Here is a 110,000-nt window from a genome sequence, read left to right as displayed (position 1 = left end):
TAAATGCACTACACCACCAGACCAGTAGAGGGCAGTAACACAAGGCAAATGCCATCCATCACAGATGACACCACAGAAGAAGAAGGACCGGCATGTATCACAATAGTTAGCCTGTTAGCATGAAGAGACTCAGCTGGTCTGTTTTAGATGGTGCTATATTTCATCACAGATGGATTCACTGAATCAACACGTGAGAGGAGATAAGCGCGAGTAGCAAAGACGTTTCAACACGCCTTTAAAATCCTTTTGAACTCAAAAAGCCGTGATCGCAGAGATCGACCGGTGTTTTGGTTTAAACAGCGACCCTGTTAACTGGAGACTTTCAGTCGGATGCATCCCTCATAAACGTCTTTAGACGATCATTAAATATCTGATGAGGATATTTTGAAATCTTAATAAAAACTAAACTAGTTTGCATTCCCAGGAACTCCCTCTGTGTTTCAACAGCTGTGTAAACTCCACAAACACTGACACGTTCAGCTGAAGGTCTCCAGTTTACAGGGTCACTTTTAAAACCGTAACACCGGGAGGAGAGACGCATTCACGGTGGGCTGAGAGAAGACTACTGTTACAAGCTGCTAAATCAAGAGAATCACAGCTTCTTCTTTTGAAAAGTACACACACATACAAAAAAGATAGAACAAATAAAAACTAATGAAAGAAAGAGAAATCAAGTGAATCACAGATGTGTGTGATGTTATTGTGGACGGAGGGAGGAATAAAAACACTGAGGTTAATCGACCAATCAGACACGTTCAGCATTGAAGGCCCCGCCCCCCGAAAGTATGGGACCTTACGGACTTGCTTCGTGAGTTTCTAAGCGGACAGTAAACAATGCTGTGCACGACAGAGGAAGTCCTGCCTGGAGGTGGATTAACACTTACTACCATAGACTGTATAAATAATGGACGTAGTATCCTTGACGTCACCCATCTGTTCCTGAGAGCAGTTTTGAAACCAATCGTCGGAGTCAGCCATATTGGAAATGTGGAACTCAACCAGGCATTGTGTGAGGAAAAGAGGCGGGGTTTGAGCCTCCTAGCCAACAGCTATGTATTCCTGCCTGTCAGTCAAGTCAGTCATGTCCTTATTTGGGTAAAAACTCGTAATCTTAATATCTTCTGAACCGTCAAATTAGAACCAGGCTGTAAACATGTTTATTTCTGCTGCAAAGATTGTCTCTTTGAATTGGTGTCTATATGGTTTCAGGTGTTTCTGCAGCATGCCTCTAGTGGATTCTCGATGTATTGCAGTTTATAACACTTCCGCATGGGCTTCATAGTTTGAGAACGGAGGTTGCCGCTTGTTTACTACTGGTTACAACAGAATATTTGTGCATTTCCAGAAGCACATATTAACATCAGACAGTCACTGATGCTTTCTCATTGTCCAAAAAGTGGTGAGACCAACCCAATGTTAATGACAAATAACACACATCAGACACACAATACATTCCTCTCCTGTCCCCTGACTCTCTATCTATCTCAGGTCATGATGTTTATGGCTGCTGCAGGGTTTGTTTCTGTGTTCTCCATGTTTGAATACTTAAAGTGCCATTGTGCTACTGGAAAGAAGCTTCTTTTCCCCTGCACAATATAAGAACTTAAATGCATAGAGATGAATCATGCACAGAAAAGGCTGATAACGTCAGAGAAGAGAAATCGACGACCTTCCTGGTGAGCGTGCTTTAACCTCCTCTGACAGTACATCACCTGTTCACACCTGCCCTCCTGTGAAGATGAAACATTTCCAATATTTATCTCCCTGCCCGCGCAAGGTCATCACATGTGGCGAGAATCTATCGCACACCCTGTCCTTGCAGTCTCTCTTCTCCGGCTCCAAGGCAGAAATAATTCAAGCTGAGGTATTTCAGTCAGAGTGAGACCTCCCGTCTTCACAGGATCAGCCTGAAGGAGACGGAGGCCTGAGGAAGAGTGCCACATGTGTGCACTTCGGACTCTGCAGACCTCTATTGGTTATCTCTGGTGGCCTGTGGGAGCGGTGATAAACACGCACACACACGCACACACACACACACACACACACACACACAAAATTGATGTGATTGCGGCACTGGGAAGCTGCATACATTGCTGATATTAATTACGATTCTACATCGACACGAGGAAGAATCCATTGTACTACACTGACGCTGTGTGTGTGTGTGTGTGTGTGTGTGTGTGTGTGTGTGTGTGTGTAATGGGTGGTGTAGGTCAGAGATGGGGGAGGGCAGGGAGGAGGAAGAATGATGGCTTTTAATCTCATGGGACAAACGTTTGCAGTTCTTCGACAGCCTTCTTCTTAAACACACACACACCCACACACACTCTCTCTCTCTCTCTTTCTGTCAAACACACACACACACACACACCATATTTCTCATTTTAATTCATATCTACAGCATGAAGTCAGAGGAAATTACTGATGGACATCACGTTTCTCTGGATATCCGCAGACACACAGGATATTTGCAGATATTGTCCTAAATATTACAGCATCGTGTTTATCAGTTCCACTCCTTCATTGATTCCCTGATTTAAAGCCGTCCTCTCCCCTGACCTGACACCAGCTGAGATACTCCCCTGACAGTAATCTCACAGAGATGCTAACTGTCTGTTTCACTGTGATAGACTCTTCTGTCAGCTGTAAATCTGTCTCTCCTCTGGAAGGTGGAGTCTGCTAAAGGTCCCCAGTGTCATGGCCTAAAATACTGAGCCATGATTTCACACAGGAACTGTTCATACTCCTGACACCTCTCCACTCTTTGGTTCATGTTTGACTCGGGTCAAATCACAGAGGAGACAGTGTGTGGATGGAGCACAGTCTAGATCAGGTTTTATGGTTTTGACATCATAACTCTGCCCTCAGTTTAGAATTTCTATGGTGCACTATATCTGTCATCTTTAATGGGTGTGTCATAAAGATATTATAATAGGGGAACCTTTAAAAACAGAAACATTTGAGGAAGTGATTTAAAGATGTCACTGATTCTGCAAACCTTATCTCCTCAGGCAGGTCGTTCCGGAGCCGAGGGGCCGTGATGAACAGACTCAAAGCCAAATTTCACCAGTACCGTGTCAGGTCTGTCTTTGAACTGTCACATCACTGGACCTGATAGGTTTCTATTCTATTCCTTCCAACCGTGCATGCAGCCTGTTAGAGTCAGTCCTCTTCGTTCATTCTTCTCTCTGATTGTTCTTCTCTTTCTTCATCAAACTTTGTCTGATTTCTCTCTGGCAGTTTGTTGAAGTTGTGACCTCTTTTGGCCTTCTGTTGGTGAGAGTTGTGGACTGTTCTTCAAGATGAAATCACCAACTTTAACTTTTACTCACATTACTGTTGCCCGGCAACCCTGCTTTGTTTTGTTTTTACTCATGCTCAGCTGGTTGAGCTGAAGCCGGCCGGCTCGTCGGCTCGGGCCGCTGGATGTTCCTGTGGAGCTCTGGAGATTTAGGATGCATGGAGGCAGAGGAGGCATAGAGCTACAAGGAGGAGAGCTGGTGTAAGAAGACAGAGGTTCATGGAGAGGAGATAGAAGCCGTGTCTCTCCTCTCTCATCATGGCTAACGTGAGATCTCTGGATAAGATGGACGAGCCAACAGGACTAGCTAAATCTTCCTGATCTCCAGACAGACCACCAGCGTGCCCTCTTCCTGATCTCCGGGGACTTCAACCATTTATTTTGTCTTCTGTACATACTTTTATTTATCATTATTTTCATTGTATTTGTATTTATATCTTATTACTTTCTTCTATTAAAATTATTTAATATTCTTACTTATTGTGTATAGGAGCAACTTTAATGACTGCATTTCCCCCCGGGATAAATTAAGTATTTCTCATTCTGATTTGTCAATGTGTTAACTTCCTCTGGATCCGCTCCATTGCGTTCCGGCTCCGGCAGGTCGGAGTCCTCCGGATCAGATACAAAAGACTTCTTTTGTTGCCGGATGCCGGAGCACGACGCATCAATCTCAACAGAGCAGATGGAGCGGGACAGGAAGTCAGGTTTCACCAAAACAAAATGAAAACATCCGGTTAATTTTCAGAATAAAACACTCTGTGTTATCACCAGATCGTATTTCACTTAACTACAACAACAAACCAAAGTCATGATGAGCGGAGCCAGGCCTGGAGTCAACAGGTCAGAGGTTTTCAGAGGACCAGAAAGACAACATGGATGAGGAGAGGAGGAGGAGAATCCTTGATTCAGTGATTACTGCAGGAAAACCTCGGTCACATGACTCCAGCTGTCCGGAGGTCCTGCTCCGTGCTGCGTTCTGAAAACTCAACTGGTGGGTGTCAGATGAGAGAGCAGGGAGCCAGACTGGACATGGATCTGGTGAAAGTCTGATGTCAAGCCAAGACCGAGATCAGCTTTACACACCAGACGCAAATATAATCATGGCATCACACTGTATCGTATCGTATTCTGTTGGTTCTTCCAAGTCTCTGTCCCCCGTACTGTTTTGGTATCCTTCATTTCCTCTTAGATCTGTATCAGTCATGAAATCCTCTCAGTTAGTTCTGATCTTGTTTCTGTTCTCTGTAATAAATGGATCCTCAGCTGAGCTCTTAACTATCCGCCGGCTGATTCAGGTCTGAGTTGATTTTCAATCGTAAGCAGTAAAGATGTAGTCAGAGGAATAAAGCAGCTGAGTTTGGTTTTATTGTTGGAGTGCTGGGGAATCATTTAATGAATCTTTTTCTTAAACGTTCAGAGATTAAACATTTTTTAATTTGATGTTTCAGGAGAAATTCCCTTTGCTACCGAACAGAAGAGAACTAAAGCGTGAGTCGTGTTAGGGATGATAAACATGAATATCAGGTCTCACTTTCAGGTAGAAGTTTAAAAGTAACACCAGGTTAAAGCTGTGTGTTCAGGCTCCTCCTCCTGTCCAATGAATAGATCACACTTTGGGTTCAGATGGAGATCGGACTGTCAGGATTGTAACCTTGGCTCTCTATCCTATCGAGGCTATCTCTCCACCCTGATACATTGTCCACATGAACGGGGACTGACCCCCATAGAGCACTTATTCTTTAAGTCACACCACTACACGGCCCATGCAAGGGTAATTAAAGCTCAGCTCTGCATGACCTCACTGGTTATGACTGGTTAGAACTGGTTTCCAAGTGACCTTGGCAAGGAGAGTCTTCACTCAGAGAAACAAGGTGAGAGTTGATTATTCTTTATTGCATGGAGACTCTCTCTCCATATGTGCAGGGACTCTAAGACACGCTGTGAGGAAACCAGACACGACCGCTCAATGTTCCCCGAAGAACTGCACAGTCTCTGTGCTTGAATGAGAAGGCACCGTCACCAGAGTGTGCGATATGTACCCCTTGCTTTGGTGCCTAAGTGTTGCTGGCCTCACTTGGATACCGCTTTGGTATCTGATTGAGATGAGACGTCTCTCTGGCAGCTGACCAGGCCTCGAGTGTAACAGAGTGATCAATCAATCAATCTTTATTTGTATAGCACCAAATCACAACAAACGTTATCTCAAGACACTTTTACAAACAGAGCAGGTCTAGACCACTCTATGTCAAATTATGAACAGAGACCCAACACCAAGACAGGATAAGACTCAGTCTGACCCCACCTTAATCCACCATGAGCATTGCACCTCGCAGTATTTAGCTAGTTACAGCGGAGAGGACAAACTTCCTTTAACAGGCAGAAACCTCGAGCAGAACCAGACTCATGTTAGACAGCCATCATGCCTCGACCGAGTTGGGTCTGGAAAGAGGGATAGAGGAGAATAAGAGAGAGAGGGAGAGGTGATAGTGATGAGACGAGTAGTAGTAGCTGTTGCTGCTGGAGTCCAGCACGTCCGTATCAGCTGGAGTCTGGAACGTCCACAGCAGGAGGACGTCTACAGCAGCTCAGAGGAACCTACGAGATAAGGAAGCTCAGGGACTCCAGAAAGGTCTATGGTTAGTAACTTTAATGGGACAGGGAGAGTTAAAGTAGGTGAGGTGGGGGTGTTGGGGGGAAGGTGGTGAGATAGGATCCCAGTGTGTCAGTGTGCCAGTTCCCCTGGCAGTCTAAGCCTATAGCAGCATAACTAAGAGGTGGTCCAAGCCTGATCCAGCTCTAATTATAAGCTTTGCATTCTTCTTCACTGCCAAAATTCAGAAAATCAGACAAGCAGTCAGCACTACTGTACGAGGTACTGGGAATGTGTTATCTGTGTGTCCACCAAAAAACAACTCAATCACTATGACGCAATTTAATCCAATAAATTACAAAAACCTACAAGACATAATACGACATTTGAAATCCTCATCCTGCTGCCTTGATATTCTACCATCACCATTTTTCAAAAAGGTTTCAGACTGCATGACCTCAGATCTGCTTCAAATTGTCAACATGTCTCTTCTTTCAGGTGTCTTCCCCCAGGCCATGAAAACAGCAGTAATTAAACCACTCCTGAAGAAGAACAATTTAGATGCATCAGAAATGAACAACTATAGGCCGATATCAAACCTCCCTTTTTTAAGTCAAATTATTGAAAAAGCTGTTTTTCAACAACTGAACAATTATCTAATGATAAATGACTGTTTTAAAGTGTCTTCCAATCAGGATTCTGATCACATCACAGCACAGAGACCGCTCTAGTCAAGGTCCTCAATGATATTCATTTAAACACAGACAACGGCAAAATCTCAGTTTTGGTATCACTTGATCTCAGTGCTGCTTTTGACACAGTTGACCACAAGGTACTACTGGACAGACTTGAAAACTGGGTGGGACTCTCTGGTGCAGTACTAAATTGGCTTAAGTCCTATTTAAATGACCGGGACTATTTTGTGTCTATAGGTAAATACACATCTGAACGGATGAAAATCGTATGTGGAGTACCTCAGGGATCCATTCTGGGGCCTCTACTATTCAACATCTACATGCTCCCCTTAGGTCAGATAATAAGAAACAACCAAATAAAATACCATAGCTATGCAGATGACACACACATTTACATCACCATATCACCAGGGGATTATAGTCCCATACAAACACTGAGTAAATGCATTGAACAAATCAATGACTGGACGAGCCAGAACTTTCTTCAGTTAAACAAAGAAAAAACTGAAATGATTGTTTTTGGAGGAAGAAAGGTTAAAGGTTACTGCTCAGCTCCAATCTGCAATGATGAAATGTTCAAACCAAGCCAGAAACCTTGGTGTAGTCTTAGACTCAGACCTTAATTTCAGCAGCCACATTAAGACAATTACAAAGTCAGCCTACTATCACCTTAAGAATATATCGAGGATTAAAGGACTTATGTCTCAGCAGGATGCAGAAAAACTCCTCCATGCATTTGTCTTTAGCAGACTAGACTACTGTAACGGGGTCTTTACAGGACTCCCTAAAAAGTCCATCAGACGGCTGCAGCTCATACAGAATGCTGCTGCTCGAGTCCTAACAAGGACCAAAAAAGTAGACCACATTACTCCAGTTCTTAGATCTCTACACTGGCTTCCTGTCTGTCAGAGAATAGACTTTAAAATCCTGCTGATGGTTTATAAAGCACTGAATGGTTTAGGCCCAAAATACATTGCTGATCTGCTACTACTTTATGAACCACCTCGACCTCTGAGATCATCAGGTACTGGTCTGCTTTCAGTTCCTAGAGGAAACATGGTGAAGCAGCGTTTAGTCATTATGCACCATATATCTGGAACACACTCCCTGAAAGCTGTAGGTCTGCTCCAACTCTCACCTCTTTTAAATCAAAGATTAAGACTTTCTTATTTACCACTGCCTTCCTATCTTAGATTACTTTAACTCACTTCAAATTAAAATTTTAATGTAATTTTTAATATATTTCTAATTTTCCTTTTCTTTTCTGTTTTATCATATTTGTCATTTTAATTGTGTTCTTTTATGCCTGTCTGAATGTTTCCAATGCTTTCAATGTTTTAATGTAAAGCACATTGAGTTGCCCTCGTGTATGAAATGCGCTATACAAATAAAGCTGCCTTGCCTTGCCTTGCCTTATCATGCTTATAGCACCCTACAGGAGGTGCTGGTAGCTGCAGACTGTAGAGCCCTGCAAACATGGACTGACATAAACATGAAGCATAGAGCCTGACAGGTTGCATCCCACAGAGGGGGCTGCAGAAATGCACACAGCTGCCATGTGGAGGTCAGTCCCTGTGCATATGAAATATATTCATCATTTTCACGTGACGTCACACACTAATGGACCCATCCCCTTGGAGGGCAAAAAAGCTTCCTACTGCTACAGGTAACGAGCTCCGACCGGACTCTGCTGCCAACTACGTGTTTAAGAACCTTTTTTAAATGCCTGACAGCTGACGAGGAGACAAGCCTGGGTTCTGCTTCTTAAGAATCCCATCTGAGAAAGAAAAATCCTGAGAGGAGGAGATGTGGATTAAATCTATTAGACGCTCTGCTGTCCCTGCTGAGGGAACAAAACACCGATCACACGTCTTTGAGCTTTGAACATTTCATTAAGTTGAAGTAAACACAGAGTATTTAAATTCATGTATGTTCAGTCCATGCCGCTCTGACATGGTCGGTGTGTGTGGACCATAGACTGTATAAAATATGGACGAAGGATCCGTGACGTCACCCATCTGTTTCTGAAGAGCTGTTTTGAGACCAATCGGCAGCGGCAGCCATATTGCTTCTGTCGAGCCAGTGTGACGTAAAGAGGCGGGCTTTGAGCCTCCTAGCCAACAGCTGCAGTGTTCCTGCAGGCAGCTGTGCCTCTCATTGGAAGACTAGTAATCTCAATATCTTTGAAATTGCAGCGTTAGAAAAAAATTCACCCCCCTCACAGTGAGAGGACATCGAGACGAGCTATCCAGACTACACTTGCCTTTTGTACCAGGCTGTAAACATGTTTATTAATGCTGCAAAGATCGTCTTTTTCCCATTCATGTGTATGTGACTTCCGGTACTTCCGGAGCCAGCCTCAAGTGGATCCTCCATGAACTGCAGCTTTTAACACTTCCACATTGACTCATATTTTTAGACCGGAGGTTGCCGCTTGGTCTGGACCGATGTAAACAACTCCAGCGCTAACTTGTTGACACAGTTAGCAAACCACCTAACGCTAGCTTAGTGTTATCGTCTCTGTTTTCACAGCCGGACTCTTTTTTTTTGGAAAATATATTTATTGCTTTTATAAACATAGAAAATACAGACTTGACAACACACAAACAAAGCAAAACTTAAAAAAATAAAAGCTAACCCCCCCCCCCCCTCCCAAAAGGAAAAATAAAAAAACAACAAGAAAGAGCACGTCTGTTGCAATAGCAGCCTTGATCACATTAAAACCTTATCTTAAGCAGTTCTTATTAGGAAAAAAAAGAATAACTTGAAAAAACAAAGACACATTTGCAGCAGGATGGTGCAGTTATGACGCAGAACATTAATGTGTGCCACGAAGAAAGTTCAGCAAAGGGTCCCAGATCTTATTGAACACACTTCCTCTGTCTTCTTTGTGGAATCTCAGTCTCTCAAGGTTCAGAGTGTTCGCCATTTCTCCCAGCCACAGATCAAAGGTGGGCACACAGTCCATCTTCCACACTCTTAGTATTAGCTTTTTTGCAACCACCATTCCAAACAAAACAGCCTTCTTCTCATACTTATCAGTAAAAGATAAGGAGCTTGTAGCTCCAAGGATGGCCACCAGTGGGTCAGGTTTCCAACATTTTCCAAAAGCCTCAGACAAACAGCAAAAGATGTTTTTCCAGTACACTGATAGTTTACTACATGACCAGAATGAGTACAGCCGGACTCTTTTATCCTGACAGTGTGGTGATAAAGTGTTCCGAGGTAAGGTGAGGAAAAGGTTCATATTTAGTGTTGAGGCCTGACGGTGAACATTAGGGAGGGAGAGATGGTTTAACACGTCTGCATGAATGATATCATTCACCTTTGCTTTGATGAGGAAGAGTTTCTCGCCCTACAGCCCTCAAACTGCAGCGTTACTGACCCGACTTTCATCCTGGCGGCGGTGTGAAGGGAAGGATTCTTGTTTAGATAAATGTAAACATCCCCAACGTGAAGTTCAGGTGGAATAAATATATCTTATTCTGAAGAGACGATGAACAAGCTGCAGCTCCAGAGAGCGTTCAATGGAAGCCGTTGCTCTTTTTTACCCTACAGGCGTCCTCGCTGGTCATGTGACTGAAAACTCTGAATAACTGAGTGGAGATCGTCTCAATAAAGAGAGAACAACAGACTTTAAATTGCTTGCATGTGTGTTTAGTCTTTATATGTCAGCCCTGTGATTGACTGACCTGTCAGAGTGGAGCCTCTCACCTACCAACAGCTCCAGACCGCAGACCCTGATGGAGAAGCACTGTAGGTAATGGCCCAGTACAGTCAGATTCTAACCAGAGGAGATCACGAAGTGTAATACAGAGAAGTACAGAACCATCTCATGGGCCTGACTGTGTGTGATTAGTTAGTTTATGTTGATGGATCCGTCCACGTGACTTCTAAGAGATGATTGTTTTCTGTTGATGAGTGTTAAACAGCACAGTGAGTGGGCTGTGACTCAGAGCTGAACACAAAGACAAACATGGCTCCCTACAAATGTCAGAAACATGAATCAGCCCGCTGATTTAACACTTGTGTAACATCTTGGAGGAGTTGTGCACAATCTTTGAAAACAATGCATATTATGTGACGGTGAAGTCATCAGGGACCGGAGACACAGAGCCTGTTTCATAAACTTCTGATGTTTGAAAAACAAGCGAAGGAAAATAGAAGAGAGGGATTCAATGAAAGTGTGTTACAGGTTGGGAAATGTCCCATGGATTACATACATTCAAAGCTTTCTGGAAGTCTGTTCCTTCAACATGCAAGTCCCAGGATTACTGTGGAAAAATGTGTTCCATATATAGACTGTATAAAATATGGACCTAGTATCCGTGACGTCACCGGACTGTTTCTGAAGCGCTGTTTTGAGTCCAATCGGCGGCGGCAGCCACATTGCTGCTGTCCAGTGATTGTAACCTAAAGAGGCGGGGTTTGAGCCTCCTCGCCAACAGCTACAGTGTTCCCTCCTGTCAATCAAGTCATCTGTGCCCATGTCCGGTCAGGCACCGTGCTCTTTCATCCATCAACACGTGAAATTTAGCTGTAAAACATGCTTCTAAGCATATTCATTGTTTGTTGTTTCACAGTGGAAGGAGACTTATCAAGGCACGGAGTCAGTGTAAATGTGTGTGGTGGGAAACAGTGATTTATCAGCTGATCAGTGGTCAATGATATACCATGAGTGAGTTTAATTTTCATAACATTGCAATTTCTAAGCAGCCACTCTTCCTCACCTTCACCCTCCTCCACATGGTGACCTCTGAACTCAAAGAAATCATTTGTTGGGTGAACGTAATAAAATTATGGAAAGAATTTCCACCTGATTCAAATTCTTTCATTTAGCCAGACAGAATGTTGTTGAACCATCTAATTGTAAATATGTTGAGTGAACATAAAGTATTGATGTTACCATTACTTACTTGCAATGTTTGGGTCCAACTTCATTTGTAAAGGTTGTTTCAACATATTTACTAAGGTAGGATCTGACTTCAGTGTCTTGGGTCACAATAACTTCCTCTTCCCACAGGAGCACCACAGGGGACAGTCACTCTGTACAGTCATGGCCAAAAGTTTTGAGAATGACACAAATATTACATTTTCACAAAGTCTGCTGCTTCAGGGTTTTTAGGTGTTTTTGTCAGATGTTTCTATGGTATAATGAAATACAATTAGAAGCATTTCATAAGTATCAAAAGCTTTTATTGAGAATTACACAGAATTCATGCAATAAGTCAATATTTGCAGTGTTGACCCTTCTTTTTCAAGACCTCTGCAATTCTCCCTGGCATGCTGTCAATCAACTTCTGGACCAAATCCTGACTGATGGCAGTCCATTCTTGCATAATCAATGCTTGGAGTTTGTCAGAATTTGTGGATTTTTGATTGTCCACCCGCCTCTTGAGGATTGACCACAAGTTCTCAATGGGATTAAGATCTGGGGAGTTTCCTGGCCAAGGGCCCAAAATCTTAATGTTTTGTTCCCCGAGCCATTTTGTTATGACTTTTGCTTTATGGCAAGGTGCTCCATCATGCTGGAAAAGGCATTCTTCATCACCAAACTGCCCTTGGATGGTTGGGAGAAGTTGCTCTCGGAGGACGTTCTGGTACCATTCTTTATTCATGGCTGTGTTTTTAGGCAAGATTGTGAGAGAGCCCACTCCCTTGACCGAAAAGCAACCCCACACATGAATGGTCTCAGGATGCTTCACTGTTGGCAAGAGACAGGACTGATGGTAGCGCTCACCTCGTCTTCTCCGAACAAGCCTTCCTCCAGATGCCCCAAACAATCGGAAAGAGGATTCATCAGAGAAAATGACTTTACCCCAGTCCTCAGCAGTCCAGTCCCTGTACCTTCTGCAGAATATCAGTCTGTCCCTGATGTTTTTACTGGAGAGAAGTGGCTTCTTTGCTGCCCTCCTTGACACCAGGCCTTCCTCCAAAAGTCTTTGCCTCACTGTGCGTGCAGATGCACTCACACCTGCCTGCTGCCATTCCTGAGCAAGCTCTGCACTGGTAGTGGCCCGATCCCGCAGCTGTAACACCTTCAGGAGACGGTCCTGGCGCATGCTGGACTTTCTTGGGCGCCCTGGAGCCTGTTTGGCAACAATTGAACCTCTCTCCTTGAAGTTCTTGATAATTGGATAGACGGTTGACTGAGGTGCAATCTTACTCGCTGCTATAAACTTCCCTGTTAGGCCCTTTTTGTGCAATGCAATGATGGCTGCACATGTTTCCTTGCAGGTAACCATGGCTAACAGATGAGGAACAATGGTGTCATGCACCATCTTCCTTTTAAAGTGTCCAGTCCCTCAATCATGACAGATTGATCGCCAGCCTTGTCCTCATCAACACCCACACCTGTGTTAATGTGTGTGACACCTGTGTGTCATTGAAATGATGTTAGCTGGTCCTTTTGTGGCAGGGCTGAAATGCAGTGGAAATGTGTTTTTGGTGATAAAGTTCATTTTCAAGGCAAAGAGGGACTTTGCAATTAATTGCAGTTGAGCTGATCACTCCTCATAACATTCTGGAGTATATGCAAATTGCCATTATAAAAACTGAAACAGCAGACTTTGTGAAAATTAATAGTTGTGTCATTCTCAAAACTTTTGGCCATGACTGTACACCTCGGACTTCAGCTACAACTCTGGGAGCTGTCACCTCCAGAAGTTCTCCGATGACACAGCCATCGCCGGGTGTGTGTCTTAGGGGGACGAGCTGGAGGTCATCATGGACTTTGTCGACTGGTGTGAGCTAAACCACCTTCAGCTCAATACCAGCAAGACCAAGGAGATGGTGATCGACTTCCGCAGGAAAACACCCCAGACTGCACCGGTGAACATCCAGGGGTTGGACATCGAGAGGGTGGAGACCTACAAATACCTGGGTGTTCACCTCAACAATAAACTGGACTGGTCACACAACACCAACGTCCTGTACAAGAAGGGCCAAAGTGATCTGCACCTGCTGAGAAGACTGAGGTCTTTCGGAGTGTGCAGGACTCTGTTACGGACATTTTATGACACTGTGGTAGCGTCTGCTTTCTTCTATGCAGTGGTCTGCTGGGGAGCAGGGAGCACAGACAGGGACAGGAAAAGACTTAACAGACTTAACAGTTCTGTCCTGGGCTGTCCTCTGGACTCCATAGAGGAGGTTGGTGAGAGGAGGATGTTAGCCAAGCTGACATCCATCATGGACAATCCCCTCTCACCCCCTGCATGAGACTGTGGGGTCCCTGAGCAGCTCCTTCAGCAGCAGACTGAGACTCCCACCCTGCAGGACAGAGCGCTACCGCAGGTCCTTCATCCCATCTGCAATCAGACTGTTTAACACCAGCACTGCTGTGTCCCGTTAATCATCTGTTCTCATCTTTCATTACACTACATGTAAGTTACTATGTGACTTGGCACATTCACAAATAACTGCTGTATCCATCTGAATCACACTGTTCTTCATACTGTGTATGTTTGTTTTTAAATAACCTGGTGCAGTTTTTATCATGCAATAACTTACCTTATCTATTTATCAGATAGAAGTGTACATAGTGTGTATATATCTGGAATAGTTGTCATATTTTATTCTATTTTTACTTTATTTTATTCTATTTTACCTTTGTCATTGCTATTATTATTGTTATTATATTTTTAACTATGTTAGTACATTGTTGTATTCCCCTGTCCCGTGTTGTAAGCTGCTGGAACAAAAGAAATTTCCCCCAACGGGTGACAAATAAAGTATATCTTATCTTATCTTAACTTAACTTATATAATATGTTTATATGGATAGGAAGAGGGAGCACATCTCTCCAGTGTTAGCTTCTCTACACTGGCTCCCAATAAAATGTAGACTAGAATTTAAAATCCTTCTTTTAACCTACAAAGCCCTTAAAAATCAGGCACCCTCGTATCTTAAAGAGCTCATAGTGCCCTATTACCCCTCTAGAACTCTACGCTCCCAACATGCAGGCCTGCTGGTCCTACCTAAAGTCTCTAAAAGTAGTATGGGAGGTAGAACCTTCAGTTATCAGGCCCCTCTCCTTTGGAATCATCTACCAGTCAGGGTCCGGGAGGCAGACACCCTCTCTACTTTTAAGAGTAGGCTTCAAACTTTCCTTTTTGATAAAGCTTATAGTTAGAGCTGGATCAGGCTTGGACCAGCTTTTGTCATGCTGCTATAGGCCTAGACTGCCGGGGGAACTGGCACACTGACACACTGGGATCCTAGCTCACCCCCTTCCCCCCAACCCCCTCATCACTTACTTTAACTCTCCCTGTCCCATTAGAGTTACTAACCATAGACCTTTCTGGAGTCCCTGAGCTCCCTTGTCTCGTAGGTTCCTCTGAGCTGCCGTAGACGTCCTCCTGCTGCGGACGTTCCAGACTCCAGCTGATACGGACGTGCTGGACTCCAGCAGCAACAGCTTCTACTACTCGTCTCATCACTATCACTTCTCTCTCTTACTCCCCTCTATCTGTCTTTCCAGACCCAACTCGGTCGAGGCAGATGGCTGTCTAACATGAGTCTGGTTCTGCTCGAGGTTTCTGCCTGTTAAAGGAAGTTTGTCCTCTCCTCTGTAACTAGCTAAATACTGTGAGGTGCAATGCTCATGGTGGATTAAGGTGGGGTCAGACTGAGTCTTATCCTGTCTTGGTGTTGGGTCTCTGCTCATAATTTGACATAGAGTGGTCTAGACCTCCTATGTTTGTAAAAGAGTCTTGAGATAACGTTTGTTGTGATTTGGCGCTGTACAAATAAAGATTGAATGATTGATTGATTGATTGATTGATTGATTGATTGATAGTTTATTTTTATTTATTCATTTATTTTTAAGTTATATTTTCTGGCTTTTTCACCTTTATTGACGTGACAGCTGAAGAGAGACAGGAAACGTGGGGAGTAGAGAGTGGGGGAAGACATTCAGCAAATGGTCGACTGGCTGGGAGTTGAACCGGCAACCTCTGCAACGAGGACTATAGCCTCGATACGTGGGGCGCTTAGACCGCTAGACCACCAGCGCTCCAATTGCAGTCAGTCACAGGCGATCTCTCCCAACTTGCCGTCATGGCTCTTCTTTGCAAGAAGCACGCTACCTTGGCTGATGGATAGGGCCTGTCGCACGTTACTGCCACCTTCTGCTCTGGAGAGGTATTGCAGATGGGATTCCTACCTAAACCCTTTAGGTTGTGTTGACATAAAGCAATCTTGTAGTTTGAATTAATATAAGAGAAGCTACATGTTATACTTATGTTAATAAAACAGACACCCATGTTGCTTTTTGAGTGTGGCTCTGGAGGATCACATCTATTGGTGAACATGAGGCCTTAATAATGTCATAACTCTGGCGTGGGTCTTTAAAAGTCCAAAGGAGATGAGGATGATATATCAGATGTTTTTATAGTGGAGGGTTAACGGTCAGGAAAATTAAACTTTAATGTTATAAATTAGAAGCAGGAGTCATTTCTCTGACTGATAAACTTTACATCAGAGCGAGATGCACTTTGTTTTCTTTTTTATTCTGTTCATTAAATCAGGGGTTCCAAAACTTTTCCGCCCGCGACCCCCAAAATATAGGTGCCAAAGACTTGTGACCCCCACTGTCCCTCAAAGTGATTTAATGTGTCTTCATTTAGCAGGTCTGCAGAAAATGACCCTACCTATATGAGCATGTGTCTGTGTTTCCTGTGCTGTTATGAATGAACCTGCTGCTACTGATGCTTTTGATAATTCACTGTTCACTAACCCTAAAGTCAAACTAGAGTCATCTGGCAACAAAGAAAGGAAAAAACTCATTACATTTTCTATTTCCAAGGTTTTATTTCAAGGTTAGCTACTTATTCTGTTGATATTTTTTACTATAGTGGGTAAAATGAACTATTTTAAGATAATTTAAAAAAAAAAACATTCTGGAAGACATCTCACAACCCCCCCCCATTTGTGTCTCGCAACCTCCCAGGGGGTCCCGACCCACACTTTGGGAACCCATGGATTAAATCATGTTCATCATTCAGAAACATGCAACATTCAGTTGTTTGAAACCATCTCCAACCACAGGAATCCCATCATCTCAACCACAGAGCTCACCTCCTCAGTGACGGTGTGTGTGTGTGTGTGTGTATGTGTTAATGTGTGTGTGTGCGTGCGTTTGTGCGTATATGTGTGCATGTGTGTTTGTGCGTGCGTGTGTGTGTGTGTGTGTGTGGGTGTAAAAAGTGTATCAAGTGTGTGTGTGTGTGTGTGTGTGTGTGTGTGTGTGTGTGTGTGTGTGTGTGTGTGTGTGTCAGGTGGGTGTGTTGGGGGGTTGCAGCCTACATATGGAGCTGGTGAGCTCCCGGAGCAGCAGATGAGTCGCGCGCCCTGTCTCCTCTGTAAGTAGCCGCGGACTCGTGGATCACCGGACGGGAATAACGGGATTATGAGGATCTGAGGATCTGAGGAGGAGAACGATCCGGTGTCACTCGAGGAGAGGGATTAGGTCCGGTGCCTTCAGTCCTCCGCGCACCGTGATGGGGATAGACCGGCGGCGGAGAGCGTCGCTGGCTCTCACCTTGAACTTCCTCGCGCTGTTCCTGGCCGTGTCGGCTCTCACCACCAGCTACTGGTGCGAGGGCACGAGGAAGGCGGTGAAGCCTCTGTGCACGGGGCCGGTCATCGCCAAGCAGTCCTTCTGCATTCGATTCAACAGCTCCAACATCAACGACACGCGGCTCGTGCAGTACATCTGGGAGACCGGAGAGGACAAGTACGTGATGAGGAAGTTCCACACCGGGATCTGGTTCTCCTGCGAGCAGAACGATAACATGACCGGTAAGTTTAGGAAGGGGGGGCACCGGGAACCGGAGCGCAGCGAGGCGCGCGGGCTGAGCGCGCAGAGAGATGCGTCACGGAGAGGCACGTCGATCCGTTAACTCATCAAATCTGTTTATGTGAAGGAATGTAGTCCTGTTCAAACACGGACTGCGACCCGGGATCAGTCTCAGACATTTAGAATCAGATACTCTCACTCCTCTCCCTGCTCAGCACTGTTGGAACAAACTACAGGTTTCCATGTGCGCAGCTCATCATCCAGGGTGCAGGACTTTCTTTAGTGACCTGAGGATGTGAATCAAGAAGGTCAGGATACACTCAACTACAAAACTTTAAATATTGAAATGACAGCAGTGAACCAAGAGCTCAGAGACAGGGTTCCATCAAAGCCGGATCAGGTCTGAGAGGCTAATAATAATAAAAAAGAGTGAGAGTGATGACAGACTTACTGAAACACTTCCCTTATTAATCCTTGAATGTCTCCAAAGCATCAGAGGGACATGTTGAGGTTTATTGCACTGCTACATGAGGATTGTGCTGAAGGGTTCCAGTTAAACCAGCTGTGGGTCAGTGGGTCTGTGCAGAGTCCACATCACCGTACAAACATTTGTTCTGTTGGTAAGCCTCAGAGTGTTTGTCTGCTGGATGTCAGGCTGCAGATTTCAGCGTGTTATACAAACATAAAGTGAAAGTCTCTTCACAGACTGGATCGTGTCTTCTCTTCTTCTCACATCACATCTTCATCTTTGTCTTCCTGTGACTCCATCAGCCTGTGTGCTGCAGTGAATCAGTGTGTCTGAGTCTAACAGTCTGATGTTCTCTCTCTTTCAGGTGAGAACTGCAGAAGTTTCATTTACGTCGCTCCTGAAAATGAAAGAGGTGAGCCTGCATGTCTTTAATAGAATGGTTTCATATTTTGAATCATTTATTGAAACGTTTTAGGATTCCTAAACAGAGTCAGACCTCCTGGTCACCTACTCTCTGTTTTTATTTCTTTGCTCATCGTTTTTGCACCAAAACATCCAAACAAAGTCAAACCTCCTGATCCAGAATCACAAGGATAGAGCATTTCAAGTTTGCTGTTAATAAACAAACTAAATGTTCTTCCTTCTTACAAATTTGCGTCTGCATGCACAGAACCTCTCTGCGTGTGCACTAAATATTTCTGCAGCTGCTGCTGCAAGACTTTTTATATTCATGGGCTTCACACGACGCCACAGCATTTGCAATGCCATCTTTAGGACCGACCCAGGCTGAACGTCAATATGTGTTACCCGCTTTTCAATGTATGACGGGGAATTAGGGCCACCTAATAGGAGAAAAGGGGATTATGAAATGAAAGTGGTAGAATTAAGAGGATAAATGTGTAAACTTCTGAGTAAAAACATCAAATGTTTAATTTGAGTCTAGGTTTAGCCTGTATGTTATTTTGAAGGGAAGATCAGAAGAGCAGCTCTCTGCACCACAGTAAGGATCGTGGAGCGTCTTGTGAAGTTAATCTGAATATCTTTCAGAAACAGCACATCAGCACCATGTTGTCATGATCATCAGGATTTATGGATTTTGTAGAAAACAGAGTCTGTTCTGAAGAAGGCTGAGCTGATAGATAGCCTGTGAACGCTTCTGCAACTTCAGTTTATCCTAACCTGTTAACTTCACCACTGGATGGAAGGATACACTCAACACACGATTCAATCCCGATTTTTGGTTCACTCTCGATTCTCTAACGATTTTCAAGAAAACTGGATTGAACTCAAAATTTAAATAACTATTATTTTATTTCAGGTCTCAGATATGGACAGTTGCAATATATATTTTTTCTCTTATTTTTCTTTGTAAACAAAGTCATCCTGTTTCATTTTTAAGGTGTGTTGGAACTCAAATAATTCCATCACAAAAAACTGAAAATGACCGTACAAAAAAACCTTGTTGGAAAATTTCAGAACAATTCTAAAGAAATGGAAAGTGATCGATTCTCAAATGAAAGTATGAAATATGAAAACAAATCAGGTCAATCTCTTTAAATAAACTAAAGGGGAGCTTCTGCTCCTGGCTGGGAATTGACATTCAAGGATTCAAGGATTCAAGGTTTTTTATTGTCATACCAATACACGCTGTCGCATGACATGAAACGAATTTTCGTTTCTCAGGTCCCGTATTAAGCCAAAAAAAAAGAACATACAATTAAGGGAAGACATTAGTAATTAGGGATGGGTACCTTTCACATTTGAACCGATACGGTACCGATATCTGGGAATCGGTACCGGTACTCAACAGTACCAATTTTCGGTACTTTTGTGTGTTTATGTGGTAATAAATGTTAATTAAAGAAAAAAAATCTGAAATTTGTTTAATTTAACATATTTATTTAATTTAACATGAAATGAACAGAAACAGGATTATATAGGTGATTAGATATATTAGCTGACACGTGCTCGTCATGTCTAATTGCTCTTTCAGGAGTTTATCAATGAACACACGTGAACGCCTGCAGACGGGAAAAAGTCAGTTCTCTGCCTCTTACAGTAACAAGACACACAACTTACTTGTTGGTCATTCACACACACAGGAACGGTTATAAACAGTGCAGGTAGTCAGAGCAAGAGAGTCTGTCTCAACCATAGACTGTAGAAAAAATGTCTCAAATGAACCCCCCTGCAGCTCTGCCTCGCATCGAGTGCGTGCGCCTGTCAACTGCAGGCTTCATTTGGCGCGCTCTCACACAGATGCAGAGAGCAGAGAGCAGAGACGTCCACCCGATCAGCCTCTGACTTTATTACATGGCGAAAGTATGGAAACTCACCTCCTCTTCTACTCCCTCACAGTCACAATGATGCATTCAGGTACCGAAACATGGTACCGTTTGATTTTATGTGAATCGGTACTCGGTAGTACCGACGGAATTCGGTCAGTACCTATAAAAGTACCAAATTCGGTACCCATCCCTATTAGTAATAAATGTGAAAATATAGATACAAATATAAATATTGTGCATAATGCAATTGAATGTGCAAATATACAGTGTGCAAGTTTTGAGGTAGTCCGTTTTATTGGACTGTTCATGTCAGAGTCTGTATGGCTGGGAGCGACCAAGACTACAGAGCACCACCAGAGTTCAGCAGTCTTACAGCCTCAGGAAAGACATGTTTCTCTTCAGGAATATCAGTACCATACGTACGTACCTCAGACTGTAAACACAAAGGTACATCCTGACCTGCTCGGTCTTCACCTGCTGCCACCATGTCTGTTACGCTCCAATCAGCGAGTGATGAGAGAGCAGTGCAAGAGACTTCATGATGCTGAACAAGCAGAGTGAAAGGCAGATAGCGCCCTCTACTGTTTATATATTATATCGCAATACAAATGTTGTTGAATCGATTTTAATCCACCCTTATTTGTATGGATTGTGTACCATCTTGTGATATATCCTTACATTCACCAGATGATCCACGTTCATTAGCCTACATAGATTAACCATGGTGTGTAATCACCACTTATTTCATTAGATATATTTTCTTGTAGATCTATGACTTTATTCTCCTAACTTTAGCTGTTATTTTTGTGAATTGATGACATGTTTTGTGTATCCTTACTGTGGCTGTAATCCTCCGTCGTAGCTGTGTGCTGTAGGGACAGTAAATTATCCTTATTTATCAGACCTCTCCTCAGCCCCAATTTATACAGGGAGTGTGTGTGCTGCGTTCCGTCAGCGGCACGGGTTTGCTCCGTCTGACTGCGCGCCCGGCTACACAACACAGGTGTTCAGCTCAGAGCAGCCAGGATCAGCTGGGTCCAGCATAGAGAGAACTACACACAAGCAACAGGTTACAGAGCCTTTCTGTGGTTGAATCGTGTGGAGAGTATTCTGTTACTTTGTGCTTTAAAGCTAGGGTTGGTAGTCACGGAAAACTAGAGTTTGAATCAAGCGGCAAACTCCGGTCTCAAACGATGAAGCCAATGCGGAAGTGCTATAAACTGCAATACATCGAAAATCCACTTGAGGCTGGCTGCAGAAACACTGGAAACCACATAGATATGAATGGGAAAAAGACGATCTTTGCAGCATTAATAAACATGTTTACAGCCTGGTTCAAAAAACAGCTTGGCCCTACAACGCTAATCTCTCTAATGGCACACACTGTACGGGGGGTGAATTTTTTTCTAACGTGACGGTTAAGAAGATATTAAGATTATGAGTTTTTCCCAAATAAGGACATGACTGACGTGACTCCCGGTCGGGAACACACAGCCATTGGCTAAGAGGCTCACACTACGTCACACTCTGCCTAGTTGAGTTCTGCATTTCCAATATGGCTGCTGCTGTCGATTTGCTTCAAAACAGCTCTTAGGAACAGATGGGTGACGTCACGGATACTACGTCCATATTTTATACAGTCTATGGGTTGAATGTAGCATTTCCTCAGGACTCTGTCTAACCCCTCCCCCCTCCCCTCGGAGCTCCTCCAAAACGACGCCCACACGACCATATGATGGTGACTGATTCAAAACCGGTCCTCACCAAAACATTCTCATAGTGAAAGTTAAAAACACAAACAAACATGGCTGCTGTTAGTACTCACAACTGTCATTCTAGCATTATCCAGTTGTACTGGTGACACGAGATCAGGAGTTATAAGTTATAACACATATATAATACTGTAACAGCTCTACTGTTTGTTAAACATGTTCAGTGTAGATGCTCTTAATTCCTACAGTGTTGACAGTCAGTGAAGGCATCAGGAGAGGTGTAGAGTGTGTGAGCGGGAGAGAGGAGAGACAAGAGGAGAAGTTCTTCATTCATTCAAACATTGATTGTTGTTTTGTTGGTTGTCGTGATCACGGCCAACAGTGACCGGTTATTAAAGATCAACGTATTCACTAATCAGCTCGTCATCACTACAGCGTCCGGACGGACGCTACAGTACATCTACATTTCTGTAGGATTTACTGAATGTCATTAATTATTCTGCTTGTCAGAGCCCCGTGGTGAGAGCTTTTTAGACTCTGATCCGGACTACAGTCCTGAGCAAAGCACTTCATCAGGTCAGAGGAGACAGGCCTGAGGTCCAGTGAGAGGGGCAGTAAATAGAGTCAGGGGAAGCAGAGGCAGGGGATGGGGAAGGAACACTGAGGAAATGTACGCGCAGGAGGCGGGCAGAACGGCAGGACGGGATTTAATTTGTTTAAAAAATTGGACCCTAAAGGCAGGGATTGGTTGGTGTTTTCCCAGGTTTACTCCGGCTGTAGATAGCAGCTTTTTTTCACTCTTTTTTAAGAACACATCATGTATTGATTACCATCAGGACAGAAAGATCATTTTAACCAGTATAACAAAAAGTGGATCTAAATCTGATTACCAACCCCAGCTTTAATCATCACTGAGTATGCTGCACAACTAAAAAGTTTAGTTTCTGCAGGTTTAGTTTAATATGAATAATTCTGCTCTATTTTGTTCTCCTGTTACCTTCTGACACAGTGATCATCTTAAAGTCCTGTTGTAGTTGACCTGGATCACATATATGTGTCTGTTTGTAGTTTACATCCATGATCAATGAGTATTTCTGATATATGCGATCTTTAAACGGTCTGGAGTCCGTATATGATGTTTTATTTTGAAATTGGCAGATATTGCATGTGATCCTCTTACCTGACTTCCTGTCCAGATGGATCTTCTCTGTTCAGATTGATGTGTGGTGGGCTCAGTTGAAAATAGACTTGACGTGTATTTTTAGCAGAGCAGCATGGGGGCACACGCACGAGACAGAGCTGAGATGCAGTGCTCCATGTGTGAACATGAGCATTGACTAGAATGGAACGTATCGGCTGTGCAGTGCGTGGTGCAGACGTAACGTGACACAGCGCATCCTGTATAAATTGGTGGTCAGTCTGCCTCACAGCTGCAGTGATCCATAAAGACCTCTGATCAGGTAAATTGTCTTTATGTCACATGATGAACTTCAGGATCATGAACTCATCCTAGAATAAAGCAGCAGTAAGCCTGGGTGCCCTGATATCATGAGGGACTCTTCGGTATTTGAAGAAGGACTGAGGACAATATCCACATAAATGCTGGAAAAAGACACATTTCCAGTAGACTTCAGTGGAGTCTGTCATTTTTGCCTGAAAAAGGCAATATTTTCACCGGAGCCCATTAAAGGTGACATATCATGCAAAATTGACTTTTTAATGGTTCTTTACCTGAAATATGTTTCCTGGCATGTCTACAAACCCCCCGAGAATGAAAAAAATCCATTCTGCCCCTGTTCTGATTTCTCCACCTTTCTGTAAATGTGTGTGAAACGAGCCGTTTCAGACTTCAGTGTTTTTGTTACGTAACAACAATATCCGGTCTGTCACGGAGTCAGAGCTCAGAGCTTGTTCAGCCCATAGACTGTATAAAATAATACTGAATCCCCCCTCTGTTTTTCATTACCTGCACAAATGTGTGCTAACAAGGAGCTTAGGAGGGAGGCATGCTAGTTGTAGGCTGTCTTAATAAACACAAAGGTCGGTTTTACTCCCCACGTCTGCAGATTTGAAGATCTAGTGGAAGATTTTTATTTGTCATGGATAAGTGCTAGCGCTAATTAGCATAGCCACATAGCTATATGTTCATAGCTGTAGCTGTAGCTGTAGCTGTAGCTGCAACTTTGTACCAAGACACACGTCGACACACTGACAAATAAAACAACAAGAAACACTAAATCTGTGACCAATCCTTCAGAAAAGGTCCCGCTGCCTTTCTGGCAGAGGTCGGTTTTACTCCCCACGTCTGCAGATTTGAAGATCTAGTGGATGATTTTTATTTATCATGGATAAGTGCTAGCGCTAGTTAGCATAGCCACATAGCTACATGTTCGTAGCTGTGTACCAAGACACACGTCTACATACTGATAAATAAAACAACAAGAAACACTAAATCTATGACCAATCCTTCAGAAAGGTCCTGCTACAGGCGCCTCTCCGTCAGGATCAGATTCAGAGGGTTGAAGTAACGTGATCTCTGAGCAGCCGTGTATATTCAGCCAACATGTAAACATTAGATCAACGTGCCGGAGAGCCGAGGCACATCCACTTCCTGAGGGGGCGTGGTCAGAGGGAAAACAGAGTGTTCTGAGGAGGACTGAAGAAGAGGGTTCTTCAGGCAGACCAAAATCTGATTTCAAAGTGTTTTTTTGAGCATAAACTTTAAAGACATGTTTTGGGGACCTCTTAGACCAATATATATTGATGAAAAAAGCGTGATATGTCCCCTTTAATAGAAACACAAAACTGGACAAGCTCCAAATCTTTGTCACTTTTATTTCTCCGAATACAAACAGGAGTTAGAAACTAGGGATGGGCATTTAAAGCCAATATACTAATGATAATCATTGGCATCTATTTGACGATTCTCTGAATAATCACCCCCCCACACACACTCTGACACACACACACACACACACACGCCTGTCCCTTTAACATCCCGTTTGTGTGGCAGTCTCGTTAACCAACAGCAGGATGAGGTGCTGCTATCAATCAATCAATCAATCAATCAATCAATCAATCAATCTTTATTTGTATAGCGCCAAATCACAACGTTATCTCCAGACTCTTTTACAAACAGAGCAGGTCTAGACCACTCTATGTCAAATTATGAACAGAGACCCAACACCAAGACAGGGTAAGACTCAGTCTGACCCCACCTTAATCCACCATGAGCGTTGCACCTCACAGTATTTAACTAGTTACAGTGGTGAGGACAAACTTCCTTTAACAGGCAGAAACCTCCAGCATTACATTTTACAGTCATGCTCAGTCTCTGAAATACGTGTGTAGTAGTATGATATTCTGAAACGGAGAGAATCCCTGCTAATGTCACAAATGTTTTCTTCTTCTTTTGCTATTTAATGCAGTTAGCATTCTTCTTCTTCTGTTACTTAATGCAGTTAGCAAACAGCTTTAAGAAGCTCTATAGCCACTGTCTGCCGTGAACACCATATTACAACCAGGCACCGGAGAAAACCATGAAAAATTGTACTTTTAAAATGAGAAAATATTCAAAGTAACTCTTCTATTTTACAAAGTGAACAAATATTTGAATATTCAAATATTTGAAAATCATTGCCCATCCCTATTGGCAACATTGTTCTTGAGAATCAAATCCAGGATAATTACCAGACAGCTTTACACCAACCAGGATGATGTTGTTGTTGTTGTTGTTGTGTTACATTTAGTGAAAAAACTGCATAAAGAGTGAGAAGTGGAAGTGAGCAGCAGCACTTATAGTGTTAAGTAAAAGAACATTAAATATAGTTCATGAAGAGCTGTCAGGTTCCTATGGAAACACGAGATGCCTCAGAGACCGTGTGCTAAAGTCCACAGTGTAACCCGTAGAGACACAATGTGCAGAAATAATAACACAAATAAGAATGTTTGAATGTGAGTGTTGCTCAAAGTTTCAGAAAGGTGAGAGAGCTTGTAAAGTCCTGCAGGAATCATCTGATCTGATGAGAGGTGAACAAACACTTTGTAAACCCTCAGACCTCTACCAGCAGAAATCCCTGTCCTCCTGAGGGTGTTTGACTGAAGCGGACGTTTTGGAAAAGCTTTTCAGGATCTTTTGTTTTTGTGATGAAATTGTCACAACATCTGTCGGCCTCAGAGCTGCACGCTTTCTGTTTTTTATCTTTAAGCCAACGTTAACACAAAGCCCAAACATCAGTCTGCTCACCGGTAATAAAAGTCTGATTACAAAGTCCCACTAAGGCCTCAGCTCAGAGCGTCTCTTCCTCTAACAGAGGAATAATCCTTTTTCTTCATGTAATGGAATCAAGTCAACAACTTAAGACCACAGCAGGTTGTTGTTTGGGTGGATTATCAGATCAGTGACTCTGTTAGGTAACAAGAAAAGTGATGTTAAAACACATCTCTGCACTCTCTGCCACAGTTTCCGTGCTCATCCTGAAAACCTCAGAGGAGACTCAGGGACGATTACATCTTTAATACATGAAATACATGAAGTCAGAGCTGGAAGAGGAGAAAGCTGTCACTTTCCTGCACAGATTAAACTCCAAAGAAGATCAAACAATGCAGAGAGTAAGGGATCCTCCCTTTATACACTTCTTTAGCCTCTTAAGAGATTCTTCTCACAGTCATTATTGTTTTATTGATGCTGTTGTGCTGCTTGCTCTGCACCAGCATGTCGTGTATGCTCCTTTACCTGTCTGCTGTGTAGCTCCAATCAATCAGGAGCTAGTGACATGCATATTCCCAAGAGCTGGTTCTTCTGCCGTGTTTGCACCAGAGACAGAGTTCAACATCCTGCAGTTTAAAGAAGCCACTCATGGGTCATCAGTCTGTTCATACATCCTCCTCAAGACGATGAGAGATCTGTCATCTGCAGGTCATCATTTATTTTTAATACAACTTATTATTTCTCTTTTAACTTTTTTTATTGAGTTTTCCATAGATTTAATCATGATACATTTTTCTTGCAGCATACATAGCTGGTAAACACATACAAAAAAACCCAAAACATAGAACAGCTGCTGCAGTATTTAAGGTTGCCATTCCCCTTCCATGCCCAACCCTATCCCACCTCATCCCACCCAAGCCCTCCCTTCAACCCCACATCCCAGATTTCACATAATGTGTGAGTAAGCAAAAGGGCAAATAAGATAATTCATTAGTAAAAATATAAATAACAGTAATAAATAAGTAAACACACACACACACACACACAAAATAATAGTAGTCAAGAAATTGGAAAAGGAGAGAAAATAAAATAAATAAATAAATAAAAATAGATAGTGTCATCCATTCTTCTACTCTGCTATTGTTCATTTCTTATTTAGAGGGACTTGTAAGCTGTCATAATATTTAAAAAAGGGGGTCCAAGTCTTACTAAAGTTGTGTAAGGAACCATTTAAGGTATATTTTATTTTTCCAAGTTTAAGAAAATACATGGTATCTGTAATCCATCTGGTGAAGCTGGGTGGTGATTGTGCTTTCCAAGGAAGAAGTATAAGACGCCGGGCTATTAAGGAGGTGAACGCTATTATTTCATGAGTCTTTCCTTTAAGTAAAGGGATCTCATGGCTATATCCAAATATAGTGCACATAGGATTTGGAGTAATATCAATTTGGAACATCTTGGTATATGCACCAAAAATGTCTGACCAAAATGTTCTAAGTCTCGGACAGGACCAGAACATGTGCATGTGGTCTGCAGGTTGGCCTCGACAGCGAGGACATGAGGGGTCTGTATTAGGGAATATGGTCGCCAGCCTTGCCCTGGTCAAGTGTACCCTCAGCACAGCCTTGAGCTGTATCAGACGGTGTCTAGCACAGGGGGAGGAGGTATTTATTCATTTAAGCACAGCCTCCCATTGTTTAGCTGTCATTTCTATACAGAGATCAGTTTCCCAAAGTCTCTTGATATCTTGAAGTGAGTGAGGAACACAATTATTAGGGCCCGAGCACCGCTGGTGGCGAAGGCCCTATTGTAACCCTAAGGGTTTCATATTATAGGAGATTGCAGTTTTGGACCCCTGAACGTTAATGAAAGCGCGAGTATTTTTGCACACTCATCGGGTCTGGTGAAAATTGCAAGTTATTATAGGTTTGCAAAAAAAATCTCAGTAGCGCCCCCTAGAGGTAAAAATAACACCCTACGCATCAAGTTTTTTGAGCTACATGCATGAAAAATCTTACACATATTTATGGCATCAGGACGCACAAAAAAGTCAGCGGCACCCATATCCGAAACTCAACAGGAAGAGTGCCACCTAGCTTTGAACATGAAAAACAGGGCCAAAATGGGTCTGTGCAAGGTGGCATACTTTTGCTCATTTCTCCTAGAGCTTTTCTCTGATTCAGTCCAAACTAGGCACATTCTATAGTAAACCCATTGACGATCAATACAAAGTAAAGGCATTACGTTCAGACGAAAGTTGTGGGCATGTTGGACTTTCGGAAAATGGATTTTTGTGACTTTAAAATGCACGTAACCTCACCTCATCCAACACACTCGTCAGTCCTGGGGAAAATTGCGACATTTTATGGGTTTCGCAAAAAAAGTCCAAAAAATGTGCTCACTAGCGCCCCCTACAGTTTTCAAAAACCCCTCCCCATAGGGGTTACTTTGAGATACATGCTTGAAAAATTTTATGCATATTCATGGCATCAGGACGCACAAAAAAGCCTCTTGCACCCATATCCCAAACTCAACAGGAAGAGCGCCACCTAGCTTTGAACATGAAAAACGGGGCCAAAATAAGGGTGCATGCTTACATTATCTTCTCCGAAGCCACTTCTCCGATTCATTCCAAACCAACGGCAACCCATAGTAGACACCTTGACGATTCAAAATTATAAAAGGAATTTTGTTCAGACTAAAATTGTGGGCGTGGCAGCCGTCGAGGCAGGGCATCAAACGCACATACAGCTTTGAATGTGAAGAATGACGCCCAAATAAGGGTGCATACTTTTGAGAGCTACTCCTAGAGTTTTTCTCTGATTCAGTCCAAACTAGGCACATTCTATAGCAGACATATTGACGATTAAATTATTGTTAAAGGAATTCTGTTCAGACTAAAATTGTGGGCGTGGCACTCTGTCGAGTTTGGAGGGTTTCTTGCCAATCTGCCAAAAACTTTGAACATATGCGCCTCCTAAGCCGGTATATACTCTCAAATCTTGCTTTCGCATCGTGTGGTGGCAAATATCAGGCGGCAGTTTACATGTGGCGGCGGCTCGCATAGGCGGCGGCTGCAGGTGTGCGAGGGCCCGTTCATCGCTGCTTGCTGCTTTAATTTATACTGATATACAAGACAGAAATAAGATGTTTACTATGTGGGGATAGTGACAGAATGTGATCAGTTGTGTTATTTGCTGTGAGATTAGGGAAGGAGCTGCTACTCTTCTGGGTAAAATGTCTAATTAATAGATACTTGAAGAAGTGGGCATTGGGTAGATATAATAACTGGGAAAGCTGGGTAAATGATCCAAACATGCCATTAATCTACAGGTCAGAGGTAGATTTTATACCCTTTGAGTGCCATGTCCTAAAGGTACCGTCTGCAAGGGAGGGGGGGAAGTTATAATTATTCATAATGGGGGAAAATATCGAGGTGGTCTGCAAGCTGAAGTGTCTTCTAAACTGGGACATACAACTTCTTATTTCAACATGAAGTTTCATTTTAATCAGGATCTATAGCAGCATAACTAAGACCTGGTCCAAGCCTGATCCAGATCTAACTATAAGCTTTATCAAAAAGGAAAGTTTGAAGCCTACTCTTAAAAGTAGAGAGGGTGTCTGCCTCCTGGACCCTGACTGGTAGATGATCTCTTCCTGATCTCTTCTTCTGGAGAGACTGATGTAGAAAATTAAACATTAACAGTATTAAAGGTCAAATCTGACTAAATGATGTCACTGAATGAAAAGTTAAAGTGTTCATTTAAAAAAGACAGTAACTTCATCACCTTTGACTTTAATACATCTGATAACTGTCCAGATATTTCAGTAAAGCAATCAACAAACAGCATCAACCCTCAAAGGAGACTAACACCCCTCATGAGGAGTGATCTTAAAACAAGACTCTGGTCCTTCTTCCATCCAGCTGTAGTTCATACAGCTGGATACTATTTCATACTGAAATAGTCCCTTAAAACAGATCGCATCCCAATGTTTGAAAACTGTGCCGAGTTCACTGAACTCATTTAGGAAACAAAGCTACCCTTTAAGGCAGTGGTTTCCAATCTGGGGGGCGTGACTCTCAGGGAGGGTCCAGAGTTATGACAGGGGGCGTGGCTAACCTGAATCAGAATGATGCACGTATACCCTTTTTCAGGCAGTTTCAGGGCCGATACAGAGTCAGCGCTCATTTCAGAACTGTTTTTCATGTTTCAACTGTGAGTGAACCGGCTCCCAGCTGGGAAACCCGTTTCCAGTGCGGCTCCAACTCTTTGCTGGTCTAGAACCATGAACTACATACGTCAGGGGCGGGGGGCGAGGGGCGGGGTTGCCGTGATCAAAAACACAAACCAAACGTGTTTCCTCCATTGTCCTGCAGAGAAAAAATAAAAGAGACTAATGTATTCCAAGGTAAAGCAGTGGACTGCCGAGGAGAAAAGCTGCCCTTATCCGCCATCGTTGTTGTTGTGAGGGAAAGTTTGCACTAGAGCTGCTGGGAAAGCAGTAACATAGATCTGACGTCATGACGTGCCTCTTCTACAGGCCTGAGTGGGCAGAAAACGAGTCATGAGTTCAACCACTTCCGAACCAACGCAAGCCCCAGCCTTGAAATACAACCTGGTTCGCGTTGGTCGAGAAGAGGTATCATTGGTTCCCTGCTGGCAGAGCAGGGCCAGTTCAGTAAGAGGCTGCCAGGTAAACCTCAGATGAATGAATCTACACCAGAGGTGGGACAAAATATCAAAATGGCAATATATCTTTGTCCTGACCGGTGTGATACAAGTGTCCATGTGAGGGGCTGAATATCTACAGTGGGGCAAAAAAGTATTTAGTCAGCCACTGATTTTGCAAGTTCTCCCACTTAGAAATATGAGAGAGGTCTGTAATTTTCATCAGAGGTACACTTCAACTATGAGAGACAAAATGAGAAAAAAAATCCAGGAAATCACATTGTAGGATTTTTAAAGAATTTATTTGTAAATGATGGTGGAAAATAAGGATTTGGTCACCCACAAACAAGCAAGAATTCTGTCTCTCACAGACCTGTAACTTCTTCTTTAAGAAGCTCTTCTGTCCTCCACTCGTTACCTGTATTAATGGAACCTGTTTGAACTGGTTATCTGTATAAAAGACACCTGTCCACAGCCTCAAACAGTCACACTCCAAACTCAACCATGGCCAAGACCAAAGAGCTGTCCAAGGACACCAGGAAGAAAATTGTGGACCTGCACCAGGCTGGGAAGAGTGAATCTACAATAGGCAAGCAGGTTGGTGTGAATAAATCAACTGTGGGAGCAATTGTAAGAAAATGGAAGACATACAAGACCATTGATAATCTCCCTCAATCTGGGGCCCCACGCAAGATCTCATCCCGTGGGTTCAAAATGATCATGAGAACGGTGAGCAAAAATCCCAGAACTACACGGAGGGACCTGATGAATGACCTGCAGAGAGCTGGGACCAAAGTAACAAAGGCTACCATCAGTAACACACTACGCCGAGAGGGACTCAAATCCTGCAGCACCAGGCGTGTCCCCCTGCTTAAGCCAGTACATGTCCAGGCCCGTCTGAAGTTTGCCAGAGAGCATATGGATGATCCAGAAGAGGATTGGGAGAATATCATGTGGTCAGATGAAACCAAAATAGAACTTTTTGGTAAAAACTCAGCTCGTCGTGTTTGGAGGAAGAAGAATGCTGAGTTGCATCCCAAGAACACCATACCTACTGTGAAGCATGGGGGTGGAAACCTCATGCTTTGGGCTGTTTTTCTGCAAAGGGGACAGGACGACTGATCCGTGTTAAGGGAAGAATGAACGGGGTCATGTATCGTGAGATTTAAAGCCAAAACCTCCTTCCATCAGTGAGAGCATTGAAGATGGAACAGGAGTTTACTGATCATAGAAGAAGTTGACAGCAGCTAAACACTAGGGGTGTGCGATACCTCACATTTTGGTTTCGATCCAATACCAAGTAACACAGTGCCAGAATACCGATACCGACACTTTCTATTATTAAAAGTATCTTATGTACTTTGATGTATAACATGTGTGTTAAAACACAGGACAGTTTTCAAAGACAAACAACAAATACTCTGCCTGAAGCATTTCCCTCCTCCTCCCTTCTTCTCTCTTGAAACTCAGAGTTCTCTTTGACGTGGATTTTAATATGTTTGAACTAATTGGTGGTGTTACCACAGTAACAAACAGCCTTCCTACACACGTCGCAGTTCACTATATTTTCAGTGACAGCTATAAAATAGCTCCACATGATGCACCTCTTATTTTCAGCCATCACGGCATGCAATGCATGATGATTGGCAACGTTAGTGAGGGTGCGCGTGCATGATGCGTTTGTTGGTTGTTTGAGCACACAGGACAGCAGCAGTGGAGAAGCAAAGAGTGCATGCACTAAGTGTGTTCAAGAGAACGGGACGTTGTTTGCACAGACAGCTCTCCTCTTTGATCAGTCCTTCCAGGATTTCGTGGGATTTTTTTGCCTAATTTTGGGACAGCTTTTTGAAAAAAATGCGGTGAAAGTTGCAAATTATTTTTTTGCTTTTTTCCCCCAATAACATCTCAGGGGCAAGTAAATATGCTAAATTACAGTTGTTTTTAGAAAACATTCTTGATGTGATCACTGTGACTGTATTTTGATTCTCTTGATTCACAGAAAAAAGCCATGAAAGGACTGTATTTCACATTTCCTTGAATGCACCTGCAGTGACAGGCACACTGGACACAGTCAGTTCACAGCACTCTGAAATGCATCTGCAAAGACAGAGCGAGTCAGAGGAATGCCAAAAAGAAGATATTGTACTGCATGTGAGGTTTTGTTTTCATCGCCCATTTCTGCAGACTGTCAGGATATTTTGACCCTTGCGGCGCGCTGTACTTGTGTTGTGATTTGGTACGTCGGGAACGACATGACGTCAGCTACTGGAGTTTAGTGTTAATTTTGGCGTCTATTTTAGATTTAGTCTGAGTCTTAGTCTTTAGATGAAATGCCTGTTAGTTTTAGTCACATTTGAGTCTTTCAGCCCTTTTTAGTCTTAGTCTAGTTTTAGTTGACGAAAACTCAAAAAATGTTAGTCTATTTTTAGTCTTTGATTTTTGCCCAAACATTTTCTCTCTTTAAAGAATTCATGTAGTCGATCAGATATCAGTATCAGGGTTACCAAGTGTTCAAATAGTTAATATTTCACTCTTTTAACACTTTTGTGTAATATCTTAAGTTAAATGTTTTAACCTGCTAAAAAGTAAAAAGAAAACATTCTTGATGTGACCACTATAGATATTTTGATTCTCTTAATTCAAATAAAAATGCCATGGACACAATATAAGGACTGTATTGCACTTTTACGACGGTCCCTGAATGCACCTCTCAGCGACAGAGGCACTGGACACACAGTCAGTTCACGGCACTCTGAAATGCATCTGCATCTTTGATGACAAGGAGTCGATCCAAACTTACTAAATGTGTCTGATGTTTCACCAAACTGGATTAAATCAAGCTGTAGGAGCTTTTTACAGTAATAGCGGCAGAAACATCAAACCTCAAATATTAAACAGACGTCCCCCGGTTGTGTCTTTGTCACTAACACACACCGGGGGTAAAATCCTCAATGAAGATGAGACAGATGCATGGAGGTGAGGAGAGCTGGTTCATAAAGCACACCTGCTGCAGGTAGAGACCAAGCTAACACTGAGCCCCTCAGATAATAACTCAGACTGTCACAGGAAGTCATCACGCCATCTTTAAAGACGCACAGCGGGGGAAACATGGATTCTGAATTCTAAGATTCTAATCTGACAGTCCGCTACTAAAGTTTTCGCCTCGTCATCGTCTCATTAACAAAATCAAAACATATGATCTGTAGCTTATTAACACTAAAAGGTTATTTGAGTATATAAATAACAACGTTGTCATGGTCACTTGTCCTGCCTGCTGTCAACTCTTTTCACCCGTTTTGCTGATGAAAAGTTCTGCCAAGTGAGGACTTGAGGCTGATTTATTTATTTATTTATTTATTTATTCATTTATTTATTTTTGTTTGGTTTTTGTTTTTTTTTGTTTTTTTTTCTCTTTTTTTCTCTTTCTCTTGTCTGCATAAATATTTCTGGTTTGTGTCATGTTTGTCACAAACTGTCAAATATTAATGCAATTTATTCTTGCAGCAAAAGAAAAGAAAGAAAACCTTTTTCTTCTGTGCTTGTGACTGTGTGCATGAGACCATCACCATCCCTCTTAGAACTCTGGCCTATCTTTTATTGACAGCTAATATCATGTTCTGTAAAAGAGGGCGTGCACACCTAGGTGGGCCAAAAAAAAAAAAAAAAGAGAAAGTGAAAGAAAGATTACATAAGGATATACAAAGGGACAGGGAGAGAGAAGGAGAGAGAGACCTAACACACTTAGATGGAGAGGGACCATCTCACCATGAGATGAGGCTGATTTATACTTATGCGTTGAATCAACGACGTAGCCTCCGCCGGGGGTCCGCATAGCTCCCCTACCTACGCAGAGGCCTACGCACGTAGCTGACGTGCACCTCCTCCAAAATGTAATTACACGGAGAATCGACGCGGACCGCAAGCTCTGTGATTGGTCCACTCAGCGGCTTTGTGTTTCCCGCATTTACAACAATTCCGGGATCCCAGACATGGGCCGCTCATGGTCCGTGTATTTCATCTCCTCCTCTCTATTCTTCATGTAATCATGTCTGTATGATAAACAGCAACATGTATCAGCTGTAGATTAACAGAACACGCTCTGAATCTCTGTGGAAAAGGAAACAGAGATCGTAGCGCGACCGGAAGGAGGCGACCGGCTATCAGAGAGACCGCACTGCCCTCAAGTGTTTAGGTGGAGAATTGCTGCGTAACACAGACACATCGACGCACAAGTATGTGGTGCTCATGTCCGCGTCGGAACCTGCTGCACAGGGGATACACAGAACAATGAAGCAGCCTTTACGTTTATGTTCCAAGGAAGTGAAATTGATGATGAAACCGATGACGTACAGGGGCTGAGGTTAACGTGATTGGTCAAATTTACGGGAAAGTTGCCGTGATTGAATAAAATTGCAATGCCGTGCAGAAATCGCGCTGATTGGTTGAATTTGGGTTGATAGTTGCAATCGTCAAATCGCAACTTCCTGGAGGGACTCTTTGATGAAGTGGATAAAACCTAGAAGAGAGAAACTGAAACTGGTATCGATCCTGTTGACGCTAGAATGGATCTTCAGAAACAAGGCGTAGTATCTGTACTGTAGTATCTATATTTTGGGATGGATCCACCCACCCTTACTAAACACCAGAAGAAGACAGAGGGATGTCAGACAACGGTGAAAAAGAAAGCTGTTTGATCTCTGAGAGCGACTGAGACGAGAGGAAAGGTGGAGGATGCTCTCAAGTCTGCAGAGACAGTTTGACTCACCTGTGGTGGAGGACTTAATGTGACAGAGTCCTATGTGATGGTTACTGCTCGTTATAAACAAGAGGGAAACGCTCCTCTGTGTTATAAAGGAGAGGGAAACACTCCTCTGTGTTATAAAGGAGAGGGAAACGCTCCTCTGTGTTATAAAGGAGAGGGAAACACTCCTCTGTGTTATAAAGGAGAGGGAAACGCTCCTCTGTGTTATAAAGGAGAGGGAAACACTCCTCTGTGTTATAAAGGAGAGGGAAACACTCCTCTGTGTTATAAACAAGAGGGAAACACTCCTCTGTGTTATAAAGGAGAGGGAAACACTCCTCTGTGTTATAAACAAGAGGGAAACACTCCTCTGTGTTATAAAGGAGAGGGAAACACTCCTCTGTGTTATAAAGGAGAGGGAAACACTCCTCTGTGTTATAAAGGACAGGGAAACACTCCTCAGTGTTATAAAGGAGAGGGAAACACTCCTCTGTGTTATAAAGGAGAGGGAAACACTCCTCTGTGTTATAAAGGAGAGGGAAACGCTCCTCTGTGTTATAAAGGAGAGGGAAACACTCCTCTGTGTTATAAAGGAGAGGGAAACACTCCTCTGTGTTATAAACTAGAGGGAAACACTCCTCTGTGTTATAAAGGAGAGGGAAACACTCCTCTGTGTTATAAAGGAGAGGGAAACACTCCTCTGTGTTATAAACAAGAGGGAAACACTCCTCTGTGTTATAAACAAGAGGGAAACACTCCTCTGTGTTATAAAGGAGAGGGAAACGCTCCTCTGTGTTATAAAGGAGAGGGAAACGCTCCTCTGTGTTTAAAGGAGAGGGAAACGCTCCTCTGTGTTATAAAGGAGAGGGAAACACTCCTCAGTGTTATAAAGGAGAGGGAAACACTCCTCTGTGTTATAAAGGAGAGGGAAACGCTCCTCTGTGTTATAAAGGAGAGGGAAACACTCCTCTGTGTTATAAAGGAGAGGGAAACACTCCTCTGTGTTATAAAGGAGAGGGAAACACTCCTCTGTGTTATAAAGGAGAGGGAAACACTCCTCCGTTTTATAAAGGAGCACCATGTACGAGACTCACAGTGGATCTCACATGGTGTCAGTTTGACTGAAGACTACAGAGGAACTGAGGAACTGAATATGACCACCTGTTACAGGTACAGTCACACAGGTTGCTATTAAACCATTTAAAGCTTGTGAACAGTTAACAGACACCAGCTGGTTGAGTTTGTTCATTAAAATGTATTTCATTTATAAATGTGACATTTTTAATAAATGTGTCATTTTTACACCAACATGTTTTAAAGCTTAATTTAATTTACAAACTAAAAACATGAACATCTTTCATCTCAGTGAATAAGAGTGCAGTGAGTAAATTCATGATCCTGCTCTTTACCTTTTAATGAGTAGTTTTTATTCTTTAGTTAATTAAATATAGTGATATATCATAACATCATTCTTTTGCAATATATTGATTATCACTGTATCGTGATATTATCGTTATCGTGGGCTCAGTATCGCATAATGTGAGTCACCCAGAGATTTCCACCCCTAGTCTACCCTGGGAGTTGCATCTTGTAGAGTTACTGAAACTGCTTCTTTGCAGCTTGTTGGTTTTGAAGTTTGCTGTGAAAAGTTGGAGTTACAGGAATATCAGGAAGTATCTGATGGCATATTTAGTACATGGATGTGTGTTTACTTGGAGATGTGAATGCTGATGGTATTTGACCTATGAGGAGGAAGAATATAAAGGTGCATTTGGACCAAGAGTTCCGGGGTCTTTTAGCCCTCAGAGCTACTTTCCCCTGAACTAAAAGGTTCCTGTGCCCCCATTGTTGTCTGCTTTTCAACCGTGGGCTGAAGTCCCGGGTAGATTGTGTAAATCAGGCCAGTGACGTATGGAGAAAAAAAAAATGTAATGCACTACACCACCAGACCAGTAGAGGGCAGTAAAACAAAGAGGAATGCCATTCATCACAGATGACACCATAGAAGCAGACGGAAAGGCAGGTATCATTATGAGCAACACAACAGTTAGCCTGTTAGCATGAAGAGACTCAGCTGGTCTGTTTTAGATGGTGCTATATTTCATCACAGATGGATTCACTGAATCAACACGTGAGAGGAGATAAGCGCGAGTAGCAAAGACGTTTCAACACGCCTTTAAAATCCTTTAGAACTCAAAAAGCCGTGGCAGAGATCGACCGGTGTTTTGGTTTAAACAGCGACCCTGTTAACTGGAGACTCTCAGCCGGATGCATCCCTCATAAACGTCTTTAAACGATCATTAAATATCTGATGAGGATATTTTGAAATCTTAATAAAAACTAAACTAGTTTGCATTCCCAGGAACTCCCTCTGTGTTTCAACAGCTGTGTAAACTCCACAAACACTGACACGTTCAGCTGAAGGTCTCCAGTTTACAGGGTCACTTTTAAAACCGGAACACCGGGAGAGACACATTCACGGTGGGCTGAGAGAAGACTACTGTTACAAGCTGCTAAATCAAGAGAATCACAGCTTCTTCTTTTGAAAAGTACACACACATACAAAAAAGATAGAACAAATAAAAACTGATGAAAGAAAGAGAAATCAAGTGAATCACAGATGTGTGTGATGTTATTGTGGATGGCGGGCGGAATAAAAACACTGAGGTTAATCTACCAATCAGACACGTTCAGAATTGCAGGCCCTGCCCCCCTAAAGTCCCAGGACCTTTGAAAAGTACTACCCCCCTAGCAGGGGCTTTTAAGAGGGACTACATTTATTGCCTGGTTCCTCCGGTTGAAACACACGTAGTTCCGGGGTAAAGTCTCTGCGGTCGAAAAACGCCTTAAGACCCTGCAGAAGAAGTCTGGAGACCACTGCTCTGAGGTGAATTGAAAGAGATATGTCTTCAGAGGAAGTGATGTGCCTGAAGCTCAGTGCTGGAGTCACCTGTTTGTCTCTCAGCTCGTCTCCTGCAGCAGCTCGGTCAGTGACCCGAAGCTTCAAGATAAGAATCTGTAGGTTTCCCATGAGAGTGGTCTGAAGACTCTGTCCTCTGGATGTTTATGATGAAGCGCTGAAGAGGTAATAAGTAGAGTGAGTGTCAAACAAACAGTGCTGTTTTTAAAGAAGTCAACTTCTTTTCAAACTCTGGACCACTTGAGTCCTTCACGCCTTGATTTTATCATAGATACAGAAAACACATTAAACAGCTCACAGCCGGTGTTTCAGTGTAAAGTGTGACCCTGTTAACTGTAAGATGAATGCACCTCTGAGTTTATATGATTTTATAATAAAACATAAAGTAGGATGCATTCTTGAGGATCTTTTCATATTTGAACAGCTGTTGTAATCACGACAATCACTGACACATTGGGCTGAAAGTCCCCAGTTAGCATGGTCACTCTTAACACCTAAACACCGGTTGCTTTCAAACAGTCGTGATCCTGCCGGAAGACCGTTGGAGAGTATCAGCTCTGACAACCGGCCACATCACAACCAGACATTTTGGTTCTGCCAACAGTTTGCTAACAGTCTGTAGAAAAAAAAATAGACCTGCTGCACACTGACATGACTTTACTTAGACTCTTTTGTGAGCAAACAACGCATTTCACCAGTTTCTACCTCGGGTCCGCCTGAGGAAGAACCAGCGAGCCTCTCTGATCCAGCAGGTTGGAGTCCCTGGATCTGAAAGGTTTCTATTCTAGTCAATGTGTTAACTTCCAACGCTGCCATAGCCAGACTCCAGACAGACCACCAGAGTGCACTCTTCCTGATTTCCGGGGACTTCAACCATGTATTTATTTTGTACAGAGCTTATTTTGTCTTCTGTACAAACTTTTATTACTATTATTTCTATTTGTATTTATATCTTATGAATTACTTTCTTCTATTAATATTATTGGATATTCTTACTTATTGTGTCGTGGAGCAACTGTAATGACTGAATTTCCCCCGGGATAAATAAAGTATTTCTGATTCTGATTCTGATTAGTCAATGTGTTAACTTCCACTGGATCCACTCCGTTGCGTTCCGGCTGCGTCTCTGATCCGGCAGGTCGGAGTCCTCCGGATCAGATACACAAGACTTCTATTTTTGCCGGATGCCGGAGCACGACGCATCAATCTCAACAGAGCAGATGGAGCGGGACAGGAAGTGAGGTTTCACCAAAACAAAATGAAAACATCCGGTTAATTTTCAGAATAAAACACTCTGTGTTATCACCAGATCGTATTTCACTTAACTACAACAACAAACCAAAGTCATGATGAGCGGAGCCAGGCCTGGAGTCAACAGGTCAGAGGTTTTCAGAGGACCAGAAAGACAACATGGATGAGGAGAGGAGGAGGAGAATCCTTGATTCAGAGGTCCTGCCCCATGCTGCGTTCTGAAAACGCACTACTTGCTTTCTAGTTGATCAACACCGGTGGGTGTTGACCGACGAGATTAGTGGACCAGTCCTGGGGAAAGTTAGTGAACCGGTCCTGGGGAAAGTTAGTGAACCGGTCCTGGGGAAAGTTAGTGGACCGGTCCTGAGGAAAGTTAGTGAACCGGTCCTGAGGAAAGTTAGTGAACCGGTCCTGGGGAAAGTTAGTGGACCGGTCCTGGGGAAAGTTAGTGAACCGGTCCTGGGGAAAGTTAGTGAACCGGTCCTGGGGAAAGTTAGTGAACCGGTCCTGGGGAAAGTTAGTGAACTGGTCCTGAGGGAAAGTTAGTGAACCGGTCCTGAAGGAGAGTTAGAGACCCGGTCCTGAGGGAAAGTTAGTGAACTGGTCATGGGGAAAGTTAGTGAACTGGTCCTGGGGAAAGTTAGTGAACTGGTCCTGGGGAAAGTTAGTGAAGTGGTCCTGGGGAAAGTTAGTGAACTGGTCCTGGGGAAGGTTAGTGGACCGGTCCTAGGGAAGGTTAGTGAACCGGACCTGGGGAAAGTTAGTGAACCGGTCCTGGGGAAAGTTAGTGAACTGGTCCTGGGGAAAGTTAGTGAACCGGTCCTGGGGAAAGTTAGTGAACCGAGAATAAAACACTCTGTGTTATCACCAGATCGTATTTCACTTAACTACAACAACAAACCAAAGTCATGATGAGCGGAGCCAGGCCTGGAGTCAACAGGTCAGAGGTTTTCAGAGGACCAGAAAGACAACATGGATGAGGAGAGGAGGAGGAGAATCCTTGATTCAGTGATTACTGCAGGAAAACCTCGGTCACATGACTCCAGCTGTCTGGAGGTCCTGCTCCGTGCTGCGTTCTGAAAACGCAACCAGTGGGTGTTGACGGAGCTGGACCGCAGCAGATCGGAGGTGGACTGGACACAGATCTGGTGGCAGTCTGATGTAAGCAAAGTCATTTTAATGTGCCGTGGTCTATTTCTTGTTTTCTGTAGCCGACCAGCACCTGATAGCATAAGTTGGCTGAGCCCTGTATATCGTATGTTTTTACTCAGTGTTTAAAGCTCACTAGCTCGTCTGAATGAATGGAGGTAAACACTGCCTCCTTTGAACACCCACCTTTATGATGACGCAGACTGTAGAGGCGTCTCTGTGCTGGAGACATCTGTGGGCTTCTATCACAGAGAGAGGTTCTTCATCACATGCAATAAATTCAGCAATAAATGTTTTGCACATTGCAGGTGCTCCTCACGGTGATGCCATGTTGTCTTGTCAGCTTGCTTGGATATATTATCGTGCATCTCTTGTATTTATTATTCACACCCAAACTCAAAGGATTGAAGCGATTTTTCATCAAGCTTCTCTGAAAAAATCTCTCTGGAGGAGGCTTTATCACCTTTACATTGCCTTCCTTATTTAAAAGTCTAAACGGACTCTGTGTGTTTGTCATTGCTGACTGGACTGATGAGCTCTGCACATCAAATCTGACTCTGGATGTCTGGAGCAGAGCAGAGGGCCACAAACCCAGCAGCTGCTGTGTTCGACAGGCATGAAGCAGGGATAAATCTACCTGAAATAAAATGCTGAGCAGTCCCTCCTGGATTTCGCAGGATTTTTTGTGTGATTGTTGCGGCACAAAAACCTGATTTTGTGACAGCTTTTTTTCTCAGGTGAAGTAAATATGCAAAATGATTGGCAGTTGTTTTAGTGTTGTTGGCTGCCTTACTAAAAACTGCTTGAGATTTAAACTGTTTGAACAAACTCTACTTTATTTAGTGCACAGGTAACACCACAGAGAGTCTCCATCTTAATCCTCCAGACTTTGTGAAACACTGCACTGGCATAGAGTGGAACAATTAAAAACAATATTATTTCACTTCAAACTGAGTAGTAAACCAAACTTTTTCAGAATGAATTGCATTAAATTCAAACTGGGCAAATCACTTTCCTAAAACAAACAAAAGATTGTTGTGTTGATGTTTTATGTGCTATTTTCAAATGTTTGTTCAGTGTTTGTATTTATATTTCCCCCTTCTTTGTAAACACTGTTGTACTAGAAAAAAATACATTGCAAATAAATACAACTACATCTTATTAAAGGTGACATATCACGCTTTTTTCATCAATATATATTGGTCTAAGAGGTCCCCAAAACATGTCTTTAAAGTTTATGCTCAAAAAAACACTTTGAAATCAGATTTTGGTCTGCCTGAAAAACCTTCTTCTTCAGTCCTCCTCAGAACACTCTGTTTTCTCTCTGACCACGCCCCCTCAGGAAGTGGGGGTGGCCTCAGCTCTCAGGCACGTTGATCTAATGTTTACATGTTGGCTGAATATACACGGCTGCTCACAGATCATGTTACTTCAACCCTCTGAATCTGATCCAGAATCTGATCCTGACGGAGAGGCGCCTGCAGCAGGACCTTTCTGAACCATTGGTCACAGATTTAGTGTTTCTTGTTGTTTTATTTATCAGTATGTTGACGTGTGTCTTGGTACACAGCTACGAACATGTAGCTATGTGGCTATGCTAACTAGCGCTAGCACTTATCCATGATAAATAAAAATCATCCACTAGATCTTCAAATCTGCAGACGTGGGGAGTAAAACCGACCTTTGTGTTTATTAAGACAGCCTACAACTAGCATGCCTCCCTCCTAAGCTCCTTGTTAGCACACGTGTGTGCAGGGAATGAAAAACAGAGGAGGGGTTGAGTTGTATTTTATACAGTCTATGGGCTGAACAAGCTCCGAGCTCTGACTCCGTTACAGACCGGATATTGTTGTGACGTATGAAAAACACTGAAGTCTGAAACGGCTGGTTTCACACACATTTACAGAAAGGTGGAGAAATCAGAACAGGGGCAGAATGGATTTTTTTCATTCTCGGGGGGGGGTTTGTAGACATGCCAGGGAAACATATTTCAGGTAGAGAACCATTAAAAAGTCCATTTTGCATGATATGTCACCTTTAATACTAAAAGGGTATTTGAGTATCTATAGATAACAACGTTGTCATCGTCACTTGTCTTCTCACCTGTTCTCTGGGAAAAGTGCCTTCAAGTGAGGACTTACGTTTATGTTCCACCACGATATAGCACGCTGTGCAAAACAGTTAACCCCAGCTTAAACATCTGGAAACTGACTTGCACGAACTTCAGCAGAAATATGAGTTGGTAAATGTGCTTTGTTTGCGCCGGACATGTCTTCATCTTGTCAACCACTAACAAGGAAGTGAAATTAATGAGGAAACATACAGGGGCTGAGGTTAAGGTGATTGGTCAAATTTGCAGGAAAGTTGCAGTGATTGTATAAAATTGCAAGGCCGCACAGAAATCGCGCTGATTGGTTGAATAGTTGAGATCGTGATATTGCAACTTCCTGGAGGGACTGGCTGACACTACTGAGGAGCAGAAAAACAGGGACTCACACCTCCTTCATCCTACAATCCTGTCTGCATACCTGAGGCTGGCTTGGATCGTTCCCAGCTTTAAAAACCCACAATCAGCGAGCAGAGCCGGCTGTCGTTATCTCTGAACACATCTGTGGGCAGAGATTCAGAGGGCTGAAACCAGGCAACTCCTCACACAAACACACATGGACACTGGACCTGAATGAAAGAGCTGTTCTGAACATTTACATCCTCCATGGTTCACCTGAAAGCATCTGCCTCTTCCTCCTCTCGTCCTGTCAAACACAATCAGAAGAGAAAACTGTGACTTTAACTGCAGCCCGTTTGAAGACTTTAAACGTCCGCTGATAACATTTTTATCTCTTGTTAAATTAAATTAAAGTAGATCTCCTCTTCCTCAGCGAGGAGCAGGGAGAAAGCCTCCATTCATAATTCATACAGAGATATTCGAGGTTCCTTTATTCCTGTGTGATTCATTAGCACAGTAACCGGCTGCCCCGGGGTGATGGATGTAATTACAGCTCAGCTCACAGTCACAGGTGTTTAATCCGCTGGTATTCAGTCGCTCCACGCTCACAGACCTGAGATCAGCCGCCTCTCTGTGGATCATATTTCCTCTCTGACTCTGAAGGTTAATCGGATGGGTGCAAGGTCACTGCTCCACCTTCCTCACTCTTCCTCTTCGTCCTTGCTCGTCTGTATTCTTTCACCATCCCCCCCTCCATCTCTCTCTCCTCTCCATCACTCCCCCTCCCCCTGTCCTCCTCCACACTACATGAATATTTCCTCCTCTCCTCAGGAGTGCTGTGGCTGTGCATCGTGGCAGAGTGCCTGTACATCCTCCTGCTGGCCACCGGGGGCGTCCTCATGTCCATCGAGGTGTGTCACTTTGGGAACGTCATCGATGGCCTCAAGCTCAACGCCTTCGCCGCCATATTCACCGTGCTGTCAGGTGAGTGAGAGTACCTGTGGTCTCCAGCTGAATGATCTGTGTTCACTCTGTTAGTGACTGCAGGAAAGAAGCCTCCACTTTAAACCTGAGTCCAACTTAAACTGACCCCCCTTTGGGTGAGGAACTTTAATGAAGCTGCAGGTGTTTGGTAGTTTTCGTGTTCATTAGAGGATGATCCTGTTTATTCTGGAAAAAGAGGCTAAACTATGGGCTACACGGGCTACACAGCTCGGTTTATGGACTAGAGCGTTGAAGCATCGAGCTTGGTGTTTTGGCCGCTGCCATCTTGATTTTTAAACGTCAGAGAAGATGTTTGGATGAGAAGGCAGAGTTAGAGAGAAGTGAGCTAGTTAGTTGGTGTAATTCCACAGAATGAGATTATATCTGTGGTGGTAGTCAGGCTCCCCACACCTCCAGTCTTGAGTCCTCAGTGTTAGAATGTGAGTGGAGTAGGGATGGGTACTGAATTTGGTACTTTTATAGGTACCGACCAAATTCCATCGGTACTACCGAGTACCGATTCACGTAAAATCAAACGGTACCATGTTTCGGTACCTGAACGTATCCCTGTGACTGTGAGGGAGTGGAAGAGGAGGCGAGTTTCCATACTTTCGCCCTGTAATAAAGTCAGAGACTGATCAGGTGGACGTCTCTGCTCTCTGCTCTCTGCATCTGCACGGGAGCGCACCATACGGAGCCTGCAGCTGAAGGGCGCGCGCGCTCAGCGCTCAGCAGAACTGCAGGAGGATTAGGTTTATTTTCTACAGTCTATGGTTGAGACTGACTCTCTCGCCCCGCCTACCTGCCCTGTTTATAACCGTTCCTGTATGCGTGAATACCCAACAAATAAGTTGTGTGTCCTGTTATTATAAAGAGACGGAGAACTAACTTTTTCCCGTCTGCAGGCGTTCACGTGTGTTCATTGATAAACTCCAGAAAGAGCAATTAGACGCCACGAGCACGTGTCAGCTAATATATCTAATCACCTATATAATCCTGTTTCTGTTCATTTCATGTTAAATTAAATAAATATGTTAAATTAAGGCTGCACGGTGGTGCAGTGGGTAGCGCTGTTGCCTCACAGCTAGAAGGTTCCTGGTTCGAATCCCTGGCCGGGCGGGTGCCTTTCTGTGTGGAGTTAGCATGTTCTCCCTGTGCATGCGTGGGTTCTCTCTGGGTTCTCCGGCTTCCTCCCACGATCCAAAAACATGCTCAGGTTGATTGATCACTCTAAATTGCCCTTAGGTGTGAGTGTGTGTGTGAATGGTTGTCTGTCTCTCTGTGTTAGCCCTGTGATAGGTTGGCGACCTGTCCAGGGTGTACCCTGCCTTCCGCCCGAAGCCAGCTGGGATAGGCTCCAGCCCCCCGTGACCCCAAACGGGATAAGCGGTCAAGATAATGGATGGATGGATGGATGTTAAATTAAACAAATTTGAGATTTTTTTTTTTTAATTAACATTTATTACCACATAAACACACAAAAGTACAGAAAATTGGTACCGTTGAGTACCGGTACCGATTCCCAGGTACCGACCGTATCGGTTCAAATGTGAAAGGTACCCATCCCTAGAGTGGAGTCAGATTCACCTGGACACATTACACCAGCACATTCGTCTGATCCTGTTGGTGTGTCTCCAGATTTTAATCTTTAATCTTATCCATAATCTTACAGCGCTGTGCGTCGAGTGTAAATGTGCATTACTCTTCTTTTAACCGGGGACGTAGTTGTCATTTTGCAGAAGTGGGTGTGTGGGGGGGGGGGGGGGGGGGGGGGGGGGTCACTTTAGAGGCTCACTTTAAACACTCCAGGTAGGCTATTGTTAGCATCGCTAATCTTTTTCTGGTAAAAACTTTTTGACTTTTCACAGCTTGACACAGTTTCTACATTACTTACCATCGATATAATGAAAATAATAATATTTTTTTTTAAATAAAGAAAAAATAAATAAATACAATAAAAGAAACATTTATATATACATTAAATATATATATATATATATAAACATGGTAAAAATAAAATCATGTAAAACTGATTATGAACAAGATTTAGTGAACACACATGCTGGTGAACACGGGCCTCAATCCAAACTGAATAAATCATCATGATCATAAACATCATTCATAAATCAATCAATCAATCAATCTTTATTTGTATAGCGCCAAATCACAACAGACGTTATCTCAAGACGCTTTTACAAACAGAGCCGGTCTAGACCACTCTATGTCAAATTATGAACAGAGACCCAACACCAAGACAGGATAAGACTCAGTCTGACCCCACCTTAATCCACCATGAGCATTGCACCTCACAGTATTTAGCTAGTTACAGCGGAGAGGACAAACTTCCTTTAACAGGCAGAAACCTCGAGCAGAACCAGACTCATGTTGGACACACATCTGCCTCGACCGAGTTGGGTCTGGAAAGACAGATAGAGGGGAGTAAGAGAGAGAAGTGATAGTGATGACAAGTAGTAGAAGCTGTTGCCGCTGGAGTCCAGCACGTCCGTATCAGCTGGAGTCCAGATGGTCCGCAGCAGGAGGACGTCTACGGCAGCTCAGAGGAATCTACGAGACAAGGGAGCTCAGGGACTCCAGAAAGGTCTATGGTTAGTAACTTTAATGGGACAGGCAGAGTTAAAGTAAGTGATGAAGGGGTTGGGGGGAAGGGGCTGAGCTAGGATCCCAGTGTGTCAGTGTGCCAGTTCCTCCGGCATAAATGAATAAGTCTGAGTCCTCCTCTCAACCCGAGTCCAAATGCTGTCAGTGCTTGAGTCTGAGTCAAGTCAAAAGCCTTAAAATAAGGATTCCAGTGTGAGTCCTGGATTCTAGTACTAGAACAAAGGTGGAAGCTGACCGGGTGTTTATTCATTGGATTAGAGAAGCTCAGAGGGCGAGGGAACGAGGGCTGTGACCAGGCTGTACACATGAGGCTCTATGAGGACTGCCTCCAGTGGACACTGGAGGAACAGCAGGTTTTTAACCATCAGAGCTGTCTTCGTAGAGGTTGCGGCTCGGTTGGTGTCAGACCCAGGATCTCTGTGTGGATCAATGAGGCAGTGAAACGCGTGTGAAGGGGTTTATTTAAGAGGCTATTTTTTAACAGTTAGCAGCATGTTGGTGGTAAAAGCTATAAAAGAAACAGTAATTTATAGCTCTTTTTGTTATTACAGCATGTATTGATCTGCACATTAACCTGCAGACCAAGGAGCCGTCCCTGTGTGCACCAAGCAAATTAGCAGTAAGGCTCTGTCAATAGAGCTCACAGCCTCAGAGAGCACTGAGACCATGTCAGGGTCTTCACTGCAAGATAATACACTGAAGTGTGTTAGGCAAAACAAGGCAGCGTTATCAATCATACCAAGTTATCAATCGTGAAAACTTGATGTGAAATGAAACCTTGAAACAAAGGAGTTGATCTTGGCGTGGGTCCAGACTCGCACCGAGGTCGGTCAGCCTCTCAGCCCTGAACAGATTCCCCTCAGTGTGTCGTCTGCCTCGCTCTCTCAGTGGAGGACTTAACAATGACCTTCCTTCTAATCCAGTCTGTGAAAATGATCTGACCACCACGCTCAGGGCAGTGAATCAGCAGAGAAAGATACTCTGCGGCACAGCAGCTATGACTCAACGCTTCTTATAATGACTCCACAGGTCGGGACCAGGACACGTGAACAGAGCCGCCGTCTGTCCTCGTATGTCTCTGAGGTATCAAGTGAGGAATATATTCAACATATCCGATCTGTTAGAAACAACCAGCAGTGAAGCTGCCTCTACTGGAGAATAGAGTGAAATCTTGGATGCAGGCGAGTCGGTGTCATGCTGAAAGTCAAACAGAAATCTCTCTGTATGTGACGACCTTGAAGCAAACAAAGACTTTAAAACCCGGGCACAGAAAACCTTTTATGAGTCATCCTGTTTTTAAAGGTGAAGACAAACTTTGGGTAGAAATGTAACAGTTCTGACAACTTCCCAAAACTGAAGCCCAAACATCCAGAGCTCGCCCTACTGACGGTCTGCAGTATAGGACATAAGACCCGCCTCCTCCATGTTAACAGATGGGACATGGGTCAAACTTTAAACTCAAAAAAAAAAAGGTCAAATAAATGTTTGTCAAACATGGTTTCTGTCATATCATCCATAAATATAATGTCCGTTATCATTGCTATGTCGATGACATGCAACTGCAGTGTTTCCCCAGCCTTGGGGTGGGGGGTGGGGGGGTGCGACCGACTTTGCCACAACAAACTATCTATCTATCTATCTATCTATCTATCTATCTATCTATCTATCTATCTATCTATCTGTCTGTCTGTCTGTCTGTCTGTCTGTCTGTCTGTCTGTCTGTCTGTCTGTCTGTCTATCTGTCTATCTATATTTATATCTGTCTGTCTATCTATCTATCTATCTATCTGTCTATCTATCTATCTGTCTATCTATCTATCTATCTATCTATCTATCTGTCTGTCTATCTATCTATCTATCTATCTATCTGTCTGTCTATCTATCTATCTATCTATCTATCTATCTATCTATCTATCAATCTATCTATCTGCCTGTCTATCTATATTTATATCTGTCTGTCTATCTGTCTATCTATCTGTCTATCTATCTATCTATCTATCTATCTATCTATCTATCTATCTATCTATCTGTCTGTCTGTCTGTCTGTCTGTCTGTCTGTCTGTCTGTCTATCTGTCTATCTATCTATCTATCTGTCTGTCTATCTATATTTATGTCTGTCTATCTATCTATCTATCTATCTATCTATCTATCTATCTATCTGTCTATCTATCTATCTATCTATCTATCTATCTGTCTATCTGTCTATCTATCTATCTATCTATCTATCTGTCTGTCTATCTATCTATCTATCTGTCTGTCTGTCTGTCTGTCTGTCTATCTATCTATCTATCTATCTATCTGTCTGTCTGTCTGTCTATCTGTCTATCTATCTATCTATCTATCTATCTATCTATCTATCTGTCTGTCTATCTATATTTATATCTGTCTGTCCATCTATCTATCTATCTATCTATCTATCTATCTATCTATCTATCTATCTGTCTATCTATCTATCTATCTATCTGTCTATCTGTCTATCTATCTATCTATCTATCTATCTATCTATCTATCTATCTATCTATCTATCTATCTATCTATCTGTCTGTCTGTCTGTCTGTCTGTCTGTCTGTCTATCTGTCTTTAAAATAATTCATGTAGTTGATCAGATATCGCTATCAGGGTTTTACCAACACTTTTGCTTTTGTAATATCTTCAGTTAAATAATCTAGCCTGCAAGAAAGTCACAAGAAAACATTCTTCATGTGACCACTATTTGTGATTCTCTTGATTCAAATAAAAATGCCATGAACGCAAAATACAGGTCTGCTTTGCACTTTTACGACGGTCCCTGAATGCACCTGCAGCGACAGGCGCTCTAGACAGGCAGTCACCTCAGGGCACTCTTTGATGCCAAGGAGTTGATCCAATCTGACTAAATTTGTCTGATGTATCACCAAACTGGATTAAATCAAGCTCCCGGTTGTGTCTTTGTCACTAGAGAACACCAGGGGTAAAAATCATCAATGAAACTGAGACAGATGCATGGAGGTTCGTCATAGTCTCGTTTTCGTCTTGAAAGACCGAGTTGTTGATGAACGTTTATTGTATCATTGTGCTGTGATGTGTGAATGGGAGCGCACATGTTTGTGTGTCTGTGTGCGCATCGGGGCGGAACTCTGCCAAGCGATACAAAGAGCAGATGATCATAATGACATCCTGTCATGTAAATAAGATAAATAACATCAGGATATTTAGTCTGTTTAATAAAAGAACAAGGTATAGACCTGATCTATAAGAGAGGTTACCCTCAATTACTTCTGCTGTGATCTGGCGATATATAGAAAATAAAATTAAAGGTGACATATCATGCAAAATGGACTTTTTAATGGTTCTTTACCTGAAATATGTGTCCCTGGCATGTCTACAAACCCCCCTGAAAGTGAAAAGAATCCATTCTGCCCCTGTTCTGATTTCTCCACCTTTCTGTAAATGTGTGTGAAACCAGCCGTTTGAGACTTCAGTGTTTTTGTTACGTCACAACAATATCCGGTCTGTCACGGAGTCAGAGCTCGGAGCTTGTTCAGCCCATAGACTGTATAAAATACAATAATATATTTTCATTACCTGCACAAATGTGTGCTAACAAGGAGCTTAGGAGGGAGGCATGCTAGTTGTAGGCTGTCTTAATAAACACGAAGGTCGGTTTTACTCCCCACGTCTGCAGATTTGAAGATCTAGTGGATGATTTTTATTTATCATGGATAAGTGCTAGCGCTAGTTAGCATAGCCACATAGCTACATGTTCGTAGCTGTGTACCAAGACACACGTCTACATACTGATAAATAAAACAACAAGAAACACTAAATCTATGACCAATCCTTCAGAAAGGTCCTGCTGCAGGCGCCTCTCCGTCAGGATCAGATTCTGGATCAGATTCAGAGGGTTGAAGTAACGCGATCTCTGAGCAGCCGTGTCTATTCAGCCAACATGTAAACATTAGATCAACATGCTGGAGAGCCGAGGCACATCCACTTCCTGAGGGGGCGTGGTCAGAGAGAAAACAGAGTGTTCTGAGGAGAACTGAAGAAGAGGGATTTTCAGGCAGACCAAAATCTGATTTCAAAGTGTTTTTTTGAGCATAAACTTTAAAGACATGTTTTGGGGACCTCTTAGACCAATATATATTGATGAAAAAAGCGTGATATGTCACTGAACTGTACATCAATTAAACATAATGATCAATCAAACATCGCACATCTTCACAACTGTCAGAAATTAAATCTTGGATGTCGGACAAATTTTTAAAATTGAATGACTCCAAATCTGATGTCGTTGTGTTCGGCCCCCCCAGCAAAAAGGGAACAAATCTTTCCAAATTTAGCTGAACTGACAAATAATGTGAAGCCCTCAGCTAAAAACCTGGGTGTCATTTTTAACCAGAATGTGTGTTTTGAGCCATAGGTGAAAAAAGTGTGTTGTCTTTATCAGCTCAGAAATATATCTGAAGTCAAGTCCTTAATGTCAGCCAAAGATCCTCAGAAACTCATTCATGCTTTTATATCCTCCCGTCTGGATTACTGTAATTCTCTGTACACACGTCTCAGTCAGAAATCAATCCACCGTCTTCAAACTGTTCAATACGCAGCAGCTCGTCTTTTAACAGGAACTAAAACATGTGCCCACATCACCACCATTTCAGCTCATCTACACTGCCTGTTGATTTTAGGATTGATTTTAAGATTCTTTTTATTGACTTTTAAAGCACAACATGGACTCGCCCCTCTCTATATCTCTAAACTTTTATCCCCCTACAAACCTGGACGCAGTCTGAGATCCTCTGGCAGTGCTCTGCTAGCTGTTCCAAGGACCCGACTGTAAACTAAAGGGGACAGGTCTTTTTCAGTCCGGGCTCTTTCACTCTGGATCAGCCTGCCAGAGGAGACCAGACCTGCAGAGTCAGTCCCATGTTTTATGTCATGACTGAAGACACATTTTTACAGGAAAGCTTTCACTGTGTGATTTTATTTCATTTTAGCTCTGATGTTAAGGGTCTGTTTTATAAGTTTGTATGTTTTTATGTTTTTATTTAATTTAATTTTTATCACCTCATTTTGCTTTGCACTTCTTTTTGTTTTTATTGCCCACTGTGAAGCACTTTGTTACCTGAAAAGTGCGATATAAATAGATTATTATTATTATTATTGTTATTGTTATTATTATTATTATTATTATTATTATTATTATTATTTGTATTATTATTATTATTATTATTATTATTATTATTATTATTATTTGTATTATTATTATTATTATTATTACTATTATTATTATTATTATTATTATTACTATTATTATTATTATTATTACTATTATTATTATTAGTATTTGTATTATTATTATTATTATTATTGTTATTATTTGTATTATTATTACTATTATTATTATTATTATTATTATTATTACTATTATTATTATTATTATTATTATTACTGTTATTATTATTATTATTATTACTATTATTATTATTATTATTATTATTATTATTATTATTATTATTACTATTATTATTATTACTATTATTATTATTAGTATTTGTATTATTATTATTATTATTATTATTATTATTTGTATTATTATTATTATTATTATTATTATTACTATTATTATTATTAAAGGTGTCCCGATCCGATATTGACATCGGTCTGATATCAGAAAAAAAAAATCGGATTTTATCGGCCTGCATCTAAAATATCCGATGTAAGCACTCCGATATAGACAGTCCATTCCAGACTCCGCTCCAGCACTTCTATCCAGCAACGCCCATATCCAGCATTGAGAGCCCACGTGATCACAACAACAGTGAGAGTAGGACTGATGTCGGACATGTGGCAGTATTTTTGGTTTAAGTCCAAAAAAGACGTTGAAGCTGAGTGTAAAACTTTTCATGCACAAGTTTCCCGTGGTGGCACAGAACCGGGGAAGTTTAATACGACCAACCTCAACGCACATTAAAGCAGCATCACAGCATGATAATTTTCGCAAGCTACCTCTGTGAGTCCAATATTGAACGTAAGACCAATCCTTTACATTACTGGAGAGCAGGCTGAGTTATTATCTGAGGGGCTCAGTGTTAGCTTGGTCTCTACCTGCAGCAGGTGTATGAACCAGCTCTCCTCACCTCCATGCATCTGTCTCATCTTCATTGATGATTTTACCCCCGGTGTGCGTTAGTGACACGTCTGTTTAATATTTGCCATTTACCTTTTTTGCCGCTCTCACTGTAAAAAGCTCAGCGTCTACAGCTTGATTTAAAGGTGACATATCATGCAAAATTGACTTTTTAATGGTTCTTTACCTGCAATATGTTTCCCTGGCATGTCTACAAACCCCCCGAGAATGAAAAGAATCCATTCTGCCCCTGTTCTGATTTCTCCACCTTTCTGTAAATGTGTGTGAAACCAGCCGTTTCAGACTTCAGTGTTTTTGTTACGTAACAACAATATCCAGTCTGTCACGGAGTCAGAGCTCGGAGCTTGTTCAGCCCATAGACTGTATAAAATAATACTGAATCCCTCCTCCGTTTTTCATTACCTGCACAAATGTGTGCTAACAAGGAGCTTAGGAGGGAGGCATGCTAGTTGTAGGCTGTCTTAATAAACACAAAGGTCGGTTTTACTCCCCACGTCTGCAGATTTGAAGATCTAGTGGATGATTTTTACTTATCATGGATAAGTGCTAGCGCTGATTAGCATAGCCACATAGCTACATGTTCATAGCTGTAGCTGTAGCTGTGTACCAAGACACACGTCTACATACTGACAAATAAAACAACAAGAAACACTAAATCTGTGACCAATCCTTCAGAAAGGTCCCGCTGCCTTTCTGGCAGAGGTCGGTTTTACTCCCCACGTCTGCAGATTTGAAGATCTAGTGGATGATTTTTATTTATCATGGATAAGTTCTAGCGCTAGTTAGCATAGCCACATAGCTACATGTTCGTAGTTGTGTACCAAGACACACGTCGACATACTGATAAATAAAACAACAAGAAACACTAAATCTGTGACCAATGGTTCAGAAAGGTCCTGCTACAGGCGCCTCTCCGTCAGGATCAGATTCAGAGGGTTGAAGTAACGTGATCTATGAGCAGCCGTGTATATTTAGCCAACATGTAAACATTAGATCAACGTGCTGGAGAGCCGAGGCCACATCCACTTCCTGAGGGGGCGTGGTCAGAGAGAAAACAGAGTGTTCTTAGGAGGACTGAAGAAGAGGACTTTTCAGGCAGACCAAAATCGGATTTCAAAGTGTTTTTTTTGAGCATAAACTCTAAAGACATGTTTTGGGGACCTCTTAGACCGCTATATGTTGATGAAAAAAGCGTGATATGTCACCTTTAATCCAGTTTGGTGAAACATCAGACACATTTAGTAAGTTTGGATCAACTCCTTGTTGAGAGATACAGATGCATTTCAGAGTGCCATGAACTGACTGTCCAGCACCTTGGTCACTGCGAGGTGCATTCAGGGACCGTCGTAAATTTGCAATACAGCCTTTATATCGTGTCCATGGCATTTTTATTTGAATCAAGAGAATCAAAATATCTTCACAGTGGTCACACCAAGAATGTTTTCTTTTGACTTTTTAGCAGTGAGAGGCTGAATCATTTAACTTCAGATATTACACAAAAGTGTTTTATTTATTGCTCTCTGTTTGACTCATATCACTTGATCAAGCCTTTTCTAAAATTCCATACTACAAAATAAGTAATACAAGTATGTATGATTCGTGCCGATATCGTATCGGATCGATATCGGTATCAGCCAAAACTCAAGGCTGCAATATCGGTATCGTATCGGAAGTGAAAAAGTTGTATCGGGACACCCCTAATTTTTATTATTATTGCTATTATTATTATTATTATTATTATTATTATTATTATTATTATTGTTAGTTCTTATCATGCAGATTTATGTCTCAGTGTTCCTGTTTCTGACTGATTTACTTAATTAGTTATTGATAATATAAAAAGAGGGGGTGTGACATCATGATTGACAGCTGTGTTGACCAATGAGGCTCCTGCAGCGCTGTGTATGGGGTGCCGTTTGTAAAGTTGTGCACACTGAAAATAACAGCAACAGTTCTCCACATTTAGCTCCAAAACGTCATAAAAATGTAGAGTGAATTTTTAAAAGTCACTTTTTTATCACATTTAGAGGAATATTTGTGATCTTCTTCACATTTCATTTTGTTGTGAAAAATATATTAAGTTAAAATAATTGTTAAATCCAAATGCTAAATCTAAATCTAAATGTTAAATGTAAATCTAAATATTAAATGTAAATCTAAATGTTAAATCTAAATCTAAATGTTAAATCTAAATCTAAATGCTAAATATAAATCTAAATGTTAAATATAAATCTAAATGCTAAATATAAATCTAAATGTTAAATGTTAAATCTAAATGTTGCTCTGCGATCCTAAATATTTAGCTGATATGCAAATTCACACTGCAGCCCAGCGGAAATACCAAAATAAAAGCTTCAGAAAGAGATACAGACTTAGCAATAGCAACTTAGCTTGTTCGTACCATAGACTGGGTCAGTTCTGTCTCTGAACGTTGAGAAATCCTTTTATATCCTCCAAAACGGCCTATGCAGCATTTTTACAGCGGGCAGTCCGGTTTTAACCTGTAGGAGTCATACTGACAGACTATAGTTAGGATATCTGTATCACTTTATGAAGCTTTTATTTTGGTACTAACAGCGCCCAATACAAATTCACACTGCCGCTCGGCGGAAGTACCAAAATAAAAGCTTCATAAAGCGATACATATATCCCAATCATAGTCTGTCAGTATGACTCCTACGGGTTACTAGCCGGACTGCCCGCTGTAAAAATGCTGCATAGGCAGTTTTGGAGGATATAAAGGGATTTCTCGGCGCTCAGAGACAGAACTAACCCAGTCTATGGGACAGACAAGCTAAGTTGCTATTGTTAAGTCTGTATCTCTTTCTGAAGCTTTTATTTTGGTATTTCCGCTAGGCGGCAGTGTGAATTTGCATATCAGCTAAATATTTAGGATCGCAGAGCAACATTTAGATTTAACATTTAACATTTAGATTTAGATTTAGTATTTAGATTTAACATTTAGATTTAGATTTAATATTTAGAATTAGATTTAATATTTACATTTACATTTAACATTTATATTTAGATTTAGCATTTGGATTTAACAATTATTTCAACTTAATATATTTTTCACAACAAAATGAAATGTGAAGAAGATCACAAATATTCCTCTAAATGTGATAAAAAAGTGACTTTTAAAAATTCACTCTACAATTTTATGACGTTTTGGAGCTAAATGTGGAGAAATGGTGCTGTTAATTTCGGTGTGAACAACTTTACAAACGGCGCCCCATAGCTGTGTGCTCCGGATTATCAGAGTAGAGGAGGAACGGTGAGAGGAAACATAACAAACACTGAGGTGTAAACATCAGACAGATAATCTGTCCGTCTGTCTGTCTCTTTATTGGACTAACAGACCAAACAAGAAGCTGACACACAGTTTCTACTCTCAGTCACACTTCTGTGCTCACCATACCTGGCGTGTGCAGCTTGTTCAGTGTTACCAAACACGTATTGATTTGTGGCGGCCCGTGCATGGGAGTCAGGATAGTTGTTGGCTTATACCGCCGAGAAAACAGAGAGCCGGCTCAACGAGACAAATGTTTCTTGTTAAGTCTCATGGCTGATGAATAAGTGATTGTGATCTGCTACCACCACAAATACAATCTCATTCCGTGCTAAAGCAGAACCATGTTTGTTAACATCTCACTCCTCCTTTTTGTCCAAACGTGGTCACTCCAGCTCCAGAAAAGCAACAAAACCTTCACCTGGGGTTAGGAATACGCAGGTCACTAACCAATGAGGAAACAGTGCCTCCATCCATATTCAAACAGTCTTATTTCAATCAAAGAGACAGAAACACTGACAGGAAGGTGTTTCTGATGCAGGTCTTGACTGATGGGGAATAAATAGATTCATGGTACTGAAACCGGTTCCTGCGTCACTGTGTCACACCAGGAGGGAACCATCTCTCCCCTCATGGCGTCCTCAGTTTTTCACTGGGAGCTGACAGGAGCTGAACCCGCTCGCTCTCTGCAGCTGACACTTCTCATGCTCGAGCCTCTCTGAGTTATATTCTGGCTCTGGCTCTTTGCCCGCTCTAACTTTGAGTCCAACGGAAAGTGAACCCGTCAAGCCGTCTGCACGTCTCATGTTTTATTAATATGTGACTCACTGTCTGCAGGAGTGAGCTGTGTGTGAAAACAGGGAGCTGAACCCTGAAAAGTTCAAGCTGAGTGCAGTTTCATTTTATTTTGTAGCATCTGTCTCAGTCTGGTGGCTTCTGAACGGCTCCCTCAGCTCGTCACAAACTGCTTTACTGAGCCTGTAAAATGTTTGAATTAAAGATGACATTAAAAAGTTGATTCTGTTTTTAATGGGCTGAAAAGGCTGAGAGTTTTTACAGCGACGAGGTCCGGGGGAACCATACAAGAGACCAGATTAGACTTTATTAAAGCCGTCAGTCATCCGGGGGTGATGAGCGTGTGTGAGGAGTGTTTTTCACATAAAGGAACATCAGTGTTTTCTCACTGACAATCACCGGATACTGCGGCTCATTAATCTCAGCTTCTCATTTAAAAAGCTGTAATATATCCATCCATTCGTTCTGTGTTTGTTCATTTTCACTTCACTGAAAATGAACATGAACCGTGTTCATCCGCACGGAGAAGGGCCAGAGTGCTGGTTAATCACTTCTTTGTTCCCTTGTAGAGAGTAAACACTGAGCTGAACACACCGCAGTGATGAAGTTTAGAGAAACTTTCAAACTGAGCGAGGTGTTTTGAAGACAATCATCGGCGGGAGCCGTATTGGAAATGCTGAACTCAACCTAACTTCTGTCAAGCTAGTGTGAGGTAAAGAGGCGGGGTTTGAGCCTCCTCGCTAACAGCTTTGTGTTCCCGCCTGTCAGTCAAGTCAGGCATGTCCTTATTTGGGCAAAAACTCGTAATCTTAACATCTTCTGAACCATTGCGTTATAAAATAATTCACCCCGTACAGTGTGTGCTGATAGAGAGATTAGCTACATAGAGTCAAGCTGTCTTTTGAACCAGGCTGTAAACATGTTTATTTCTGCTGTACAGATCGTCTTCTTTGAATGGGTGTATATGTGGTTTCAGGTGTTTCTGCAGCCAGCCTCTAGTGGACGCTCGATGAACTGCAGTTTATAACACTTCAGCATGGGCTTCATATTTTCAGACCCTGAAAACATGCACATACACAGCAATTCTAAAAAGACGATACAGCAGAAATAAGATAGGTTCTGAAGATATTAAGATTACTAGTTTTGCCCAAATAAGGACATGACTGACATGACTGACAGGCGGGAACCAAGCGGCAAACTCCGGTCTCAAACGATGAAGCCAATGTGGAAGTGTTATAAACTGCAATACATTGAAAATCCTCTTGAGGCTGGCTGCAGAAACACCGGAAACCACATAGATATGAATGGGAAAAAGACGATCTTTGCAGCATTAATAAACATGTTTACAGCCTGGTTCAAAAAACGGCTTGGACCTACAACGCTAATCTCTCTAATGGCACACACTGTACGGGAGGTGAATTTTTTTCTAACGTGACGGTTCAGAAGATATTAAGATTATGAGTTTTGCCCAAATAAGGACATGACTGACGTGACTCCCGGTCGGGAACACACAGCCATTGGCTAAGAGACTCACACTACGTCACACTCTGCCTAGTTGAGTTCCGCATTACCAATATGGCTGCTGCTGTCGATTAGCTCCAAAACAGCTCTCAGGAACAGATGGGTGACATCACGGATACTACGTCCATATTTTATACAGTCTATGGTGAAGATGTGTTCAGACCAACAGTGAAGCATTTATTGTGTGTGGCACTGTTTCATAAAGTCAGTGCAGAGAAGCAGATTTAGGACAGACAGCTGGACGGAAAGAAACACGAGTTCTCCTTTTGTGTGTTTGCAGAAAAAAGATGTCTGTTGGTTTTGAGATTCTCCTGACGTCCTGAGGTTGGCAGTCGAACAAAACTCCTTTTTCAAATGTTGATTCCTCTCTCGTCCTTCAGAGAGACCTGCTAAAGTCCAGACTTTAACAAATTTAAAGGTGACATATCATGCAAAATTGACTTTTTAATGGTTCTGTACCTGAAATATGTGTCCCTGGCATGTCTACAAACCCCCCGAGAATGAAAAAAATCCATTCTGCCCCTGTTCTGATTTCTACACCTTTCTGTAAATGTGTGTGAAACGAGCCGTTTCAGACTTCAGTGTTTTTGTTACGTAACAACAATATCCAGTCTGTAACAGAGTCAGAGCTCGGAGTTTGTTCAGCCCATAGACTGTATAAAATACAACTCAACCCCTCCTCCGTTTTTCATTACCTGCACACATGTGTGCTAACAAGGAGCTTAGGAGGGAGGCATGCTAGTTGTAGGCTGTCTTAATAAACACAAAGGTCGGTTTTACTCCCCACGTCTGCAGATTTGAAGATCTAGTGGATGATTTTTATTTGTCATGGATAAGTGCTAGTGCTAATTAGCATAGCCACATAGCTACATGTTCGTAGCTGTGTACCAAGACACACGTCGACATACTGATAAATAAAACAACAAGAAACACTAAATCTGTGACCAATGGTTCAGAAAGGTCCTGCTACAGGCGCCTCTCCGTCAGGATCAGATTCTGGATCAGATTCAGAGGGTTGAAGTAACGTGATCTCTGAGCAGCCGTGTATATTCAGCCAACATGTAAACATTAGATCAACGCGCTGGACAGCCGAGGCACATCCACTTCCTGAGGGGGCGTGGTCAGAGAGAAAACAGAGTGTTCTGAGGAGGACTGAAGAAGAGGGTTTTTCAGGCAGACCAAAATCTGATTTCAAAGTGTTTTTTTGAGCATAAACTTTAAAGACATGTTTTGGGGACCTCTTAGACCAGGACTGTCAAACATGCGGCCCGCGGGCCAAAACCGGCCCGCCAGAGGTTCCAATTTGGCCCGTGGAATTACTTTGCAAAGTGAAAAAATTACAGAGAAGACATTTACTGCAACTTTTCAATAAAAGTAACTACTATTTCAAATTTGTCCTCTAGGGGTCGCATAAAATCATAGTGCTGATGGAGCACACCTGAGCGGCTCTTTTTTTCCAGGACTTTTTTTCTCGAAGTGAGAAAATAGATTGCTTGCTGTTTGCATAATCCGGTTGAGATTCATAAAGTCTTTTAAGAGCACTATTAAGATGATCCACTAACTACTAACACTAGCCTTACACCCCTGCATACAACACTGTCCAGCAAGCAAACTGTTCCTGTTGGAGCTGAGGGGTCCAGAATAGTCAACTTTACCGTCTTCATTACTATAATATATATATATTATTTTTGCAGTAAACATTACACTCTGTGTCAGATGAAAGGGAAACCTGTGTGTTTTGTGTGTTCGCAGCAGGTTTCAGCGCTTAAAGAGTTAAATATTCGGCCCCACTATGAGACTCATCATGGCGAAAAATAAAACAGCAAAACAGCTGTTTTTGTAGAAAGATTGTTCATTAAATGTGAACATTTACAGAATGTACTTGTACTATTTTGCACTAAAACAAAGGTAAAAATGCAGAGTTGTTGTTATTTATAGGTTATTATGTTATGATTGTGCTGGTCCGGCCCAATTCAGATTAACTTGGGCTGTATGTGGCCCCTGAACTGAAATGAGTTTGACACCCCTGTCTTAGACCAATATATATTGATGAAAAAAGCATGATATGTCACCTTTAAATTCTGATGTAGTTATTTCCTTCAGCCTGTTTGTTGTCTTTAAACTCAGATTCAGGAGATAACTCTTGAGCGTGTGGACAACCAACCAGAGCTGACAGAGACTGAAACAGTGAGTTCACATTAGCCTCTGACAGGGGGCGCTGTGCTCTGTCACACATCGGTTATAATCAACACTGTATTTTAGGAGAGGGGTTCAAATCACATCCTGTCATTGTGATTGGATTACTCTAAGTGGGCGTGGCTTATTCTTACAGCACCATTGGGAGCTGTAAAAGAAGACAGATCTGTTTAGGCCACACCCCCTCATCTACAGATTTACATCAGGATGAGGGAGAGTGAATGATGTCAGCATGTTAGACTGTTTTAGTCCAGGTGGTTAATCCTGTGAACAGAGAGTCTGACACGTTATCTCAACTCACAGCTTCCAGAGGGATCAATAACCTCAAAGGTCAGACATCAGGACATTAGATACCATCAGAAACAGCTAATGTTAGCATTCAGATACTGCAGGCTAACGTTCACATTTAGGAGTCATGGATCTGATGTCATTTAGTCTGAATATGAAACATCTTCAAGCTGTTATTAGCAGCTCTAAAGTGTTGTTGCTCTTAATCTTCTCTTTGGGGAGACAAATATATGATGCTAGCAGTGCAGCACAGGCAGACGGTGGTGGTCTTACCTTCAACAGGTTTTCAGTCCTTTATTAAGAGGATAGAGGTTAGTGGATAGATGAGAATGATGCAGCAAAAAGTCGTGGGTCCGGTTTGAGGCCAAACGAGGCGCCCTGAATTCTTACATTTTAATCTCTTTTGAGATTTCTGCAAATCCCTTCGCGAATGTTAGCTGGCACATGAGTACAGTTCATTAGTTATTCAGCCAGTCTCACTGAAACTTCATCACACACTGCTCAAACGTCCCTCCCTCCCTGAGCACAAAGTCAAAGGCAAATGACTGCTGTGTGCATTTGGTATGTTACTTAAGGCAGGTACACACTACAGGATAATCGGGCAGATTTTTGTCCCGATCTCTCTCTTAAGATCAAAGCCAGCAAAGGGTTGATTGTCTGATGTTTGCAAACGACATCATGGGTGATTTTCCTGTGGCGTGGGGTGTGTTCAGAGTGATTCTGTCCCGTCGGAGCCGCTCAGAAGGCCTCAGAGGGAGAGATTGTTAATAATGAACATGTTTAATATTTGCGACTAGAGATCCTGTAGTGTGTGGGATGCCCCGAGAGGAGTCGAGCACGCTCAGTGTGTAATGTCACGTGTACTGGAGCAAAAGCCAATCAAGACGTGAGCTGACTCAGATGACTGACGGAAGAGGAAGTAAAAACAAACAAAAACATGGCGCCGGTGAAAACTCACCGCTGTGATGAATACAACTCGAGCTGTAATGCATACAGCCCACATCCCCGCCGTCTCCATGACTTATTCCATCATCGTTTCTCTTTTGTGTGTTTTCAGAAAGAAAGAGGCCGAAAACGATCATCATTGCCTCTTCCTGTTGGTCCGCCATGTTTGTTTACACCGAAGTCACGTGTGGTGTGCTCCTTAGTGCACACCACACACTATAAGATCAGAAGAGAGAGATCTTGTGCGATCTGTCTTTTGTTATCATCAAGTATGTGGTCTCTGAATGTGTGAAGGTTTGAAGAATCCTGTAATGTGGGCCAGGTATTACTTTTAAACAAATCCTGGAAACACAATAACATGAGGAACACTCAGGTTTGAACTGTCAAAAGACATACGGATACACAGAGACTATATACAGTCATGGCCAAAAGTTTTGAGAATGACACAACTATTAATTTTCACAAAGTCTGCTGTTTCAGTTTTTATAATGGTAATTTGCATATACTCCAGAATGTTATGAGGAGTGATCAGCTCAACTGCAATTAATTGCAAAGTCCCTCTTTGCCTTGAAAATGAACTTTATCACCAAAAACACATTTCCACTGCATTTCAGCCCTGCCACAAAAGGACCAGCTAACATCATTTCAATGACACACAGGTGTCGCACACATTAACACAGGTGTGGGTGTTGATGAGGACAAGGCTGGCGATCAATCTGTCATGATTGAGTGACTGGACACTTTAAAAGGAAGATGGTGCATGACACCATTGTTCCTCATCTGTTAGCCATGGTTACCTGCAAGGAAACACGTGCAGCCATCATTGCATTGCACAAAAAGGGCCTAACAGGGAAGTTTATAGCAGCGAGTAAGATTGCACCTCAGTCAACCGTCTATCCAATTATCAAGAACTTCAAGGAGAGAGGTTCAATTGTTGCCAAACAGGCTCCAGGGCGCCCAAGAAAGTCCAGCAAGCGCCAGGACCGTCTCCTGAAGGTGTTACAGCTGCGGGATCGGGCCACCACCAGTGCAGAGCTTGCTCAGGAATGGCAGCAGGCAGGTGTGAGTGCATCTGCACGCACAGTGAGGCGAAGACTTTTGGAGGAAGGCCTGGTGTCAAGGAGGGCAGCAAAGAAGCCACTTCTCTCCAGTAAAAACATCAGGGACAGACTGATATTCTGCAGAAGGTACAGGGACTGGACTGCTGAGGACTGGGGTAAAGTCATTTTCTCTGATGAATCCCCTTTCCGATTGTTTGGGGCATCTGGAGGAAGGCTTGTTCGGAGAAGACCAGGTGAGCGCTACCATCAGTCCTGTCTCTTGCCAACAGTGAAGCATCCTGAGACCATTCATGTGTGGGGTTGCTTTTCGGTCAAGGGAGTGGGCTCTCTCACAATCTTGCCTAAAAACACAGCCATGAATAAAGAATGGTACCAGAACGTCCTCCGAGAGCAACTTCTCCCAACCATCCAAGGGCAGTTTGGTGATGAAGAATGCCTTTTCCAGCATGATGGAGCACCTTGCCATAAAGCAAAAGTCATAACAAAATGGCTCGGGGAACAAAACATTAAGATTTTGGGCCCTTGGCCAGGAAACTCCACAGATCTTAATCCCATTGAGAACTTGTGGTCAATCCTCAAGAGGCGGGTGGACAATCAAAAACCCACAAATTCTGACAAACTCCAAGCATTGATTATGCAAGAATGGACTGCCATCAGTCAGGATTTGGTCCAGAAGTTGATTGACAGCATGCCAGGGAGAATTGCAGAGGTCTTGAAAAAGAAGGGTCAACACTGCAAATATTGACTTATTGCATGAATTCTGTGTAATTCTCAATAAAAGCTTTTGATACTTATGAAATGCTTCTAATTGTATTTCATTATACCATAGAAACATCTGACAAAAACACAACTTAAAACCCTGAAGCAGCAGACTTTGTGAAAATGTAATATTTGTGTCATTCTCAAAACTTTTGGCCATGACTGTACACACTGGGTAATGAGTAAGGACACACAGGTGAAGACAACAAGGCACAGGTGAAGACAATCAAAGGCGGGAAAACACAGAAGTAAAACTAAACTTAACACACAGGGAGCAATAACTACAAAATATAACACTGAAAACCAACTCAAGACCACAGGAAATAAGATGACAAAATACTAAACACACAAAAACACAAACAAGGTAACAAATAAAACATACTGAAACACAACACAGGGAAGACACAAGGATAACTATGAAATAAAACCAGGAATCAAAGACAGGATATTGCAAAGAAAATGCAAAACAGAAGTAACTCATGACACACATCAGACACGAACCATCGCGCAATTGCACGAATACAAACGTGAGAATGTTTTGTGTTTACTCCCTCAATCACGCGTACACGAGTGCTGGTTATGTTAAAGGGGGCAGAGCTAACTTCCAGGTAAAACCAATAGCTGGAACCATGTGTCAGACAAAGTTCTTCACAACCCAGCAGATAATCCTCCTCACTCTCTGTCCTCACTCTCTGTCCTCACTCTCTGTCCTCACTCTCTGTCCTCACTCTCTGTCCTCACTCTCTGTCCTCACTCTCTGTCCTCACTCTCTGTCCTCACTCTCTGTCCTCACTCTCTGTCCTCACTCTCTGTCCTCACAGTGAGCTCCTGTTTATTCCTGATCCTAGAAAAACAGGTAGAGTCACAGAGTTCAGGGAAGCTGCACGGAGATAGAATCAAAGTGTCCCATAAATTCCAGATTGTCACGTATTATGGCTAGGGGTGGGAATTGATAAGATTTTATCAATGTCAATGCCATTGTCTATTCTGCTTATCAATCCAATTCCTTATCAGTTCTCCTAATGATTCCTGAGTATTTCTTTGAGGGGAAAAAAAGTAGTCCTACACAGTCTTCTGCACCAAAAGGAACCATTTTATTTCTTCCTAAATGATGTCTGCACAAGACTGAACATGATCATATTCAACTTGAACATACTGAACAATAGGTTGACCTCATTCTCAGCCGCGTGAGTCCGGACGGGGCCCCTCGAGCCTGGAGGAAAAGACTTTGAATTTGGGGAGGAAAAACGCTTTTCCTTTGAGGGTCATCACGCAGGTATTTTACCCGCTCTCAGTGCTTCATTTTCGGACACGTGAGTCCGGACGTGACCCCCAGGGCCTGGAGGAAAAACACTTTTCCTCCGGGGGTCATCGCAGAGGTGTTTTACCCACTCTCGGGGCCCGATCTACTAAAGGTTTGCGTGTATAAAAACACGTGCAAACTTGATAGCGCGCGCAAAGCTGACGTACTAACCGGGAGCACCGAGGATTGCGTCTGTCAAATGAGCAAAATAGCACTCGCAAATCATTTAGCGTGTTTACCTTCATGAATATGCAGAATACATGTAGATCATGAGACCGCACAAAATACTGGGAGGAGATGTAAATGTAATCAATTAGCACACGCAATGTGATTTATCAAACCTGAAGCAGATAGCGGGCGCTGTTTTTGCGTCTATATTTAGCACGTTTGAAAGGCAGGTGCAAACTGGCACAGCGTTACACACACATGGCTGCGGTCACTGTAAAGCTCATCATAACATCGCTTTACAACATGCCCACAACACGCGGGGCTTACAAGCATTACTAAATGTTTTAGTCAATCAAACCAAGATAACAAAATAATAATAATAAAACAACACAAATTCAAAGCAGTTCAGCACCACGGATAGCGACCGCATCATTCTGACACCCACTTTAACTTTTTCAACTAATGAGAGCACAGTAGGTCACTGTATCAACAGATATACAGTTTAGTCAAATTGGCACAGCGGCCCACATCTTCACATACAAACAAAAATCAATATGAAGTACTCGGCCTACTCACCACTGTTTGGACGAGCCTTAAGCTCCGCCGACTTGTCCACGATGCACTGTATGTCCATTTTCTTTGATCTGTCATTCTCAATAGATAACATGACATGTCCACTCTGTCCCACCGTGCTCCTCAAGGGGTTTTTAGTTAGTTTTAACTTGGAGAATGAGCGCTCAGAAGGTGCAACGTTGACAGGAAGAGTAAAAAATAAAAGCAGGGACAGGCCTCATCAAATTGCTCTCTAAACTCCATCAAAACACTGATTGAGTTTTGGAGCAGAGTAGATGCGTTTATTTCATCGGCAGATCTTCTGTTTTTTCTCACAGCATTCACCTTTGCTGGAGTTCACCGATGTGTTTATTTCCCTCCTCCACAAAGACCTCCAACTCCATGTCTTCAAACTTCATTCATCACTTAAGACCACTCTGCTCTCTCAAACTCTCCATGGTGACAGCCGATAGCACACGCAAAATACTCATTAAAGGGCGGTCCGCATCACTTTTGCACTCGTTATCATTTGCGCACGCAGTCTTAGTAGATCACCCGCAACACGCCCAGAAATAACACGTGCAAAATTATTATTTGCACACGCAAATTAGCGCTCGTTATTTGGGATCTTAGTAGATCAGGCCCTCCGTGCCTCATTTTCGGTCGCGTGAGTCTGGATGTGGACCCTCGAGCCTGAGGGAAAGCGTCCTGACTCCGAAAGGGGAGAAGTAGGCAGGGGTTTGCCTCCCCGACGAGAACATGTTCACATGGAACCCTTCTCCACTTCCGAGAAGAACCCCAAGCCTCGAGGCCGAATCGACAACGGCTTCAGCATATTTGAGGTATTTACACCTAGGAGTTCTGTGTCCTAGAGTGTGTGACGTAATGACACGTGACGTGACGTCGTGCTGGGAAATGAATCGTTAAGAAGAATCAATAACATTTGAGGTGTACAATTCCGATGGAATTGATCAATTGGAACCGGTTCTAAGTCGGATCCGGTTTTCGATTCCCACCCCGAATTACGGCTGAACCCAAAGAGCAGACTATAGACAGTTCTTGTTTCAAGTTTTATTACAAAAGTGCAGGGTGAAGGAATAGCTGGTGGGGGTCCTGGGTTGCTGAGGGAGAGATCCAGACGGTGGTGAACAGGCAGGTGAGTGAGGACGGTGGCAGAGCTGGATGCAGATGGGTCCTGGAGACAGGACAAGCAGGTGACAGGTGGGTTGAAGGTGAACGGACAAAACTGGCAAAAAAGCAATGCAAAAAAGTTCTGTTAATAAGAGCTGGACTTGGCCATTAGACAAACAAACCGTGTAGGCACAATGATCCGGCAGGGACTGGATGTCAGTGCAGGGTTCTTGTAGGCAGTGGGGATTGGATGAGGGCTGGCAGGAATGTTGATTGCAGATCCAGTGCAGGTGAGCAGAGAGTGAAGGAGACAGAGCAGGAAGGGGAGGGGGAAACAAAAACACACAGGCACACAGAGGTCACAGAGGAGGAACTGTGGCTGTTTTTTAAACCTCCTACTATCCCAGCAGTATGTACTGATTTTTTCTAATTTCAGTAAGTAGTATGTGAACAAGAGCAAAATCTGCAGTATGCCAAAACTACCCAGATGTCTACTGATCTGGGAAAATTTCTCAGTATTGGTAAATGGTGAATGGACTTGCAGTGATAGAGCGCTTTTCTAGTCTTTCTGAACACTCAAAGTGCTTTTACACACCACTTGTCGCATTCAACCATTCATACCCATTCACTCACTGATGGTAGAGGCTGCTAATGTAAGAGACCATTAGTATTAGCTAATCTCATTTGAACACATTCACTCACGGCTGAACTACAGAGGGAGCAGTTTGGGGTTCATTGTCTTGCTCAAGGACACTTCCAGCCGGAGCTGGGATCAAACCACCAACCTTCAGATTGATGCACCGGACCAGTCTCCCTCGCGCACTGTTTCCCACAATGCACAGCTCTAACATTTTGCTTCTTCTTTTTTGACGGGGGAACTCAGTTTTAGGTGCTGTGAAAATTATTAAATTCCATATAAACCACTTCTTAACTTTTTAAATCATAAGTGATGCTAAAGAAGCAGATTATCTATCAGCTCAGTCGTTGTTTACTTCCGCTTTCTGAAACCGGAAATCCAGCAACGCCTGATCCAGCATCCTGCAGACCAGATCCAACAGAACAGTCAGACTACAGACTAAATTCAAACGCAGTAGTATGTAGTATGTTTCGAAAACAGCCTGCTACACAGATGTTACAACAATGTTACAATGTCATTTAGCAGACGCTTTTATCCAAAGCGACGTACATACGAGAACAAGAACAACACAAGCAAAGATCTAGACAAGAGGAAACAAGATCAGTAAGAGTAACAAAGTGCTTCAAGTCCATTTGGGTGCAGGTACTGCCAAGCAGTGTAAAGGCAATGCACAAAAGTAAATAAGGAATTTATTTTTTTTGTAAAATAAGGAACATCTGCAATGAAGCAACCAAACCATTTAAGACCTTCCATTATCATCATCAACAATTAATATCACCACAATAATGACCAAAGTACCAAGTGCTGGGTCACTCAAGAGCTGAACACAGAGTCCCAGAGTAGAGCAGGACAGTGCGAGTCAACTGTAGCTGGAAGACATGATCTGCCACTGGGGACAACAGTGGAGAACAGTCTAGCTAAGTGCATAGTGCTTCCTAAAGAGCTGGGTCTTTAGCTGTCTTTTGAAAGTAGAGAGGGACTCTGCAGATCGAATGGAGTTGACCAATTCATTCCACCATTTAGGGACAACAGAAGAGAAGAGTCCAGCTAGTGATTTTGAGGCCTTGTGTGCTGGAAGCACTAGGCGCTTTTCAGAGGCTGAGCGTAGCGGGCGAGAAGGGCAGTAGACCTGGATGAGGGGTTCCAGGTAAACTGGAGCGGTTTTGGTTCCTGCTTTGTAAGTCATGATTAGAGTTTTGTATCTGATGCAAGCTGCAACTGGAAGCCAGTGTAGTGAGATGAGCCGGGGAGTGACATGAGCTGTCTTAGGCTGGTTGAAGACCAGACGTGCTGCTGCGTTCTGGATCATTTGCAGAGGTTTAACTGTGCATGCAGGGAGGCCTGCCAGTAGAGAGTTGCAGTAGTCAATGCGTGACATTACAAGAACTTGAACCAGGAGCTGTGTTGCGTGTTCTGTCAGGTAGGGTCTGATCCTCTTGATGTTATAGAGGGAGAAACGGCAGGACCGAGCAATCGAGGCAACATGAACCTTGAAGGTTAGCTGGTCATCGATCATGACACCCAGATTTCGGGCAGACTTAGTGGGCATGAGGTTTTGAGATCCAAACTGGATATTGATCTGTGGGTCCATAGTGGGACTGGCTGGAATGATAATAAGCTCAGTCTTGGACAGGTTGAGCTGTAGGTGACGTTCCCTCATCCATTTAGAAATGTCAGCAAGGCAGGATGAGATCCGAGCTGAGACAGTTGTGTCGTCAGGTGGGAAAGACAGGAAAAACTGTGTATCATCTGCATAGCAGTGATAGGAAAAGCCATGGGAGCGGATCACTGCACCAAGTGATGTGGTGTATATTGAGAACAGGAGGGGACCAAGCACTGACCCTTGAGGTACCCCTGTTGATATTGATATACATGCATATTGGACACTTCTGAATGAATGAACCTCCGCCGGTCCATATGTCATCCATGCTAATCATTTCACATCATTTGCTCCACCAGACCAGAATTTGCGTCCATTCGTTTCTTTACATTGACTTTACATGTAATTAGTTAAGCAAAGGATTTTATTTGTGTTTGGTGTGAACGCCTCATTAGATCAACGTTAAAGTGTTGAGTGAAGCTTTGATTCAAGATACAACAAAAGAAGATCAGACAGAGCTGCAGAAATCCAAACTAAACCACTGAAACAATCCTACAGGGTTCAAAGTGAGCGGGATGAATGAAGAAGTAAAGGAGTCGTAAAATAAAAATACAAAACATGCATCATCAAACTGAGGTTTGTGCACAACACAGGATCATTAAAACTGAAGATAAAAAAGATGTGTTTGGTTTCTAACCAAAAGAAAAATAAACATTTCTGAATGAGTTCTTATTATTGGAGATCTTTATCTTTATGATGGACATGAACCAAAGTGACACACCTGGCCGGATCTCACAGAGCCTGAGAGGGAGCACTCTGAGGCTGCTGCACGATATGACATTAAGAAATGAGAAAATGAACGGACGACAGATGAGGAGTGATTTTATTTAATGTACAGATGAATCAAACTTCAATCTGAACACTCCTGTGGTTCAGCCCGCTGCCCTCTGCTGGCTGTTTCAGGGACTGCAGTGTGAGCTGAAGTGTGGCCGAGCGTCTGTGGAGCCGTGTGTCCTTGTGAAGCATTTGGCTCTGACATAAACCACCTGAATCGACTCGTCTCTCTTCTATAATCTAATGTGACCTTGTGTGATCAGAACAGCCAGCTTCATTTCCACATGACAGAACGTTCCAGGTCCCAGATTTGTTCCTCCTGTGTGACACAAAGCCGCCTCTGATCTGCATATCATTATGAAAATGTTCCTGTGGGATATCCTCAGGAATAAACATGAGCTCTGATGGGATGAGATGGAGTTAGGTGTTTGGATCTGCCCGGCTCATGTTCATTCAGAGGATTTCGTGGGCTTATGTGGTAATCGGATTGGTCGGCTACACGCGCTGGTTTTTATTCCTTCTCTGATTTGTAACCATTGAGAAAAGAGGATGCTTCAGCTGACTGTATCTAAGAAATAACTGTAAAAAAAACACAGAAAGAAAGGTTTACTTAAATGGAGAGGAAAGGAGAGAGTTAGGAAAGAGGCAGAGAAGAGGAGGAGGAGGAGTGTTCTTGAGAAAAGACAAAGAGCAGCTCTGATTGGATGAGTGAAAGAAGAAATGCAGACAGCTCCAGTTTCAGCTCTGAGCCGACGGGGTGAACAAAGAGTGTGTGTTAAAGACAAACACTGGGAGACGTCAGCAGTCTGTGAGGGGTGTATTTTTTTACACATGCAGAAAGAAAATATAATCCTAAACTTGGTACAAAACACTGAGTTCATCCAGGTTCAAGATTCTACAGTACTGTGTAGACTCAGGATTTCAGTCTGTGTCCTGGTTCCTGTTTGTTGCAGTAGTATAAACCAATCAGGTGTCAGCAGGCTTTGGTGTCTGCGGTAGAAACTGTCCATATGGAGAGCAAAAGCAGGAGGAACACAATCAAGCATAATGAAATCCTGATTCTAGGGGTGTAACGATTCTTTTTAACAATGATTCGATTCATATCATGATTCGTGGTTGCCAATACAATTAAAGGACAATGTTGGTTCATTTAGAACGATATGATCTGAAACGATTCAGTGACTTGAAATCCATTCAGTAACTTCTTAGCCAAAAATTCAACCAGTGTGACTGAAATAAATCCCTTGATACTGGACAGTCCTAGATTCCTGTTGTTTCTTGTAAGGGAATCAGAGATACATCAATTATGGATATAAATAAACAAGTATTCAGTATCTGGTAACGTGGCTCCAAAGTTGGAATCATTTCACAGAACCCTGGATTTTCAACCACACTGTAGGGTCGCATGTCTTTGCAGATAAACTTAGCAATTGGTGCCGTGATGTTTTTGGCCCGAGCCGAGTTTTGTCCTCGTCTCTGACTAAACATGCTGGAGAGGCCTGAGGCTTCTGCAGAGCTGATGTTACCTTGATGAACGCTGCAAGAGGTGCCTGGACGGTCGACGTTGTGTGAAATCCCATGGCGCCTTAGTAGGTGGTTGGATAGATTTGTGGTGTTGCCGTGGTAACTTTACTTGACCTTTACATATCCTACAAACAGCGAGCAACTTCTTTAGAACATCTCCGTCTTTGCAAAAGCCAAAGGTGGACCGCAATGGTGACTTGATCATTGAGGCAGCCTGAATTGAGTAACGTTTAATGTCTTTATCATTAAAAGTGTAAAAACAACACATCCATATAAAGTCTGCCGTGCTTAAATCCAATGTGTTATTTCCTAGTATGGATACAATCGATTTATTACCTTTAAAACGATGTCAGATCCATATATGTTGTCTGGAAGGCCAACTTGCTGAGTACAGATCAATGTAGTCGGATCATAGGAATATAAATCTATACGTCGGTGTAGTAGATGAATCATTACACCCCTACCTGATTCCCTTGGTTGTTAATCTGAGGAGGATTTCAGATATCTTCATGTTACTGTTTATGCTCCAGTCATTGGACTGAAAAAAGTTTAACATGTCAGATATACAGTCTCAAACATTAGACTTGATGTCACTGATTTTCAATCAATCAATCAATCTTTATTTATAGAGCACCTTTCTTACAAATCAAATGCAACCCAAAGAGCTTTACAGAGACTGAAAAACAAGAAAGAAGCAGGAATAAAACAATGGCAAGATATATTTGGGGAAGATAATAATAATAATAATAAAATAATTATAATAAAAATTAAAATAATATAAAATAAAATAGAGAGTAATGCACACCGACAATAAAATATGTGTAATGAAATAAGTTAAAGCATCAAAATTAAGAATACAAACAGTTAAAATAGTTTTTAAAAAGGGTTAGGATAAGAGTTGAAAATAAACCTAACGCTAAAAATATCAATACAGAGTAGATAAATAAATGAATGAGTAAATACCTAAAAATAGAATAAGATAACAGTTCAAATTAATAAAATACTAAAGCAACATTTAAATCAATATTACAGTAAAAGGTAAGTAATACAATTGTTAAACCCTGGTTTTTATCAGACATTAGGTCAAAGTGTTCACTTTAACAGCAGGTGTTCAGTAAAGGTTACAGCCACCTATGTGTTGTAAATTTACAACCTCATAATTAATAGTTTATGTTGTTTTTATAAGTTTCTCTGTTTTAGTTTTATTGCAAAGCCCTGATAACAATTCAGAGATGTGCTAAAGGGTTCAAGCGTTGGTCTCAGCAGATGTCTGTCTAACATGAGTCTGGTTCTGCTCGAGGTTTCTGCCTGTTAAAGGAAGTTTGTCCTCTCCACTGTAACTAGCTAAATACTGTGAGGTGTAATGCTCATGGTGGATTAAGGTGGGGTCAGACTGAGTCTTATCCTGTCTTGGTGTTGGGTCTCTGTTCATAATTTGACATAGAGTGGTCTAGACCTGCTCTGTTTGTAAAAGCGTCTTGAGATAACGTTTGTTGTGATTTGGCACTATACAAATAAAGATTGATTGATTGAAATGTTTAAAATAAACAGAAATAAAAACCAGGTTTGTCAAAGGGTTCGCTTTTTTGAACCGAGTTTGAAACACCGTCACTTGGCATTTCAAACAGTTTAAAGTTCATGTTAACAATGTAAGGCAGCTCTTGTCGGTGTGTTGATTTGTGATCAGATGAATGTAGTGAAATGTACTTTATGATCTTTAAGATGAATTATGAATTAAAAGCTGCTGTGCTGCACCAGTGTGTCTGAAACCATGACTCAGCTTCAGAGAGTTTATTCTGTCAGATCCAGGGTTTATTATTTTAAAGGAGAACACTGTTACACATGAAGAAAGATGCAGGAGTGCGTGAGAAACAAACTCGCCCCATGTCTCTGTTAACTCTGAGTGTTGTTGAAACAAAGAGAAAACTGATGAGTCAGTCTTTGCTGTCCCCTCGCCTGAAATCACAGACATGAAGTGAGATTCTCACTCTGAATATCGCTCTGTCAGCTTATGTGATGTGGTTGCTCGCTGATATATATATATATATATATTTTTTAATTATATATTTTTCAATTTAATGTCACATTTTACAATCAGATTTTGTCAGGCATACGGGCACCCTCGTCAGGTGTCAAGAGGTCTGAGCCAGCTTCAGGCTGCAACTCGACACAGGGAAGACTCAATGTGTGAGTCTTAATGCTGGGGTTGGTAGGCTCGGAAAACTAGCATGAATTTGAATGTAGCATTTCCTCATGACTCCGTCTAACCCCCCCCCCCCCCCCCCCCCCCCCCCCAGAGCTCCTCCAAAACGACGCCCCCCCCCGCTCACATGCAAGAGCGCCACTGACTTGCGACCATGTGATGGTGACTGATTCAAAACCAGTCATTCTCATAGTGAAAGTTAAAAACACAAACAAACATGGCTGCTGTTAGTACTCACAACTGTCATGCTAGCATTATCCAGTTGTCATGGTGACACGATATCAGGAGAAAAGTTATAACACATATATAACACTGTAACAGCTCTACTGTTTGTTAAACGTGTTCAGTGTAGATGCTCTTAATTCCTACAGTGTTGACAGTCAGTGAAGGCATCAGGAGAGGTGTAGAGTGTGTGAGCTGGAGAGAGGAGAGACAAGAGGAGAAGTTCTTCATTCATTCAAACATTGATTGTTGTTTTGTTGGTTGGCGTGATCACGGCCGACAGTGACCGGTTATTAAAACTCAACATGTTCACGAATCAGCTCGTCATCACTACAGCGTCCGGACGGACGCTACAGTACATCTACATTTCTGTAGGACTTACTAAATGTCATTCATTCTTCTGCTTGTCAGAGCCCCCGTGGTGAGAGCTTTTTAGACTCTGATCCAGACTACAGTCCTGAGTAAAGCACCTCATCGGGTCAGAGGAGACAGGCCCGAGGACGAGCGAGAGGGGCAGTCAGTAGAGTCAGGGGAAGCAGAGGCTGGAGACGGGGACAAGGAGTGAACGCTGGGGAAATGTACGCGCAGGAGGCGGGCAGAACAGCAGGACGGGATTTGAATGGTTTAAAATTTTGGCACCCAAAAAACAGTGATTGGTTGGTGTTTTCCCAGGTTTACTCCGGCTGTAGATAGCAGCTTTTTTTTACCTCTTTTTTAAGAACACATTATGTATTGATTACCATCAGGACATAAAGATCATTTTAACCAGTATAACAAAAAGTGGATCTAAATCTGATTACCAACCCCAGCTTTAATGCTTGGTAAGAAGTTCTGAGATGAATGGAATGATTAAAGGTTCAGTTAAGACGAGATCAGTTGTGATTCTGTGTCCGGCGGGACAGTAAAGACTAGAAGGCAGGGACAAAATAATACATTATTTAAAAAAGGTCGATCAGCATGTTGACGTTGACAGCCCTTAAAGAACAGTTACATTCATGGCAAGTAAAATAAAAATATAAAGTGTAGCTGAAGAATAGTTAATGGGTTGATGTTCTTATAGTTGACTTCATCACTGTAAACTATAAGAACTGGATCTAGTGTTGTTGTTGTTTTTAATGGTTGCATTAAAGAGAACAACGTATCTGAGCACCTGTCAGGTGTGTTTGGAACAACAATCCTGAGAGCTGCTTTAATATGCAACCCACCCAAGAGACAACCTCTGGTCTGAACATATGAAGCCCTGTTTTTAAAAGTAGATTTGCTCACACGAGTCAAAGACAAATATTTACCTCTACGTATGAAAGTGAGACAGCCGAGTATTTCTTACTTTGATGGTCACACTGAAGAGAAAACCTGTTTGAACACCTGACTGATCATAAAACAGAAGATTCATCTCCACACACGACAGATTCAATCCTGAGGATCATTTCATTCATGTGTATCCGGACCCTCAGAGGACTCAGGGCTGTTTGAGCTCAGTGTAACAAAATGCAACACTGCCACCATGTGGTGACTATAGAGAACTGCAGCACTGTGAGTCTCAGAGGAGGGTGTGATATTCTGTGTGTGTGTTTGTGTGTTTCAGGTCTGCTGGGTATGGTGGCCCACATGATGTTCACCACAGCCTTCCAGCTGACTGTCAGTCTGGGTCCAGAGGACTGGAAGCCTCAGACCTGGGACTACAGCTGGTCCTACATGTGAGTACAGTACAGTACAGTACACTGTGATCTTCAGATGGGTGAATCTACACACTGTGGGCGATGAGTGTTTTCTATTCATCCTTTTCCTTTATATTTGAGCTTTGTATCAAAGAAAACTTCTCTCCTAAATTCAACTTCACATGTTAACGCCCTTTCTTAGACTATCTTTATTTGTTGATATTTGTTGGATCATTCAATCACTCAATCAATCAATCAGTCAATTAATCAATCAATCAATCAGTCAATCAATCAATCAATCAATCAATCAATCAATCAATCAATTAATCAATCAATCAATCAATCAATCAATCAATCAATTAATCAATCAATCAATCAATCAATTAATCGCTCAATTATTCAATCAATCAATCAATCAATCGATTAATCAATCAATCAATCAATCAATCAATCAATCAATCTTTATTTATAAAGTGCCAAATCTCAGCAAATGTTCTCATCAGACTCTTTCCAAACAGAGCAGGTCTAGACCGTACTCTATGTTCTATTATTAACAGAGACTCAACATCAAGACCGGATAAAATCCAGTCCCATCTTCCAGACAGGACTCAGTCTGACCTCATCTTAATCCACCATGAGCAGAGCACTTTGCAGCATTTAGCAAGTTACAGTGGCAAGGACAAACTTCCTTTAACAGGCAGAAACCTCCAGCAGGACCAGACTCATGTTAGACACACATCTGCTGAGACCGTGTTGGAGAGAGGGATAGAGGGAGATGAAGAGAGAGAGAGATGATAGTGGAGAGACGGATAGTAGTAGTTGTAGCAGCTGGAGTCTGACACATCCACAGCAGCAGAGATCCAGAGGAACCTACGAGACAAGGGAGCTCAGGGACTCCAGAAAGGTCTATGGTTAGCAACTTGACTGGAGAGTCCATGGATTCTTGATAGTCTGATCAAAGTCAGACAAAGATAAAACTTAAAGGAAGTTTGCAAATCAAAATAATTAAAGTACTTAAAAGCTAACATGTAAAAAAAGATCTGACATGTTTTAATCACATTTTTTAATCACAACAACAAGTGTTCATAGACTGAAGCTGAATCTTTTAGAGTTCCCCCTGCTGACTGGTTGCAGTATAGGTCATAAAGCCCGCCTCCTCCATGTTAACAAATGGGACATGGGTGTCACATTGGGGGAAAGACTGAAGGAGGTCCCAAGTGTAGATTTTAAAATAAAAAACACAAGGAAGACACACGTACACAACAGAAGAAAGACAAGCAATGATCCAATAAAAACTACAAAAGCAAAATAAAAATACCTTAAAACTACAAAACTTAAAAAAATACAAAACTGCAAACACCAACTACAAAACAACAACAAAATACATAACTATATAATAATCCAAAAACTACAAAAAAAAACTACAGATATGCAAAAACAAAATTACCAAAAATCTATAAAATTAAAACAACAAAAAAATCACAAACTACAAAAAAATTAATATATACAAAAATACAATCAATTGTTTTTATAGGTTTGAGTTAACTGTAACTAAAATTGAAAATTGAAAAAAATCACAAAACTGCAACAATCTTAAAACTACAAAAAATCTAAAAAATACAAAAATAAAAAAAATGCAAAAATACAAAAAAAATGTTTTTATAGGTTTAAGTTAACACTGACTTAAAACAAAACTTCAAAACAATCACAAAACAACTAGATCTAAAAACTACAAAAACTTAAAACCTACAATACTACAAAAAAATTAAAAACTACAAAAATAAAAAAATATAAAAAATATGAAAATATAAAAAATATGAAAATAAAAAAAATATGAAAGTACAAAAAAAGTATTTTTTTGTAGGTTTAAGTTCACATTGACTAAAAATGAAAGTGCAAAGAAACAGTGGAATCAGCATGATTTCAGTTTATTAGTCTTACATTACTCCTAAAGTCATGTAGGCAGGAACAAAGAGCCGTTCAGGGCATTGATCTGTTAAAAAGGAAACAAACTATTTGATGTGACCAAACACCAAGATGGATTCTCACTTGAGTCTGAGCAGGACCTGTGACAAATGAATGGTTGTCATCAACAGCATATAGTTATTATCATTTGTGTCTTATGATGGCTGATCAAAACAAGCTGTGTTTCTCTGTCACTGGATCGTTACCTCAGTGTTCTGGACAGCAGACTGTTGTAATTATTCTGTCAGGTTAGTCGTGAGTTAAAGAGACAACTCTTCATGAAATCATTTTCTTGTGTTTTTTCTGCTCAGTCTCTCGTTCAGGACTCAGTTTGTTGATATTTTCTAGCTCTGATTTTAACTGTTGTTAGCATTAAGAGCTGATTTATCGAAGTTGTCATTTAAAGGGGACATATCACGCTTTTTTCATCAATATATATTGGTCTAAGAGGTCCCCAAAACATGTCTTTAAAGTTTATGCTCAAAAAAACACTTTGAAATCAGATTTTGGTCTGCCTGAAAGCCCTCTTCTTCAGTCCTCCTCAGAACACTCTGTTTTCTCTCTGACCACGCCCCCTCAGGAAGTGGATGTGCCTCGGCTCTCCAGCACGTTGATCTAATGTTTACATGTTGGCTGAATATACACGGCTGCTCAGAGATCGCGTTACTTCAACCCTCTGAATCTGATCCAGAATCTGATCCTGACGGAGAGGTGCCTGTAGCAGGACCTTTCTAAAGGATTGGTCACAGATTTAGTGTTTCTTGTTGTTTTATTTATCAGTATGTCGACGTGTGTCTTGGTACACAGCTATGAACATGTAGCTATGTGGCTATGCTAACTAGCGCTAGCACTTATCCATGATAAATAAAAATCATCCACTAGATCTTCAAATCTGCAGACGTGGGGAGTAAAACCGACCTCTGCCAGAAAGGCAGCGGGACCTTTTCTGAAGGATTGGTCACAGATTTAGTGTTTCTTGTTGTTTCATTTGTCAGTATGTCGACGTGTGTCATGGTACACAGCTACAGCTACAGCTACAGCTATGAACATGTAGCTATGTGGCTATGCTAATTAGCGCTAGCACTTATCCATGACAAATAAAAATTATCCACTAGATCTTCAAATCTGCAGACGTGGGGAGTAAAACCGACCTTTGTGTTTATTAAGACAGCCTACAACTAGCATGCCTCCCTCCTAAGCTCCTTGTTAGCACACATTTGTGCAGGTAATGAAAAACAGAGGAGGGATTCAGTATTATTTTATACAGTCTATGGGCTGAACAAGCTCCGAGCTCTGACTCCGTTACAGACCGGATATTGTTGTTACGTAACAAAAACACTGAAGTCTGAAACGGCTCGTTTCACACACATTTACAGAAAGGTGGAGAAATCAGAACAGGGGCAGAATGGATTCTTTTCATTCTCGGGGGGTTTGTAGACATGCCAGGGAAATATATTTCAGGTAAAGAACCATTAAAAAGTCAATTTTGCATGATATGTCACCTTTAAACTGTGTGTTTTGTGTCCTGCAGCCTGGCGTGGAGCTCCTTCACAGCCTGCATGGCGTCCTCGGTCACCACCATCAACCGCTACACTAAAACCATCCTGGAGTTCAAGCACAAGCGCAGGAACATCGAGAAGAACCTGAAGATCAAGCAGAAGCTCCTGGAGCTGGACTCACCTGAGCAGGTGTGGGACATGTACATCAGCTCCGTGCCGAGCACCGCCGAGGAGCTGCTCGACCTCTCCTCCAATGGCCGAAAACTCTCCAACACCTCCATCTTCTTAGACCTGAATGACCTGCCCGACCAGCAGGGGGAGGAGTACTGCTAGAGGAACAGCCTGTTCAAACGTCAGCAGGTCATGGTCAGGTTCAAGGTGAGACGATGATGTAGGTGCTGTAAACAACCTGAGACCAAAGCTGAGAGAAGTGATCTGTAACTCACACAGGGAACCATATTCACCCCCTCAGCTGGATGTTCCATCAGTGTGTAACAGTCCACTTGACTAATCTGATTATTTGTCGATGTTATACGCTAAGGTAGGGCTGGGCGATAATTTGAAAACGATAATTCTCGCGATATAATTTTTCTCCATATAAATAGAAAACATTTTCAATAAAAAATCAATATAAATAAACATGTAATTACACCCCCCGGCCACATGAAATGGAGGGGGTGCTAATGAGCCTTAAAGGCTAGTTGCCGCCCAACATTTGACAGAAGAAGAAGAGGCATTGAACAGCCAATCATGTCACAGGGTGAGAGGTAGGCGGGGCTTAAAGACATTTGGAGCAGAATGTAAACACAGCTGAGACGAGCGACAGTGACACTGAAGAAAACTGAAAACCTAGCAGCTCAAAGCAGAGTCGTTAGTCTGACACTGAGTCAACTCTGTGTTAACTATTAACTTCATACACTTCATTAAATCTACTTTCAGGATGTGGGTAAAGGAAGAGCACAGAGACAACTTCTGATGTGAACACGTTTAATGTCCACCGTGACCGTAGGACAACTGAACACTGAATAACTGTGATGCATTCACTGCACTGTGGGAAACAACATCACTCTGCCTGTAACACTTAGTAATCTTAAAGGGAGAGCACAACTCAAAACACTACTCTATAAACTGATACACAGAACACAGTTTGATATTTCTTTGTTGTCAATTTAAATCAAATTATGGAAATAACCTCAACCTGAGAAATACAAACTAAAACTTCACCAAAATCTCCTCTTACATTAAAGACACTTTCGGCACTTAACCGATACTTAGGTAAGGGATAATGCATGGTTAGCAGGTTGTTATGGGAAAAAGAATCCCGACAGGGTGAGACAAGACACCAACACGAAGCGGACATGCAGGAACACTGTAGCTGTTAGCAAGACTTAAGGCCCGCCTCAACTCCACCTCTTTGACTCTTGCTAGGTTGACAAACCACAACTCAGACTGGGGTCAATATACCTCCGGGCTTTGGCCCAGCAGAAAAAAAACAAAAAAAATGTTTTAATCCAGGCTCCAGGGGCCCACCGCCACACGCAGACGGCCGAAAATTAAGCCCTGAGAGCGGTCAAAGTACCTCCAGGATAGGGCCTGGGGGAATATATACATATATATATTATTATTATTTTTATTTTATTTTGTTTCGACCCAAATTCGAAGTCTTTTCATCCAGGCTCCAGGGGCCCACCGCCGCACAAAAAAGGCCCACAGCAGGAGCTCAGAGGACGGACAAAATACCTTCAGGCAGGTCTGCAGTTAGCTACGTAGCTAAATGTTAGCCTGCTAGGTTTCAACTAAGAGAGTTGGGAATCTTTTGAGCTTCTTTGTTTGGAAACAGACATATATTTCTTTTGAAACACTTTAACGGATCAGACCTCATCATTCTGCTCACATAACTTGACCCAAACCAGACACAAACAGTCCTGACCTCCAGGTTTTTGAAATCCAGATCACAGCCCCGGGTTAACACAAGACTCTCTGAAGAAATCAACTAAATGGAGATCTTTTGATGTCATTTACCACTACAGCACTGATCCATCGAAGCCTGTTAATGAAATGTTATTCACCAGACTAGACTCTCCGTCTTCTCAGCTGTGGTCTCAGTTGTTTACAGAAACTACATCAACGTCTCAGAACTGAATCAGAGGCGAGCATAAATGTCCCATGTAGCTCCTTTAAAGACCACCAACCATGTCTTTAAACCGCTGGACCTCTGCCCACAGGTGTTTTAGACTTACCTCTACCTGAGCAGGGTGTTCTGAAGAGTCCCTGCTTCAACCCTCAGAATTTAACAGAGTCCTGGACTGAATCTCTGTAAAGAGGACCCTGATCCACATTCTTCATCTCAGGCTCTGCCTTGCCACCTGCTGGATTTGATTCATGGAGGAAACTCTCTGGAGCTGATGAAGCTCTCAGCTGAAGACACACACTGCTGGATGGATCAGTGATGAAGACGTACTGTGCCCCCACCAACATGTGAACAATACAGCATAAAGTAGCTTCAAACACACTTCATCAGGTGTAACCGGCTGTATTACAGTAGTAACAGTGTTTGTCTGACATGGATGAAGGTCAGGGCTCCAGGCTAACTGAGAGGAAATGTTTATAGTCCTACTAAAGAACTTACCTGGACATACCCTGGGCTCAGAGACTAGTGACTGTATGAAAGTAAACTATAAGTCAGAAAATGACCTGAGTCTCCCAGAGGTCAGAGGTCACAGAGAGTTCAATACGCCCTGACCTGACTTCTCTTTATGTTTCCAGTCATGTCACCCTCAGTTGTTTAATTGTTGGTCATTTTTTATTTCATTTTTTAACTTGAATGTTCGAATCTAAAATTAGCAGGTAAAAAATAGTTTGGCTGGGGTAAGTGCCAGGTGCAGTTTAGCACCATTTAAGACGCTAATATCATTAGCATTGAGACCATATTACTAATCCTCCTAATGTTGGCGCTTTACATTTACTACAAACCCACAGGTATGTGTGCAGCTTTACACCCAGCCTGTACCCAACACTTGTGTTTGTTTGGATCTGGCTTTGTAACTGAAAATGGATGTTTGCAGTGTCTGCAAAGCGCAGGATATTAGTTGCCTGATATCCTGTCGAAGTGAGCTGTAACTCTCGTGGACCGCTTTGGAAACACTGACTTCCTTTTTGGCATGACAGCTAGCCTACCTGACGTAATGTCAGCAGGTTCTGTTAGTATGATAAGATGGGCTAGCTTGGCATGAGCCACCCTCCAAGTTTGACCTGCAGTGCATGAGGGACGTTTTTCTGTTGGCTAAAGCAGCAACTCTCTCTGCACGATGTTGATTGACATACAAGGTGCATTTGCACCAAGAATTCCGGGGTCTTTTAGCCCCCAGAACTACTTTCCCCTGAACTAAAAGGTTCCTGTGCCCCCATTGTTGTCTGCGTTTCGACCGCGGGCTGAAGTCCCGGGTAAATTGTGCAAATCAGGCCAGTGACATATAGAGAAAAAAAAGTAAATGCACTACACCACCAGACCAGTAGAGGGCAGTAACACAAAGAGGAATGCCATTCATCACACATGACACCATAGAAGCAGACGGACGTGAGAGGAGATAAGCGCGAGTAGCAAAGACGTTTCAACACGGCTTTAAAATCCTTTTGAACTCAAAAAGCCGTGATCGCAGAGATCGGCTGGTGTTTTGGTTTAAACAGCGACCCTGTTAACTGGAGACTTTCAGCCGGATGCATCCCTCATAAACGTCTTTAGACGATCATTAAATATCTGATGAGGATATTTTGAAATCTTAATAAAAACTAAACTAGTTTGCATTCCCAGGAACTCCCTCTGTGTTTCAACAGCTGTGTAAACTCCACAAACACTGACACGTTCAGCTGAAGGTCTCCAGTTTACAGGGTCACTTTTAAAACCATAACACCGGGAGGAGAGACGCATTCACGGTGGGCTGAGAGAAGACTACTGTTACAAGCTGCTAAATCAAGAGAATCACAGCTTCTTCTTTTGAAAAGTACACACACATACAAAAAAGATAGAACAAATAAAAACTAATGAAAGAAAGAGAAATCAAGTGAATCACAGATGTGTGTGATGTCATTGTGGATGGTGGGCCAAATAAAAACACTGCGAATACTCTAGCATTGCAGGCTCTGCCCCCCGAAAGTCCCGGGACCTTTGAAAAGTACTACCCCCCTAGCAGGGGCTTTTTAGGGAGGAGATTATTAACCTCTGAACTAAATTTAGACCCTGGGACCACCGGTTGAAACGCACGTAGTTCAGGGGTAAAGTTTCTGCGGTCGAAAAACGCCTTTTGTGTACAACAAACAGACTCAGATCCTGGTTGAGTCCTGCACAGGTTGACCTCATCATTCATCACCTTAAAGCAACAGCACATCAGACAAGAGGACAGCATCCAGACATGACTATGGAGGAGAACCTACAGAGATACTCTATTCAAGGAGTTTAAACAGCCTCAGCCTGATGCTCACACTCTACAACACATGGTCCCAAACATGAACCTTGGGTTGCAGCTTGAATTTTTGTCCCTTTTCTTCTTGTTTCTGGATGAATCAGGAAACAGAGTCGATAAAAATGTCCTGAGTGAGTTCTTAAAGAGACGGTAACAAACTCAGCTGATACAGAGAGAGGACAGGATGCTCCGAGCGTCCTCTGCTATCAGATCAGGTTTCACATTCTCCTGCAACACAACCTCTCATCAATACACACACACCACACACACTGCATACACACACACACACACACACACACACACACACACACACACACACACACAGAGATTAACTACCCCTGAACCAAATTCAGACCCTGGGTCCACCGGTCGAAACGCACGTAGTTGAGGGGTAGAGTTCCTCCGGTTGAAAAACACCTATTGTTTTGGTTTTTCAGTTGGTTGAAACCAGGATGGGGGTTGGTCAAACTTGGACATATTAGTGTTTTATAGTTATTAGTTGGGACTTGGGATACAAAGCTTGAGACGGTCCAGGTCAAAGCAGGTCACCCGATATCACACAAACACAGAGCACTGCTAAACCCAGTGTGTTACACAGACCTAACATCAGAGATAAAGCAGAGCTTCATTGAGCTGTTTAAATGAAGAGAGGAAGATGAATGTATGATTGACTCTGTTTTAATAACGCCTGTAGATGACGCTAACGATGAAGTGCAACAACATTTTGAGGATGTTTTTTATCCAGTTTTAATTCAGGATGGTGATGAGGAAGGTTAGTCTGGAGCCTTGAAGATGTAACAGAAGGTGGAGCTGGGGAGTGGAGCTCCGCCCACACAGGTTAACAGGTGTAATCACCTGGTTGGAGGATGTGTGCAGGCCTGCTGAGTGCCTTTCCTTCCAGCAGCACGCCTCTGATTACACAGCATGCTCTGTGCTCATCATGCTGTTCAACATGACGCTTTGTGTGCAAACTGCCAAACCCATTAGAGATCTGAGCACGTTCAGTGCAGCTCTCTGATGAACAGGAACCTTTCTTATGAACATACATGGAGTGTTAACAGAGAAACACAGGGCAGGATGTTGTTCTTTGCAGTCAGTTTAAGTGCATTTTAATAGATATGATATATTTGTGTGTTTTATTCATACAGTGACATGTGTTGTGTTTAAAGATCCAGGTTCAGTTTAGATTTCCTTCTTCACTCTGGGTTGTGGTTTTTACTGAAGCATGGACGGTTGTGTGTTTTTGTGGGTCAAACTCTTTACAGTGGCATTTTTGTGTTTTTAAGTTTTCGTTTTTGTGTTCTATTATTTGCAACCTAATATACTGTTATAAATGAATTTCTATGAAACAGCATCATTTAAGAGAATAATAATAAAGGAGTTTCTTGTTTTTAACCTGGTGTTCTTTTCTCAAACACTTCTTTTACTGTCCACCAGATGGCGTCGTCCTCTCACTTTGACAACAGAAAACGTGTGCAGTTTGATTTCTCCTGAGAATCAGCTTTACCGCCCAGCGTGTGTGTGTGTGTGTGTGTGTGTGTGTGTGCACGAACAAGAGATACACTTTGCTCTCTTTGTTCAACCTTAAACATTAAAAACACTAACATGTGCCGGCCTACATGTGACAACATTAAACCAATAAATACAGGGCTGAACTCAGACACTGCATACAAACCTGTGAGAGACAGGAGTGTGACAGTGAAGAGTGCAGAGGATGCTGTGATATACATGATGAATATGTACTTATATAACAGATACTGATTTGATATGACGTGATTAAATGTGTATCCACACACTGGAGATAATCTACATCAGGGCTCAAATGGCTTTGCAGCGTAGAGTTAGGAGTATGATTTATTCTCTCTCTTTAAATAAACGTATACAGAAAAAAAAGAATGTATTCTTCTACAAGTTTTAAATTGATTTGAATACCTGCTACATGGTACGGTGTACAGTGTTGCCAACTTAGCGACTTTGCCTCTATATTTAGTGAGTTTTCAGACCCCTCTAGTGACTCCTTTTCAAAAAAGCAACTAGCGACATATCAAGAGACTTTTTTTGTTGTGTCAATGGAGACTTTAGGACACTGATGTGAAAGCATGTATCATTCTTACTCTACTCAACAAGCAGTGGATGCTGCTGTGAGTCCCTCCTAGCTGCATCCAGAGCAGGAGGAGTTCACCCCTCAGCATCCAGACTGCAAATGTATCCCGCATGTATGAGGACACCGCTGGCTGATTCCATCTACTGTCTCTTTTTGCTCCTTTAGATCAGCGGTTCTCAACCTTTTTGAGTCGCGACCCCCAATTTAACATGCACTGGTGTCCGCGACCCCCAATTTAACATGCACTCCCAATCACGCACGCATTGCCGGTGAGAATGGATAATGAGCGCTGTCCGCGGTGCTGAAACAGAAAAACGGTGCAGGTATACTGAAAAACCAACTGAAAAATATACTTTGAGTTCTTATTGCACTCCCTTAATTAGTTGTAAATAAAACTATGGCTCCAATTTAACTTTAATGCCAGTAGAGAAATCGAAAGATTGAGGAAACGCAGTTAAGTGAAGTGATAGTCGACAAGTGTGTGAGAGAGAAAAGTAGCCATTTTGCCTCCGTGGATGAGCTTTCGCTCAAGATATTAAGGGACATTTCTGAATATGATGAATAACATCCACATTAAATCTCATTAGATACTTGTTTTTCATGACATTCTGTCTAAATTCATAACTTCTAATATTCTAAAGGCGTGTCCTTTCTGTAACTTACACGCCCCATCAGTACAGCCTATTCGTGTCTGATTTACAATTTTTTTTGGGGGGGGGGGGTTTAGCTTTTGTATTTCTGGAAAAACATATAGCAGCATCACAATAACTCTTAATGTGATCAACAGACCTACAATAGTTGCAGTTAACATGTTAACAATAACGCAAACTTATTTTTCTTTAAAAAAAACAACAATCAACACATATTCATTAAAACCTTAACGAAACACAGTGGGGAAAAAACAGCCCACGTTTCATTTTGAACATTTATGTTTCTGAATGTGAAAAAGAACGAGCCTAACTCTGGTTCACGTCTTTTTTTTTCTTTTTTCGCATACAGCTTTAACTACGAGTTAATGGGATGGCTGGGCCTGCTTGTTTGAACAAAGCAGTTGCATTCTTGGCTTTATGTTAGACACGGCCAGGCGAAGATCACTCTCAACTCTGAGGAGTCGTGATCTGTATTTGTTTCTCATGCATGTCAGTGCAGTGTCGGCCCCAGTGCCTTCCGTTTCTCAGGGGGTGGTCCTGCTATCAGACTGTCTGGTGACTGACTCTGAGACCCCTGCTGCTGACCCAAGTCTCGAGCTGGAACACTTTTTCTCTTAAGCCATCGCTCCATTTTACAGCATCAGAAAGCTAGCAAACTTGTTGCAAAATGTAGCGCGAGGTTAATGGTTTGTTTTTCTTTGTCTTTTTTCCCGCCGTGGGTCACGGAGCATGATCTCACGCGCACAGGTCAATTCATACAAATTTAGTTGATACAATGCATTTTGAAAAAGTAATGAAGCACAAAGCAACTAGAACAGCTCCCTGACTGAAATTCTGTAATATAATAGATATATTTTTCGAAAATTATTTGGCGACCCCCAGAAATCATCTCGCGACCCCCATTGGGGTCGGGACCCCAGGGTTGAGAATGGCTGCTTTAGATAGTTAAAGTAGATTGTATACAATAAACATGTAAAACATGTTCTGGTTGAAAAATGTAATGTTTTACTTTGATTTGTTGGAGGCTCCTCAGTGTAGTTATAAATGAAGTTAAGGTGTTAACTTAGATTCGGGAGCAGGACCACGCCTAAACCACACCCTCAATCACCTGACAAGCCTTCTTAAACGTAGCCAGCCTACTCCAACTGCTTGTCCGTGATTCTTCAAAGATGGACAGACCGTGCTTCAGGCATCACCGCTCAGATTTCGGGGCAAAGGAAAAAGCAACAAACTCACCATGGAGCTTCCTCTGTACGGCTCCGGCGTTGATCTTTACGGTTAACCTTCCATGCAGAGTATCCCTCTCTCGGAGACGGGCAGTCACACCACAGCCGGTAGTCGCAGCGGAGCCGCCTGCGCTCCGGTTCAGCATGCCGCGGCCACGTCGTACCCATTCATGCTTCCCGAACAAGGTGTCGCCTTCTCCAAGAGGTGCACAGGCTTCGTCCTCATCGCCAGGGAGAGCCGCGGACCGGAGGCGCCCCAGGCTCCGCCGAAGCAGACCGTACCTGTCCTCTCCACGTCATTCCCACTGCTCCGTCACTGGTAATCCATCACGGGGCGATGCGCCCCCTTCCTCGCGACCGGCTCCACGTTCTCCACAGGAGTCCGACCGCTGGAACTGGACCGTCGCTTGCTTGCGACGCTTCCGCAACCTCGAAAGGCGTTCTCCTCCACGGCAATGACAACATGGTCGGATCGTTCCATTCGTACTCTTCATTCATTGACGCCACAGCGTCATAAACCGAACTTCCCGCGCTTCCTGCTTCCTCACCTGGGCCTACTACCGCCAGCGACGTCAGGCGTGGCGTCGGGCGTGGCGTCGGGCGTGGCGTCAGGCGTGACGTCAGGCGTGACGTCAGGCGTGACGTCGGGCGTGGCGTCGGGCGTGGCGTCGGGCGTGGCGTCAGGCGTGACGTCGGGCGTGACGTCAGGCCTCAGCTGCTCCCACAGCCTCTACCGGCATCATCGGCTCCCCCTGGTGGGGATCAGGTTGTATCTCCCCCTGTGCCTGCTCCCTCTGTGTCTGACTTCTCTCGGGCTATCACAGCCTTCTTTACATCCCGTGTCCGCAGGCTTCACAAACTCCCCTTGCACATGCATCCTTTCATCCCATCATCCCTTCCTCTACCCTTCCTTCAGCCGCTCACAGCAATACGGCTTCTGTTCCCCCTCTTCCCACCATAGCCAGCTCCTCGGCTCCATCAGGAGCCCCTTCACAGTTAAATGGAACTGGCTATCCTCGACCCCCTCTTTTCCTACTGACCTCTCCTTTCACCCCTCCCTCCCCATCCCCACCCCCTCCCTTCCCCAATACCCAAATGTTTTCTCGCACTCTGTCGACGCCTTCGCTCTCGCCACAGCGGCACTACCCATCCGGCCAGCTTCTGCTGTTAACTGCATCTCACCTGTCTCACCTACGTTACGCCATCTGGAGTGAGATCGGGTTGTGTCGCCCCTGTGCCTGCTCCCTCTGTGTCCGACTTTTCTTGGACTATCACCGTTTCTCTACATTCCTGTGTCCGCAGGCTGCACACAATCTCCTTGTACATACGTCCCCTCATCCCCTCATCACCTCATCCCCTCATCCCCTCATCCCCTCATCCCCTCACCCCTTCATCCCCTCATCCCCTCGTCTCCTCATCCCCTCGTCTCCTCATCCCCTCATCCCCTCATCTCCTCATCCCCTCATCCCCTCATCCCCTCATCCCCTCATCCCTTCATCCCGTCCTCTTCCCCTCTTTCCGCCGCTCATGGCGATATGGCTTCCGTTTCCCCTCCACTACGCAATCTGCATCGTTCCTGGGGCTCAATCTTCCTCTCCAACCCCCTCACGCAATCTGGGGCCGTTCCCATATCACGCAAACTTAGCTTCGGCGGTTGTTTCAGGGGACGTTGGTTCGCTGCCACCTGGCCTCCAGGGCTAACGTCCTTCGATTCCGCATCCCAGTCTCCTTCATCCGCTTTAATGACCTGTTTCTCATCACCATTGCGTCCATATTTTGGGGTCCCGAATGGTTAAGAAAGTCAATACTCATACACTCTGATAACACGGCAGTCGTCGAAATCATCAGCCAGGGCCGTCACACTCCCCAGTCATTATGCCGTTTCTGCGCAGAACCGCATTAATCTCAACCCACCATCAGCTCATTCTCAGAGCAGCTCAGAATCCTGGTTATCTCAACACCATCGCTTATGCACTCTCATTCTCTTTTCAGAAATTCAGACTTTGGCCCCAGAATCCGATCCGCATCCCATACCAGTCCCATTGTTTTCAGCAACAATATTCAGCTATCTCCACAGCTAGTGAACCTCTCTCATCTCACATGAAGCTTCCTCAACAGCCTCGCTCCAAGCACTATTCGAATGAGCCTGATCGTTGATATTCTGCGCGTCACACATGTGCCAGTATTCCATTCCGTCAGTTATATGCATTTTGTTGCTGTAGAAAATACAATTTAGGGGAAAACAACCTATTTGGCATTGTTTTTGACGTAAGAATAATAATGTTTTATCAATTCATCGATAATTGATCGTTAACATTTCCAAAAATCGATCACGGAAAATACTTAAAATGTACATCCCTAGTTTCAACTCCAATCTTAGCCCGTACGAACCACTTACTAAATACATCAGCTCTCGGTATGTCGCTATTGCATCTCCTCACGACCCACTCTTCATCACTGAAACCTGAACAAAAGTGGCATAACCTCCAAGCACTGTCCTGCCCTTTCATTCCGCATTGCTGCAGTGTCCACAGCAGCCTGGTCAGGCAACTCAGACATAGCCATACAGATCCTAGGGCTTTGGTCATCTCAAACATATCACTCATACATCCGCAACAGTCTCAACGATCGTGTCAAGCTCACGCTCAACTGAGCTCCATCTAATTCAACTCTTTTGGGGGTCAAGATCAGCTCCGGCAGGATAACGCTGAGACGGAACCCCCATCCTGAGTCTCCTTCTGCTGGGCACACCACGCACAACTAATTCATTAAATGTTCAACTTATATCCTTGTGTGGCGTGGTCCTTGCTAGTGAAATGAAGTTAAGGTGTTAACTTAGATTCGGGAGCAGGACCACGCCTAAACCACACCCTCAATCACCTGACAAGCCTTCTTAAACGTAGCCAGCCTACTCCAACTGCTTGTCCGTGATTCTTCAACCCACCCTCCCTCACCTTACTCTCCTGCCCTTAACCTATTTCCTTGTCCTCTCCTACTGAACTCATGCTCGCTCCTTCTATGCCCTGTCTACTTCCAGGTACAACCTGGGTCAAGATCAGCTCCGGCAGGATAACGCTGAGACGGAACCCCCATCCTGAGTCTCCTTCTGCTGGGCACACCACGCACAACTAATTCATTAAATGTTCAACTTATATCCTTGTGTGGCGTGGTCCTTGCTAGTGAAACATATTTAAAGTGTTTTTTAACCTCTTTTTGTCTCTCCCTCAACGTTACTCGTCTCTCCTACAGCGTCCATTATAATTTAAATTATGCTAATTAAGTGATGATGTCATTTAGCAACCTTTAGGACAGCCAATAGTTACTTTCTTCACTGAGGTGTTGGCAACACTTCATCCAGTGCACAAGGGGTTGATGTGGATTGGGTAGCTCTCTTTAAAGTTACTGAGTGAGTCATATGGAACATGCAGTGAGGGTGAGTGACACATAGAGCTGTGCCAGGTGTGGGAGCATGAAGTTTCTCTACCTTTGACACTGTAATAACAGTATCCTCATTAAAAGAGTTCAACTGGATTACATTTCCCATCATTCAGAACTGAAGTTACTGTGCCTGCAGTTCTTTTGTGGCTTTTGACATCCAGGGGGAACACCACTACAGGTGAGATATCTGAGTGTGAATTATTCTGAAATATTGATTAGAATCTAATTTGGTAATGGCATGAGTGGAGTGTGGAAAACTCAGATTACGTGAACATGGGCCGGTCAATAGATTTAGTTCGTTCTTGACAGTCAAAACTCTTTTGCCCTGGAGATACAGCTACTTCCCTAATAAGCTTCCCCAATCCAACAACAGTGAAAAGTTCAACATCAGATTCACCTGGAACTTCCGCCTGATCCGTGTCCAGTCCGTCTCTGGAGCAGGACCTCCGGACAGCTGGAGTCATGTGACCGAGGTTTCCCCTGCAGTAATCACTGAATCAAGGATTCTCCTCCTCCTCCTCTCCTCATCCATGTTGTCTTTCTGGTCCTCTGAAAACCTCTGACCTGTTGACTCCAGGCCTGGCTCCGCTCATCATGACTTTGGTTTGTTGTTGTAGTTAAGTGAAATACGATCTGGTGATAACACAGAGTGTTTTATTCTGAAAATTAACCGGATGTTTTCATTTTGTTTTGGTGAAACCTGACTTCCTGTCCTGCTCCATCTGCTCTGTTCAGTCCCTCCAGGATTTCACGGAATTTTTTTGTGATTGTTGCGGCCCAAAAAGCCTGAATTTGCGACAGCTTTTTGAAAAAATTGCGGTGAAAGTTGCGATTATTTTTTTTTTTTGCTTTTTTTCCCCAATAACATCTCAGGGTTCAGTAAATATGCTAAATTACAGTTGTTTTTAGAAAACATTCTTCATGTGGCCACTGACTGTATTTTGATTCTCTTGATTCACAGTAAAATGCCATGAAAGGACTGAAGGTGCCTGATGTATCACCAAACTGGATTAAATCTGTAGATGCAGAGCTTTTTACGGTAACCACGGCAACAACGTCAAACCTCAAATATTAAACAGACGTCCCCCGGTTGTGTCTTTGTTACTAACGCACACCGGGGGTAAAATCATCAATGAAGATGAGACAGATGCATGGAGGTGAGGAGAGCTGGTTCATAAAGTACACCTGCTGCAGGTAGAGCCCAAGCTAACACTGAGCCCCTCAATCTATAAATAACAACGTTGTCATGGTCACTTGTCCTGCCTGCCGTCCTCTCTTTTGACCCGTTCTCTGTGTGTGTTTTGTTGTTGAAAAGTGCCGATCAAGTGAGGACTTACGTTTATGTTCCAAGGAAGTCAAATTGATGACAAAACCGATTTGTAAAAAATTGCAGGGCTGCGAAAAAATCGTGCTGATTGGTTGAATTTGCGTTGATTGTTGCGATCGCGAAATCGCAACTTCCTGGAGGGACTGTCTGTTGAGATTGATGCGTCGTGCTCGGCATCCGGCAAAAATAGAAGTCTTGTGTATCTGATCCGGAGGACTCCGACCTGCTGGATCAGAGACGCAGCCGGAACGCAACAGAGTGGATCCAGTGGAAGTTAACACATTGACTAGAATAGAAACCTATCAGATCCGTTGCTGTGACATGGCGGATACAGACCGGATATGGATGTGGTGGAATTTTGCCATCAGAATCTGTATTCCCAAGGTTTTCTCCCCCATCAGGCCCCCCGATATCACCTGACCATACACACATACTCATCTGTACACAGAAGAAATCAAAGGTTATCTATAAGTGCCATTTCAATGAGTCAAAATTACAATATGGTTGGGTTGGACTAACATCATGTTGAAATGTTTAATTAGAGGTCATCAGTAAGATGTGATAAAATTACTGTCATTCATAATAAAGTAATAAACATTGCTTCATAAAACCTTTGTCATGGTCTGGTTTTTTGTGTGTGTTTTGCCCTCCCTCCTGATCCTTTTTCTTTCTCCCTCAGCAGGTACATGCAGAGGGGCGGGGCCGATCTCCACGGGAGCGAGGCTCACAAGACACACCTGCCTCTCATCCCGCAATCAGCCCGGCTTCTTAAGCCTGCTCCAAATTCTCCTCAGTGCCAGAAGATTACCGCTCATGCCTGTGTCTCGTGTGTCCTCGCTCCCGTAAAGATCTTCTGTCTCAGTATTGTGCTCAGCGTAGTTACTCTGGTTTTTGTTTCTAGTGAGTTTTTTCCCTCCTGGACACCCTTAGTTATTTCTGACCTTTTGTTCTCGTTTCCCGTCAAGGTGATTTTCTGTTGTGATTTCCTTTTTGTAAATAAAAGTTTTTTGTTCGACTCGGCATCTGGGTTCTGGCTCTCCTTACACCGCCGTAACAACCTTTTTTTAAAAGGCTTTCATAACTATGTAAACATGTTATTCTGCTCTTGATGTCTTATGATGCATTCAAGTTCCTTTCTTTATTTTAACCATATATATATATACATACATATATATATACATTTTCTTTTCTTTGTTTATTTTTGTGTCTCTCTGTGAAGCACTTTGTAACTTTGTTTAGAAAAGTGCTATAGAATCAAAGAGTATTATAATTTATGATTGTGACTCTTCAGCAGTGAGCTGTAGATGTGTTTGATTCATGTTGCTGTCCTTCAAACTGGCATTATGTAAATGTTGATTCTGCAGTAAAGCTTGGGTTGATATCTACAGATGCAGATTAATACGTATATCTCTGACATTAACAGATTGAATGCTGTGCAGCAATCAAACTAATGCGTGCAATCACATTTAACACTGATCCGAAGGCTTGATCACAATCACATATGATGAGAGAAAACGAGACTTTTGCTTAAAAATAGTTTTATTTTGATGCTTTCAAACTAGTGCAAATACATGCAAACTGAAACAGTGGACCCTGTAGACATCCTGAACGCTGATTGGTCGACCTCCTCTCATCGATCTCGCCCGGTCCTGCTCCGTTTGTGGTCCCTTAACGTCTCTGCAGGTACAGCAGGTGATTCTACAGCCGGATGCTAACCTGAACCTCTCACTTTAAAGTGTGAGAGATCCACAGCAGCTCCCCACATCCATTTATCCACATCCATTATTCAGGAATACAAAACCACTCAGTCAGACCTGAGCTCATACACAGATCCTCTCATTAAACATTCATCCCGCTTTCATCCGGAGCCACGCTCAGAGGACCATTCTCAATATGTATGCACCGAATGCCCTTAAAGAGTTAACCAGAGAGACTGAAGAACAGACAGGTGGAGGAAAGGAAATATGGAGGTTCAGACTACGGCTAGAGCGTCAGGGTTTGACTGCAGACACTACAGCTACTCAGCTTTAACAGGAGAACCCCCTCACACTGCTCAGTCTGACCCTTCAGACGGGAACACAGACGAGGGGTGCATCTGTGTGTGATGCATCCTTTCAGACTGAACATGAATGAGTGATGAAGCCACACAGATCTAGACTCTAAAAGATATGTTTAAAGGTGATTGATTGATTGATTCAGGTGGATGAATAGTCATCATGAAGTCTCTGAGACGCCCTCTGCTGGTCAGAAGCAGATTACTGGCTCACTTCTCTGAGTCTTTGCACCCGTCAGATTGAAGCTACTGTTTCTTCACCAAGTGTCACTGCCAGCCAAAGTCCTGCCCAGCCATCTGGTAGAAGCGGTGGTTGTGCGGTCTGTAGAAGTCTCTGAGTCTCTGCAGCACCTGCGGGTCGATGAAGGCGTGCGTCCGGCCCTTGGTTTTACCCAGGCAGTGAGGTTTGCTGCTGCCCTCCGGCTTCTTCAGGCAGGGGAAGCCCTTCGTCTTGTTGAAGTAGAAGTGTTTGTCTGTGACGATCCTCTGCAGACCCAGAAAGTCCTGGACTCGGCCCAGCTCTCCGGCCGGGTCTGAGATGAGCCGCTCCCCGCTGACCAGGTGGATCTGAGTCCTGGGGAACCAGGCCAGCCAGCGCTCCAGGTGCTGGGCGTACATGCCGATCCACAGCGGGCTCCACTGAGAGTCGATCTGACCTGTAGACAAGAGAGAGGGACGCAGTGTTCAGACTCATTGTGAAGTCTTTAGTTAAGATGCTCAGGTGCTAGACTTTAGCCCTTAGCCTGGTGCAGAGGGCACAGTCTGACTCTGCAGAGTGGGTCCATGAAAACCATGAGCTTTACTGCAGTTCCAAAAGACATGAGGCTGAGGAGTTTCATTTCTTTAAAAGAAGCAGGGAGCAGCTGGGAAACCACTTCCTGTCCTGATGAAGGCCTCAAAAACACGTAGACGTGTTTTAACTCGGACTCTGTAGCCCTTCAAAATAAAAGCTCTCAGTAAAATGAGTCTGAGGCCTCAGACGCTGAAACACACGGACAGGTTTTAACTCAGACTGTAGCCCTTCAAAATAAAAGCTTTCAGTAAAATGACTGAAGCCTATGACGCTGAAACACACAGACATGTTTTAACTCAGTCTGTGGCCCTTCAAAATAAAAGCTTTCAGTAAAATGAGTCTGAGGCCTCAGGCGCTGAAACACACAGACATGTTTTAACTCAAACTCTGTAGCCCTTCAAAATAAAAGCTCTCAGTAAAATGAGTCTGAGGCCTCATACGCTGAAACACACAGACATGTTTAACTCAAACTCTGTAGCCCTTCAAAATAAAAGCTTTCAGTAAAATGAGTCTGAGGCCTCATACGCTGAAACACACAGACATGTTTAACTCAAACTCTGTAGCCCTTCAAAATAAAAGCTTTCAGTAAAATGAGTCTGAGGCCTCATACGCTGAAACACACAGACATGTTTAACTCAAACTCTGTAGCCCTTCAAAATAAAAGCTCTCAGTAAAATTACTCTGAGGCCTAAGAGTTCGACCTGGATCCTCAGAGAGCACCAGGGAGACACTTTTCCACTCCTCCCCTTCACCATGCAGCACTCCATGCTTATTGGTTTGTTGTTTTTGTTTGGAAAGACACTCCTTTGAGAACTTATTTTGCATCAGTCGAGGCATGATGTCTGTCTAACATGAGTCTGGTTCTGCTCGAGGTTTCTGCCTGTTAAAAGGAAGTTTTTCCTCACCACTGTAACTAGCTAAATACTGCGAGGTGCAATGCTCATGATGGATTAAGGTGGGGTCAGACTGAGTCTTACCCTGTCTTGGTGTTGGGTCTCTGTTCATAATTTGACATAGAGTGGTCTAGACCTCCTATGTTTGTAAAAGCGTCTTGAGATAACGTTTGTTGTGATTTGGCGCTATACAAATAAAGATTGATTGATTGATTGATTAACAGTGAGTGTGTTTCATGGATTTAAGCACCCTGTTTTCTTGTTCGTGTATGTAAACATCAGATCCTGATTTCAGAAACCTGGATAAGCTCTTATCTCGGTTTGGAGAAACCTGATTTAGCTACCTGTAGGACTCATAAAGAAACAGGGATACAGTGCCATGCAAACACCTTCCCCCGTTTTCTGACAGCTGCTGACTAAACCTGTTCAGGCCCTCAGCCACATGGTGGCAGCAGCGAGAAGGTCTCACCTCTGGAAAACTAAGGCTGTTTTCAAACCGCCTACAATACTAGCAGTACGTACTGATTTGGTCTAAATTCAGTATGTAGTATGTGAACAAGAGCAAAATCTGCAGTATGCCAAAACTCCCTGGATGACTACTGATTTGGGAAAATTTCACATCATGCATCGGACCAGTCTGCCTCACGTACTGTTTCCCATAATGCACAGCGCTCATTCCACTTCTTCTTTTTTCTTCTTTTTTGACCGGGGAACTCAGTTTTTAGATGCTGTGAACATTATTCAATTAAATATAAACCCCTTCTTAACTTTTTAAATCATAAATGATGCTAAAGAAGCAGTTTATCTATCAGCTTGGTCGTTGTTTACTTCCGCTTTCTGAAACCGTAAATCCAGTGACGCCTGGCCCAGCGTACTGCAACACAGATCCAACAGAACAGTCAGACTACAGACTAAATTCGAACGCAGTATGTAGTAGGCAATACATACTGCCTACTGCATTAGTATGTAGCAGGTCGTTTTTGAAAACAGCCGATGTTTGTCTCTTGGGAATGAAAGACTGAAATCTAAAAAAAGAAGATCCCTCTGATCCAGAAACTTTCTAATTTGACAAAATCCTGGATGAGGTGTTTGGTCATCGTCCGCTCTGGTGACCAGCAGACGGTGCAACGGATGCTTCACAGGGAGACACAGAATCCAGGTAAGATGTTTAGCTAAACATCACAGGCTCCGGTGTTAGTAGTCAGAAACCAGGAAACCAGCATCTCTCATGTCTACAAAGATATAAACGACCAAGTGTCTCTGTGCAGGTTAACACTGTATGATCAGAACAGAGATACTCACGTCCACGTGAAACACACTGGGTCTCATTCATGAAACGTGAGCAGCAAGAATTTGTCTGTAAACCATGTGCATCGGAAATTTACGCGGATTTCTGCATTCATCAATCTTTTAGTGGCGCTGATCTGTGAGTAACTACTCACAGAATCTACACCTGCTCCCCACTGTGTGTAGCACTTGTGTAAATGTAGGAATACACATAAATACTGCTTGTCACTGTCAGAAATTACAATTTGAATACATACTGCTCTCTGTTATGTACACAATACACAGATGCCTTTGAGACACGTCATTTAAACATGACAAAATATTGAAAATATATATATAACATATTTTTACAACAAATAAGTTGGCAGTTAAAGCTTTGAGATCTAGATTAGGTTTATTTAGAAGGTGAACTACGTGTTAAAAACCACACAGACTAACTGGAGCCTAATCTGACGAGGTCAACTAAAAGAAGCCACACCATACCCGCACATTTACAGGTTCTCTCTGTGCTGGGATTCTTAGTCACAGGGACCTTCCAGCAGGAGATGGCAGATAGATCTGGAATCTCCCAGCCATCAATGAGCCGCATTTTACCGGCAGTACTTGCCGGCATTATTGAATTAAGGCCAGAGTACATTCAATTCCCCCTATGGCACACAACGACAAATTGAGGTAAAGGGGGGTTTAGCGCGCTGGCCAACATGCCAAATGTCATGGGTGCCATAGACTGCACACACATACACATCAAGGCTCCATCTGATGATGCATTTGCATACATAAACCAGAAAAACTTTCATTCTGTGAATGTGCAGCTGATATGTGATGCAAACTGTGTGTTGCTCAACGTTGTGGCTCGGTGGGACGCATGACAGCTTCATAAGTTGGCACCCGTTTGGAGAATGGAGCTGTGAGAGACGGCTGGCTTGTCAGTAAGAATGTAGTCTTCTATACAAATGCATGTGTTTTATATGTAGAGACTTACTATTATATCTATATTATATCTATAGAAAATAAAATGTGCTTCCTACATTCCACTTCGCTCAAAATAATTTCAATCTCCGCCTCAGAGAAGTTCTTTTTTTTCTCTCTATCCTTCTTTCCTTGCGCCATGATTGCAGGGCAGGCCCACCAGATGCACAGGTCTGTGTCCTTATATGGTGGTTATTTGCTGTTCATGGATCAGGAGTTCAGTTTTTGTTGCCGTGGTGATGAAACAGGTATTAATAGTGTCTTGCTCTAATGTTTGCTGGTATCAAAGTTCAAAAATCCTGTTATGGTGACATATCTTAATGTAAGTGAATGGCATTATGCTCTACAGGTAGAGAACACTGACCACTTAATTCAAATCTAATTGTAAAACAACTGTCCTTTATTAATCTATTTATTTATTGATTGATGTATTGATTTATTTATATTGGTATTTATTTATATATTTATATATTGATTGATTTATCTATTTATTTATTTATATATGTATGTATGTATGTATGTATGTATGTATGTATGTATGTATGTATGTATGTATGTATGTATTTATTTATCTAGTTATTTATTCATTTATATTTGTATTTATGTATATATTTATGTATTTATTTATTTATCTATCTATTTATTGGTGTATTTATAGTAGTATTTTTTTATCTATAATTTATCTATTTTGGTATCTAATTATTTATCTATTTATTTATATTTTTGTATGTATTTATCTATGTATTTATTTATCTAGTTATTTATTAATTTATCTATTTATTTATCCATCCATCTATCTATCTATCTATCTATCTATCTATCTATCTATCTATCTATCTATCTATCTATCTATCTATCTATCTATCTATCTATCTATCTATCTATCTATCTATCTATCTATCTATCTATCTATCTATTCATTTATTTATTTATTTATTTAAATGTATTTAACCGGGAAAGCCTCACTTAGATTAACAATCTATTTTAGTGTCCTGGCCGAGATCAGCAGCAGCCTGATCCACTGAAGTCACAGACAACACTTAACAATTACAGACATGTCAACATGTCCTGGATCACATGACAGAGAGTCATGAGTCAAAGCATCTCCAGCCTTTAAAGCCTTCACTCTGCTGTGAAAACATTCAAAGAGATCAGCTCACTCAGACACAGATCCTCCTGTAGAGTAAAGGCTGAGAGGACCTCAAACTCTTTATCCCCATCTCAAGACAGTCTGGGGACAGAAAGCTAAACTAAGTCCTGTGACTGGGTCACAGATTGAAGACTGGAGCATCCAATATTTTCAAATGAATAAAGCTACATAAATACGATCCAAGTTCAGGATCACCTTTTAGATCAGGACATGACAGTGATTTAGTCTACAGGGAGCAGAGACTGAACCTCAGAGCTCTATGTTTACAGGATCCAGGTCAGGTCAGAGGTCAGAGATGAGGTCAGAGATGAGGTCTGAGTTTGGGTGATGACATCAAAGAGCATGACTTTTATTCAACTTGTTTTTAAACCATCATCTTCACACGCATGAACTGTGAGTCAGCATGTCAGCAAACTACATGAACTACTAACGCAGACATGAACCGGTCCTCCATGAAGTCTCTGTAGTAGATATTTTGAACCGGTCCTCCATGAAGTCTCTTTAGTAGATATTTGGAACCGGTCCTCCATGAAGTCTCTTTAGTAGATATTTTGAACCAGTCCTCCATGAAGTCTCTTTAGAAGATATTTTGAACCGGTCCTCCATGAAGTCTCTTTAGTAGATATTTGGAACCGGTCCTCCATGAAGTCTCTTTAGTAGATATTTTGAACCAGTCCTCCATGAAGTCTCTTTAGAAGATATTTGGAACCGGTCCTCCATGAAGCCTCTTTAGTAGATATTTTCATCTGTAAGTCTGGCTCTTGAAACCTCTGTAGCATGCACATGTTTGACTCTCAGGAGTTTTAATGAGACCAGACATGGAAAGAGAACTCTTTTATTCTAAACCTCTGAAGACCTCAGATAAAGTACCTGTGGTTTTGTTCTTGAAGGCCAGGCTCTCAAACGGGGGGATGTCGGGGGTCTTGGAGATGATCTGGGTGTAGTCTGATATCGCTCTGGTCACAGGATCCCGAACGACCACGATCAGCTTCAGGTCCTGAGACATGGCGTGGACTCGAGCTGGAGTTTCCACCGTGACAAAGTATCGAGGAGTCTTCTCGATCACGATCTGACCGTCCAGAGCTTTGGGCATCATACTCCTGCAGACACAGAAGACAGGATTTAAAGACTCGGAGCAGGACAACAGCTGTATGGACACAGACACCAGTTTGTCCCTGTGCTGTTTGCTGCTTTCATCAACCCAACAGAGCTCTATTCTCTCAGTGCTCTCATTCTATCATTCAATCAGACTTTATTTATAAAGTGATTTTCATACAATGACATTGTGACACAAAGTGCTGTACATAAAAACAACTTCAAATAGAATACATAAAAAATAGAAATATATATATAAAAATAAAAATAAAAAGACCCCCCCCCATCCTAATCCCAACCCCAGCCCCGACTCAAAACCCACCCCACAACCCTAAAGTTGAAATAAGATGTTAAAACTCAACACAGGAAATTAAACTCACCAAAATAAAATACATTTCCAAGATAATAAATCACTAAAATATTAAACCATTAAAATAGGATAAGATGCTATACTTAAAAAAATCAATTTAAAAAAATAGAAAGGGAATAAAATTAGAAATAGATAATAAATAAATAAATAAATAAATAAATAAAAATACATAAAAAGTGACTAAAATTTGGACTAGGTAATAATAAAAAAAATAAAAATGAATAAATCAAAAGTGACTAAAATTTGAACTAGATAACAAATTAATGAATAAATAATTAAAAAGTGTCAAAAATTTGAACTGGATAATAATAAATAAATAATTAAATAAGTCAAATTAAACAAATAAAACGTGACTAAAATTTGAACGAGATAATAAATAAATAAATAAATAAATAAGTAAAATAAAATAAATACAAAGTTGCTAAAATTTGAACTAGATAATAAATAAATAAATAAGTCAAATAAAATAAATCAAAAGTGACTAAAATTTGAACTAGATAATAAATAATTAAATAAGTCAAATAAAATAAATAAAAAGTGACTAAAATTTGAACGAGATAATAATAAATAAAATAAAAATAGATAAATCAATAGTGACAAAAATTTCAACTAGATAATAAATAAATAAATAAATAAGTAAAATAAAATAAATAAAAATTTGCTAAAATTTGAACTAGATAATAAATAAATAAAGTAGTATGAAATCAAACTGCTATAAAACAGTTCATCTTCATGTTGCTTTATATAAAATTACAAAGAAATTATAACACTGTAAATTAACTGCATGCGTTCATTGTGTGTAAATCTCATCCGTAATAAGGACCAGCTCCTTTCATTTTAAATTATTTTCTTTCTTTTTTTGCTTTTATTTTGAAAGGACATCTCAAGAGAAGTTGGGAAAGAGAGGGGGATGACATGCACCAAATCACGCCAGGACCAAAAAACAATCCTACAAGCAGTGTGACGAGGACTCCAGCCTCTGAGCGTCTGCTCCACTGACTCAGCTGAACCCTCAATGTTTGTTTCCTGATTGTTTTTTGTCTTTTGGTTTTTCTTCCTTTCTTTTTATTTCTCCTTCAAAAATACTTCCTTCTGTTTTCATCTGTATGTTCAGTCCTGAAACCATGATCAGAGAGCTGGAGGTCAACACAGGAGAGTCTTAGAGGGAATTAGGTCAGTAGGTTGAGGAAGTGGTGATATCTGCAGAAACACACGCACTCTAACGCAAGTGATCAGGTGATCCAGTCACACAGTCAAGTAACAGCAGAGCTACACACACACACACACACACACACACACAGAGAGAGAGTGAGATAAATGAGTCCCAAAGGACGACGGGGACTCAGGGACATCTGCCAACACACCTGACCGCCTCAGCAAACACAGCCTCAGAGCTTAGTCACACACACTCATACACCTTCATCTGCAGCTTAGTGTGTTAGCTCAAAGAACTCTACACACACACACACACACACACACACACACACACACACATAAACATGCGTTTACATTTGTCATGTTTTTCTTCATCAGAACGCTGCAAGTGATGAGTAACTGCACATCATCACTCTCTGCCTTCCTTACACCTTTACTCTTCTATCACCTGAGGGCATGTCTTCTGTCTGTCGTTTACCTCCAGGTGAACATGTGTTGTTCATTTTTTGACAGGAATGATGTCCTTTTCTTTATCCTTCTTAAAACTTTAGACGTTCTGATCAGTTTTTGAACGTAAGCTGCTTCAGCTTTAAGATGCTTTTTTCCTACTGTCCCTTTAGGTGCATTTAGACCAAGAGTTCCGGGACTTTTTGCCCCCAGAACTATTTCCCCCTGAACTAAAAGGTTCCTGTGACCCCATTGTTGTCTGCGTTTCGACCGCAGGCTGAAGTCCCGGGTAGATTGTGTAAATCAGGCCAGTGATGTATGGAGAGAAAAAAGTAAATGCACGACACCACCAGACCAGTAGAGGGCAGTAAAACAAAGACGAATGCCATTCATCACAGATGACACCATAGAAGCAGACGGACAGGCAGGTATCATTATGAGCAACACAACAGTTAGCCTGTTAGCATGAAGAGACTCAGCTGGTCTGTTTTAGATGGTGCTATATTTCATCACAGATGGATTCACTGAATCAACACGTGAGAGGAGATAAGCGCGAGTAGCAAAGACGTTTCAACACGCCTTTAAAATCCTTTTGAACTCAAAAAGCCGTGACAGAGATCGACCGGTGTTTTGGATTAAACAGTGACCCTGTTAACTGGAGACTTTCAGCCAGATGCATCCCTCATAAACGTCTTTAGACGATCATTAAATATCTGATGAGGATATTTTGAAATCTTAAAAAAACTAAACTAGTTTGCATTCCCAGGAACTCCCTCTGTGTTTCAACAGCTGTGTAAACTCCACAAACACTGACACGTTCAGCTGAAGGTCTCCAGTTTACAGGGTCACTTTTAAAACCGGAACACCGGGAGAGACGCATTCACGGTGGGCTGAAGACTACTGAAGACTACTGTTACAAGCTGCTAAATCAAGAGAATCACAGCTTCTTCTTTTGAAAAGTACACACACATACAAAAAAGATAGAACAAATCAAAACTAATGAAAGAAAGAGAAATCAAGAGAATCACAGATGTGTGTGATGTTATTGTGGACGGAGGGAGGAATAAAAACACTGAGGTTAATCTACCAATCAGACACGTTCTGCATTGCAGGCCCTGCCTCCCGAAAGTCCCAGGACCTTTGAAAAGTACTACCCCCCTAGCAGGGGCTTTTTAGGGAGGAGATTATTAACCTCTGAACTAAATTTAGACCCTGGGACCACCGGTTGAAACGCACATAGTTCAGGGGTAAAGTTTCTGCGGTCGAAAAACGCCTTTTGTGTACAACAAACAGACTCAGATCCTGGTTGAGTCCTGCACAGGTTGACCTCATCATTCATCACCTTAAAGCAACAGCACATCAGACAAGAAGACAGCGTCCAGACATGACTATGGAGGAGAACCTACAGAGATACTCTATTCAAGGAGTTTAAACAGCCTCAGCCTGATGCTCACACTCTACAACACATGGTCCCAAACATGAACCTTGGGTTGCAGCTTGAATTTTTGTCCCTTTTCTTCTTGTTTCTGGATGAATCAGGAAACAGAGTCGATAAAAATGTCCTGAGTGAGTTCTTAAAGAGACGGTAACAAACTCAGCTGATACAGAGAGAGGACAGGATGCTCCGAGCGTCCTCTGCTATCAGATCAGGTTTCACATTCTCCTGCAACACAACCTCTCATCAATACACACACACCACACACACTGCATACACACACACACACACACACACACACACACACACACACACACACACACACACACACACACACACACACAGATTGTGATTCATTTGATCTGATGGGTGTGAGGCGGTGCTTACCACCACTCAGCTTGAAGACTTCCCTTTTAACTCCAAAACCCAGAGCAAGAGGAGCCGCACTGTCTGATACACACACAAACACACTCTCTCACACACACACATGCACAGGAGGCACGTGCACGAGACCATACACACACACACACACACACACACACATACACACTGCAAAAACCAAACAAACACTTATTGTTCTCTCATTAGCCAAACATTTTCCCCATGCCTCTGGACTCTCAATGGACCCGTTATTTACGCTATGACAAACACACAAACACACACAAACACATACACACACACACACACACACACACACACACACACACACACACACACACACACACACACACACAAGCAGACACACTCAAAGACACAAAGTAAAATGATGACATACAAAATTCTTGTTAATTGCATTCACGTACACAAACATTCTGGGTTTGTGAGACAAAGTCTTTGTAGATGCAGAAACGTGTGTGTGTGTGTGTGTGTTAGTGTGTGTGTGTGTGTGTGTGTGTCAGAGAGGATGGTGACCGATGAAGGAACCAGGGGAGCGTCCATTAGTGATCAGTCATTAGCATCCCCTCATCACTTACTTTAACTCTTCCTGTCCCATTAAAGTTACTAACCATAGACCTTTCTGGAGTCCCTGAGCTCCCTTGTCCAGTAGGTTCCTCTGGATCTCTGCTGCTGTGGACGTGCCAGACTCCAGCTGCTACAACTAATACTATCTGTCTCACCACTATCATCTCTCTCTCTCTCTTCATCTCCCTCTATCCCTCTCTCCAACACGGTCTCAGCAGATGTGTGTCTAACATGAGTCTGGTCCTGCTGGAGGTTTCTGCCTGTTAAAGGAAGTTTGTCCTTGCCACTGTAACTTGCTAAATGCTGCAAAGTGCTCTGCTCATGGTGGATTAAGATGAGATCAGACTGAGTCCTGTCTGTAAGATGGGACTGGATCTGATCCTGTCTTGATGTTGGGTCTTTGTTAATAATAGAACATAGAGTGGTCTAGACCTGCTCTGTTTGGAGTCTGAGGAGAAAATATGCTGTATTTGCTGCTATATGAATAAAGATTGATAGGTTGACTGATCGATTGATGCAGGGCTCACACCATCTCTCCACACTGACTAAGTGTACGAGCTTTGTCAAAGATCCTCTGCTCTAAAACTTCACAAACAAGGTATCAGTGTAAAGTCTGAAGTCAGGTGAGCAGTTTCCTCTTAGGTCATCCAAAACAAAGCTGTTAACCAAGTGTGAACTAAAAGGCAATGATCAAATAAAGCTTGATAGCATGTGTTTGTTTTGTATACCTTTTGGTAAATGCAGAGATTAGGGGTGCTGCTGGCCTTGTGGTTTAAGTGCGTACCCAATATACAGAGGCTATAGACTGTATATTGTTCGACTTCATTTGCTGCATGTCTTCCCCCTCTTTCTGCTCCCTGCATTCCCTGTCTCTCTTTCGCTATTATATATAAAAAAAAAGGCAAAAATTCCCACATATAGAATTGTATTTATTTATCCTTTAAAAGCTGCAATGCCAAAATAAACTAAGCTCACACTGTAAAAATGAAGACTTAAAATTGTTGGCCTGAAAATGTTTTTTTTGGTTAAGTAAACAACAAATGTTCCATTTTGTTTCAAACTACATCAAAGTAGTTTTCTCAACTACCTGTATGAAGTTTGTAAAGTTGGTCTCATTTCATAAGTTGCAAAACTGTAAATGATGGGTTTGAGGCTCGGCTAAATTATTTGAGTATGCTTCAGGCAAAGAACGGGGTCTCCAACTCAAAACTACAGGGGTCTTCCACACTTTCAATTCCCCACGTGGCGCCATCTCTCCTGTCCTGTGTGGATTTGATCACCCTAAAGGTGAGTGTTTTGTTTGAGTATTGTACTGAAACTCTTTACAGTTGGTCAGTTGATGGTCAGTTGATTCCTGGTTACTGTCACTTTAACTTGTTTAGTTAGTTTAATAAGGCATGGTCATTACCAATAGTTAGCCGCCTTGAACATTAGCTAGCTACCTTGCAGGTGTGAAAACGGTGCAGTAACGTGCAGTAACAAAGGGACATTTATGAACAAACAATAATAAGTTGGCACAACTTTCACTTCTTAGTTTGTAGAACTCAAAACTTTAAGTTACACTACATATGAATGATAAGTTATCTCAACAAAAACTCATCAGTTGGCTCAAATGTAAGATTTCTAGTTATCCTCAAAACTCAAAAATCTAATGCAGACAGTTTCCTTGAAATTTTGAGTTTTCACAGCTTTTTCATTTTAACAGTGCACATGCTAATGTGATAGATAGATTTTGTTGTGAAATAAAACAGTTAGTGACAAGTAATTTAAATTCATTGTTAAATGTCATTACTGAAAATTCATAAAAAGGTAAAAATGTTAATAACTAATGATGTGATATGTGTCCTAAAAGAAGTTAAATACTTTAAAAACGTGTTAAAAACATTTAAATGTTATCAGTAATGTTATCTGTGCTCTACTTGTTCGGTCTTTGATGAATAGTGCTCATGATTGGTTGATCATGCCTGTCATGACCGGAAGTGAGAGCTCTTGACGTCGATGCTTCATTCCCGGTGAAGCTGCCAGAGAGGAAGCATCGTGTCTGTGTTTATTTACTTATTTACCCCTTAACAGGTAAAATCTAAGTATTTAATGTTCTTTTACCGTGAGTTATCAATGTTTACCTGTTTTCTTGTGTTTTATTAATCTTATAACCGTTTTGAGGAGCTTATTAAAGTTAAGGCTACTGAAAGAGTTTGATGCTAGTTAAGTTTTGTCTAACATGCCGCTGCTATGGCGCCACAAGATGGCAGTGTTGGCGCATGTAAATGTGAATGTGATGAAAATGTGATTTTGACTTATTTTTGTTAAGATATTAAATTCCCGGTGAAGCTGCCAGAGAGGAAGCATCGTGTCTGTGTTTATTTACTTATTTACCCCTTAACAGGGCACAACACTAAAGAGTAAAAATAGCAAACGTCTGTGGAGAGCTTCTTTGAAAGGAGAAAAGTTGCAGTGATGAGGCAGCAGAGGAGCCGAACACTTCCAAGAAAAGAGAGCTGCATTTATTAGGAAACACCAGGAGTCCTACTTAAAATATGTCTTTATCGCTGACTTAAAGAGATCACTTCAACTCTGCCAACATTCTAGATTAAAACCACAGCAGAATATCCTGAGATCACCAAAACACAGAAACCCTGCTTCCACCTCCAACAACCGACCTGAAGCAGGGACAAAAACTAAATCACAGAGTAGACCGGACATGAGGAACAAACTTCAGGTGTAACTGCCCCCATCACATTTAGATGGGGAGGGAAACCAGCTCAGGGCGTCACGGTGAGTTGCATTTATTATTCAATCAATTAATCTTTATTTGTATAGCGCCAAATCACAACAAACGTTCTCTCAAGACTCTTTTACAAACAGAGCAGGTCTAGACCACTCTATGTCAAATTATGAACAGAGACCCAACACCAAGACAGGATAAGACTCAGTCTGACCCCACCTTAATCCACCATGAGCATTGCACCTCACAGTATTTAGCTAGTTACAGTGGAGAGGACAAACTTCCTTTAACAGGCAGAAACCTCGAGCAGAACCAGACTCATGTTAGACAGACATCTGCCTCGAGTTGGGTCTGGAAAGAGGGATAGAGGAGAATAAGAGAGAGAGGGAGCGGTGATAGTGATGAGACGAGTAGTAGTAGCTGTTGACGCTGGAGTCCAGCACGTCCGTATCAGCCGGAGTCTGGAACGTCCACAGCAGGAGGACGTCTACGACAGCTCAGAGGAACCTACGAGACAAGGGAGCTCAGGGACTCCAGAAAGGTCTATGGTTAGTAACTTTAATGGGACAGGGAGAGTTAAAGTATTATTCACTTTATGTTAGTTTTGTTGGTTCTTATGCCAGATCTATATCATATGGTATTATTACTGCTCCTCCTGGCGGCCTGTGTGCCTGTACGAGGAGGGGGGTTGGATTTGGTAGGGGGGCTCATCTCTGGCAGGTGATCAGAGCCGGCTGGTGTCACCATGTGTTTCAGAGGAACCCCCCTCCTCATAAAAGATGGCTCAATTAATTGGCAGTTTAAAGGCCTGTTTTACCAACATCCTTACAGCGCTCATTTACTGCTGAGAGCGAGATCAAACATCCAGAGAGACCGACACGGGATTATCTGCAGATTATAATAAGCCTCTGTTTGCTTGGAGGAACCTTCTTTCGTCGTCCATTTCCCGATAATTCAGCCGTCCTCCCTGGTGGATTACTGCAGGCCAGCCAAGGCCACCGGCTATTGATCCTGCGGGGGCTCAGAGTAAGTATGGGGGAGGGGGGAGGGGGGGGTAGTGAGGATGGTGAGTGTTGGGATGAGAGCTGTATGATGGTGTGTGTGAACAGGGAGTGTGTGAGTGCAGTCAATGTGAGGGGAGGATGGTAACACAGCTCTGAGCCTCAGCTGGGAGGAGGAGTGGCAGGTGGAGACTGGGGGAGCCAGGACCCTCTGGAGCCATCAGCAGCATGCTGTGTCATGTGATGTGATGTGGTGTGTGTGTGTGTGTGTGTGTGTGTGTGTGTGTGTGTGTGTGTGTGAGAGAGAGTGTGTGTGTGTGTGTGTTAACAAATGTGAAACAATTGCTGTGTTCATCATATGGAAATGTGCAGAGCAGGAGGATTGATGGATCAAAGATGTGTATCTTTGAAGTCTGGTCCAGGAGGAAACACTGAGCCTCCTGTGTTCATTAAACACACCTGACTGCTCATCACGGACTGAGTGTGTGTCTGTGTGTCTGCATGCATGCATGAGTGTGTTATTGTGTGTGTTATTGGGGGACCATTAAGGGGACGGTGTATTGTGGCTGTGCCCTGTCCACTTCTCGGAGACATCCATCATAGAGGGGCCCCGGACCCCCCTGCCCCCCTTCCCTTGCCCCAGGGGAGGGCCTTAATGAGGGCCAGATCGCCCCGCCCGTCTGGGCCTTATGGTGATCACCTCCAGTACAGTACTGACAGGGGGGACCACACCTGAACCCCAACTGCACACACACACACGCACGCACGCACACACACACACACACGCACGCACACACACACACACACACACACACACACACACACACACACACATACACACACAAGGCTCAGTCAGATCTGTTCTCCTAGCTCTGATTCAGTCACGTTTCAGTGAGGTAGTAATCTGTGTGTGTTTGATCCATTTTGTCTCTTGGCTGTTGTTTCGTCTGTCCTTCTGTTCCTTCACTTCTAAGCAGTTGTGTCTCCTAGTTGCTATTTTGCATACTTCTGTGGGTCTTTTGTCTCTGTGTGTCTCTTTGTAGTCTCTGTGTGTCTGTGTGTGTCTCATTGTACTCTGGTTGTGTCTCTTTGAAGTCTCTGTGTGTCTTTGTACTCTCTGTGTGTCTCTTTGTAGTTTCTGTGTGTCTTTTTAGTCTCTTTGTGTCTTTATAGTCTCTGTGTGTCTTTATAGTCTCTGTGTGTCTTTGTAGTCTCTGTTTGTATCTTTGTTGTCTGTGTCTGTTTGTATCTTTGTTGTCTGTGTCTGTTTGTAACTTTGTTTTCTGTGTCTCTGTTTGTAACTTTGTAGTCTGTTTGTTTTGAGTGTCTCTA

The 110,000-nt window shown here is 42.5% G+C and overlaps 2 protein-coding genes across 2 annotated transcripts in view; one reads left to right on the top strand and one right to left on the bottom strand.

Moving 5' to 3' along the window:
* The first annotated feature begins 16,929 nt into the window (after positions 1-16,929).
* LOC117830258 (germ cell-specific gene 1-like protein) lies at positions 16,930-82,472 on the top strand. Its single transcript, XM_034708297.1, has 6 exons — positions 16,930-17,389; positions 18,221-18,268; positions 44,075-44,227; positions 75,591-75,702; positions 79,160-79,479; positions 81,353-82,472. The coding sequence occupies exons 1-5, from the start codon at positions 17,089-17,091 to the stop codon at positions 79,458-79,460; spliced, it is 915 nt and encodes a 304-aa protein (XP_034564188.1). The 5' UTR covers positions 16,930-17,088; the 3' UTR covers positions 79,461-79,479; positions 81,353-82,472.
* An 11,411-nt stretch (positions 82,473-93,883) lies between these two features.
* The window catches only part of hs3st3l (heparan sulfate (glucosamine) 3-O-sulfotransferase 3-like), a 35,001-nt gene continuing 18,884 nt past the window's right edge, over positions 93,884-110,000 (bottom strand). The window contains exons 2-3 of the mRNA XM_034707306.1: positions 100,348-100,577; positions 93,884-95,041 (exon numbers count right to left, since the gene is read on the bottom strand). Coding sequence (XP_034563197.1) covers positions 94,653-95,041; positions 100,348-100,577 — 619 coding nt within the window. The 3' untranslated portion in view covers positions 93,884-94,652. The remainder of the gene's footprint in view (positions 95,042-100,347; positions 100,578-110,000) is intronic.

The sequence above is a fragment of the Notolabrus celidotus genome, chromosome 18 (genome assembly GCF_009762535.1).
Source record: "Notolabrus celidotus isolate fNotCel1 chromosome 18, fNotCel1.pri, whole genome shotgun sequence".
Classification (NCBI taxonomy): Eukaryota; Metazoa; Chordata; class Actinopteri; order Labriformes; family Labridae; genus Notolabrus; species Notolabrus celidotus.
Note: the sequence above shows the minus strand (reverse complement) of the source record. Positions and strands in the feature narration are given on the sequence as shown.

What these genes read in the sequence shown, in the direction of transcription:
- LOC117830258 (XM_034708297.1), top strand. Translation starts at nt 17,089, where the DNA reads ATGGGGATAGACCGGCGGCGGAGAGCGTCGCTGGCTCTCACCTTGAAC. An exon ending in GCAGAACGATAACATGACCG is followed by an intron (nt 17,390 to 18,220) that starts GTAAGTTTAGGA and finishes TCTCTCTTTCAG; the next exon opens with GTGAGAACTGCAGAAGTTTC. An exon ending in CGCTCCTGAAAATGAAAGAG is followed by an intron (nt 18,269 to 44,074) that starts GTGAGCCTGCAT and finishes TCCTCTCCTCAG; the next exon opens with GAGTGCTGTGGCTGTGCATC.